Source organism: Ceratotherium simum, chromosome 5 (assembly GCF_057802395.1).
Source record: "Ceratotherium simum simum isolate JZ-2026a chromosome 5, ASM5780239v1, whole genome shotgun sequence".
NCBI classification, from domain to species: domain Eukaryota; kingdom Metazoa; phylum Chordata; class Mammalia; order Perissodactyla; family Rhinocerotidae; genus Ceratotherium; species Ceratotherium simum.
In genome coordinates, this window is record NC_141904.1 from 7,996,768 (window position 1) to 8,130,992 (window position 134,225).

The window sequence follows — 134,225 nt, forward strand, 5'->3', positions numbered from 1 at the left end:
TCACTTGTACTTGGCAGAAAAATTTAAGGGGAACACTCTGTTTAAATCTCTATCAAATTAGGGGGCATTGTACAATTAGACCATTGGTTATACCCATTTCATTATATGATCAATCAAAAACTTAGCATTGGGCATTTCCTTTGAACCTACTTCACGGGTCAAAACATGAAACTGGTTGTACACATAGTCAAGGGTGTTCAAGGCCTGGTGGTGTCAACCCCAGTGAAGGTGCCAGATTTGGAAGAATAGTTTTTCCTTGGGTTGGTGTTGCATGGAATGAATACATGATCATAAATTTATCTAAAACCTTAGGGGAAATTGCTGAATCTACTGCTAAGGCAATAGCCACCCAAGAAAAATCTTTAGATTCCCTTGCATGAGTTGTGTTAGACAATAGAATTGCTCTTGATTACATCCTAGCTGAACATGGTGGGGTTGGCTCTATTGTAAATACTTCTTGTTGTACTTGGATAAGCACCTCTGGTGAAGTAGAGACAGAACTAGACAAAATCTGAGCACAGACCAAATGGTTAAATACAGTACCCACTGGAACCCTGTGGTTCTTCGATCTTTTTAGCTGGCTCTCCTTAGGAATTGCCTCCTGGTTGAGATCTATTCTCCAAATTGGACTTAGATTTTTGTTTGTTATTATAGGAATTCTTGCTGTTATAAAACTTCGTCTCTTCTGCATAGCCTGATGTTACAAAATCACCACTCAGATAATGGTTGCTCAGTGCTTTGAACTGATCACTAAGGCCTACGAGACTTCACATGAGAAACTTCAAGAAACTGAGGAAGACATTTGCCTTTAAAGGAACATGAGAGTAAAGGCTTCCTCTGTTCTGGTGCTCTTGTTGATCAAATGTGGCCTCAGGCTACTAAGGAAACCACTTTCCATCCTACGTGGGACATGACATACTGGGAATGAGCCTTCCCCGTGACAAGGGACCAACAATGACATGACCTATTGGGAATGAGCCTTCCTGGTGGCAAAAGATCAACGATGCTTTTAATAACAGACCAATGTTGCTTTCTGATGGTCGATCAGTGATGCTTTCAAGGAAAGATCACCATCAAAAGGGGAAAATGTGAAAAGTTGACGTGAGTGGAGCCATTTTAAAAATAGAGCCAGAGCAGCCATTTCAGAGCAACTGCCTGCTCATCTTACTCCTTGAACCATTTGACTGTCTGAGCTGGGCCAGACCTTTGGGCTGGGCCAAACCAACATTGTCTTCCAAACAACTGTTTGTAAAGCTAACAGGAAAGCAGACATCCTGACCACAAAGACTGATGATTATGGACTCTCTGTCTGAAGATAGAACCAGTAACCAGCCACGTATAGCCAAAGAGTAACCTAGCTTATTAACACCTATAGAAGATTTTTTCTTTTCACGTAATTACTCCTTTCCTTTCCTGATAAAAACCCTCCTCTTTCACCCTGTAATTGGGACACTATTTGGATTTCTACCTGAATCTGTCCTCTCCAAATGGCAATTCTTCGATCACAAATAAATGCTTTGCCTTGTAAACTGGTTTCTGTTTTATAGGTTGACACTTTCCTCTCCTAACTTTGATTAATTTTTAGCTCATAGTCACCTTCAACTAAATAGCAACCAAGAACATGATTGGAACCAAATTTTGTAGAAAACACACACAGTAGTTGTAAAACAGAGAGAAAACTACAGACCTTATCAATTTGCTATAATTAACTAAATTAAATTAAATATCTATATATATATTTAATTTCCTCTCATAGCATGTGATACAAAAGACATTAAGGGCATGTGAATCTCCTTCCTCCCCTTCTCCTCCTTCAAGCACTCTCTTTCTCAAATAAAAGAAGGACTGTAGTGATGCTCCAGATTTTCTAAAGAAGTCTTTATTTAAGGTCACTATTCCTATAGGAAGAAACATTTTGCTGTGTTTCCCCAACCAGGGGTATAAGTATGTGAAATAAGGACTGTAGAAAATGGAATTCAAAGAATTTCTCTGATGGTGGAGTTTTGGGACCTACTATGTCTTGATGGGATTAGCTCCCACCTCCTGAATTCCATCAATATGACCCTGGAGATGCAATGAAATTTAAATTCATAGTAGCTCCTTTTTACTCCTTAGTGTGGCATTGTAAATAAAAGACACCGTGCATGGAGTCAGGTCAAGGTCCTCATTCTGAATTTTTACTCAAATGTAAGGCAGCAACCCATGGCTTTACAGGTGGTGCAGTGTACAATGTTGCCAAATCTAAGAGAAGGCTATTCAAACTGTAGATACTGCAGATTTGTTACACTGATGACAACAATTTTTCTGACAGATGAGAGTAAAATCTCAGTTCTAACATAACCACAAAAGGGTCTCAAGGTAGGGGTTTCATGACAATTATCTTCCCTTTGGCACCCAAAATCCATTCTCTGCCCATCTCCACCTATTGCTACCCTGCTGTCTGCCCAGAGAAGCAGACTCTTCATGCCCTCTGGCTTCCTGTTGGAGTGTAGCCAGTGAAGAGTGGGGAGATGGAAGGGTCGAGGAAGAGTGAGGTCAGAATAGCTATTTCCCTGTTTCATACTCTCATGGCAGCCAACCCCATGTGACTCTCACTCCTTCTGTGTTCCTGTTGTAAGTCACACACTTGTCCCTTTGGGACTGACTAGTAGACTGAGGGGTGTTTGTCCTGGGTCTCCACACCCACAAATTTAGAAATAATGCTTTTGTCAATAAACATTCCTGATCTTGTTCCATTGAAGGTGCCATCTGTTTCCTGTCGGTACCCTGATGCTGGGGGTCCCTTTCTCACCTCACACAGCAGTGCACGTGCTAGCCTTTCTTTATGCTCATGGTCCAAATCAGGGCCTCAGTTCCACTGATATAAGCCTCTGTACTTCCTCCCTAATAGAAAAAGGAAGCAAAGGGACAATCTGAAGAGAAGACAAGGATTTATGGGGAACAGGACCCTCCTATAAAATCTAGCACATATGCTTAAGTTTATATGCAATTTGGAGAGAAATAAAAATTCTTAAACATTCCTTTTTACTGTGAAAAACACTACTCCAAACTGTAGAACAACAAAAATCTTGATTTGATGTTTATTGAAAGTGCTTAATGCTTAAAAAATAAATGTCAAAACAAAATGTTTAAAACAAAAGTTTTAAAATGTGAGTTTTATATCTTAACCGCCAATCCCCGGTTCCATTTTCTTTTTAACAGTATACCTTCTTGTTCCCTTTGGATGGATATCAGAAGAAATGCTTAAAATATTCTAAAAACATTTAAATATCCAAATATTACAAATATCTGAAAATTTTACAAGATTATTCTAAAATATGCTTGTTCTTCAGACTCCTGATTTATCAATTTAAACAGTACCTATTGACTCACAACGTTAGATTAGCTACTTAATAAAACCACACATTCACCCACTCTTTATATGTATAAAGATATACAATTGCATGTATCTTTTCAGAGTTTCTATAATTTACCTTCTGTTACTTCTCTATAACCATGCCTTCTGTTTTTTTATCCATAGGTTGATTATACAAATGAAGACCAATAATAGCATTTATAATATCATGGCATAAAATACTGCAGAGCCAAGTTGTGTGGGGAAAAAAAAAGCACAATAATTTTAAGCTACTAGATATGTGCCACTAAGAGAAAATACTCTCAGCATCAAGGTCAAATTAATTCTCTTTTCAGATGCTGAATCAATTGCTCAAAATATCGCCACATGGATGTCCTTGTTCCTCTGTCTTGAACCATAAATTCAGTCATATATGATTTAAAATGAGGGAGAATTAAAAATAATCATATACTAACCTGTAAACTATACACAGATACAGCATTGTATGTGTTAAACTTTCAATGAATTTATTAATCTTAGGAAAAACTGATAATGAGAGTGAAATCATGGCTTCAGAAAGGTTACCTTGGTAACAGTTTGGCTTGGTTTCCATGGTTACAAAGAGCACAGCTGAGAGGCTCAAAGAATCACAATTTCCTTTGATTGGTAGATTCTCAAAAATGATGATTTGGAAAGTGACAGGGGATTAAAAAAAGAAAAAGATTCCCCTCATGGGGAACGAGACATTAAGTATAATGATAGCACATTGATGGTCAGACACAAGACAGGCCTTTGAAATTTAATGAAACCTCCCTTTGCTCTTTTATAAAAAATTGGACAGAATATCTCAATTTATAACAGCATGAATCTGCAAACCAAAATCCCTGCTCCTGATTAACTGGGCAAAATATGTCAGACTTTTCATGAAGAACTTAAAAAAATTAGCTTAAAATTTCAATAGTCGACTTAAATTGTGACTCATCCAGCAACTAAAATAAATGTTTTAAATGTCTCTGTATTGTATTGTGGAGTCTAGTAGGCAAAAAAAAGAAAGTGGTGATAAAATATATAGTGACATATTTATATCTATATATATATCTCACTATATATAAAAATATAGTGATAAGGGCATTAAGAAACCTAGAGTCAGGGATAGCTCTGTGGCTAGTGGCGTGTACCTAGGCATATAATCTCCTTGCAACTGGCTTTTCTTCTCACTAAGTAACTATCAGTACTTACTATCAAAAATAACACAGAAATTGAACAACTATCTAAGCTACTGGTTAGGAAACAATATAATACATGATTTTAAGATCTCTTTCTGTGCCTTGAATCTTATGACTTAAAGATATTTCCTCCCAACTGGAAAAGCAAACTGAAGAGATGTGTAGGCAGGCTACGAAAAATGTGGACAAAGCACCACCTGCTTAGCTCCTCCCGACTGTGTCGGAGCCTCGTAGGAAGCAGGGAATATGTCTAAGGCTCTTCATTTAGATTTCCCCAGTAGGAAGCGTGTTTAAAGGAAAGATAGAATGAACAATCTTTCCCAGAGTTAACTGTCTCCAGCTGAAGGCAAAGCAGTCAGAGACAAAGAATTAACAAAGCGAGACAGATCCTCAGAGAGAGGGAGTGAGGCCTCAGTGAAACGGGTTCACTAAAGACACCTTGATAGCAGTCTCTTGGTCCCCTTTACCAGCAGTCCCCCAACCCCTCACACTCTAACCCCACAGTCAGTAGACTAGTCATTCTAGAAATTCTGTGGGCAAAACAACAGTTTCCATTTGTGTTTCTGTTCCAGTGCTTGGGGAGAATGTGGAAATGGCTTCTGGAAGTGACATGAAAACTACCTAGGCTAATCATCTAGGAAGTTGAGGAGGCTCTAGGATCTTTCTTTACTCTGGATAAAAGGGTATCCACCACAGAACAGAAACAAGATACAGAGCCAACTTAGGACATTGACACTGACACAAAATAATTTACAAAAATGGAAAAAGGCCTAAAGAGACCAAATCCTGTAAAAAAGATATCACAAAGTCAGGTTGAATTCTCCTCTTGACCTTTGTGGTTTTAGGCTACAAAAAGGTAATAGATTCTGAAAAACCGAGATGTTAAACTGGATTTCTGTGATCTTTACATCAGGTTAGAAAAGAAAAGAATGGAGGATTTATCCACACTGCATCAAAGGAATTAGACGGCCTTGATATTGATGGATGAAAGAAAGAAGCACGTTCACACTACAAAAATGTTAGGGAAAGAAAAAAGGAAGGAATAAAGGAGAGAGGAGGAGAGAGGTGAAAGAAAGGGAGGAAGGAAAGAAGAAATTGGCTGAAAGGAAGATGGGAAGAAATGATGGCACACAAATGTGAAAGAAAAAATCAACTGAAGCAAAAACTACCTAAGAAAATAAAGAAAAATTTCTTACTGTTTCTTGCCAAAGAAGAATATAAAGAAAATACAAATCCAAGGTATCAATATTCTAAGTTTACAATGATAAAAAAATAGCTGAAGGAAATGAAAATACAGAGTGAAGGACCAAAGTAAGCAGGCAAAATCATTACAGAACTAAGAAATAGTTTGAAAATAACAGCTAACTAAGGTAACTAGGTTATAAGAAGTAACATAGGTAAAATAGGTAACAGAAAAGATAACATAGAGAGTTTTGAGATAATAAAGTGAATGCAGAGAAATAGGACAAAGTAATTAAAGCAATTAGAAAGAGGATAATAGTTACAGAGCAGGTAACAATGAGGAAGCCTAGCACAGTCCTTGCATCTGAAGTAGACAGCACAAGTAATGGAATGGAAAAAAATCTTTTTAAAAGAAAAGTTTCCTTATATAAAAGAACAAACAAATGTATGGATCAAAAGATTGCGTGCTTCTAAAAGAAGTGTTACAAAACAAATAACCATCTGACATATGATAGTCAACTTCTCAGACTTCAAGAATAAAGAAAGAATTCTGCAGTCATCTAGGCAAGGAAAGCAAGACGAGGTGGGAAATGCCTACTGTCCTCAGACAAACACATACATATTAAAAAACAATAGGAGCGGAGTCTACAAAGATCTAAGGGGAAACGAAATAAAATCCAGGAATGTTATACTCAGCCAATCTGTCAAGCAAGTGTAACGACAACAGATAGAAATTTTCAGGTATTCGTGAATTTGGGAAATGCTAAACCACAAGCCCTTTTTGAAAACACAACATCATGACAAATGTAGCCACCCATGAAATGGTGAAGCTGTGGTACAGGGCTAATGGTAAGCATTGAAAATTTAATATATAGAACTAAGACCAAATGTTGTTAAGATCATGGTTATAGAAAATAACTTTAGACTTTATTATATACACATGCTCAATGTGTAAGGTTAGGCTTTAAAGAATAGAAATAGAATCTATAACTTCCAAGCCAAGAGTGGAAAAGAAATTGCTAAGAGGGGGTTGTGTAGAAATATTAAATAGGGTGCTTAGGATGGATTACATTTGAAAGGTGATATTTGGGCAAAAACATACATGAGATGAGGAAGTTAACCTGCAAATATCTTGCAGAGGAGTATACTAGATAAAGGGAATAGTTAGAGCAAAGGCCCTGAGTGGAAGAATACTGGGCATGTTCTAGGAAGAGCAAGGAGGCTAGTGTGACTGAAATAGAGTGAAGAAGAAGAATATCAGAAGATGGGACAATAGAGACCAGATAGTGCAGGGTCTATCTAGCTCGTTTCAAGGTTTGAGAGAGACGATATGATCTAACTTACATTTTCAAAGGGTCATTCCTGTTGTTGCATGAAGAATTAACTGCAGGTGGCGAGGGTAGAAAGGGGGAGTCTATTTATGAGTCTAATTACTATGATCACTGCAATAATCCAGGCATGAGATTATCATAGCTGTACTAAGACAGAAGCAGCAGAGGTGATAAGAGCTGGTTCGGGTCTTGATATATTTTGAAGAAAGAGCCAAAGAATTTCCTGTCTGAAATATAAGGTATGAGATAAAGAGAGGAACCAAGAATGACCCACAAGATTTGGCCTAACTAACTGGAAAGAGAGGGTTGCTGTGGACCAGATGGGTAATGCAGATTATGAGTTCAGTTTGAACCTGTTGAGATTGAGATGTAATTATACAAGTAGAGAGTTCAGAAGAGTAGCCTGAACTAGAGAGATATATTTGGAGTGATCACCATATATACTGTATTTAAAGCCATGAGACTAGACAAGATCACCTATGAATGTAAAGAAAAAGGTGACTAAGGATTGAGATTTGGGGTACTCCACAATAGGCAATTGAAAGAAGAGGTGTCACCAGCAACACAGACTGAGAAGGAGTGATCAGTAAAAACCAAAAAAATGTGAGATGCTAAAAGCCTATTGAGGAAAGTGTGTCATGGAGGGGGGCATGATCTACTGTGTCAAGTGTCGCCAGTAGGTCAAGCAAAAGGAGAATCAAAAATTGACCACTGGGGCCAGCCCTGTGGCTTGGTGGTTAAGTGCGCGCGCTGCAATGCTGGTGGCCCGGGTTCGGATCCCGGGTGCGCATCGAGGCACCACTTCTCCCTCCATCCTGAGGCCGAGTCCCACATACAGCAACTAGAAGGATGTGCAGCTATGACATACAACTATCTCCTGGGGCTTTGGGGGGAAAAAATAAAATAAATAAAATCTTTAAAAAAAAAAAAAATTGACCACTGAATTTCAGAACACGGAGAGTGTAGTTAACCTTTAACCAAAGTAGTTTTTTGTGGAATGGTTAAGGCAAAAGCCTGAGTGGAGCGGGTTGAGAGAACATGAAGGCAAGAAACCAGAGGCTGCAAATACAGAAACCTCCTTTGAGGAGTTTTGCTTCTAAGAGGAGCAAAGAAACTGTCTGTAGCTGGTAGAGGAGTGGGGCAAGAAAAAAAAGTGTCTAACTTGGAAGTTATAATGGCAATTTGTACAGTGATGGACATGATCTCATGAAGAATGAAACTTGATGCTACATAAGAGAGAGAGAAAGAGAAAATTACAGGTACAATGTCCTTGAGTGTGCCAGAGAGTCTGAGATGTAGCGCACATGTGAAGGGAGTGGAAGGATATATCATCTATGGATACCCGGGGGAAGGTAGGCAGACTGTGTGTGTGCGTAGTTGTTCACAGGTGGGTAGCTATTGTGGTGGGAGTTTTTGAAACTCATCTTCTGATTGCTTCTGTTTTCTCAATGAAGTCCAAGGCAAATTCATAAGCTGAGAATAAGGATGGGATAGGAGGTGTAGATGCCCGTTTAGAGAGAAGGCATAAAATCCTCGCCTAGGAAAGTGGATGAAACAGTAATCTGGCAGCATCGAGGCCCACTTGATTTTGAGGTCATGAATATTAAAGTGGACTAATCAGCAATGTTTTGTGTGCTTTGTACATGTTTAGGTACAGGCCTGGAGTGAGAGAAGAGTTGGAATTAACCAGGATTTTTTTTGGGGGGGGGTAAGTTCTATGAAATAGGAATTGTGTGTATTCAGGGGTGTGATTATAACAATTCTCCATGGAATCTAGACTTAGTGAACAAGAGAATGAGGACATCAAGTGGGGCAAATGACAGGTAGGATTGGAGACCTTGGTGTATCAAGATTGTTTCAGTGCAAGTACCAGAGAAAGTGAGCCAGAAATAGAGGAAGCAAATGAAGGAGAGGAAACATGAATTCGATGTTATGGAAGGACTGCATTTACTAGTCATGAAAATATTTAAGATATACCTGTAAAAGGTACATATTTTTTTAAAAGTAGGCTGAGGTTGAATAGGAAACAGGGTCACTGGAGGAAAGTAAAAACGTATGGCATTGTTGGGATCATTTATGTGTATATTATATTTTCCAAGAGTTATGATAAAAGTAGCATTGGAAAAGGTGACAGAGAGCCAAGGTCTAAAATTATTGAGAAGTGAAAAGCAATGTCAGTAGATACCAACAACTGAGTAAACTTTGTTCTGTTCTTCTCTTTCTAATAAATACTTTTGCCACTATGTATCCGGGTTAATGTGTGGACATCAAGTAAATGATTTCTAGTAGCTGTGTGCTCTTCCACAGCAGCACCCACACTCTGCTTCTCCATTGCCCCAGTTAGGCACACCTAAGTTGCCTACAACTCTTCACTACCATTAACTATCACGAGTGTCCTTTATGGATCTGTGGAAGAACTTCACTGAGGTACGTACCCTCTCTGCCAGATTACTCTCCAGAGTGGCAGCACCGATCTACACACCACATCAGTTATAAATTAGAACGTTGCCAGGACCTAAGGATTCACTTGTAGGTCCCTACCCATTCACATATTTTCCTCTCCTCCCTAAAGGTAACTACCAATCTGATATTCCCTTTATTTAAAAAAAAAAGTAAAGTTTTAGTATCTATGTATGCCTTTGGTTTAGCCTATTTTAGACTTCCTAGATATGGAATCACTCTATATAAGCATTATTCTGCAACTTGCTTCTTTCATTCAATATCATGATTGTAAGAAATACCCATACTGCATGCAGGTTGTAGTTTATTTATGTTCATTTATGTGTAGTATTTCATTATATAAGTATGCAACTGTTTATCAAACTTTTTGTGAGTGGATATTTTGGTCGTGTTGGAGGAGGTAATCAAGAGGATGTGTCCACCGGTTGACCCGCGAGCTAGATCAGAGCAATCGGAGGCTCCTCCCCTGTCCTGTCCTTGGAACGTGCAGTCCGCTTGCCTTCCTGGCACTAGGAACTGCCCCAAGGACACAGCTTTAAGATAGCCAGGCATTATTGAGACCATCTGGAGGGAAATATGTGACTGAACCCAGTTGAGGCCTCTCTATGAACTTTTAAGATTCTGGCGGGCAGGTTCAGAGATCTAGTCTTGCGGCGCCCAAGACAAGCCTCCTAAGTAAGTCCTCTTGCTTACTAAAACTATCACCTTCCAATCTGGAGTGTCTGCCTCTTTCTTCAGGCTCTCCTTGCCCTCTGTGTAGCGGTCAGTTTGCAAACCAATAGGTTGTTTCCTATTTTGGGTTATACTGATCAATGCTTCTATGAGTATTCTAACATATTTCTCATGGTGGAGACATGCAAGTGTTTCTTTAGGGTATATACCTAAAAGTGGAATTGCTAGGGCATTGAGTATGTGTCTCTTCAAATATACTAATTAATGCCAAACTGTTTTCAACATTATTATAGCAATACACACACTCACCAGCAGTGTATAAGAGCTAACATTGCCCCATGTCCTGCCAACACTTGGTATTGTCAGTCCTTTTAATTTTTCCAAGTCTAGTAAGTGTGTAATTGCATCTCATTTAATTTTTCTTTGTTTAATCTTGAAGCGGAGCACAGTACAGGTCTGTTTCTATAAGATTTCCTATGAGTAGAAATTCTAAATATATATTCTCATATTATAAGTATATTTTTTGACCTGAAAATATATACATGAGAGCTCACTAGTTATTTTGGAGAAAAGGAACTGGTGTTGGGGAGAAGATAATCTTTTACTTTTCATTTATCATTTTCAGTATAATTTCTGTTCATTTTCTATACCAATGTGTTACTTTTATTTAAAAAAATATAAATTAAAAATTGAAGTGCAAAACTATTTTAAAGCACATATATATTTAAATAAACACATAAGATTAACGAACAACTTTTAATCCGCAACCAGCCAAGTCTTCTGCTGGATAAATACACTGGGATTTTCATGCCCAATACAGTAGCCACCAGCCACACGTGGATATTGAGCACTTGAAAACTGGCTAGTGCCACATGTTGAAATTATAATATGTTTGCAATAGTTGGTTGAATAAAATATATTATTTAAATTAATTTCACCTGTTTCTTATAGTTTAATGTGGCTCCTAGAAAGTTTTAAGTTACGTATGTGGCTCCTCAAAATATATTTCTATTGACAACACTGCACTAGAATCTATTTAGTAACTTGAGAAAACATGACCAGGATATTTCAAAAGAAGAAATAAAACTTTCCAAAACATAAATATACCTCACTTTAAGCAAACAAAGAATTATTTCTAGTTATGCCAAAATTATGCCAAAAACATAATAGCATACTTGTATACATCTTATTCAAATCACAATTAACTATAATTTTAAGTCAGGAGCAAGATCATAATTCTCATACATTTTTCACAGTTCATACATTTGCTTATAGGCAAAATAACGAAAAGAAAACCCAAACAAGAAACAATGCTTTTGGTGACATCCATTCCGTCATTATTTCAGTTACCACCTCACAAAGGGCTCCAATGGTCATGACATGCATTAGGCAACAACAAGGAAAAGAATTTACAGAGATAACAACCACAGGCCTTCCTCTTCCATTCCCATTCAGTGAAGCCACGTTCTCCATGGCGTATGGGACACGTCCCACTCTTGCAGGCACCGCTTTGCAAAGCATGCATTCAAATGCAGTAACATTTTCTGGATGATCTAGCCTATAAACAGCACCAAAAGAAAACACTAAACATGCACAATTAAGCATAAATTCACTCTAATGTACTTTGTCTATATGTTTAATGTATATTTGTTACAATAATTATCTCAATTTCTTGGGAACTTGGCTCGTGGGGGATCCAAGCTTGGAGACGCTTATTTTCAATGCCAGAAATGTGAAGAAAATGTGCTGCAGCAAACAATTGGTGTGCTCGGGCTGCACGAGTGCAGCTGCACCACCGTGCGTGCTATGGCTGCTGCCAAGGAGAGCAGCTGTCTGCAGAGCACTGCTGGGCTGTCGGCTGCAGCTACCCAGGGCTGGCACAGTATTTTGGTGATGTCTGAAGATGCAGGCAGATGTTGGGAGGACAAAGTGACCACACTGAGCAAGCCACAAGGTAAGTATATTTAAAATAGTGGTAGAAACAAAGAGATTTTCAAAACGGTAAAGTAGTTCTTGGTGGGGAGCATTGGAGTCTCTGAAGATTTTTAACGTCTTCTTAATTCTCCCTCTCCATCTACTTAGTAGCTCCAATTTCATTTCTCTCTCTCTGTCTCTCATTCTCTCTCTCTCTCTCTCTCTCTCTCCCTGTCTCTCAGATACACACATAAACATACACCCTGAGGGACATCTAAATAAATAGTTGTTGATATGTCATATGCTTGTAGAGTACAGTTTTCTGCTTGTAATTTCCATTTCTTTTTCTAGTAATATAGCCTGGAATGAGCCAGAGCCTCTCAGAATATTCCCTCTACTTTTAGCATTTTTAAAGGAAAATACCATTACAAAGTATTAAAATTTGCATTACGCATAACAGATCAGGCAAACACCAGAAGACAAAGCACAATAAAAACAGATTACTTCAAAGAATTCCATTCAACCTGTTTGTCTTACCTGAAAAAAATGCATAAGGCTGAAAATTAAAAAGAACTTCTATACACAAACTAAACTTTAGCTTCTGCCTTGGGCTTTACAATCTACTGAGTATGGGATACCATTTGTCCCGTGGAGTCTGTGCACAGGACTGTAAATTAGGAGGGTTTTCCATGTCATCTTGGTGAATGGGGGCCCCTCTAAACATATTTGCTCCAGAATCAGCTTTTTCTTAGTGTCAGATAGATTCTTTTCTGTATGTTTGATTCTTTTCCTTTATTTCTAGTCCTTTGGATCAATATCTTTTTAAGTAGGCAGAAAGAGAGAGGGTAAGAAATCCATCTTTTATAAGCAGCTAAGAAACGTGATCCAGTTTACTATCCTTTCATTATTTAAGAAAGACTGTCTCAACAGTTATTATTTTCCTGTTTTAAAAGAACAGAAGAAAGGAAAATTAGACATATATGTGTGAAACAAAGAACTGGTCATTTGAATGATGCATTACTAATTCTAATTAGTTTTGCTTTTCAGAGAAGAGATGAGTTACATCACCTTATTTTCAGAAGGGGTAACTTACTCAGTTTTAAAAAATAAAAAGAATATTGCATCCCTGCATTGTGATGTTCCACTGCAGCTCACACTCCCCCAGAGTGGAGGCCATATCATTACATCTCAGTAGGGTGTATAATGCTATGCACAGAGTAAAAAGTTAATAAATGGTTACTGAATGAATGAATGAAGCACTGTATCAAAAGGGCAGGTTTGAATAAGACAGTAAAGAAATGCACTCTGATAGGAGGTTTGCAAAGTGTGGATAAATGGCTGCTGAAATAGGAGTTGCACATTACCAGGGAAACATCCAAGTTTCTATTAAGGGATTAGACATTTTACATTTAATAGTCTGGTTATAAATCAAATGGCTCTGGAAAAACCATTATAATAGTGATATTTCTCCCCATATTTGTATTATTTCCTTTATTAATTTATTTATACACATTCTGCCTTGGTCCACAACAAATTTTAGTATGGGAGATTATAAATCCAGGGATAAGATTTATGCATAGAAATGCATGCCTTAAGTGCCCCATAGTTGCTAGAAGTGGATTCACATTTCAGCAGATTCATGCCATGAGACTCGCTGAATGAAAGGAGCTACTTTATCATTAAATTATAGTCCATTTATACAAGATTCCCCACCTGTCACTGTCACTTTTATAACCAGCTATTCATAAGATTTGCTATCAATTGTTCTTACATGATACAGTATGATAGGAACAGCTGAAAGCATAAATACACAAAGGTATTGACATTACTCAGATTATAATGTAATTAAGACCTCTGGATGCTGCCTTCTCATAAGTTAATATTTAGGAGTCCCCTAATTAATTCCTCACTCTACTGACAAAGCCAGTGTTGGAAGGGATATGAGGAAATGGGAACTCTTACCCATTACTATTGGGACTGTAAATTGGTATAAGCACACTGGAGATCAATTCAGTGACACCTAGTAAAGATGAAGGTCTTCATATCCCATAAGTCAGCATTTCCATTTCTGGATGTATACTTTCAAAGGACTGCTACACCTGTGCATAAGAATGCAATGCCTTACATAATGGAAGCAATCAAAATGTCTATTAAAAGGGCAATGACCAAAAATTGTATTCATTATATTCATAAAACATAATAATATACATTGGCTGAAAACAAATGTAATTTTATGCACTGTCGTGAATTTAAAAAAAACAATTTTAAGTGAATAATATGTGTTTTAGAATTATACTTGAAATAATATTTGTATAAATCAATAAAAATGAATAATTCTCTCTCATTCCATATAAATATATATTTGATTATATATGTACATATGTATATGTTTATATATGTGTCTATATAATTTTTAGGGACACATACTTTTGTAGTAAAACCAGAGGCAGACTAAGCATAAAGCTAATGAAATATTCCCAAAGCCAGTTCATCCCAGTCCTTGGTCCTTAGTCCTGCCCCAGACCTGTAGGCTTACATCTCACTCTATCTCCCATTTACAGACATGCCGTCTGGAGTACATTGCTGTTTCTCTGTTTTGTTTTGTTTTATAACAGGTAGCATTTCTTTTCTGTCACTTTATAGATTTAAATCAATTGGCAGTCTCCCTCTTTGTACTGAGAGAGACTATTTTGGTGAACCTTTTCAGTAATGAAAATTTGAGTCAAATATCTAACCATTAAATAATTAAATAACAGAGAAAGTTCTCAACAATGATGTAAAACTGAATGAACGACCTTCCAAAACAGCTGTGATATGTCCTGTCTAAAGGCCGTGGGAAGGGGTGACTGTGCAGAGATTAGAATGCAATTTTTTTCGATTTCCTTTTGGCTGAAACTGAAGACAGGGGATATAGAGGCTGTTCTTTCAGGGGGTGAAGGAGAAGCGAGACAGAGCATCCTGAGCACGTGAGCGTGCCCAGGCAGCAGAGCAGCAGAGCAGAGGCTCAGGGGAGAGAGGGCTAGTAGGGAGTTTCCTGGGAAGGGACAGGGCCATTGACCCTAGGTTTTCTGATATTCATTTTTAAGCCTCCTTCTTTGTACGGCAATCCCACTATGTAATCATCAGGCCTTGGGTTATGTCTGTTAGACACACCCGCTTTCTATTGTCTGTATTTCATGGAATCAAGGAGTGGACCAGAAAACTGCAGCCTGACGGCAAAGTGAAACTGATGCTGCTTGAAAAAGTCCAGGGCTTCGTGGCACAGGGCTGAGAAGATAGTGTGACCATTTTGAGCAATAAATGGGGGTCCTGGTTCTTCCGTAGAGGCAGCAGGTGTTAGGAGAGGCAACTGAGAGTACTGTGAAGGTGGGGTCGAATGGTAGCAGCAACAGCAGCAGGAGAGGAGGTGAGGCCAGCTAGTGGAGCAAGACCACCTGGCTGCATGGGTTCCTGTAATAGGACACTTGAAACATCAGAGAGGTCCATTAAGGAGGGTTTGTGAGCATCTCCTTGAGAAAGGCTGCGGAACAGAAAGCAGTGGAGAGAAGGTGAGACTTCAGGTTGGTATCTGCTGGGCCTTTAAAAAGAAAAAACAATGTTGGTGCTGTCTTTGGCAGGACAGAGGAAGATGTGAAGGAAGAAATGGGCAGTACCCACACTTCACCAAGTCAGATGGCCTGGAAAGTCTCCGTTGCAGGTTAAATGTTGGAAGATTCCATCAGTCATATGGCCATGTCCAAATACCTCAATGGTTGGCCTTGTATAGACCAAAGTATATGTTTAATTCACTTAGATTTGTATATTTATTTCAAAATTGGTGCTCTCTTGAAAGTAAAAATTAACTGGTCCATTATGACCATAATTTAAAATACCATGTTTGATAGTGTTAATAACTATTTTGTTTCTTTGGATTAAAGTTTTTCCAAAGGCCCATGACAAACATTAAGAAATTTAGAACACATACAATTTAATTTTAAAATACTAACGATATTTACACCTTTTCCGCCAAATGACAATTCAAATAACTGCAGCTCTTTTTAATCTCAAACATTTCAAAACAACAACGAGAAAAAGAAAGCTCTCCTTGCCAAATAAGGAGAACTCAAATTTTTGGCTATGTATAACTTGTGAGCTGACTTTATAACTTTTCATCACTATGTACGTCTTCTCAGGCCCCTGAACTATTTCAGTGTTGCTGATAATGCAGTATATCCTGCAAGTTCAACCTTTGCAAATCATGCCATCCAGGGCAACTGACTTGGTGAGCAAAATCTCCGTGGTCACCCGGTCAGCTCCACTGAGAAAAATGAGCTGTCTAGTCAAGGTTATGGTGTTTTCTTTTTGCCCAGAGTGTAAATGAAGTTAAATATAACCTGTACGTTTCGATTAACTTGGTGAGGTTATTGAAGGTTTATATTTTCAAATGCCTCTGATTAATCAAATTTACTTAAAAATGAAAATAAAGATTTATTTATGTATATAAATCGTGGGGAATACATTCTCTTCTTGTTTGTTTGTTAGAGGGAGAGACAGTGGGGAGAAATCTTGAAAGAAAAATAAGAATATTGATGTTCAAACATTTTCAAAATATAAGAAAATGTATTTGGAACTGTCAGAAACTTACACATGATAGAATGTTTTATCACAGTCTCTGACACAGGAGAGTCCTAGAAATTAGAATAATAGAATATTTCTGGTGTAATAGTGAATGCGAAAGAATATATTCCAAGAAATAGTTTTTTTACAAAACTGAGTGGAAACAAGACTCCTGAATTGAGCATTGTATATTTTCCTTTCTGGTTTTTATTATTTGTAAATTGTTTCTTCAGCCACCAAGTGATAACAACTGTTTCTGAGCAGTGTTTACCTTGGTGATAACTTCGTCTCCCCCCGTTGTTCAAAGAGATAAAATACAGCCCTCTGGATGTGGGCAAGGTGCTCCCTTCCTGTTATTCGTAAGCTGATATGAAGTAGACAGGCACCTTCTGAAGATTTCTGCATGCTGTGTTTTCTCTCCTCACTGCAACAAGAAAAGCCTTTTCTTTTAACCTGGCTGCCTTTGAAGAAGTGACTCAGACATCTTCATGGCCTCTAAAGGTAAGAGTAAACATAGGCAGCTAATAAATTTTTCCTTATATTATGACTAAAAATATACAGTTGTAGGGGTGTTACAATCAGTGAGATTGATACTTTAAAACCTGTCATTTATTGCTTTTGAACATCGGAATTTTTAAATTTTAACTCCAAGGAGCATGCTGCATTAAACGAAAAATAAACACTATCTGATAGAATGTAAAAGTTAAGATGTAAACAATGTTTTAGTTATCATGAGTATAAACATAGTGAATTAATAAGAAAAGTGGCAGAGCAAAATTTAGAGAGGGAATATTTAATGCCAAACACAAGGAGAAGTTGATATTCCAAAATTTGAAGAAAACTTTTCACACATAAGCTAAAAAGTGTTAAAGTATGGTTCAATATTTTTTAATTTCCCACTAGTAGTTTAAAACATGTGATATAGCCATTTATTATAAAGAATTCAGCATGTGTTATTAGTAAATCCTAGTAAATTTATTGGACTATAAGTAAATATTTCTGAACTATGAAGTAAAAATCTTTCAAAATTTCTTTGATAGTAAATTATATATAAAAAAGCAAACAGAAAATAACTAATTTAAGCAAGCAGATTAATTAAAGACTTTGGTGGGGGAACTGGTAACTTTTTCCTCAATTCCCTAAAACTGTATAAATATCATTAGTGCTGTCTTGCTTTAAAGATCTTCTCAAAAGACAAGGGATGTGGTTGTTTTCTAAGGTAATGAGTTGCAATCTCACTAAAAACACTTGTGAAATTATATTAAAAAAATAAAATTATAATGTGTTTTTATTCCATTATCAGAGCAAACTATTAAACTCTAGGCTATAATGGAAAGTTTTAGCTTGAAGAATTATGATTAGTATAATTGGTGGAAACCTTTTAACCTAATTACAAATAGGATAATAGAGTCCACCAATTTAAAATATCCTAAATTAAATTAATGACCCATTCAAAGAAACGTGTATGCTCATTTGCTTTCTTTATCAAAATACACTTTTGGATGTCATTTAATATGGAAAAATGAGGTAATCTTTTCATTTTTCATCAACACCTTATGTACACCAGTCCCTGAGTATCGTTGGGAAAGCTCAAACAAATTGTAAAATACAGACGTGAAACATCAAAATCATGAATTTTAATATATGTGTGCTTCATTTTTATATTTGAAGACAAACAAAAAAACCTTGACAAGTCTTTTCTTTCATTTAAGACTGAGCTAACAGCTAGTCCAAAACACTTCATCACTTTATAAAACAGGAGTTACAGCAACAACTGTAGCCTGTTAGGTAAAGAGTTGCAGAGAACGTGAAATATTTATAAGCTACTTATACATTTTTAAAAGAGTAGATAGAAATTCAAAGCCAGATAGAAATTCAAAGGAGTTCCTTCTTCATCTGGTGGTCTGAGTCCTTGAAGAAACTTGTGACTAGAAAGCAATATTATGATCAAAATATGATTAATGCACCAAAGAAGCAGTAATGTTCAGTAATGATAAGGATTCAAGACTAAACTTAGAGGTCAAACTTCAAGTGGAAAACTAACACTCCTTCTGCAACCTACTCAAAATATTTAACAGACGAAGTGGGTAAAACGTCTCCAAAAGAACTAGGCCACCTAAAAGAAGTGAAAATAAAGTTTCCTTTTGAATTAGAAATCTGGTGTGAGGGGGCAAGTCGGGTTACCTAAAACATTTTTGTGGGCAGTTTTCTTCAAATATATTTAAAGACATGATTTATAACATCGTGATGTTCTCTGGCCCTGAAACTGTTGGCAACTAGCATTTTCCGGGGGAATACAGGCTGTCTGGACATTTCACACATTTGGAAGGCAGTTCAATCAGCACCACTGAACCAAAGCACAGTCTGAACATTGGATGCCATTAGAACTGAAGAAATATTTGTGTGGGCTGGAGGGCCCTGTTTGTATAAATAAACACAATTTAAGAACAGGTTGTTCTCCAACTTTGTTTGAAGTTTGAGAAAAATGAGACTTTCCAGGATTGAACAGGAGTGATTTCCAAAGGCTGCTCCAATGTGAACTGAAATCCCAGAAAAGGAAGCAAGTAACCTCAGAATGTGAGTCCAACAGTCTCTGACTGCGACTCTACGCCTGAAAGGCATTGGACATGACCTGCTCTGGCCCCAAGTGCATGAATGCCTCTGTACCTGCTGTGAGTCTAGGGACCTAAAGGCCTGAGTCAGGAATGTAGAGCCACTTGCCAGACACTCAGTAATCTACTGCATTTTGCGAGAGCAAATACAGTTTACAAGATAAAATTGGAGTAATTTGCTAATCTTTTTAACAATAAAATTGACAAGAGAGAATCTAATAATCTTTTACCAGCTCTTATTTGAAATTGATCTCTACATGAGTTTTTTTTAAGTGAAGGATAACGTGTACAGTAAAGTGCAGAAAGAGCACCAAACTTAAGCTCCATGATTTTTTAAATCAGGATTCACTTGTGTAACCCACCAAGATCAAGATATGGAACATTTCTGGCACCTCATAAAGTTCCCTTTATGGTCAATAGCCGTGCACCTTCACCCCCCAGATGAACCACTATTCTGAATTTTATCATTATGAACTAGTTTTCCCTAGATCACGATTTTGCCTCTATGTTTCTCTGAAAGTCAATGACAACAGTGCTTTTGGCACTCATACTGAAGAAAGGATGTTAGCTGCATTTTATTACATTCAAGTTGATGTTGCTATATTGGCCATTAGTTTCTCTCCCAAATCTGAAATTGTGTTACATAGTCTTCCTCAGTTTACTGCCTGGGGCCCCCATTCAGGCCCCCTCTCAAGAACAAGAAGAGTTGTAAAGCCTGTGTGCCTGCTCAGATCTGAGAGAGGTTCAGGATGGGGTCCTTGTGGGAAGCAAACTGCTATCATATTGTCAATATGGAGCTCTGTTTTAGCAGGGTCAAATGACAAGTTTGTTTCCATGTGGTCCTAACCCTAAAGCACGTCCAAATTCTAAATGTCACAGACCAGAATAAACTTAGGAATCCATCTCGGTCCATTCCTATAGCCTTAGGGTTAAATAAATGAATGAATCATCTGGCAATTAGCACCACATGTACACCAACCTTAATAATCCTGTCAGTACTACAAACAGTTTATGTCAGAGTCCAAAGGACCACTCCTTCAAAGCCTATGTTCCTTCACCAGCTTTTTTTTAAATCCATCTCTAGGTGCTCATCCCGGCTATGTTTGAATACTCTTAATGATGGGGCACTTACTATCTCTAAAGGAAATTCAGTTCTTTTTTCAAATTTATTTTTTTAGAGATTTAAAATATTCAGAAGAATAACCTACACACACACACACTTGACATAAATATGGGTGTCAGCGCTGGAGAGATACCATTCTAATCTATTGTGAATTACATGGATGCATATGTTCAAGGAGTACTTTGTGCAGCTGTTGTAAATGTCTTCCTTACATTAATCCAGAACCAGTTTCCTTGTCCTTCCCATTCATTTGTCTTTAGAATAGTCTGAATTATTTGTCCTCACAATGGCCCCTTTATTATTTGAAAATGCCTGTCACAAACCTTGCTCCACACCTACACTCCATCTAAAACAGCATAGAGGTAGTCAACTAAATGAATGCACGTATGACAACTCTGATAATTTATGGATTAACAAAGATCAGAAGTAAAAACACTGATAGTATTTGAAAAAAATATTGATATCTAATGAAAGAGATATTGAAATGGCAGTCATGTGGGAAGAAAAAGGAAAATAATAGTAGAAAGGCTATAAATTTATATTTTTAACAAGAAGGTTTTGCATGCACCACTTATTAGGGCTTATGCGTAATATTACACAGGCTCCAGACTAATGCAGGGTAAATAGCAAATCTTCAAATTTCAATCTAAGAGATAACTGAAATAGTAACATTTTTACCTAGCAAGATTATAGAAAACAAGTGATTCTCTAAAAAAATCAAAGCCAAATATAGAATTCTGTAATTATTTTATCTTTTGTAATATTGGGTGAGCTACAAAGGGACTCATACTTGCAAAAACTTTTGGGTGCTTTTACATAAAATACTGAGAAATCAAAGCTAAATGGATATTATACTGCCCTTAAAAAGCCCATAAATTTGTTGTGAATATTCTCATATTATACAGAATTAAATCATTAGTTCTCAAAGTATATCCTTAGACCAACAGCATTGGCTTACCCGGGAACTTATTAGAAACGCAAATTCGCAAGCCCCACTCCAACCCCAATTACTGAATCAGAAACTCTGGAGTGGGGCCCAGCAATCTGTGTTTCAACAACCCCTCCAGGTGGTTCTGATGCAGGGTAAAGTACAAGAACCATTGAATTAAACCTAGCCATAGCAGTACGATTGACAAAAAGAGACAAAATATTCTCGGAAATTATAAGGCAGCCTCATAATATTTGGGGAAGGGAGAATATGCCTTGAAAGTCATAATTGTGATTCAAAACCTACGTCTAAGGTTATCCTGTTACGAGAAGAGAATATCTAGTTCCTTTTACCATTTATTTTCCTCTTCTAATTTACAATTTTTCAGCTTTTAAAACAGAAGTTTTACTTGCCTTCAAAAAATATGTTTTCTCAAATCATTTATTTTGCCCAATTATCCAACTTTTTCTGACAACTGCTACTAGCAGTCTTCCACATTCCTTTTTCTCTGGCTTAGGGGTCCAGTGGTGATGACTGTGAGTAGGGAAAATGAAAGATAGGGCACTAACGTGAGGGGCAGCAGGAGATACTCTACCCTCTGAATTAAGAAGTGACAAATCTTATAAGACAAACTACAGGCAATGCCCTAAATTTAAATACAGGCTGGGATTTTCATTCTCTTGCAGATGCACAGAACCAAAGAAGCAGAGATCTGGCTGGTTTTCTTCCTGGAGCTCCAGACCCAGACCACAGCCTTCAGGTCTCACCTCCCACTCCAGGGCACCAAGCGTGGCAGCCGGGTCTCCGTCCGCCAGGCAGTCTCCCTCCTGGTCTAGAACATTTAAGCCAGGTGTTTTTCTCTCTCTATTTCTACAAAAGTTTTCCACTTAAGATGAATACAAACTTGGCGTCTTGCTTTTCAACCAAGGTTGGAGGATTTCAATGAATAACTTACTGAAATAAGAAAAGCATTATAAATCATGAAATTATAAAATTTGTCTTTTATTTACTTCTTTATTACTTGGGAAGAAATTTATTTCTATTATAATCATTTCTATTTTCCTTATTTATATGACAGAGTGATGAGACTAAACATTTTTGATTGAGCCATTTAGCACATTTATCCTCCTTCTGCTCATTACTCAAGGTGTCAGCAAATTCATCCTCGAGGAATTGAATAATATGTCTAGTCACCTACAGCTATTGAATTAAAGAATATTTATTGAGTACTTGCTATAATCAAGGCATATAAAAAGCATAAAACTTAGTCCCTCTCACTCAAACATTCTGCAACCTAATTGGCAAAGACAAAAAATGTTGACGAAAAGTGCAAGGTTCTGTACTAAAGACAGATAAGCACTCAATTTAAATTTGTGCAGGTGTACAGAGGAGAGAAAGGGTGTTAAGGATCAAAGTTCTCAGGAGAGACTTCCACAATGAGCCGAGAGTTCAATGTCTTTGACTGAATCTCAAAAGACGGATAGAAATCCAAGAGAAAGCAAGTTATCAAGTTAGCATTTCTGTCCTCTGATACTGTTGCATCTCCAGGCCAGTCTGCTTGAAAGATCATATTATTATTATTAGATATAGTCACTGTTCTAGTCATTGGAGAGCAAGCGGTGATTTAAGCCTTAAAATAAATCAATCAAGAAATATCATCATCTAACTCATATGGCACATAAATAGCTATTGATATTTATGTATATTATAGTTGTTTTTGTATTTTATCTTACGAAAGATTAGAAATACACTAATATTGAGATGTCAGCACATCTGCTGCAATTTTCAGCTTGTTTGGCATTCTTTCAAAATATAAAGTCTATCTCCTTTATCAAAATCAAATCTCTGTGTTAATTCCCTTAAGGTACAAGAGATTTCTGTTATGCCTGATAGGGTTTAAGCTGCATGCAGCATATGTTCCTGGGAAAATGTTTATAATTGCAGATGCCTTCTCCAGAAACCCACTGGCAGACAAATGTACTTTAGAGACTGGAGAGCTCAGGGAGATATGTAAAAGAGCTGTAAGAGCTAACCCACCATCTTCCATCTGCAGAAAGGATCAGCTGTAATAGCTGCCTAGAGTTGATTAACTGCTGCAAGCTGTTTGGGAATGTTGTCAGACAAGGTTTTGCCAAGTATAAAAGTGATATACCAGTGCCAGAGGGCTGAGGTTTGATGATCACATATGGTCATCACATCTTCCTTTTCCATCCATGAGTGATGACACACCCGGAGCCAGATGCTTGACATGAATACATTGTTTCTGCATTCAAGAAATAGAGATATGAACCCACTGGCTTCACTTCCAAAATGAAGTCAATTCCCAAAAATATACCTTCGGTAATCTTTTTCAGAAAACAAAAATATGCCACAAATTGTTGAATATTTTACTTCAAAGGGAAAGATAATTTATACTCTCTATAGTAAAAGAACACATTTGCTTTAAAGCAGTGCACATATAATAGGACGAATGAGCATTTTAAAAGTTTTATACCATGAGTCAGTAAGAGACATATGTAAAATGAATTTTTATATGTTAACTTTTATCTAAAAAACATAAGAATTAAATAAAATTATGAATATTTGGAAATAGTACATTCTTCAACAAATAAACAGAAAAATATACAATAGAAATTCTTCTAAATTAAAAAAATTAAAGTAAAATTTTAAAAAATCATTTATTCTCTTCTAATCAAGTCCATCCAATGACTATTGAAAATCTTGTTTTCATTAACAATTTAAAAGTAAACTCCCAGGTATGTATATAAATATATATATATACACACACATATGATGTTTTTACAGACATAAATGTATATACATATATATGTATATATGTATATACATATGTGTTGTTTATGTAGGTTACACCTAAGAACAAAACTAATACATTCTCTTTCCAGATTGGATTAACATGTTCATAATAGTCAATAACATTTTATCCTATAGGTGTCAAAGGATAATTATTATAATTTAGTCACCTATAGTTAAGAGTAGTGAGTTAAAGCATACAAAGACACATGTAAAGATCCAATTTATTTTGAAGTACGTATATTAAATGGAATCACTGATACCTGTAAACCTGATATATTATATGTAAGAATTGATTCTTAGGCTATGGATCCAAGGCTGTCGTTGGATTTCCATTCTATAGCTTTCATACTTGAGTGCTTTACCTGTCCTGGCACCTGAATATATGATTTAATCTGTTTAAAGTTTCCAACAATTCCTAGTCCATCAGTTAATAGCAAAGGATGGAAAGGGCTCTTTTGGACCATAGTTTATAAGTGGCCCAGGGCTATTTAAAAGAAACTACAAGAACAACCAAAAACAAGACCCTCAAATCCAGGAGGTTTGCCCACAGAGATAGATCATATCAAATGTTCTTACAGAGGATGGGGTGAGTATAAGACCAGAGAAAATGGGGAGGAAAGGTATTCAGAAGTCCCATGGTGTCACTTAAGAATTGTCTCTCCCAGTTCCTAAGATTAGTTTAGTGAGGCTGGTACACAGAGTAGAAAGCATGTCAAAATTGGCGGCAATATGGCCTGGGTTCCAGTCCTGGCCGAACAATTTACAAGCTCTGTGATCTTGAGCAAGCTACTTAATCTCTCTAGGATTATTTCCTCATATGTAAAATGTAATGATGTCTATCTTTCTGAGTTTTGTGAGGATTCAGTCAGACTCCACGTCAAAATATCTAGCACTAGTCACTACGTGACTACCTCACGTAGTCATTAAATAAACAACTGCGATTACTAGATATTAGAAAGGCACAACTTACCTTGTCATTGTGGAATGCATCTCAACTGAAAGTCACTAAATTTCAAGACTAAAAGTTGATCCATGACACTGATATTCAAAGTTCCTAAACGCAAACCTTGGGCTTCCCCCACGGTTCTTCTCCATCCCTAAGTTCCTTCTACATAGATCCACTGCCAAATAATCGTGGATATCCTTTTTGAGGCTGACCTCTCCTCTTCCCACAACCCTTCATTTTCCTCAAAAGAGGAGAACAGAACTAACAATAGCACACTGGAAAAACTGATTCTAGTTTTTTTAAAGCTTTTGCCATACTTGTTAAAATAGGTTTTAGAATATCTTAAATCATAAATTGTTTTTGGAAAAATGCTTTTCGTGAATCTTAAAAAAAAGAGGCCACATGCACTCTTTTATCATTAATAAGATTTAAATAGAGGAAATGATATTAGTTTTACCTCCACCTCAGAATATACAAGGAGAAGGAAGGAAATAATACAACTTCAAATTTCCTGGGCCTGTGATGCCAAATCAATACCACATATTGGTCATGAATACTTCGGTTTAACAGTTCCCAGTAAGTTTAGTACTGTGACGGGAGAACAATGTGAAGAGAACTTTGAGGGGAAACAGAATGAAGCGTTAGAAAAGACAATGATCGCACTGTATTCAGTGCTCATGACTTGACCTGAGTGGATCTTCGAGTACTGAATACCAAATTTAAAATATACACAGAGAAAATTCATTCTAAGAACACATTTTTAATATTTCCTTTACAAAAACAATTTGCGATGTATACTTTTTGATACAGTCATTTCTCAACTATCTGTGGATACTTTATCTCTGTAAATTAACTTTATTTTTAATTCTATAAAGCAAATTTTATGATGTCAGGCATTTAGTGGCATAACTCTTATTCTGCTTAAACTGGTATTTTGTTGGCATCAGCAGGATTTCCGGGGTTTTTTTCTAGTCCAAAGGAAGGTGTGAATGCGAAAAACTTATAGAATAACCTCTTTGAGCTTCAACAAAGACATTCCATCACGGTGAGGAGTGAGTTGCAGCACTGTCGACAAGTGAAAGTGGAGTTAGGCTGGGCTAAGAGGACAGGCCAGGCACTCAGGTCATTGTTGTTTTGTTTCCTTTCGTAAAAAAATAAAATGAGCATTTTAAAACCTCTTAGGCATTATTATTCAGAGATTGTTTAAAAATCTTCTCCAAGTCTTGTTTCTGGGTGCTACATTTTTATCCCATTACCACAGAAAGAACACAGAGTTCACCACAAATCCTATTATTATTCTGGGAATTCTACTTTGGAATTTTTAGGGTTTTTGTCCTTTTTAATATTTACTTGAATAAAAAAACATGTCATCATCTTTTTCATATAAAATGTGAGCTGTTTTCAACCCTAATAGAGAACATGGAAATCACCTAATTGCACATGATCTAGTAAACAGGTCCATACTAATATTTCCAAAGGTTTTCCAAGAGCTGTGATGTAATACTTTTTCTTTCCTTTTTCTCATCCTTTAACAGTTAGACCTGATAATTATACATCAGCAAGTGGAGCTTCTTGGAAGTAAGTATATGATATTCTGTACTTAATAAAACTGTTGAAAATACTTTAGGTTCAGCAGTTTCTCTACATCTAGATATTTTATCGACAATAAAGTTAAATGTTTAGGATAGAATTAGATCAAAAAGAGCACTAGGTCTATTTTTTTAAATAAATGTTCAAAGTAAAATTATTAGTCTGATATAAATAAACCCAAAAGTATACATCTCTCCAAGTCTTTGAGGATATTGTCATTAGGAATCTAACATTATTTTTAATCTTGAAATAATAAAAGATATTTGATCATTTCCATGGTTGATAATAATTTAAATTTTCTTAATAATTCCAGAAATGGAAATCAAGGCTGAGACTAAAAACCTAAAACCCGTCAAAACAAAATTCCACTGTTTTATCATTTCATCAACGATTTATCAGACAGGCAAATTATTTAACAATACACAAATTTACAATGATGACTAACTGAAGACAAATTACTTGAGTACTTTTTGTCCTTAATATTCTATGTTATTCCTAAAGTGTCAAAATTGCAATAAATAGATAGCAGGATAGCATGCAGCTGTAGCTACATTACCAGATAGAGACTTTGGACAGAATCATTACTATCAGTGTGAGTTGTCCCAGGAAATCCCATAACAGTGACAGAATTATTCTTTGAGGGCTAGATTCCTCTTTACAGCATTGCCTCCTTGGTTGAAAAGTAGTAATACATGTTTCCAAGTAGGCCATATACCTGGAATCAACATTTATTAATCTCACAGCTTTGTTCTCAGAATTTATTTTGATTTCCATGGCCAAGCTCTCAAATTTTAGAGCACAGAAGTAGATTTGTGTAAAGAGGAGACCATATAATTAATAATTAATCAGTCACTCTGTTTTCTTTTAATAACACTACCCCTTTTAGTTACTTAAAGGTTTTGGTACTAAGCAACAGCATTATTTTGATGAATTTTTTTTTTGTGCCATTAGTGATACTTGGGACTGAGACCTCCAACAAATATGAGATCAAAAACAGCTTGGGACAAAGAATTTACTTTGCAGTGGAAGAAAGCATCTGCTTCAATCGTACTTTCTGCTCCACACTGCGCGCTTGCACTCTGAAGGTCATAGACAACTCTGGTCGGGAGGTGATGACAGTAAACAGGCCCCTGAGGTGTAGCAGCTGCTGGTGCCCTTGCTCCCTACAAGAGGTCCGCCATTGCTTTGAGTCTGCTTTTTTCCCCACATTGGAAATGATTAGCAATGATTTCTTTAATAAATAGCATTCCTCTGAATCTGTGGGGCAATTAACCTTTCAATTGTTTGAATTAGTACATTGCTCCTTTAGAATCAGAATAGCTTGAGGATTCAGTGAGTCACTAAGTTTTTTTCCTTTCCAACCAAAAACTATAGTGGCTTCCCTGATGTTAACTGGTCAAGACAGCTCATTCATCATGCAAATGAGGCACATCCTCCTGAATCTCTATGTTAGCCATGTAATTGTAATATCTATAGGTTCCACCATTAAGCAATTCTACCCCTCGTCTTCTCTAACTGGAGCACAGTTCAGGAAGTGCTGAGTGATACTGAACTCTTCCATGGGGTTCTCTTGGTTAGTCTGTATTTTTAGTACTGAATCTCACACTCCATTCGTCCATTTATGACAAACTTCAAGGTTTGGCAAAGACAATGCTATTGTCCTAGAGGAAATCATTCAATTATATTATTTTAATACATAATAGATTTTCGTCACTGTTTAATGGACCTATAACAATGACTTACACTGACATAATGCAGTTAAGTTGATACAGAACATTTACTTTGATGTCTTTGACATCATGGCATCTCTATGAGCTAGAAAGAATAGGTTCTACTCTCCACATTTTGCAAGAGGAAACTGGAGCTTAGAGAGTGGAAGCAACTTACCTGTGATCACACATCCGGGAAACGTCAAAAATGGGACTTGATCCAGGTGTCCTTAATACAGCCCTACTGAGCACCCACGTAGAAGTCCTCTCCCTAGCACAATGGGAAATAAATGTTAATATGGAAGGAGGTTAATTTAAATCAATCATTTTCAAAGTGATCACAGAACAAATCTATATAATTCTAAGCAGTCTTATTGAAACCACCTTTGCCTATCCAAGAACACTCCAGACATGCCCTTAAGACTATGAACTTAATACATAAAATAAATAAGAAAAGACAAAATAAGATCAGATGATGGAGAGTTGGATTGATTTAAAAGCAAACAATTTTCATTATTTGCACCCACCTCCAGCTTATTTTACAAAGCATTTGATTTGACTACATAAATTCGTTGAAATACAATATGATGGAAAATAAAGAAATTAGGAGAATGAAGGATAATGGAGTAAAATCTAAAGTAAAGCCTGAAAATGCAATTGCTAGTTGTTAACACTTTGGAAGAAGTGAACCAGAAATCACACTAGTGTGTAATAACTGTAACTCTGCAAGAAGTATTTGTTTTTAATTGAACACACAGAAGCTGGAAGTTGACAATCCGAAGAGAAAAACATTCATGAATACTTAATAATTGGTAAATGAGGCTTAAAAATAGATGTGTGTTGGTGGCAACAACTGAGAGAGAGTAGATATGAGGTCCCTGAAGAGAAGCAGCTTCAAGACCTGACCAACTGTCATGCTTGGAACAAAAACGGCAGAGGCCAGTGCCCCAGGGTCAGAGCGGAGTTCTGGGATGGGTTCTCTGGAGGGAAGTAAGATCGAAGACATGGAATTTTACTGTGTAGACCCAAACATATATCTATACAGTGAATTTCTTTGTTTCTATAAAATATGAAAAAAAAAACACCACTGCTTTTCTTCCTTAGAAGCATATATTTAGAATGATTTGTAGAATACGGAAATAATTTCATAACAGCATGCTACTTAGAAGTAAATTGTCATTATAGTAAAATTAAAATACAATAACCTTAGAAAATCTTATTTTATTATTATCTCTTCTTATAGTTAGAAATCCAAGCTCCTCCTGGTACTATAGTTGGTTATGTTACACAGAAGTGGGATCCCTTTCTGCCTAAATTCACAATCCAAAATGCAAACAAAGAAGATGTTTTGAAAATTGTTGGTCCTTGTGCAACATGTGGCTGTTTTGGTGATGTGGATTTTGAGGTATGATTAACAACATTAAGGAAGTTTTCACGTAGGTCCTGACTTTTTGCAACATAATTCAATTTTTTAAATGTGCAAATGAAATATCTCTGAAATAAATTTAGAAAATAATATATTTGTGAAGTAATGTAATAAGCCCATATTGTACATGCCAATAATAACTCATAATTCCAGAGATAACAAAGTCCAAGAACTTACTTAAAACCTTACTACAAAAATTTGATGTGTGTGGAATTACAACACCCATGGTATAAAGCAAACATATATACTTTAGAATTGCCTAAATTATTTCTTCTTTCCTACAGCCCTGATGGTAATATATCCCAGTTCAGATCTCATCTCAGAAGCACACTCCATTAAAATATCACTAATTTAAAAGCTATGTTCACAGGACTTGGTAACTTTGTTTTGTAAAACAATCTGCTCTCATATAAACATATCTGTATAAATTGAATGTCCCCCAAAAAAATAGGTAGTTGCAAATTCAATCTGTATCAATATGAACTATCTCAACAGCTTTTCCTAGAAATACATCTTAGACAGAGGAGATGGTCTAATTTAAAGTGTATATTTATTTTTCATTCATTCATGTATATCCCACCTAAGACATTCAGTTTGTGGGAGTTTAGGGAACACTATTCACATAAAACACAACATAAATTTTGCAAAATGAGCTGTCCTAACTCCACCCCACTCGGAAAGGACTTGGCCTGGCTTTCCTAAGAGTAAAGTATGAAAATATGCCCTATGATTGAGGAGAACTTAAACATAAGAATTTTAGTATTCATTGTATAGGGATGTCCCAAGTAACTTTCTCTATTTTCTATATTCTACTGCCATACATAAAGTGAAAGTTTACATTGAATCACTTTCAGCCTTTGAATGGGAAACAGGTCAAGCAAATAAATAGTTGATAAAGTTTAACTATAGACTCCTAGCTGAGAAGGACTATAGACTTTTGATGTCAAATTAGTCTGAATTTCCTGTGTGGTACATTAGGGCTTTTTTAATACAAAAATAGGATTTAGGTTTAGTTATAAAGGAATGATCTAGTAAATGTCTGAGTATAATATAAAAATGAGATTAAGCAATGCCTGATAATATTTAAATTTTTTTGTAATTATAAAATCTTAGCAATAAAAATTTAAAAGTTAACAAATTGTACCTAGAAATGAAGTTAATTCCTTCTAAAATCTTTCTCAAACATATTTTCTTTTTCTTTTTCTTTTTTCAATCAAGAATTCAGGTTTAAAATCTGGAGCTCAGGTAAAGGAATTACCTTTATGATTAGACCATATAATTGAGACTATGTACCTGCTGCCATCTTGTGGTAGCCAGGCCTTAATTATTTATTGCTATTATATTTTCCTTCTGCATACAAAAAGCAAAGAAAAAAAAGAATTATGTTGGATTACAAAACTGTCAGAAAAGCAAAATTCCTGAAGAGTGAACTGGAAAGTTAAATCTACAAACCTGTGTTTATATACAGGAATGAATAACACTGAATTGTCATTTAGAGATGATGAATAAAATAATTCATCTCTCTCATGAAGTCAACATACAAAGAAATGTAAAACCATCTGTTTCACCTTCAAATGTAACATTTTCTTTTCGAAGGTGAAGACCATTAATGAGAAGCTCACAATCGGGAAGATTTCAAAGTACTGGTCAGGATTTGTAAACGACGTCTTCACCAACGCTGACAACTTTGGAATTCACGTTCCTGTGGATCTGGATGTGACGGTCAAAGCCGCCATGATTGGTGCTTGTTTCCTCTTTGTAAGTAGGGTCTTAAGGAGCGTAGGGGATTTACGTCTCTCCTTTTTGCTTGTCAATTACTACAGCACCAACTCCATTTTACACAGCGTTTACCCCAAAGAGGAAGTTATATGCATAGAAGGCTGGTTGGGGACCAACAGTCTTCAGAAGTCAGAATGTAGGAGCTTTCATTTCCATCAGACAGCCGTTCTTCAGTGGTCCTCATACCCCCTCTTCCGCAGGGATTGATGCCCCACCGCATCCTACACATCGTTTCTTCAAAATCTGAGCTACCCTTCTCTTTCAACTTCCATTTAGATTTTTGGCTCATTTTCACTTTCACTGAAAAATGTGTAAACATAAATATCACATTATTTATCCTGGGTAAAGTTCAGGACTGTTTCATTGTTTAACAAAGAGCCAGGCAATATTCAGAGTGTGAGAAGTGCAGTTTTCTTGCCCTTCCAAATGTGCAATGACAGGGATGAGTTAATATGTACCAGTTTCTATTATTACAAAGATATTATGTCTTTGTTCTTTCTTTCCAACTTACAATTGCATTAAAAACAGTTTTTTCTTTGGTGCAGAGATTGGTGATAGAATAGAAGTTAGGTAATACTTGTGCCAAATGCTCGGCCATCTCCTTCCTGTTCCTGATGTCCCCCCTGGATCTCCCTTACTGCTTATCATTCTCAATGCACCCCACAAAAACCCATGGAATTTTAAAATAAACCTACATTCTACCTCTCATATTTTGTAGTTCTTCAGCGCCTTAGAATCCAATCTTATGGTTATATTAATGTGTGCTGCTGTGGCGGGGAGAAATTGGCCCTATTTATTCAGTCTCATCTAAAGACACTTGGGAAATATATTAACTAAAAATAATTCCCTGGTGACATCACTGACAGGTACTTAGAGTTTAAATAAAAATATACATATTAGGATTATTTCTCCAGGAGCTTTAGAGGAATTATTTTAATGTATTGATTCCCTATCATTGGTGGGAGGTAGAATTAATATATGTAGAGTGCTAGGTTTTTATACTTACTAAGTTGTCACTTACCCTCAATTCCCATTTTCATCTACAAATCTAACCAAGTCTGGTCAGTCTTGCTGGTCACCTAATATTTCTTCACTTCCCTATTCTCCTCTATCCACTTGACGGGCTTTTAATTTGCTGCCTCCTGCTCCATTTCTCCATTTTTGATCATTCTGCACTTCAACACCAATCCCTCCAAACATGCACTTACACACACCCTTTTCCCAAAAGCTGAATTTGGCCCTTCGGATTAAGCCCCATACTCAATGTTTATATTAAAAAACAGATTATCTTTCATCTACTCTACTCACCTGTTTTTTGTAACAGGCTGATGGCAAATATGTACTGTCAACAATTCCCTACGCACTGTAAATCGGAGAAGCACTGATCTAGATAACACCCAATCATCTGTTAAAAGAAAACTCTTTAATTCCCATGTCTGAGGGAGAAATATACTCACTGAGAATATCTAATGACTCCCATCCGTTTCATTTTTTTCCTTTTCACCATAATATTATAAAACATTGGCACTATTTTTTGCAAATATAGCTTTTAAAACAATTCCTCACATGTATTACCATGATAAATTACTTACTTCTATATATAATTTGATAGGAAGAATTATGTTTTTAATTTTTAAATACTCTCCATTTTATTACCTCGTGGTGAGAGACCTTCAGAAAGGTGCCAGTGTGAGGATGTTCCTCGATCCAAACAGCAAAATTCCCAAGTACAGCCTAAGTTTTGGTCTCCTCTGATTCCAGGCCACCACTCCACAACCCCAGCTCTAATCCCCTCCCAAGTTCTCTCTGGTACAGTTCTCAGTACTTACTCGGAGGACTACCTGGTACTGACCACATGGTCCATTATGATATATCTAACGCCTGTTCAAAGGTCATTGTCCATTACGACTTCCTGCACTGACCCAGAATGCCCTACAATCTAACTCGGCAAAGTCTTGATCACGCAAAATTTTGACTGATGATACCATGCTGATTCAGACAAGGTTTTCAAGTTATGTGTGCTCTGAAAATTAGACATGTAAGTGTCATGAAGCTTAAAACCTTTTGATTTTTCTCCTAGTGATACATCACATGTTGCTGGAATACCACTGGGAAAAATTAATTGCTTCATATAACCAAAGCTTACATGTGAGACTCTTGATCTCACTTGTTGCCTTGTTGTAAATTCACTCATGTTCAGTTTATTTATTTGTAGGATTTTATGTTCTTTGAACATTCACTGGCTGGACTATAACAAGCAAGATGACAAAAACCATAAAATACGCAGAACACATTTCAGTAAGTAAAAGGCGAGTTTAAATGATCTCTTCCCCTTTGAAGATGTCTATATTTGATGCTGTCTAATTCTTTTTCATTTTCTTCTAGAAATCCCTTGGGATCTGGATTTCATTTCTGAATGGTTTGAGTATTTGCTTTTTTGTAACAAAATGTTAATTATTATATTTATTAAAGCATAGTGTAATGAAGCAATTATCCAGTTGTGAATGCATAATAGTGAAAGACAAGATTACTGGCCCAGCACAACGTTGATTTGAGAGATTACCATTCTCTCTTCTTATCCTTTTGAAGTTATTGCATGGGTAAGCATGAAAGATGAGACTAAAGCTTGCAGCATCAGTGATGAAAATTCAATGTTTAGAGAGCACTTTGAAGTTTTTCTGATACTAAGGCTGGTTACTAATCAAAAGGACTGGATTTCTAAAATATTTTTTCGTAAGTAGTCTTTTTTAATTTGTTTATTAATCTTCTTATTGTAGTGAGACATTTTTACTTTACATTAGAAAAGCTAAAAGTTGGGTAAATAATACGTTTAAAGATGAAACGGAAGATAGATCAAATTAATTCGTTCTAGTGGCAAAAGGCAGACTTAGGTTCCATAAGAAGGCTAATATTTACAAACCAAAGTATGCTTTAAATGCATACCCATGCTAGAGATTTAAATAAGCATAAAAATAGGATTCTAAGTTAGTAAAATCGGTGGTATGGAGCAGAAACTTTTTTCTATTTGCAGAGAAAATTCAGTCAAAAAATGAATCTAATATTATAAGCCAATATGACCTCAATAAAATAATGGGGGAAAAAAGGAATCTAAGGCTCTGAAAAATGGACCATTCCAGGACGTAGAAACAAGCAAACAAAAACAAACAACAAAGCCTTCATCCCTGAGGCAAACGCAGAAGCCCAGGGAGCACAGTCAAGTCAATGCATTAATGCCTTCCACTTGAATGTTTTCTGAGACCTCCAGATTACTACGTCTAGTTATCCACACTTTTCCAAGGCCCGCACAAGAGGAACATTTCTTTTTTATGAATGACAACAGTTCTTCTCCCCTTTTCAAAATGAGGAAACAAATTTGTTTTAAGCAAAGCACCACGTGGCCATTTAGGCTCTCCTTTAGAATTACACAAACACTTTCCAAATGTCCACGCACACGTCAAGGTGTTTAGAGGAACTCCAGTCCATCCCCCACCTAGTAAAGGGAATGCGTTCCAAGCATCTGTTACTAAGTGAATTGTTTGGAGTTAGGAATCCATCATCTAGAAATAACATTATATGTGGTAGTTAAGTTCCCCAAATAGCCCACAAATATCACTTTAGTTTTGGTTCTGGGTAAGAGCTTTATGTTGCATAAGATGGAAAGGAAAAGGGTCTCCTTTTCTGAGAGCCCCCTCCTTTGGCAGGCAGCAACTATGCATTGCCTCAATAAACCATCAAAGATCTACTGGTGGGGCAGAACAGTTTAAGCACTAACCACCAAAAAATAACCATGTTTGAAAAGCACACACTACCAGGGCTGGCCCAGTGGCTTAGCAGTTAAGTGTGCATGCTCCGCTGTGGCGACCCGTGGTTCGTAGGTTGAGATCCCGATCATGCACCAATGCACCGCTTGTCAAGCCATGCTGTGGCGGCATCCCACATCAAGTAGAGGAAGATGGGCACAGATGTTAGCCCAGGGTCAATCTTCCTCAGTAAAAAGAGGAGGATTGGCAACAGATGTTAGCTCAGGGCTGATCTTCCTCACAAAAAAAAAAAAAATCACACACTACCTTTCTCCTAGTCATCTCATCCATTCCTTCAGTGTAGCCGGTATCACCCGCGTTTTGGGAGCAGGGCAGTCATGGCAGGGACGAAAAGTCCTGTGTGTGACAGACATCACCTTGAGTCTAGCCTGCAGTGCGCTAGCCATGCAGCTGTACACCTACCATGGAGTCTTCCTGAACCTCCTCACGTTGCCCATTTGTCACCTGGCAAGCTGCTAAGTAAGGTAGGGGCATTTGATTTGGTCAGAGGGTGAAGGAGTGGTGGTGGATTTAATATATGAAGAATAAGTAGGAGCAGAAGGAAGAATGTTTTAGGCTGAGGTACTAACGTTCACAGAAGTTCTGTGATGGAGGAAGAGGAGGACATGACAATCTCAAGTGACAATCTTCAAGAAGACTAGTGACTAAAATTCAGACAGTGAGATGGAATATGGTACAAGATGAGGATGAATGGGGCCTGTAGGCCATGTTAAAGATTTTAGATCCTGTCCTATTGGCAAAGCATCTGATAAAAGTTTATAAGGAAAGAGTTGGCTGATTAAAGATTAGATTGGTGAGAGGGCTGGAGAGGATGCTCATGAACCAATTAGTAGGTTACTAAAGTAGTTTAGGTGACAGCTAATGGTATCTTGGATTAATGTGGCACTCATGTAAAGGGAGAGAAGTGAGCAGATTCAAAATGTATTTAGGAGGTAACATCACCATTACTTGACGCTGGGTTGAAAACGGAGATTCAAGGGAGAAGGGGGATTTCTGGCCTGTGCCATTTACTAACAGAGAGAACAGTAGAAGGGGATCTGGCTTGGGAGTAAAGAGCATGGATTCGGTTTTAAACATATAGAATTTATAATACCTTTGAATCTTGCAAGAGGAGACGTCAAATAGGCAACTGGGCGTCTTCTCATCTAGCGTATTTCTGAAGAAAGAGATGAGTTTACGAGAACCATACGGACCCACAGAAATCTGAATAATCTCTGGTTTACTTCAAGGACGTCCCTAGCAAATACAAAACATGCATGGACAGTGAATTCATTCATTCATTTATTTAACTAATATTTCATGTAATTACTTGTAGGTACCAGGCACTATTTTAGGCCGTGAGGATATTATGCTAAGTGGCAATTATTCCTACTCTAAAAGATGCATTCAACAAATATTTGTGACATTCATATGTGCTAGGTGCCTCTGTCAGCATGAAGTCCCATCAGTGAACAAAGCAGCAAGGGACCTGCCCTCTTGGAGCTTACATTCTAATACAGATGGATGATAAACAAACAGGTAACAAAGATATCCTGTAATCACAGGTGATCATAAATACTGATAAAGAGTCTGTTACTCAATATCTAAAATAATGAGCTGAATTTACTGCTTGCTCAGGCAAGGGAGATCTGAGCTTGTAAGTTTATAAGCAAAAAAGAGAGCTCATACAGGCTTTTGGAAAAGTGTGGAGTTTAGAAGCTGGCGTGTTGACTTTAGCTATGGAAACATGCTGAGCCGAGTAAGACTTGCTGACTGGCTGACTCGCAGAGATCTGTTCCCTGGACTGAAGCTTCTGCCGCTGATCCAGTTTTCTAAAGTTGATGGCAGGGGTGTTACTGATTTTCCTTCAGAAGTGCCTGCATTTTTGTCATCGATCACTGAGTGATTAAACACATTTAATCCTGGTTTTGATTGTGACTCACTGCTATGATGAACGAACCACCGGTTTTTTCCTAGGAGAGTGAGAACTTTATATTCCCAAAACCATGAAGAAAATAATTCAGAATAAGGAAATGACAGAAAGGAAGCTGCTGTTGCGTTTGAGCAGAGAAAGGAAAAAAGGCAGCAATTCATCAGAATTTGGGGGGAAAGAGAGTTCCAGGCGGATGGCAAAGCAAGAGCAGGGGCTCTGCGTGAGGAGCCTGCTGGGCAAGTTTGAGAAACAAAAGAAGCCTGTGCAACTGGAGTCCAGTAAACAAGAGGGAGAGAGGTGTGAGACGCAGTGGGAAGAGCGGCCGGGGCCTAGATCATAGTCTTGCGTGGCAAGGTCTGGAAGAGAATTGACGAAACCTGGTATTTGGTTGGATGTGGGATACAAGGGATATTAAGAACTCAAGGGTAAAGCCCCAGTTTCTCTCCAGCCCGTTTCCATTGTGGGAAACTGAAGGTATGGCCGTGCCACTCAGCAAAACAGGTGCAATTCAGTGTTACAGGTGCTGTGATGAAAGAATGTACCTGAAGGCACAAAAAGAGGAAGCATTTAGGGTGGGAGGTTAGAACCTTAGAGAGTAAAATAACACATGAGATGAGATTGTGTCCTTGCAGCCAGATGGGGTCAAAGCCAGGACACGTAGACCTGGGAGAAAATTCCAAGCCAAGAGCACAGCACAAAGGCATTGAAGTGAGAACCATGATAGTTTTTCACCAAGAATGAAGAGGCCACAGGAGTATAGGATGTGCCTAGTGAGTGCAGACTTCTCTTGGGCAACGAGGCTGTGCCTTCCCACTGCACTGTGCGCAGGTGTCCTCCAAGGTGCAGTGCCAAATCATGATTCAAAGCAGAGCTTCTTCTCTTGGCCATATGGACTTGCTCTGTACTTGACCAACGTATCCCCTGAGGGCTTTGGAAATTATTTAGAAACTAGATTGAACTCAGAAACTGAGTCTGAGTGAACCCACAGATACTGGGGGAAAAAAAAACAAAAAAAAACCCTTGAATATCCTTCTCTATCCACACTGTTCTGGAGGAAAGATACTAAAACTCATTTGGTAAATCACCTATATTTCCCTACAAAAGAGAGGTTTTGAGAGGTGATTTGAAGAATCAGAGCATAGCCCAGAAAGCAGATGCAGCAGTTCACTAAAAGCTAAAATTTGTATTCATTTGAACCTTAATTAGAGGTTTATATACATTTATTTTAGATTTGTTGTTTTTTATCAAAATGAGAATAAACATAGAAAATAAAATTTTAATACTTCAGAATTTACTCTTATCTTATTTTTACAGTTCTGTCATACTTTCTTTAATTGTTAAAAGTAGAGTGAAAAGACATTATTGTTTATAATATTTTGAGCTCTCAAATTGAGCAATTTTTCCTTTATATAAACTTTGATTTTTTCCCTTTATTCTAATATTTTGTTTTGGAAACTGTGGATTATCTTAAAAAGAAAAAGAATTTTTAATGAAAATTCTCTAAATCCAAATGGATTTTGTCTATTTCTTATATTACGACATTTTTTGCCATAAAAAATAACGAGCATTGTACTTAGTGACATGTACTATAGTTCATACAATTGGCCAGATTGGATGTTAAATTTAGGCATCACAGATTTAAATAATTTAAATTAAATAATTTAAGGAATCTATGATTTATTTTAAAAAGAAAAAGTAATTAAAATCTCGTTAAAGAAAAGGAGAAAACCACACTAGGATTAGCTGACCAAGCCAGTATTTTATGACTCTTGGCCAAATGTTATTATCAAAATAATTGAAAGTGCATTTTTCTGAGCATTTTCCACTTAATTATAAATATCTGGTTTTTAAAGATCAATTCCAATAAAAATATAAGAGATTTCAAATATGAAAATTTGGTATTTTGCCTGAAACAAAACTAAACATGATGAAATGATTTGTTTCCTGAATCTATACAAGCTAGCATTCATGAGCGTTTTAGACATTGTGATAGACTTCTCACATACAATTCTCATCTAATTTCAGTGCAACAAAACAAAATGATGATTATAAGCCCAAAAGCACAGATGAACAAATCAATGCTCAGGAAAGTTAGGTAACTTGCCAAATTTTACAGAGCTGTTAGCTTTTGTCTGCCTTCTCCGATGAGGATACGAGTGGACGAGAAATGGCAAAAGGAGAACTTTTAAAATACATAGAATGAGAATTCAGAAACCTAGGAGAGAAGTGTTGCCATCTCTTTAAGACCTGAATAAGTAATATTCTCATCAATGCTTTGTGCTATCTCTGTTTGAAAAAGCAACATATAAACAACAACTTAAAATCTTGTTTTCAGATTTTAAGACCACTGACAGTCTATCTCTGGTGTCATTTTTGTGGATATCTATGAGGTTACTATTCCACATAGCAGATTAAGTAGGTAATGGATAAACATGAAAAAAAATCTCTTTGAGAAAAAGTTTAAATTATATTGGAGTGATTTTTTTAAAACTTTGTCAAATATAAAAGATTTATATAATATTTCCTGGTAGCAATAAATCATAAAGGCTATTTTAGTCTATCATTTAACTGCTTTTTCAAAATTAATTTCAGGACAATCAAATAATCAATATGTATAATCTTGGTATTCACTGCGGCATCTATATCATATTCACAAGTACTTTGAATATTTAAAAATGTATTACATTTTTAAGTATGTTGAAAACTAGCAGTAGAAAATACATAGAAAGGCTAATAGAGAAATTAGACAGTTCTTGATTTTTTAAATAAGCAAGTTGTTCAAAACCCAGTCATATACAAACAGATAATATATACTTTTAATAAGTCTTTCATGCTGCAGATGGCAGCAACTCTTCACATTATCAGCTCTGCTTAGCTATACCAGCAAACTGCTGGAAATACAAATTTCTATTAAGTATTCATTTTGTTCTTTCTGTAATCTGGGAAAGAAACATGCTGATTTTGTATGTAAGAGGGTGAAATTTGATGTTATTTTTCTTATCAAACAAGCAACATCCATTTTTATGGATGCATTATGCATAACATGAAAGTTTAGTAATTACTGTTTTTGATGAACAGACTGAATACAATTTCAGTCAGTTTAATGAATAGCATTTATTCCTATTTTTCCAAGGAAACTGAGTAACTCTCTCTTATCCAATAGTTAAATAAAAGCAACCGTAAAGATTAAACATATAATGGGAAGTAGATTCTCAAATCTGATTTGCTATTCCTCACTTAAGAGCTAAACAATCATTACAGAAAATCTAAAATTATTTAGAATCATGCAGGAAATCTCTTCACTTTGGCATTTGTATGTTGCATCTTGATCATCTTCACAGGAAACGTACATGCAAAAAGCCCCAGCACGTATGTGGAGCCAAATCTCTTGCAGATTTGGTGATTCAGTGTCATCAAGCAAGGGTGAGTTGGTCTGATCATGGATGGGATGCCCCACCATCTTTAAATAGGCTTTTAAGATAATAAAGTGATAGGAACACACAAAACCATAATGAATATTCTATCTAGAATGGTGGGAGGAGGGGGAGAAGAAGCAGGGAACATGCAATGTAAAATATAGAGAAATCAACTTTATCCTGTATGGGTGATTTTCACTCCAGGCTGAATGTTCAAATCATGTATTTTTAAATACCAGTGGGGAGAGATTTTTTTAAAATACCAATGCCCAGGCCTTGTTCCAGACCAATTAAGTCAAAATCCCTAGGAGTGTCTTCTGAGCCACTGAATTCTTTATTAAAAATCTGCCCCATAATACTAATATGCAACCAGTGTTGCAAACAACTTCCTACTCAATGCTGACAAAATAGTATACATTTTATTTTTAAGTCCAACTGCCAAATTAGATATTCAAAAGCTTCAGCGATCTGGTTCTTGTTTATCTATATAGACTGCCCAGTAGTCTAAGCCCTTTGTAGTACAGTCATGTCCCTCTGGGATTTCTATGCTATCCCTAGTCTATTCTCTTTAACCTATATTTCCAATGTACTGAATGATGGCAAAATCACTGTAACAGCAGTGCTGTCATCTATATATTGGTAGAATTCTTGAGAGTATTTCAAAGCTCTTCCACACATATGAATGACCTGAGCAGGGCCTCACAAGAAAACAGAGGGTTTCAACTGTGCAAACAGTGGAGATGACCAGGTACAACCTCCATATATTGAAGTCATAGGAAATGAGAAATAGAAAAATTAAATTACTTTCTTCTACTTTATGTCCATAGATCTTTTTACCAAAGCAGAGTTTATCTAAAAAGACTATTAATAAATATGTAAAATGCTCAACAATGGTGAATAGACTAATAAATTATGGTTCACATATAGAATGGAATTCCTTTTCCTTAAAATTAGATTGTAAGTCAGATAGATGATAGACACAATACATAGATACATAAACAGGGTGGAAAATATCTATATTATAGTAAGTAAAGGATAAGCAGAAGTATGCAGAATTATGATCACCTTTTTTAAAATCAAAAATAATTACATGTGGGGGTGTGCATAAAAAGAAAGAAGACAAAGAAGTACAAAAGGTTAAAGTTCTTATTTGCTATAACAGAAGTACAGGTATGAAATCATAAATGCCATATAAAATGTTTTTAGATATATGTTTAAAAGTATGAAGCCAGAATGTAGATCTATATACAGACTCACATCTATTCTAAAACTAATTATTTTCTCAGCTTCTTGTATCTAGGGGTCCCATGTAACTCAGGTCTGTCAATGAAACATAACCAGAAGTCTACTGGGGTTTCCAGTAAAGCATTTACTTTACTTTTCTGTTTAAAAGGACAGATGTGGCTGGCTGTATTTTTCTACCCACTTCTTCCTCCTTGGAACACGATGAGATACCTGGAAATACAGCAGCAATCTTGTGACAATGAGTAAGCAAGGCAATAATGTAAGGATGGCAACACAAATAGTAGAAGGAATATGGGTCTTTGAAGACATGATGGAGCTGTCATGCTTGTGCTGGACTACCTAGCTCCAAAATTCTTAAGTGAAATCATTAATGTGCTTAAGAGATCATTTAGTGCTTAAGCCGCTAGTATTCAGGTAGACTATAACATGAAGCTGAAAATATTGCTATCTGATATATCATTTAGAAAAATTAAAATATGATTTAAAGCCACAAAAAAACAGAAATTTAGATATAAAAATAAAACCATAAAATTCTAGAAGATTAAAATTTTCTGCTATGCAAAACACAACATGAACTAAGACAAAGGGGAAAAAAGTTGTGACATAAAAAAGACAATGCTTATTCATAATGAGGAAAGAGCTTCTACTAATATATGAGGCAAATATTTTAAAAGGAAACAGGCATATCAATGAACATAAAATTCATTAAAAAGAAAATATTCATGGCCAGTAAAAATAAAATTATGTCCAAATTGTCTATTAAAGAAATGAATCAGATTAGAAAAGATTCAAAAGTTTGAATTATACATTGTTATCACAGACTCAAGAAAGCAGCACTTTTTATACATTCTTAGTGGAAGAACAAATTGATATTAATCAAGAGGAAAATTTGGCATCAAGTGCAAAAATTTTAAATGTACATATTAGTTGAGCAAGCAACTTTGTTTTCTTGGAATTCACTCTATAGATTTATGTTGCTTATTTGAGACTGAAAAAAGCTAAAATTGTTTTTTAATATAGGTGTTTATTACTATGAACTTCCCTTTTGGAACTGCTGTTGTTGTATCCAATAGGTTTTGGTATGTTATATTTCCATTTTCATTTGTCTCAAGATATTATTTGTGTTCTCTTCTGATTTCTTCTCTGACCCATTGGTTGTTCAGTAGCATGCTGTTCCTGTGTATTCACAACTGCCAATGGCAAACTAATTAGTCATTAAATACTATAAATTCTGTCTTCTTTTTACCTCTTCTCTCTCTTCATCTCCATTTCTACTGTCACTATCTTATATCTGACCCTGCTTACGTATGTCCCTGGCATCAGCCTCTCCTTCCTACAATCCATTCTCCATATAATTGATAGGTTAATTTTTGAAAACAAGTATTTCAAACCTAAATTTACATCTCAAGAAAACAGAAAAATAAAAACATACTAAGTAGAGGGGAGGAAGAGGGAAGAGGGAAGGAAATAAGAAAGATAAGAGCAGAAATAAATGAAACGGAGAATTTAAAAAACAATAAAAACAGTCAAAGGAACTAACAGCTGGATTTTTGAAAATATAAACAAAATTGACAAGCCTTCAGCTAGACTCACCAAGAAAAAAAGCAAGAGAATTCAAATAAATAAAATCATAAATCAAAGAGGAAACATTACAACTGAACCACAGAAATACAAAGGATCATAATAGATTATTATGAACATTTATATGCCAACAAATTGGATAATCTAAAAGAAATGGAAAATTCCTAGAAACATACAACCTGTCAAGACTGAATCATGAAGAAATGGAAATCTGAACAGACCAATGATAAGTAAGGAGATTGAATCAATAATCAAAAACCTCCCAACAAAGAAAAGTCCAGGATGAGATGGCTTCACTGGTGAATTCTACCAAATATTTAAAGAAGAATGAATACTTATCCTTCTCAAACTCTTCTAAAAAATAGAAGAGGAAGGAACACTTCCAAATTCATTTTACACGGCCAGCATTACCCTGATACCAAAACCAGACAAGGACACTACACACCAATATCCTTGATGAACATAGATGCAAAAATCCTCAATAAAATATTAGCCAACCAGGGGATGGCCCAGTGACATAGTGGCTAAGTTCACGCACTCCACTTTGGTGGCCCAGGGTTCACAGGTTCGGATCCCAAGTGCAGACTTATGCACCACTCATCAAACTATGCTGTTGTGGCATCCCATATACAAAGTAGAGGAAGACTGGTGCGGATGCTAGCTCAGGGACAATCTTCCTCAAGCAAAAAGAGGAAGATTGGCAACAGATGTTAGCTCAGGGCCAATCTTCCTCACCAAAAAAAAAAAAAAAAATATATATATATATATATATATATATATATATATATATATATATTAGCCAACTGAATTCAACAATACAGTCAAAGATTTATACAACATGATCAAGTGGGATTTATTTCAGGAATGCAAGAATGGTTCAACATTTGCAAATCAATCAATGTGGTACATCATATTAACAAAATGAAGAATAAAAATCATATGATCATTTCAATAGGTGCAGAAAAAGCATCTGACAAAATTTAACATCGCTTCATGATAGAAACTCTCAACAAAGGGGATATAGAGGGAAAGTATCTCAACGGAATAAAGGCCATATATAACAAGCCCACAGCTAACATCATACTCAATGGTGAAAAACTGTAAGTTTTTCCTCTAAGATCAAGAACAAGGCAAGGATGGAACAACAAAAGACCCCGAATAGCTAAAGGAATCCTGAGAAAAAAGAACAAAGCTGGAGGTATCACACTCCCTGATATCAAAATATACTACAAAGCTATAGTAACCAAAACAGCATGGTACTGGCACAAAAACAGACATACAGATCAATGGAATAGAATCGAAAGCCCAGAAATAAACCCACACATCTATGGACAGCTAATCTTTGACAAAGGAGCCAAGAACATACAATGGGGAAAAGAAAGTCTCTTCAACAAATGGTGTTGGGAAAACTGGATAGCCATATGCAAAAAAATGAAAGTAGATCCTTACCTTACACCATACACAAAAATTAACTCCAAATGGATTAAAGACTTGAATGTAAGACCTGAAACTGTGAAAGTTCTAGAAGAAAACATAGGCAGTATGCTCTTCGACATCAGTCTTAGCAACATCTTTTCAAACACCACATCTGACCGGGCAAGAGAAACAATAGAAAAAATAAACAAATGGGACTACATCAAACTAAAAAGCTTCTGCACAGCAAAGGAAACCATCAACAAAACGAAAAGACAACCTAACAATTGGGAGAAGATATTTGCAAACCATACATCTGATAAGGGCTTAATCTCCAAAATATATAAAGAACTCATGCATCTCAACAACAAAAAAACTACCAACCCAATTAAAAAATGGGCAAAAGACCTGAACAGACATTTCTCCAAAGAAGATATACAGATGGCCAACAGACACATGAAAAGATGTTCAAAATCACTAACTATCAGGGAAATGCAAATCAAAACTACAATGAGATATCACCTCACGCCTGTCAGAATGGCTATAATTAACAAGACAGGAAACAACATGTGTTGGAGAGGATGTGGAGAGAAGGGAACTCTCATACACTGCTGGTGGGAGTGCAAACTGGTCCAGCCACTATGGAAAACAGTATGGAGATTCCTCAAAAAATCAAGGATAGAACTACCATATGATCCAGCTATTCCACTGTTGGGTATTTATCCAAAGAACTTGAAAACACCAATTTGCAAAGGTACATGCACCCCTGTGTTCATTGCAGCCTTATTCACAATAGCCAAGACTTGGAAGCAACCTAAGTGCCCATCAAGGGACGAATGGATAAAGAAGCTGTGGTCTATATACACAATGGAATACTACTCAGCCATAAGAAACGACGAAATCCAGCCATTTGTGACAACATGGATGGACATTGAGGACCAAATTGGATCCGCATGCTTTCTGGTCCAAAGGAGACCCAGTACTTTCCCTCAGAGACTTCATCATCTGAGGATGTCGCCTGCACGTCAGAGTCCTGACTGCAAGGAGAGCAGTCTGCAGAGGGCTACAGGAGCTCAAGAGGGAGCAGAGGGAGGCCAGGAAGAAGGACTAACTCTCATATGCCCTGGAAAACTGGCAAAATAGTTTTTAAAGAACAGTGAATCCAAAAGGAAGTAGGGAGAACATTGAATTCTGGCTTCAATTACCAAAAGAAAACAATTCAGCAACTTCATATCTTCAGAAAGGGGTCCTGTGAAATCTATATTGTCTTTTGACTTAAAAAGATATTTAACTATTTTTTTATGCAAGTACCAGTCACCCAAATAACCCTTCTAAAGTTATAAGAACAATACTAAGTGGAAAATAAAAAAAAAAAAAGAACAAGGCAAGGATGCCCACTCTCACCACTTTTATTCAACTTAGTATGGAAGTTAGCCAGAATAATCAGGCAAGGAAAAGAAATAAAAGGCATCCAAATCAGAAAGGAAGAAATAAAACTCTCCTTTTGCAGATGACATGATATATACAGAGAAAACCTAAAAACTCCACCAAAAAAAAATGTTAGAATGACTAAATGAATTTAATAAAGTTGCAGGATACAAAATCAATATACAAAAATCAGTTGCATTTCTATACACTAATAATGAACTATCGGAAAGAGAAATTAAGAAAACAATCCCATTTACGTTGCATCAAAAAGAATAAAACTTCTAAGAATAAATTTAACCAAGGAGGTGAAAGACCTATACACTGAAAAGTATAAGATATTGATGAAAGAAATTAAAGACACAAATAAACAGAAAGATATTCCCTGCTCACGGATTGGAAGAATGAATATTGTTAAAATTTCCATACTATCCAATACAAACTACACATTCAAAATTCAAATGGCATTTTTCACAGACTTAGAAAAAATAATCCTAAAATTTGTTTGGAACCACATAAGACCCTGAATAGCCAAAGCAATCTTGAGAAGGCACAAAGCTGGAGGCATTAAGCTTACTGATTTCACACTATATTACAAAGCTATAGTAATCAAAAAGTATGGTATTGGCATAAAATTGGACACACAGATCAATGGAACAGAATAGAGAGCACAGAAATAAACCCACACATATATGGTCAATTAATTTACCACAAAGGAGCAAACAATATACAATAGGGAAAGGATAATCTCTTTAATAAATAGTACTGGGAAACCTGGACAGCCACATGCAAAAGAATGAAACTGGACTATACACCATACACAAAAACAATTCAATATGAATTAAAGACTTGAACATAAAACATGAAATCGTAAAACTCCTAGAAGAAAATGTAGGCAATAAATTCCTTGACATTGGTCTTGATGATGACTTTTTGGTTTTGACACCAAAAGCAATGCAACAAAAGCAAAAATAAACAAGTGGGACTACATCAAACTAAAAAGCTTCTGCACAGCAAAGGAAACTATCAACGAAATGAAAAGGCAACCTACCTAAAAGGAGAAAATATTTGCAAATCATATGTCTGATAAGGGGTTAATATCTAAAATACACAAAGAATTCATGCAACTCAATAGCAAAAAAACAATCTGATTAAAAAATGGGCAGAGGATCTGAATAGACATTTTTCTTCAGAAGAAATACAAATGGCCAAAAGGTACATGAAAAGATGCTCAACACCACTAATCATCAGAGAAATGCAAATCAAAGCCACAATGAGATGTAACCTCACACCTGTCAGAAAGGCTGTTTTCAAAAAGACAAGAGATAACAAGTGTTGGTGAAGATGTGGAGAAAAAGGAACCCTTGGGCACTCTTGGTGGGAGTGTAAATTGGTGCAGCCACTATGGAAAACAGTCTGCAGTTTCCTCAAAAAATTAAAAATAGAACTACCATATGATCCAGCAATCCCTATCTGGATATTTATCTGAAGGAAATGAAATCACTATCTCGAAAAGATATTTGCTCCCCCACATTCATTGCAGTATTATTTACAATTGTCAAGACATGGAAACAACCTAAGTGTCTATCAGCAGATAAGTGGATAGAGAAAATGTGGTATATATATACAATTGAATATTATTCAGCCCTTAAAAACAAGGAATTCCTGCCATTTGCAACAACATGGATGGACCTCGAGGGCATTATTCTAAATGAAATGTCAGACTCAAAAGACGAATACCGTATGATCTCACTTATATGCGGAACCTAAAAAAACCCTGAACTTACAGATATAGAGAAGAGATTGGTGGTTGCCAGAGGCTGGAGTTGAAGGGGCGGGCTAAATGGGTGAAAGTGGTCAAAACATACAAACTTCCAGTTATAAGATAAGTAAGTCCTGACATGTAATACACAGCGTGGTGACTATAGTGAACAATACTATATTGTATATTTGAAAGTTGCTAAGAGAGTAAATGTTAAAAGTTCTCTTCACAAGAAAAACAAACATTTGTAACTAGGTGTGGTGGTGGATGTTAACTAAACTTATTGTGATAATCATTTGCAATGTATACATATATCAAATCACTATGTTGTACACCTAAAATTAATACAATGTTATATGCCAATTATATCTCAATTTAAAAAGAAGATGAAGATTGTGGAAAGCACGTGCTATGGAGAATGACTAGTGGCATACAGCCTCAAGAAGGAAAAATGTGGGTGCTGAAATATGGAAGTGGGGATAAGCTTATTCTAAATTGCTCTGTAATACCTCAGATTTCTCATCTTTAAAACTGATACAATAATTATACATTTCTCATAGGGTTATTGTGAGGCTTAAGTAAGCCACTGCATGTTAAACACTTAGAATAGTTCCTGGCACATAGTAAGCACTATAAAAATGTTAGCTACTGTTATCATTATTATTCCTCCAAAGTGTTTAACAAGGACTAATGATACACAAGCAGATGTTTCTTCTGTATAAGAAAGAGTTTCATCATAATTAGAACTTTCCAACCTCTCTAAATAGTGAAATTGTTCAACTGTCAACTTAAATGCCTCTAAGTCAGAAACTTAGAATATTCCAGTCTTGAGAAGTCAGACTGCATAACTTCCCAGACTGTAAGTAGAGAACACTGATGAGCTGAACACGGCTGTAACCGTAAAATGGCAAAGTGTCTTGGAAAGTCACCAGTGAGTACTCTGCACATATTTGCAGGACAGTCAAGAGCATTGTGCGTTCCCCGCCCATGGGGCTGAGCTGGAATTACTTATGCATTCAGTCAGTAACGTCTTCACGCCGCTAAGTATGGGTGCATGGTGAGATTTATGGTCCTATTACACAACACTAAAATTAGGACTCTTTAGACATAAAGAACATGAGGGCACAGATCCAGAAGAAAGCCACAGGAAAACCATCAGGCATTGACAAAGTGCCCACTTTGCAACTTTGTCTAAAATACACCCCTTTTGTAGATGCTAAGCAAAGGCGCTAGGTGGGGAATATGTCAGTGAAAGCATAACGTCTCTAATCTGCCTCGAATGTTCTGATCATCCATAGGAGAAAGCCAACCAGAGTACCTAAGAATATTTTATTTCCACCTAGAAAATCTACAGAGGGATATAGAGGACTGGCTATGTGCTGTTGCACTTCATTTTGTGTGTGTGTGTGTGTGTGTGTGTGTGTGTGTGTGTATTTGGGTTAGTAAGAAGAACTACACAGATAATATGTCAACTTTCATATTAAAATACTTATATTAAAAGGAATAGCATAAGAGGCACCAGGATTCTATACAGCACTGAGAAAGTGAGCCTGAATAATTCTTAATAAAGGAAATAGTCCATGTCATAAACTCAGTAGTTACACTAACATTAATTCCAACTCAAGTTACCCTAAATTCTACTGTCTCAAACTAATCAATTACTTACACTTGGAAAGATGTCAAACCCTTTCTCTCACGTCCTACATTTGGCAGACACCGTAACTTCTTAACCCAATTGTTAGTCTCTACATGTAACACCTGTAAATTTCACCTAATTAAACAACATCTACTGTATATTGAGTAATGTAGCAGAATTCTTGAGCGCTAAAAACAAAACCCACTCCGGGCAGTTGAAGCATTATACAAACTTTATTAGAGGATATGAGGTAGTTTGCAGGGTCTCGGAGAGGGCCAAAGAATCTGACACACAGTAAGAAACAATGTCCAAACTCTTTGAGGAACTCTCCAAAATGTGTGGTATTCTGGAAGAAGGAGAAAGGCAGGAAGGCAGAAATTAGGAATTCATGAAAAAGATGAAAAAAAGGAGCAGATTTGTTAGAGAAGACATTAGGCATCAATGTTGTGGAAAATGCAAGCTCTTATCATTTTTGATTCTTCCATAGTTTTCATTCATAAACTCAACTGGTAGGGTTGGTGTCTTTAGGAGTAATTAAATTGAAAGTAAAATGTGAATATGAAAAAAGCGAAATCTAAAGAGAAGCCACGGCTCCAAGAACGCAGACACAGCTACACTGCGACAGTGTCTGGAGACTCCCAGGCTCAATTTACTCCAGAGGTAATCAGAGATGGAGGTGAACAGAGTCCATTTGTTTGGGTTGTAATTATGGTTTTTATTGGAGTTTAAATGATCTGAGCAATACAGAGACTGTAGAATTGTCGCTGTCATTGTAACTGAGAGACTGACACACCCACTGTGAACCACGACTCACGTGTTGGGCTCGAGGCCTTTAGGACGAGGCTGAGTCAACACCCTAGAAGTATGGATGATACATAAAAGAGACAGCACAGAGCTAATCCTCCTTCCATCACATAACGATAACGAGGGAAGTCATATCATTATTACCTTCCATTATCAGTTTCCCAATTTTCTACAGAAGCTATGTAAAGCCAAAAATAAATCAATGTTGGGATAAAATTAAAATCTTAGCATCTGAATTCTTCCATTAGAAACCAGGAGTCTTATTTGCCATATGATATTTGCTGAAAACAGGGATAAATTCCCTTTTATAAAGAGAAAACTGAACATTCTTTCAAAAATAGTGTTGGTGATAACTGATAACTTGATATGTTTCGTGTTTCGGTTAAAATATTTTTTAAATAAAAGTAGGTATATGATGAAGAAAGTGTTTATTAGAAGAGGAAAACAGTCTATCTTGCAGACTGTGTCAAGAATTCTATGGGAAAAAGGAAAAAGTCCCATTGTCCACCAACTAATTTCCTTAGTACACAATAGTACTTGCTTATGCCAAACTTCATTACATGAGAAAAGACAGGAGTCCTATGTTTGGAAATAATTTGAATTTTCCATTATTAATATAAATAATAATCAAGTAATATGTTATCATTTCGGAGAATTATAATGTAGATTCTCTCACCGAGGTAATATTTCCCAAGGAAGTAATTTTAGAAATTATAAAAATCTACAGGAAAGAATCATGCATAATTGTAAAACACTGGAAATATACATGTCTCTTAAACTTAAGAATAAAATATGTATGCACCTTCAATTACTGATATTATCCAACCATGTTTTTGAAGTTCTAATCAGTGAATAAAGCATAAAAAATTTAATAAACTAATGAATACTAGAAAGAAAAGAAAAAATTATCGGAATTTCAAGAGTATATTATTTTTAGAAAATACTAATCAACTAAAAAACAATAAAGTACTAATAAATTATCAACTATTTTCCTATAACCAGCAATAACAAATTTTAAAACTCAACGGCAAAAGATCCCATTTAAAATTAACCACAAATACTGTAAAATGCACAGGAATGAATACAAAAATAAAGGTGAAAGAGCTAAACTTCAAAAAAAATTATAAAACTTGGCTGAGGATCATAAAAGAAGACATGGATAAATGGAGAGATGTTTTAATGTATTTTCCACTTGATAAGCTGATTCTAAAGTTTATCTGTAGGAATATATATGAAAAAATATATAACACTAAAAAAAAACAGTAAGGGAGAATTATTCTAGGTATCAAAACATACTATAAAGCTAAATCCTTAAATCAGACTAGTACCATACATAGCGGTTGAGGAAAAAGGTAAATAAAAATCAATGGGTCAAACTAGAGAATCCATATACATATGGAGTCACACAGAAGATAAAATTGGCACCTTAAAGCAGTTGAGAAGAGTTAACTACTTTTAAAAGGATATTAGGATAATTAGACAATATTTGGAAAAAGAAAGAAAAAGCTAGAACCCTCCTATGTGTTATATACAAAATTAGATATCAGATGAAATGAAAAAGAAAAAAGGAAAAACAAAACCATAAAAAGATTAGAAAAACCAGAGAAGAATACTTTTATAATCATTGCTTTGAGGAAGGTGTCCCAAGGAAAAACTCAGGAAAATATTTTCAAATTTTAACCACTTAAAAATTTAGAATCTTTATATTATTGGGTGTAAAAGTCCTAAAATAAAAATAATGTCTCAAATAAAATATTAATATCAATGAGCTATTTAAAGTTCCTAGATATCTATAAAAATTAAATACAATAAGCCAAAGTAAATGAACAGGAAAAATAGTATAATAGTATAATAACAGTATAAAATAGTATGCAGTATACTAGTATATATATGATAGTATATAATAATAATTTGAGTATAATAATCACAAGTAGCCAGTGCATCTAGAAATAGACATTCAATCTCAACAGAAATCTAAATCATAAAGATGAAGAATTTTGGCTGTTGGAAGTCAACACTCATATATATCCTTTATTTCAAGCTCAAGTGTTAAAAGAGGCTGTTTCTTTTAGATGTTTCAGCAATGGAAGTTTTATCTACCTATTTAAGTACCTTAACTGTCTGCTTTTGCAAAAATACAATCATTTTGAAAACTTGTAAGTTTTAAAAAGCATTAAAAACTCAAATCACAATATATTTACACAATTTCAAACCTCTAAAAATATAGGTACTTTAGAATGCTAAATTGCTCATATTTAAAAACAAACAAGAAACAAAAAGAATAACTTACATACAGTTTTAAAAAGCCACTGAGAGTTTAAAATGGTAGTATACGTACAGTCAGCATAGATGTACAACTTGTTCATCCCCACAACCAGACTCTGCGCTACTTTCAGACAAGCACAGGCTTCTTCAATTTTTATTCCCTAGTGCATAGCACAGTTCTTGATATCGTAGAAGAAGCCCGATAAATATTTGCTGAATGAAAGCCAATCTTAACCCACTTCCCAGAATATATCTGCCAATTTTTTCTTTATATTTACCACCTATGAATATAAATGGAGTAAATCCCACACATAGATTTATTTGAATTATTTAATAGTGAATATATACATTTTGTAATCTTCGTCTGACTCTGAATACTTGTGAGTAAATTCTGATATTATGATTTAACAGAGCTGCACCTATTACGAGTTATGGATCTATTATCTCAAGTTCATTCTTCAGGACTTCACTTAACAGAAAGGGGCAATTTGGAAAATTTCTAGGCTGTTGGACTTGCTTGATTCAACTTGGTACATTTCCTAGCAATTGATTTCTAAAGCACAGTAACAATAAAACATAAATAAGTGAATGAATGAATGAAATGTGTTCATGTTTATCTTTTACATTGGCTGGATTTAATAAATTCAATAAATCAAGGAAGAAAACCTAGAAGGCACAGACAGTAACTAAACAGAAAAAGATAACCAAAAATCCAGCTGACTTCAGCCATAAGTGTCCCAAACCTTTTAGGTTTTTAGCTGGTAGAAATGAATAAACATTTCTCCATTGTAGGGGCTGGCCCAGTGACGTAGTGGTTGAGGTCGCACGCTCTGCTTCAGCAGCCCAGGGTTTGCAGGTTCGGATCCCAGGCACAGACTTACACAGGGTTCATCAAGCCATACTGTGGCAGGCGTCCCACATATAAAATAGAGGGAGATTGGCACAGATGTTAGCTTGGCAACAATCCTCCTCAAGCAAAAAGAGGAAAATTGGCAACAAATGTTAGCTCAGGACCAATTTCCCTCATCAAAAAATATATATATATTTCTCCACTGTAAATATGATACTTTGAGCTATAAAAAGATTGCAGGTAGTATAATTTAAATTAAATGTAAGGAAAGGTTAGTTAGTGCATTGTGTTCATCCTTTCACAGTGATAAATTCACCTCCTAGTTTGTCTAGTTAGCTGCACTTCCGCCATTGATACACACTGCTCATTTATCTGGCAAAACTTATTTCGCAACGTGGCTTTAATGAAAACTGTGTGTGTGTGTGTGTGTGTGTGTGTGTGTGTATCTATGTACGTATGGGGTCATCAACTTAGAGAGGTTTTTCTTTTTGGAAATGAGGTTGGAGGAGCGCTAATGATGCTGTCTAGTTGCTCTGGGCCATTACAGAGATTAAGGCCTCCGCTGACTGATCTGACCTACCTTTTCCTTCCCTTTTCTGTGTGACATGCCCCATGTGGCTAAGAAAGGGCAAAGCAGCTGTGCCAAGATGGTAGACTACATTTACCTCACACAGAAATTATTTTCCCCGATCGGCATCACGAAAGAGGACTTCTTTTTATATTTTGTCACCGAATGAGCCTTTCAAACGAACACATCCTGAGTCTCAATTAAATCAAGAATTTTATACGTTGGAATCATGGCTACTTTCCTTAGTAAAACAAGGGGAAAGTTGAGTTGCTAAGCCTCATAAATGGATATACTGATGTCATCGGAGCCAAGAAGTAACATATAATGCCTAAGAATACTGGCCCTGGAGGAAGACTGCTTGGCTTCTAATCTGTCAGCTGTGGTCACATTCTTAACTGTGCAAACATTCTTTATCCATAAAATCAGGATAAAATTTAATCTTAAACACAGAGAATTAAATGAGTGTATAGATACTCAATATAGCACTCAAATCAAAGCTTGGCATACAAGACATACTCAACTGCTGTTTTATTTATAAAAATATGCCTAATTGTTCCTTTATGGTATTTCTAATCTCTTAACCTTTGAGTCCATACAAAGGTTAAGACTGCTCAGTAAGCTGGACCCAAGAACCTACTACGTCTGGAGATTTATAAGAGGGAAACATTAATGGAAAAAGATGAAGTGGTATATTATTTCTATTTGTGTCTGTTATTAAGATTGCAAGTTTATCCTGAAATAAAATTTAAACCCTGAAAGAGAATCTGTAAATTCAGATAGTTTGATGTCTAGTTGATACCTAAGATTGAATATCATATATTTACAATTAACTATTTTACTAAAATAAAAATATACTTGTATTGCATTTTTTTTTCAATTTGGGGATTATAGAGAAGACATCTCCAGGTATGGATTTTAATTAACATTTACATCAAGGAACTCCTCAGAAATATTGCTTAGGAAATCTGAGTTGTATTGGGAAACAAATGTAAAATATTTTAAAACTAATCCAGTGGGTTCAGTGTATCTCTTTTCTCTTTACGAGTAATATACATAAAAAAGGATTTTCAAAGAACAATTGCCTACAAATGTCAAATATTTAACATATCTGTAATTGCAATTAATTCTGATTAAATACATCACATAATGCACAGTTCATAATGTTCATACGTAATTCACAAAAAGAACCAAAGATTCCAGATCCAGGTGAGATGGAGTAAACACACTGCACCCTGTCTGTTCCATTTAATGTAGCTATAAAACCTGGACTGGACACAGAGCAGCTATTTAAGGACTCTGAAAATGTCATAATAGAAGGCAGATTAAGCGGAAACTCCAAAGATCTTTTGCTTATGTGGGTTTTATCTACTGATATTTACTGTACTAGAAATTAAAACTAAGAAACTGTTAAAACAAAAAACACGAGCTCACATTTCATTAGCTGTCAGAGTGGTGATGTCATCACCACATATCACAAGCCTCTGGAAATTTCCACCATGCACTCATATGAGAAAGTGAAAGAGGCAAATAACATCTTAATAATATAGTAAATTGTTTTGCCCACACTTTGAGAACCACTGCCCTGTGTGCAACAAATAAAGGGTAAGTATTGTTTTGATGCACACATGAAATATTCACCAAATTGTAAAACAAAGTATCTTTGGACAAATAGTTTAAAAACTAATTTCATACTGAAAATAAAGCAAAAAAAAATACTCTAACAAAAGACTAGAAAAAAATGTTTAGGAATTGAAAAGACATTTTTAAGTTATACAGACACATGCGGTTTGATGTCTTTTCCTGAGCCCTGGTTCCCACCATTACTTGCTTACGGCTCTCCAGTCACAGAGCATCGTGGCAGAGTTAAGAAGGATACCAGATTCATGCTCTACCCCTACTCTTTTACACTTGGGCTTACATCGCCATTGAGAAAGAACTCACTTTAATAATTTAGGTATTACATATAAATATATGTAAGAGAATCTTTACATCAAACTCACCTAATTTTTGGACCAAATTCAACCTTAGCAAGGCCATACCTGGGGTAGTGGATGTGACCAGCGTCAGTACTCAAATCTTCCAGAGTTCCAGAGAGAAAGCCTCTGTTAAATTTCTTGTTACCCAAGGAATACTTGGGTAACAAGTATCTGAACAAGATAAATCGTTCAGCATTTGCTAAGGAACATCTGTGAGAAGTTATCAGATATTATATCTACTAAAAATGATGGGCTTATGATGATCTATCTAGAGCAATATTTTCGAAACCTATAGGAAAAAATATGCAGATTACCTTTGATTTTATAAGGCAGCATTAATTTCTAATATTTAAAAGACTTGCCAGTAAAAATAATTTTCCTTACTTGGCTTTAAAAATGTCAGGGGCTGGGAATTTACAACATTCAAATAACAAGTACGACGTTTTCAAAGAAATTTTTACTTCAATAGAAAGATATATAAACTGCAGTTTTAGAATTTTAGAACATATAAACAAATATAACACACACAAAAGAACATAAAATAAGTTTGGGCAATACTAAAATGTGAATTTTAATTTGTGACTTAAAGATATCATAAGATATTTTAGGCCTGGCCATGGACTCTGGCACCAAGACATAAATTAGTCTCCCCAGTAAATGATGCTGGGAAAATTGGATATCCACAGTGAAAGAATGAAATTGGACCCTTATCTTACACCATACATGAACGTCAACTCAGAAATGATAAAAAAATTACACATAAGACCTAAACCCATAAAATTCCTAGAAGAAAACATAGGGGAAAATCTTCTTGAGGTTGATCTTGGCGATGACTTCTTGGATATGACATAAGAAGCACAGGAAACAAAAGCAAAAATACACGTAGGACTACATTAAACTAAAAAAGCTTCTGCACAGCAAAGGAAACATCAACAAAATGAAAAGGCAATCTACAGAATGGGAGAAAATAATTGCAAAACATATATCTGATAAAGGGTTAATACCCAAAATATATAAAGAACTCCTACAATTCAATAGAAAAGAAAACCAAACAATCCAATTAAAAAATGATCAGAGGATGGGGTGGGCCCGGTGGCTCAGCAGTTAAGATTGTGCACTCTGCTGGGGCGGCCCATGGCTCACAGGTTCCATCCCAGGTGCACACAGATGCACCACTTGTCAAGCCACGCTGTGGCGGCATCCCATATAAAATGGAGGAAGATGGGCATGAATGTTAGCCCAGGGCCAGTCTTCCTCAGCAAAAAGAGGAGGCTTGGCAACAAATGTTAGCTCAGGGCTAATCTTCCTTACAAAGAAAAAAAAATGATCAGTGAAACTGAATAGATATTTGTCCAAATAAGATACACAGTTGGCCAATGGGTACAAGACAATATGCTCAACAACACTAATCATCAAGGAAATGCAAATCAAACCACAACAAAATATCACCTCACATCTGTTAGAATGGCTATTATCAAAAAGATAAGAGATAACAAGTGTTGGTAAGGATGTGGAGAAAATTTTGCAAACCACTATGCAATAAAGGGTTAATATCCAAAATACACAAGAAATTTATACAACTTAATAGCACAAAAACAAATAATCCAATTACATACATATATACACATACACATATATACACACATACATATATACACATATATATACATACATAAAATTAGGCAGGAAACTCTTTTCTATAAGTCCTCTAGATTCTTCCTTAGTCAAATCTGGGTAATATGCCCACATGTACACCAATCACAGGGAAGGGAGCTGGTGTCACTATGATTGTCTACTAATATAAATTCATCCTTTGGATTAAGACCCTCCTTCCATGAGCACATTGCTCTCCAAGACCCAAACAAAATAGGAGTCCCTCACCAAGTGGTTCTTAAAGTGAGATTCATGGAACAGCATCAACAGCATGACATGGGAACTTGTTAGAAAAGCAAATTCTCCAGCCTGTTCTTGACCTACTGATTCAGAAAAACTGAAGGTAAGGCTTCACAAATTGAGTTTTAACAGAATTTGAGGGGATTGTGATGCACACTAAAATTTGAGAGCCACTATTTTACCATGTAAAAGCAGATACTGCTTTTACAGATACAGATATTATCTGTACAGATACAGATATTAGGCAGCTAATAGTTTGTCTCATACCTAAATATTTTCTAATTAAAGATGGTGCTTTTCTTCAGAGCTCAGAATAAAATAAACATGAAAACAGTTAAAATAAAACAAACAAAAAACACAAAATCTGTAAAAACCACAAGGACAAAAAAGGATGATAATGTACAGAAGGGAAAGAGATTTCAACAAATTTGAGAAAACGACAAGAGGCAGATGTTGTAACTATTTTGTAAGACACGGGAAGTTATAACATGTATAAAGAAGATGTAAGAATAAAGAGATCCAATATACCTCCATAGAATCCCTAAAAGACTGAGGGCAGTGATGCCAAATGAAGGGGAGGATAAAGTTGAAAATTAGAAATTAAAATCAAGAATGTTTGAAAGCCTGTATTCAGAACCCTATTCACCATCCTCACTCATTAACCCATGGAGAGAATGCAGCAATGCTATACACCACCCTAAGCAAGGCTAGATTTCTTCTGTTTAAAACAGAACAGGATATCAAAAATGATATCCATTGGGGAGGAGAGGTTGAAAAATAACATTATAAATGGAAGCCACTGGATGTCTACAGTTTTCCTGCCCCTTCTGCATCAGGTCAGCAGTCAGGAAGCTAAACGCCAACCAGAAGCTTCTGCAGGCACTGGAGACCTTGGGCATCTACTTTGACTACTGCATAAATGTTAAAACCAAAGATAAATTTCAGGCCTCATCAAGAAGGAACAGCTAATAGATGACCTCTACCGAAATCTGGGCTCCAATCCGGTATCAAGATGGCACTGTAGGCGGACTCTGAACTCACCTCATCCCACAGATGCAACAAATTTACAGCTAATCTTGGAACAATTACCCCCAAGACAGAATGGAAAACTGGATAAAAAAGAACTCCCACAACAAGGGGCAGTGCTAACTGAGGTGGAAGAAGCAGAAATTCCTTTCTGGAGAGGAAAAAGCCACCTTCTAGTCATGGTGCTTCACAGCCGGCCAGGAGCAATCTTAAGGTATGAAGCCTTTCCTGGAGGAGCAGGGGATCTGAGCAGGAGAATTTTACCACAATAAGCAACTTTTGGACTCAGCACAACTGAGACGAGTGTCATAATATCTGGCTTTGCTGGCCATTCCAACAATGAGAAATACCCTCAGAAAAGCTATCAGACATAAGGGGAAAAAAGCCTGCTCTTAAAGGGCCCACATACAAATTCACCCATCTTAGAAAGCAACCTAAAATCACCAGAAAGAAAGGTGCACAGCCCTCTCGTAGAAAGAGACTCACTTGATAGGCTCTGGGCACATCTTGGTGAGAAGTGAGACCTCTCCAGGCTGGGATCACCTCCCCAGGGACTGAGACATTGGCAACAGCCATTATTGTGACCTAGTACAGGTGTGCTGACACAGACGCTGGCAGATGCCATTGGAGTTCTTCCCCTGGCTTGTTAGCACAGGGGCCTGCCCCACCCACTAAGCACCGATTTAAGCTAGCTCAGCCAGGGCAGGCAGCCTATCCTAGGGACTGGCCCCAAACAATGGCAAGCCCTCAGGTAATTTGGCATGTGACCTCTGCAGCAGGGTGAGTAGGTCCACCTCTGCAGGGCAGGGCATGCACAAGGGACTGGCCTGCATTGGCAGAGTGTGTGGGGCCTCTGCAGCAGGGTGAGTGGGTCTGCTTCAGTGGGCCTGGGCATGTGCATGGGGCAGGACTGTGTTGACAGGGTGTGTGGGCATGCGGGCAGTGGGGCTTGTCAGCTGCAGCAGACTTGTGCTTCTCAAACAGCCACATAGGAGATCAACCTCACCTTCCAAAGCCTGAAACAACTGGGTGCTCCCATGCCTGGGGCCAGCCCCACCCAGCTTCACCCCTGAAAGAACTGACAACAGCCTTGCAGGCCAGATACTACAGCAATTGTAAGCCCCTGAGGCTAGCAACCAGACATACTGGGGGCCTACTCACTTAAAAGAAAAACTGCAAAAGTAATGTGCTATTAGACCTTGCAGCCAACTGTGCTAGGGTTCTCCACACCCGATAAAGTGGCTGAATGGACCATAGCAGCCACATGCAGCTGAGTACTACAACCAGCCAGCCATGGGGACAGCCTACCCTCCCCGGGCACCTGCAGCAACAGCAATCCTGCCACAGCAGAAGGACACACATAGCCCACACAGGGGACATTCCTGGAACATTTGGAACTGGGGATGAGAGGGAAGCACACTGCTAGGCCTCATAAGGCATCTCTTACATAAGGCCACCCCTCCAAGATCAAGACACATAGCTGAGCTACATAATACATAGATATAAGCACAGAGAAAGAGGCAAAATGAGAAGACAAAAGAATACATTCCAAATAAGGGAACAGCACAAATCCTCAGAAAAATAAATGAAACAGAGATAAACAATCTATCTGATAAAGAGTACAAACTAATACTCATAAGGATGCTCACTGATCTTGGGAGAAGAATGGATGAACTCAGTGAGAACTCCAACAAAGAATTGGAAAATATAAAAAATAACCAATCAGAAATGAAGAATACAATACTGGAAATGAAAAATTCACTAGAGGGACTCAAACCCAGAGTAGATGATACAGAAGAACAGATCAGCAAGCTGGATGAAATACTAGAGGAAATCACCCAAGGTGAACAGATGAAAGAAAAAAGAATTAAAAAGAGTGTCTCAGAAGGAGAAGAGAGAGACAAAGGGGCAGACAACCTGTTTGAAGAAATAATAGCTGAAAACTTTCCTAATCTAAGGAAGGAAATAGACATCCAGGTAAGGAAGCACAGAGAGCATTAAATAAGATAAACTGAATGAGGCCCACACCAAGACACATTATAATTAAAATGTCAAGAATTAAAGATAAAGAGAGAATCCTAAAAGTTGCAAGAGAAAGGCAACAAGTTACATACAAAGGAAACCCCAGAAGGATATCAGCTGACTTCTCAGCAGGAACCTTACAGGCTAGAAGGGAGTGGCATGATATATTTAAAGTGCTAAAAGGAAAAAACCTACAGCCAAGAATACTCTATCTGGCAAGGTTATCATTCAGAATGGAAGGAGAGATAAAGAGTTTCCTAGATAAGCAAAAATTAAAGGAGTTTATCACCAAGAAACTAGCCTTGCAAGAAATGCTAAAGGGACTTATTTAAGTGGAAAAGACAAGACCACAAATTAGGAATAAGAAAATTATGAAAAAAACAAACAATATAATCACTGGTAAAGGCAAATATATAATAAACATAGCAGATCAATCACCTATGAAGCTAATATGAAGGTCAAAAGTCAAAAGTACTAAAATTAACTATTTCCATGATAAGAGGGTAATGGATACGCATGCACAAAAAAAAAGATCAGATATGATATCAAAAACATAAAATGTGGGAGGAGGGGAGTAAAAGAGTAGAGCTTTTAGCAAGAGGTCAAATCTAATAGACCATCAACTTAATATAGATCATTATATATGTAGGTTATTATATATGAACCAGTAATCACAAACCAGAAACCTATAATATATACGCAAAAAATTAAGAGAAAGGAACTCGAACATAATATTAAAGAAAGCCATCAAACCATAAGGGAAGAGAGCAAGAGAAAAAGAAAGGAACAGAGAAGAATTACTAAAACACCCAGAAAAAAGTAACAAAATGGCAATAAGTACATTCTTATCAATAGCTACTTTAAATGTCCATGGACTAAATGCTCCAATCAAAAGGCATAGGGTGGCCAATTGGATAAAAAAAGAAGACCTACATATATGCTGCATACAAGAGACACACTTCAGACCTAAAGACATTCACAAACTGAAAGTGAAGGGATGTAAAAAGATACTCCATGCAAATGGAAATGAAAAGAAAGCTGGGGTAGCAATAGTTATATCAGACAAAATAGACTTTAAAACAAAAACGGTAACAAGAGACAAAGAGGGGCACTACATAATGATAAAGGGAATGATCCAACAAGAGGATATAACACTTATTAATATCGGTGTACCCAACATAGGAGCACCTAAATATATAAATAAATTATTAATAGACATAAAAGGAGAAGTAGACAGGAACACAACAATAGTAGGAGACTTTAATACTCCACTTACACCAACGGATAGATCATCCAAACAAAAGATCAACAAAGAAACATTGGCCTTAAATGACACATTAGACCAGAAGGACTTAGTAGATATACACAGAATATTCTATCTAAAAACTGCAGAATACACATTCTTTTCAAATGCACATGGAACATTCTCCAGGATAGGTCACATATTAGGCCACAAAACAAATTTCAACAAATGTAAGGGGTCGGCCTGGTGGTGTAGCAGTTAAGTGTGCACATTCTGCTGCAGCAGCCCAGGGTTCAGATCCCGGGTGTGCACTGATGCACCGCCTGTCAAGCCATGCTGTGGCGGCATCCCATATAAAATGGAGGAAGATGGGCACGGATGTTAGCCCAGGGCTCATCTTCCTCAGCAGAAAGAGGAGGATTGGCAGATGTTAGCTCAGGGCTGATCTTCCTCAAAAAAAATAAATAAATAAAATTAAAAAATAAATTTAAGAAGATTGAAGTAATACCACGCATCTTTTCTCACCACAATGGTATGAAACTGGAAATCAACTACAGGAAGAAAATCAGAAAAGCCACAAATATGTGGAGATTAAACAAAATGCTACTGAATTAACAATTGGGTCAATGAAGAAATTAAAGGAGAAATCAAAAAATACCTAGAAACAAATGAAAATGAAAATACAACATGCCAAAATTTATGGGATACAGCAAAAGCAGCCCTAAGAGGGAAGTTTATAGCAATACAGTCCTACCTCAGCAAACAGGAAAAATCTCAAATAAACAATCTAACAGTGCACCTAAAAGAACTGGAAAAAGAAGAACAAACAATGCCCCAAATCAGTAAAAGGAATGAAATAATAAAAATCAGAGCAGAAATAAATGAAATAGAGACCACAAAAACAATAGAAAAAATCAATGAAACTAAGAGCTGGTTGTTTGAAAAGAAACAAAATTGACAAACCTTTAGCTAGACTCATCGAGAAAAAAAAAGAGAAGGCTCCAATAAATGAAATCAGAAATGAAAGAGGAGAAATTACGACAGACACCTCAGAAATACAAAAGATTATAAGAGAATATGACAAAAAGCTATATGCCAACAAATTGGATAATCTAGAAGAAATGGATAAATTCTTAGAATTATACAACCTTCCAAAACTGAATCAAGAAGAAATAGAGAATCTGAACAGACCAGTCACCAGTAAGGAGATCGAAACACTAATGAAGAACCTCCCAAAAAATAAAAGTCCAGGACCAGATGGCTTCCCTGGTGAATTCTACCAAACATTCAAAGAAGACGTAATATGTATCCTTCTCAAACTCTTCCAAAATTTGAAGAAAAGGAGAAGCTTCCTAACTCATTCTACGAAGCCAACATTACCCTGATACCAAAACCAGACAAGGACAACACAAAAAAAGAAAACTACAGTCCAATATCACTGATGAACATCTATGTGAAATTCCTCAACAAAATACTAGCAAATTGAATACAACAATACATTAAAAAGATCGTACACCATGATCAAGTGGGATTTATTCCAGGCATGCAGGGATGGTTCAACATCTGCAAATCAATCAGTGTGATACATCACATTAATAAAATGAAGAATAAAAACAAATGATCATCTCAATAGATGCAGAGAAAGCATTTGACAAGATACAGCATCCATTTATGATAAAAACTCTGAATAAAATGAGTAGGAAAGTATCTCAACATAATAAAGGCCATATATGACAAACACACAGATAATATTATTCTCAATGGCGAAAAACTGAAAGCTAACTCTCCAATAACAGGAACCAGACAAGTATGCTCACTTTTACCAGTCTTATTTAACATAGTATTGGAAGTCTTAGCCAGAGCAATCAGGCAAGAAAAAGAAATAAAAGGAATCCAAATCAGAAAAGAAGAAAAACTGTCATTATTTGCAGATGACATGATTTTATATATAGAAACCCTAAAGAATCCACCAAAAAACTTTTAGAAATAATAAATGAATATGGTAAAGTTGCAGGATACAAAATCAACATACAAAAATCAGTTGACTGTCTATACACTTACAGTGAAGTAGCAGAAAGAAAAATTAAGACTACAATCCCATTTACAATCGCAACAAAAAGAATAAAATACCTAGAAATAAATTTAACCAAAAAGGTAAAAGACCCGTACACTGAAAACTATAAAACATTGTTGCAGGAAATTGAAGAAGACACAAAGAAATGGAAAGATATTCCGTACTCTTGGATTGGAAGAATTACCATTGTTAAAATATCCATACTTCCTACAGCAATCTACAGATTCAGTGCAATCGCTATCCAAGTTCCAAGAACATTTTTCACAGAAATAGAACAAAAAATCCTAACATTTATAGGGAACAAGAAAAGACCCCGAATAGCCAAAGGAATCCTGAGAAAAAAAGAACAAAGCTAGAGGTAGCAGACTCCCTGATTTCAAAATATTCTACAAACCTAGAGTAATCAAAACACCATGGTACTGGCACAAAAACAGACATACAGATCAATGGAACAGAATCAAAAGCCCAGAAATAAACCCACATATCTATGGACAGCCAATTTTCGACAAGGGAGCCAAGAACATATAACAGAGAAAGGAAAGTCTCTTCAACAAATGGTTTTGGGAAAACTGGACAGCCACATGCAGAAGAACGAAAGCAGACCATTATCTTACCCCATACACAAGGATTAAATCAAAATAGGTTAAAGACTTGAATGTAAGACCTGAAACCATAAAACTTCTAGAAGAAAACATAGGCAGTACGCTCTTTGACATCCGTCTTAGCAGCATATTTTCAAGTACCATGTCTGACCAGGCAAGGGAAACAATAGAAAAAATAAACAAATGGGACTACATCAAACTAAAAATTTTCTGCACAACAAAGGAAACCATCAACAAAACAAAAAGACAACCTAACCATTTGGAGAAGATATTTTAAAACCATATATCTGATAAGGGGTTAATATCCAAAATACATAAAGAACTCATACATCTCAACAACAAAAAAATTGGCAAAATATCTGAACAGACATTTTTCCAAAGAAGATATACAGATGGCCAACAGACACATGAAAAGATGTTCAACATCACTATCAGCGAAATGCAAATAAAAACTACAATGAGATATCACCTCATGCCCGTCAGAATGGCTATAATTAACAAGACAAGGAATAACAAGTGTTGGAGAGGATGTGGAGAGAAGGGAACTCGCATACACTGCTGGTGGAAGTGCAAACTGGTGCAGCCACTATGGAAAACAGTATGGAGTTTCCTCAAAAAATCAAGGATAGAACTACCATATGATCCAGCTATTCCACTGCTGGGTATTTATCCAAAGAACGTGAAAACATGAATGTGTAAAGATATATGCACCCCTATGTTCATTGCAGCATTATCCACAATAGTCAAGACTTGGAAGCAACCCAGGTGCCCGTCAAGGGATGAATGGATAAAGAAGATGTGGTATATATACACAATGGAATATTACTCATCCATAAAAAAGATAAAATCTTGCCATTTGCAACAACATGGATGCACCTTGAGGGTATTATGCTAAGCAAAATAAGAGGGACAAAGTCAAATACTGTATGATCTCACTCATAAGTAGAAGATAAAAACAACAACAAACAACCACATAGAGACAGAGATTGGATTGGTGGTTACCAGAGTGGAAAGGGGAAGGAGGTGGGCAAAAGAGGGGATTAGGCACATGTGTGTGGTGATGGATTGTAATTAGTCTTTGGATGGTGAATATGATGTAATCTACACAGAAATTGAAATATAATGATATAAACTTCAAATTTATATAATGTTATAAATCAATGTTACCTCAATAAAAAAATAAATTAAAAAAAAAATCTGGGCTCGTAGAGCTACCACCTTGTAACATGAAAGAGAAGTAAATCCACCACGGAGGAGGGAAGAACACAGAGGGAACTTGCCCCTTTTGACCTGGTTGCCAGATAGGGAAAAGACATATATATTGTTGCAAAATCCTGAACTTACAAGAGCAGCACTGATGTCAGACAAAGGGAAAGCATTACTAGAAATAAAGAGGAATACTTTACAATGACAAATGCCCAATTCACCAAGATAATATAACTACCTCTAGATTTTTGCCTAATCATATAACCACAAAATATATGGGAAAAAGTCAAAACAAGAAGAAATAGACTAATCTATAATTATAGTGGGAAATTTTAATATTCCTCTGAATAACTGATAGAACAAGCAAACAAAATATCAGCTAAATAACAGCATGATTATCATATTGACCTAAGATAAAAAAAAAAATACCATACCCAGTAACTGAGGAGTACACGTATTTTTAAGTAATTATAAAATATGTACAAAAATTGTCTGCGTACTGAAGGGCCATAACGCAAGTCTCAAAAAATTTCAAACGATGAAACCATTTACAGCACGTTCTTGAACCACAATACAATTATAAATAATAAAAAGATAACTAGAAAATCCCAACTTGCTGGCAATTTGGAAGAAACAGGTGTCAAGGAAGAAATTATATGTGATGTTGTGGGGTACAGTAGGCTTTCTAAAATAAGATGCAAAGCCCAGAAGTCAAAAGTGAAAAACACAGGAAAAGATGATTAAAAATGAAAATTATGCAGACCTACACACCACTCTCAGCAGGCATGCTGTGGCGGTGTCCCACATACAAAACAGAGGAAGATGGGCACAGATGTTAGTTCAGGGCCAATCTTCCTCACCAAAAAAAAAAAAAAAAAAAGAAAACTATGTATTGTGGAAGCAACTTTAAATAAGATATAATCCAGAGACCCACTGGGCAAAAGAATTGTACCTTATTTAATAGAGGAGAGATTCAATCCACAATGTATAAAGAGCACAACAAATCAGCAAGGGGAAAAAAATTCCAATCCAACAGAAAACTCTGTTGTTTTAAATAGTATCAGATATATCAGAGAACAAAATGGTAAAATGTTCAGTAATCATATGAAAAATTACACAATATCACTAACATCAGAATTAACAAAAACAATGGTAGGATAATATTTACCAATCACAGCAGCAAACACTTAGAATTGATATTCAGGAAGTAGAGAGATATGGTAAAACAAGCATTTTCATACTTTATTGGCATAAACAGATAGGTTTTCTATAGTGCGTACAGAAAGATACGTGCAAAGATGATGAGCACAGCATAATTTGTAATTGTAAAATTGGAAACGAACTACCCCTGGATGATTCCATCAATGATACAGTTCTGTATTAAAGACAAGGAGATTGCCAAAAAGCCTCGTAAAGTGAAAAGAGCATATAAGAGAACGGTTTGCGTAAAATAATCCTATTTGCGTAAAAGCCACTATATAAATGTGTATATATACATGTGTATATATAATAATATTTATTGAGTGCTTGCTCTATGGCAGGCATCACTCTAAACTTTCTGTATATTTTAACTTCCTTCATCCTCATAAAAATCGTATGCGGTAGATACTGTTACTAAAAAACAGATTAAAAAACAGGCACAGAGATCATAATTGGCACAAAGTCACACAGATGAGAAGGGATTCAGACCAAAGTGGCTGGGTTTCCTCCCTCCTTTTTCCGTCTTCTTTTCTCAGTGTCGCTCTCTTTTCCCATCCCTCCAGCTCTCTCCTCTCCTTGCACCTACCTGTTCTCTTAGTAAATCTCCAAAGGTCTGTTAACAATGTAACAGGAGAAAAGTGGGAGGTGCAGAAGGTCCGTTTCGCTTCTTTTCTCCATACTCGGCTTTATTGTTTGGAAGATCATATGTTACTTTTGTAAATAAAAATATTAAAAGAAAAAAAATCACTGAATCCTTCAGTGGAGTTCAGCAAACATTTGTTCATCATGCCTGTTGACCAGTCGGGGGGCCAGAAAAATTAAACACTCTAAACACATCTGGGCAGTTTGACTCTTAAAAGGGGTTAGCATCGTTCGGTGGAGAGACAGAGACAGAGACAGGAAGAAAGTGGAAGAGAAAAGGGGCCATGAAGAAAGACAAGCTCGACCCTCCTCGTTTACGAAGCGCCCACGGCTCCCGAGCTTCGAGAGGAACAGGAAGTTCTCCGGCGCGTAGGGCTGATAACCCCTCCCCAGAGTTTAGGGCTGAAACCCCACCCCGACCTGCCCCGTTAGTGACTTTGCAAGTGCCAGCCGGTGCGGACGTCCCAGTGCGTCGCTGCCCCGGACCAGAGGACTGGCGGGACCTCCGCGGGGAGCAGGGGGCGGCGCGAGCGGGGCGCGCGGGGACCGGGTAGGCGAGCCCGCTTGTGCACGTAGGAGCCAGGAAACGAAACCGAGAGCCGCGGGCTTCGCCACGGGTCGCTCGGAGGCCCTTTTTCCGGCAGACTTCGGGGAAGGTCCTGTACCGAGCCTTCCAGGGGCCGAGGGGAGGAGCGCAGCCGCCCGGCGCCCGGGTTCCCCGGCCTCGTTCGCCCAGGGCGGCGCGGAGCGGCAGCCTCAGGTGCGCGGGCGGCGCTCTCGGTCCCCTCCGGCGGGCGGCGGCGCGGGACCTGCGCGGCTCCCCTGGCGTGGGCGCGGGGGGCGACTTGGGAGCGGGGGGCTCGAGGGCCGGCGGGTCGTGTTTGCGCCGGGGTTGGGGGTAGAGGGTGCGGACTGGGGTCCCAGCGGCCTCGGAGCGCGACCCTGCAAGTGGAGCCGGGACTCATCGTGGGGTCCCAGCTGGGCGGACGGTACCACTAGCCAGTCCCAGGACCTTTCCAATGACAAGGTGTGTCCTGCCTGAAACCGCCTTGAAGGCTCGGCTTCCGCTTAGTACATCTCTTCTCATCGCAGCAGAGAGCAGCGCTGAATCAGGGCAAGAACCTGGCTCAGGAGTATCTGCCAGCATATTGGGGGAATTAGAAGGGACGATTACTACAGCCTGCTAGCTGTCATCTAACAGTAAGTATTAATTAGGAGTATGGCTGGAGCACAAAACTATGCTAGGCACTGTGGAACACCAGGATTGCAAAGATAGAGTAGGTTTCTAGCAGAGAGGCTAGACCATTAGCTCGGGACCCCGCTTGCCTGAGCTGATTCCTGCCTCTGCTACTATCTGTGGGGTTCAGGCCAGTTCCTTCGCAGCAGTTTCTTCCACGCATCACCACTAAAATCGTGTAACGATTAGAAAGAGTTACAAGAGTTACAGTAAGACATGTATTACTGTGACGTGGTTAGAGTAGTGTCTGGCACTACAGAAAATACCCAATAAAAGTTAGCTTTTATTGCTATTTGACAAAGTCCCTTCTTCCCCAAGCACACCATCTAGTTTCCACGTGATCTAATTTATACAGTTATTACTGGAAGGCCTGGCGTGGCTACTTTCCTGTCCCAGGAACAGTCATTGTTTCTCCTAGTGTAGCAATAGGAGGTACGGGGTTAGTACAATTGTCACTTGCTTAATAGGAAGTGTCAAGTGATTTTGGGCCCCCTTTTTCTTGAACTTTGGTCACAGCAGAACTTTCTCTTAATGCACCTTACACAAGGGTGTATACAATACACAAGGAAGTGAAACATAAATGAAAAGAGAAGTAAGTGGATTTCCACAGTGGGGTGGAGAAGAGACAGGTACAATGGCTGGTTACAGATTAAGCAGCCTTCGCATCTGTAAGGGAGCTGTTCTTTCCAACAGAAAGGAGTGAAATAATACTGTACACACATTGTTGAATCAACAAGCACCAATTAAGTGTCTTGTCCTGGACAAGACAGGCGGTGATCTGGCCTTTGAGAGCTTAGAGTATAGGTGGAGAGCCATTAAAGGTGCAAGAACTGTCCCCTGTACCCCTCTCCAACCCTATGTCGAGTGGTCTCTTCCTCTTTTGCTCTGTAACACACAGACCTTTCATTCCCTTGAATGAGCCAAGCTCCTTCCTGCCACAGGACTTCCACTTATGCAGTCTCCTCTGTCCCCTCTGTCTATAATGCCTCTCCCCTCCCCCGCCCCCAACACCTCCATGGTCTGGTTGGTTGATTTTAGACTTCCTTCTGCTCTGACTTTCTTGACAAGCCGCCCCCAATCTAAGTGAGTGCCCCCATAACTCTTTCTTAGAGCGCCATTATGATTATTCACAGCACTTAGAGTATTTGTAATCGTATATTGTTAATTGTCAGTCATTCTGTTCTAGTGGTTGTTACATTGCCTTACGTGCTCTAGGCCTTCAATCAATATTCTTTGAAAAAAGGCACAAGCTTTATATTCAGTGAATATCTGCATACATGTCTATATGTGTACACATGCCTTTATACATATGTGTATGTACCGCACTTTCTTAAATAGTGCTAAATTTAAAAAGCCAAAGCACTACAGTTACTCAATACTAACAACTGTGCTTTTCATTTTCCAAATTTTGAATTTAATAAGCGCTTAGAAAAAACTTTTGCCTGGCCTAATAAAAACACAATGGCCACGAGGAAATTTAAAATTCCATGCTTTCTGCCTTACGTAAGATATCATAAATAGTCTTTTAACAAGTTTCCAAGAAACTTGACAATTTGAGAGAATGTCTTTTTTTTCAATGAATCAAGGACATGAATGCAAAGGGCATGAGTCCTGAGTTACTGTAATTCAGCTAGTGAGTGAGCTGTAGAACGTTGAGTCCTCATTTACTCCCTGGTTATAGTTTCCTCACTTATAAGGAGGAAAGGAAACGACTCAAACATGTGAGGGAGCTCACTTGTCAGCAAAGGCTTTTCAGGAATAAGGAAGCAGCCAGCCTAGGATAACTCACATGAAGATGCGTTTGTTTCCTTTGTCCCTGGTTTACTTGTAGACCCCTTGACACCCCTCTCTCTGTTCGTCCCAGTTGATGTAATATCTACTGTTTTCTTCAAGGTTTACGATAACATGCTATCCAAAATGGTTCTGAACACATTTGCTTTGTTTTCTTGAACCTAAAATATAGGAGTGGAGTTTTCCGGGAAGTCTCCCTGTTACCAGGCTTGCGTTTCTCCATCGGCCTCAGCCACCCCACCTCTGTCCCGTAGCTTGCATGTACCGTGGACTGGTGTGCTCGAGTTCTCACCACCATCTTGGCCCACCTATTTGTGTAAACCCATCTGTCTGTGCTCTGCTTATCTTCTACCAAAACCACAGTTCAACAGATGAAATGTTTTTGTCCTTAGATGTCAACTAAACCTTTTTAAATGCACAAAATTTACCTACAGACATAAGCTGAACCACGTGGAAATTTTCTGATTTGTGACTTACCTCAGCAAGTGTTGGGTCCTCCACTCCCTGTGCCCGGTTCCTCCCCTCCTAGTCTAGTGTCTCATTCTCACGTCTTCATGGGAAGCTAGGGACATAGAATTCTGTGATTGTTTTTAGAGCAGTAACATTTTGCTAAAATAATTCGGAACATAGATCCCCATCTTGGGACTCTGAGAAAAAAGTTAACTCATTTGTTCTTAGGCAATTAAGAAGTAAATTTGGATAAATAATCAAAATCTAGTTTATGCCTAGTTTATAGGCATAGTAGTTTTAGGATCTTCCAAAATTAGGGATGCTTCCCCCTTGGGTTTCAGATTTTATGTTAATACTTTTTGGAAGCAATAAGAGAGAAATTTCAGGAACCCAAGAGATAGGTCAAGGGTTTCACTGTAACTGATTGTGGAGCCATAATTGGATGTCACCTGCAGTGTTCCTCTGTCTTCGTGGTAGTGGAGGTTTATAATCATCAAATAGCCCAGAGCAGCAGTGGGGCTTATGGTGCCTGAGGGAATAATCTTAACAGAGATATACTTATATGTATATAGCATATGATGCCTTAATCTCCTCAGAAGCTCTCATTTAACAGAGTCCATCAGATTCTAATTTGAAGTTCTGTATTTGTCCTGAAGTAATTAAGATTCCAGAGGTACAATACATAATATGATTTTATTAGAGACATTTTTCTTTTAGTACAGGATAAATATGATTTTCTCTTTCTTGGAAGTCTTTCCTGGATTTGTTTCTTACTAGGAGTAGTGGAAAGCATTATTTAAAAGTTACCATGTTAATTAATTCACTAATTAATTCACCCAGGGCTCAGCCCAGTCATTTCCAAAACTGAGTGATATTATGTCTTGTAATAGACCCATTAAGTTTGAGGAAATCAAAAAATCCTTAAGATAGGAAGTGAGAGAGGACAGGGATGACCCTGGTGGACATCTTTATTCCCCAAGTGCTTCCTTCCACCTGGCACATCTGCAGGTACACCTGTCACTTAACATTTTGCACAGAGCTTATGACATACCATTTTTCATGGTTGGCATACCATGTAACCACAAAAATACTAAAACCTACAGGAAAGTGAGGACCCAGATTTTGTTCTGCAGTAGTTTTGACAACAGATACTCATCTTCGCAAACCTACAGTTTCACTCAAAATAATGTAACCAAATAGGAAGGAAAAGAGCAAATATGAAGGAATGAGCCCTGTTTTAGAGTCTGTTTAGTTCTGCTTCCTTGGATTTCTGTGCGAGGGGGGAATGATGTCTGAGGCCGTGAAGGGTAAGTACTCTCGCGTGCATAGTTGGTGCTCATTCGGCAAGGACTGGGGAACTTGTGGTGCTCCATTTGCTTAAGAGCCTCCACCTGTTCCTAAGATGATGCGTAGATTCGTTTATGAATTCCCTCTCCTTCTGGCACATCCTTTCTTTCTGACTGGCACTGGACTTCCCAGGCTCAAACAACTAAATGTAAGAAAAAAAATGTTTTAATTAAAAATATTTTAATTTTTTTAAATTAAAAAAATTTTATTTTAATAATTTTAAAGTCCCCCCCACATGGAGGGACTTGCCTATGTTCCTCCTGTGGGTATTATTCAGGATTTATCCTTGAAATGAGTGCTTTTCTGACATATAGGCAAAGGGAGAATGATGGAAACAGTAGTCCTTTAAAATTGCCATTAAATTGGTTAAAGGCCGTAGAACATTTTTTTTAATTAAGCATAGTAAAGAGTGGTATCCTGGGAGCAACAAAAGATAGATAAACACTTCAGAGATGTTTAGTGCAGTGTGTTAATTAAGGGATACTATCTATTTCCACTGCAGAACTTCAGTCTTTTCATTTTGTGTATCTCTTAAGGTACTTTTGGCATATTTTAAGGTAATGGGTATTACTTTTAACATATAATCTTTGATCATGGAAATGTGAGGCTGACAAAAGTAATTGTGGCATTGGTATGTATGAATTTAGTCTCCTTTTATAGTTCTTCCTATGACAGACCCTAAACAGAAGTGTGGCCTATGAAAACTTTTAGCCTACTTTGGTTGCATGTGTTTATTAGCTTATTGATCATGTTATGGATTAATTACAGAAAAACATAAATTTTAATCTTTTTGCCATTCTAGCCTGAGGAGGTCCACAGCAGTTAGTTTGTAACTAGTTAATGAAAACTCAGGTTACTGTTATTCTAAGAAAATTCAGGAAATCAAATCAGTAACTCAAAATTTTTGCTTTATTCCAGGGCCAAGTAAACCCATTCTGAATTCTTCACCCATTGCTGAACTTCTTGAGTATATTTAATTAAGAGGTGACTATAATTGAATTGTTCTTAAGAGTTTTACTAGATTATGAAATTTTAAGCTTAAAGTAGGCAATGATAAAGAAATAAAATTAAAAGGAAAGGCAGGACGTGGTTTTTTTCTTAGGAACACCAGATTTTAGTTAAGGATATAGAGGCATCAGTTGCCTTTTATTTACCATTTAGGATGACGCAGTTGGAGGAGTTATTAAAGGGGCAGCCAAGACTGGAGAAGACCTGAGAGGAGCAGGGCTGATCATATTGGTGTGTGGGTCCAAGATAAAACAGTCAGGTAACAGCGTTTTTGCCTCCTGTGTTAATTGTAATTAACAGGCATACAGGGGGTTGGATTTAAGGTGAAGAGATAGGGAAAATAGTGACTGGGTAGTAGTGGAAAGGACTAGGATGGGATCAAGGCACCGGAAGGCAGAAGTACTGAGTACAATGTTTTTTATTATTATTTTCCTGTAGTGTATCATTTTCCTTTGTGTATGTAACCATACACAAAGTTTCAGTTGGATTGTCATGGTGCTACAACTATGACAACCCCTGAGAGTGGCTTCTCTGGCTAACAGCAGGACTTGAACCATAGAACAAAGGGTCAGGCCTCTTCAGATTTACTGTTCATGTTGGGCAGAACACTTCCACAGGACCTGGAAGCCAGAGATCTTTGCAGTAGTGTGACCTGGTAGCTAACCTCTGTATCTGTCCTGTTGAACCGTGCATGGAGCCCAGCCCTGAAGCCAGGTACTGGATCACATGCTCCCTTTAGGTTGTCTAGGTTGGAAGGCTCTGATTTTTAACTTGGTTACCATGTGGGCTCTTAGGCTAACAGTGTTTCCTTCCTGCTGTCGCGTCATTGGACCCTCTTCTCCCAAGGTTTTTAGAAATTGTCCCCCATCCTGGGCTGACCCACAACTTCTAAAGTCCTACTCAGAGCCACGGCCATGGGGAATGGGGTCAAGGCCGAAGGGTTTAAATGACCAGATTCTGGTAGACTAGGTTGAATAGAGGAATATCCTATGTGTTATTGTCAGAGTATCTTGTTTCAACAGTCAAATTTCACCTATAAATTTGTAGACAGTCTATTAATATTGTCTTCTTTTTCAGAACTTCTTTAAATCATGGACAAACAAAGTAAGTAGTTTTCTTTAAGTGTTTACTTTCTTCATAATGTTAAGTCTGTTTTTAATATGTTATTTGTCATAATGTTTTATTCGGTTTCTGAAAGGATATAATTTGCTTTGTGTTGTTTATGCTCCAGGATCCAAAGTCTAGTTTACTGTTTTGATTATAGAGAAGATGTATGCAAATATCCACTACCACTAATTTTCCCTTTAAGAATAAAAAAGCCATAGATAAACCTAAGAAATTTTAGGCTTATTGTGAAATACTCGTATAATTTATACTATATTCCATCCAGATCAGTTTTCTCTTTTCTATGTGTGTTTTATATACATAATGATTATTCAAATCATATTAATTAACAGATAATAAATTTAATATGTCAGTCTGTTGTAATAAAATCCTCAGATACAACCCCGATATATATTTCATAACATATACACGTGAATAGATTTAAATCAATACCAATTATTATGTTCTGACTTTTTTTCTCTCAAGAAAATTCTAAATAAGATAGGTATTGACCAAGTATGTAATAAAAGACTTTGTCTTTCTCAGAGATCCTGAAGAGAAAAACAATACATATCGGGGAAAATATGAAAAACAAAGTCCTATTTTCTGAAGGATTTATATTCTCTGTTTTTCTTTGTTTAGATGGCCACAGAGATGTTTCTCTCTCACCGCAGTGTCAGCCTTGCTAGATACCTCACATACTTTTTAGGACCAGAAACATCGGCTGTCTTTCATGAAGTTTCATGTCTTCTCTTAATGTTTGCTATATTAATTAAATTTTATTTACAAAACTCAAAGCTTTTTAAATGTAAATTTGTATAGTATTAAGCTGTTTTATTTGCTACAAGCTTTAGGATGCTTCACATCACTTTAGAAAAGATTCCTTTGGCTACGTTCACCTTTTAACTCTTCAGCGTCATGTATATAATGGTGTGTGTGTGTGTGTGAGCATAAATAGAAATAAATAAAATGTATGTATATATGTAAATATACATATATAGAGAAGTAAAAGTAAAATAGCTTTAAGGCAATGTGATTTTTGTAAGTTATTTCAAGTTGCATTTCACACATGCAGAAACCCATCCATAATTCGTATACTCTTTGGTCTACTTGACCCCTTGCCCATTCACTTATTTTCTCTTTGTATGAATTTCCCCGAATTCCTGAAACCAGGATCATTGCTCTGGTACCAAAACTCCAGAGATTATGAGCTCTTAATTTCTTGAATCTGTCAGCTCCTGTATATGTGTGTGTATTTGTTCAAACAACGGTACCTGTTAAGAGATACCAAAATACGACGTATCAATTCAGGGTAGGTCTTTAAGTCTGACTTGCAGTGTGTTTCCTTGAGATCTGTTGAGTCTGATCTTGTAGTTTCCAGCTTGGGTTGGGAGTGGGGGCCGTGAGCAGAGCCTTGAGAGCTAGAGAACTAGGAGCTAGGCCACGACCTGAAGACCAGAAACAGAAGGGAATGGCTGGGATGAAGTGACTTGTGGCATTTCAGAGATCTGTGGTAATTCGGGGTATGTCGCAGTGTCTGTTCAGAGAAAAGCGCTGATTGAAGTAGAGGATTCTCTGTTGCCTGAATGTGCAGAGTCTCCATGGACTCCATTCTGCTGAAGTTATTATGAAGCTAGGTGAATGGAGGAGAAAGGGGGCCCACAATTCAGCCTTCCTGCTGAAACCACGTGTCGAGTGGTCTTTGAAGGCTCTTGATAGAGAAGTATATAGAAAATGTATCGGATTGAAAGTTTGACCAACATTTTCTTCTGCATTGATGCCATGTCCCCATGATTCCAAAAGAAATTATTTTGAATCTACAGTTAGTAAGCCATAAGGAAAGAGAGGAGAACACAGTATAAGTGTAACGTTCACTACACCATAAGTTCCGTGGAGGCAGAGCCAGTGTAGCCCCAAAGCCTAACTCAGAGGTGACAGAGGAGAATCTCAGTAAATATGTATTGTCTGGCTCGAGTGACTGCTAACTGAGTGATTGGAGAAACACAAATGTGAAGACTAGGGGAGTGAACCATTTGCACATGTATTAAGATTATTCATCCCACACTGATTAGCAGATAAAGTTTAATATGTTAGTTTATAGTAATGTCAGTTATGATTTTTGTAGGTCAAAATTAGTCAAATATTGGGAATTTCCTGTGTTTCAACCTTATTGGAGTAGTTCTAGAGTAAGCATAAAAAGGATATTTAAATACTGAAATGTATGCACTATTTTAACTATTTAAAAAATAATTCATATAGCAATGATTATAAATATCTTTGTAATCATCCATAATCATCCTTCCAGTACCATCCTCATCTCCAACTAGTTTCATTTATCTCCTTCACAGTGTATATGTTGCTTGAAAACAATCTTTTTTTCCTGGTACTAACAAAATCATAGTGTGGAAGTGAATGCTCATTGGGCATATCTGAAAACTAGAAATTCAGCCCTAGGAACTCTGCTGCCTCATTTATCCGAAAGGGAGTTTGTTTGAAACAGGATTCTGCTGCAGAATAACTCTGATGACAGGCGGAGCTTTTGTTAAGTGAAGACTTCACTCTGTCTATTTCAATACAGCATAAGAGCATGCAGATTAAAGTTATCTAAGGACAATGCATTTTTCTTTCTATATATTTCCTTATATGTGTTTCCCTCTCATTGAATTGCAGATGTGCCAGAAACAAATTTACCAGCTGGGCATCTCCCTCAATATCCCTCAGCAGCATTCCAAGGTAAAACATTTGTTTAAAGAATAAAAAACCAAAATCAATTATTGATATTCTCCAAAGAGCATCTGTCTGTCTGTCTCTGTGTGTACTTATTTTAGTAGGGCCTTTTATTAAAAGTGCAATAATGAAATTGCCAGCCTAATGGTTCTTGATTTTCTTAACTATATATTACCATAAATGTAACTTTTATTTATACAGGATAGTAAACATGTAGAGTTCATAAAAACAATAGAGAGTTTACATTTAGCAAATGAAATATAAGGTTGCACATAAATTAAACCCTAGAATACACATATTAAAATATTTTATTGATTCTCCATCTGTTCTGAATGTTGTGATCATGTAATGACAGTTAGGAGATTTATCCCTGGGTGTTTTGAGTCACGTGTTAGCTGAGGTTAATTGTGTCAGTGAGAGTCACCAAAAAGAGACAACCGCTTAACCCTGGCAGCTGTCAGCAGTAGAAATGTAGCTACCCGGGGAGGATTCTCATTTTCATCTGGTGACATATATGAGCTTTACTTCTGTATACATGCTGAATCATGCCTTGCATTTCTAAGAAAAATAATCACTACATACCGGGAGGACGTTTTTTCCTTTGAACCAAAGCATAAAAGACTCCAGAGATTTTCGTTTAGACAAATAGAGTTATCAAAATTACTAGAACTTTACTAAGTGGCAAAGTTCATGGTGCACCCAGATTTGTAAGTAGGCGGGCTACCCACATCTTGAGAGACCATCCTGGGGACTTAGGATCAAAAGGAATCAGGTTTGGGCAGAAGAGTGTAGGCATTTTGCATTCTACTCTGAGCAGACAAATCTGCTTGGGAGCTGAATGGCCGGTTTAATTGTCTAGCCAGAAGCCACCCAGTGGGGCCTGGATCTCATCCAGATGTTTGCAGTGAAAAGAATGTGAGCTAGAAAAACTCCAAGGCTCTAAGCTGATAGTTCTCAAGGGTGCCTGCCCTTAAGTATTATGTGGAAGCTCTTAAAAACGCTCGCACCGGCACACTGTCCCAGGACACTTAAAGCAGCAGCTCAGGCAGCGGGACCCAGGGATTGTTCATTTTTTAATTCGCCACATGATGCTAATGTGCAACCAGGCCCAGAACCGCTGCTCTACGTTCTTATAGGGTTGGCATTTGGAGAATTATTAGCAAGTCTATAATATTCACCCAAGGCACTTGGAGAATTATTTAATCCACCCATAGCTAATTAACAGTAGGTGATACATAATTAAATTTGGTTATAATCAGACTTGAGAGTTTGTGAGAAAAATAGCTCAACTGTCTATCTCAAGTCCAAGGCCACATATAGCATAGGTCTTTATATGACAATGATGCTAACAATAGTGATGGCTTCAAATTGAGAGCACTTTGTGTAATGTGGATTAACTCATTTAATTCTCAGACACTCCTCTGGATAAATACTATTAATTATCCCCATTATGCAAGTGAGAAAACAGGTGTAGAGAGGCCAGATCAAGCTCTAAATTCTGACGTCTGTACTTAATAGTTGCATAGTGGTTTTAAACAAGTTGCTGTACCTCCAAGCCTCAGTTCTTATCTATAAAATGGGGGTAATATTATCCAATTCAGGTTGGTTTAGAGACTAAATGAGAGTATATGTAAAACACCTAGCACAATGCTTTACCAATAATAAATGACAAATATTTGCTATTATATTAATAATATGTTACATCAATTGGGCTTTACATAAATGAAAATATTATCCAAATTTCAGGTAATTCTATATGCTTAATCCATTGATTTGGGAAATAATCAACTATCCTCTCTATCAAAGAGTCTTGAGAAGATTAAAATAATGCTATTAATGTAACCAATGAACTCAGATATCCTCATCCCCACTGGCTTGCCTGTGGTCTGATCTCTGCACTGTAGCCCGTGATCTTTAAAAATGCAAATCTCTCCATATTACAGACAGTATTCAGTGGGTACATCACTGGCTTCCCTTTGCTTTTCGGATAAAGGCCAAAATGTTTAATTTGATCCACCAGACCCAAGGGGCTCCCCTGCCTTCTCTTTAACTGCCTCTTAAGCCTGGCTCTCTACTGTTCAGGTAGACTGGCCTGTTTTCAGATTTTTTAAGGCCCTATGCTTGTCACTATCCCACGGCTTCTCTCTGAAATGTTCTTTCTATGCCGCTGGCCTCCTCAACTCCTTTGTATCCTTTAGGTCTCAGTTGAAAGGTGGTCCTCAGTAAAGCTGCTCCCACTCCTTCCCTTTCTCTCTCCACATCCAAACACCTTCCTCTGGCATATGTAGTCCTGAAACCCTGGTCCCTTCCTTGCAAGCACTGGTCTCCGATTCTAGTTAATCACTTCATCACACTGGTGTTACCCCTCCCTGGAGTAAGGGATAAAGTCTAAAGTTCTCTCTGACGTTAGGCAGGGAGGGCAGGGATTGCATCTGCATTTCTCATTTTAAATCCCAGTGCTCGGCACTCCTAAAGACTGTGTAAGATATAAATCAGATCGTGGCACTCACTTTTCTCCTTCAAATCCTCTGAGGCCTGTCAATCCTACTTGGAATAAAACCCAAGCTCCCTATTAACGGGCTCCCTAGATGAACTGCTCCTGTGTCTTTACCGACAGCCGTTGCTGTTCTTCCTCTCCCTGTTGGTGTCCCTCTCTTTCTCAGACATGCCAAATTCATTCCGAAAGTCAAGGATTTTGCATTTGGGTTTCCTTCCTCCTGGAACATTTCCCACCAGATCTTCACACAGAGTTTTTTCCCTTCTCATCTTTGAGGTCTCCACATAAATTTTGTCTATCCAAAGTAACCGCGTGATACCTTGCCCTCTCTCCCGTGTATTTTCTCCATCAGATTAATCTGAAATCTTTTTTTAAAAATTTATTTTCTGTCTCCCAGAAGTTGCCTGTAAGCTCCCTGAGAGCAGGTTGCCTTGTTGATAACTGTCTCCTTTGATTCTGGAACAGAGCCAGTTACGTCAGAGATCATCTGTAAATATTTATTCATTTTAATAAGGAATGAATTATAAAAGCTATATTTAAAAGACATTGAGGTTTAGTGTCTTTTGTAAGTCTTACTTTTTAATGATGTATGTATTTTTGTCATCAGTGTTTCATTAAAAGTATTTCTAAATTGCCATTCTAGGTATTAAATTTTGCATGGCCTTTACTATTAAAATATTATGAAACACAGTCTTTTGAAACTGTATTCCATTCCTATAGAATTACTACTCTGTGGACTGTTCTTTTAAGCTTATGAAGCTTCGTTGTAATCACAAATTCACGTGGAATACAGTATACACTTGTTAAATTTCTTTCTCTACTGTGCTTATTAAATACTAAGGACAATTTTTCCCAATATAACTTTTTACCTTCCTTGGTTCTCAAATTGCATTGTCCCATCCAGAGAGCTGAAGGTGCTAAATTGTGAAATTTAAATTTGTAACCTAAGTATTGTAATGGAATTTTTTTTGTGTTTTTCACGTAGAGGGTCTTAGGAATGGAATAAACTGTGGATTAGAACTTCAGGTAAACTGTTAACCTAGAGCAGTATCTGGACAGGACTGGAAGGAGTGACATGCTTTTACCTCTACACCAGGGTTTCTCAACAGCTGCACTATGATATTTTGGGATGGATAATTCTTTTTGTCCAGGCTGCTGTTCTCGGCATTTTAGGATAGTTAGCAGCATCCACGGCCACTATCCACCAGATGCCAGAATCACACTCCACTGCAGTTATGACAGCCACAAATGTCTCCAGACCTTGCCAAATATGCCTCGAGGGGGCGAAACCACCCCCAGTTCTATACAAAACGGAGATGTCATTTGTTAGAATTCCAGAATTATCATTTTTTACGGAGTGCTTCCGTCCTAGAAATGCTGGCTCAAAGCCTTTATTTTAGGCCTTCTCCTCAATGTCATCTCTCTTTTCCATGAAAGCATTCCAGAATCTTTATGTAGGTGACTCTAAATCATTGTTGATTTTCTTTCACTTTCTTAGGTTTTAAGCATATTTTTATCTGAGTTTTGAATGATAAGGTTAAGGTTGTGGCCCAACTCTATACACAGCCCAAAACCTTCAAAATATAAGTGGATATTAAAACCACAGATAGTTCATTGAAAAATTGCTGAAAGATAAAAACACAAACTTTAAGTTTCATAAAAACAGGATTTCTGAGCTGAAATTTTACCTTGTAGGTAACTAGGGTAATCCTAAAAGAGTTGATGTGTCCATTTTTCTGTGCAGTTACAAATTATTTCACTTGTTCCTATTTTAGGACCTCCAGGAAATACTGGGTACCCTGGCCCCCAGGCTGGCTACCCCGGCCCCCAGGATGGCCTCCCTGGCCCCCAGGCTGGCTACCCCGGCCCCCAGGCTGGCTTCCCTGGCCCCCAGGCTGGCTACTCAGTCCCCCCAGCTGATTATCCAGGTGCTGGCCCAGGGGGCTTTGCTGCCCATCAGCAGCCGGTGTACAATCAGCCAGGTAGACCTGCAGGGATACCATGGATGCCAACACCACCACCTCCATCAAACTGTCCACCTGGGTTGGAATATTTAAGTCAGGTAATTTCAAACACATAAAACAGTCATAAAAAAATAAAACTGTGCTTCCAGTTTACTTAATGAGATTAACAAATGACTAATCGACAAAAGTCCAAAATGGTAAAACAACATTTTTTGCTAACAAATTACTCTCATTCTTCTAGGTCTAGGTTTAGTTTTAAAGCAAAATATGAATGTCTTAGAAAATTGTGGTTTCTGGGATCTTGAACATAATCTGTCATAATAGCCAATAGCAAACCTTTATTAAGCACTGTTTTCCAGCCTTTGTTCTTAAGTATAATACATGTATTAACTAATTTAATCCTTTTAGAAACTCTGTGATATATAGATGCTATAATTATCACCATTTTACAGAAGAGGAAACTGAGGTTCATAGAAGTTACATAATTTGCTCAGCATCAAAACTCTAAGGAAGTGGGAATAGCTTTTTACTTCTGGAATCTTGGTTCTGGATCCTGTGCTCTTTATTTCCTAGGAGTTTAATCCCTAGGAGTTAAGAACCTAGGAGTTGTAAAGAAACATCAAACTCAATTTAGTGTTGAGTTTCAATAAGGGTACCACAAGAGGAGTTAATATTTTGTGTATAATGTGACTCACTTTTTTATTATAATTAATAGAATTACATTTTTATGATGCTTTAATTCTTTAAAGACCGAATTTTATTAATGCTAACAATAAGGAAAAACATCCTGGATTTTAATGTACCACATATGAGGTTTCATATTTGTTTGGTGTTAGAAATCTGGTAGGTAATGTAGGAATATGAAATTCTGTGTGTCTAATCTATAAACAAATAAACGGATATTCCTATGATACTCAACTAGTTTTCAGTAAATGTCTTGTTTTTCTTGCACTCTCTGCATTACTTTAACTTCCCACAAAGCACTTGGGCAGCATATAATATAAGAACTTTTAGTAGTTTATTAATTCTCCAAGAAATACCCTAAAGAGAATTTTTTTTTTAATTAAGGCCTTACAAAATATGTGGGGGAAGTTATTACCTACTACAAATGATAATATCAAGTATAATTAAAAAGAAAATTTTTATATTTATAGAAAAAAACTCTTTAAATGGATGAAAAGGTCTTAATATTTTTTAAGCCTTTTCTAGAAGGAACTTTTTTTTCTAATTTTTGTAGGGATTCCAGTGTAAGTCAATTTTATTTGACCTGAATTTGCCCACATTAATAGTGAACACATTCAATAGATATCTTTTAAATTAAAAATATATTAACTAGTAGTAATATAAACTATTATTAAATATTGATAGTTGATTATATTCATTCTTTAAAATATAAAAACAATGATGTTAATTTGGTTGGCTTAAAAACGAGATATATACTTACAGATTAATTTTCTTTTTACTGTAATAGATAGATCAGATACTGATTCATCAGCAAATTGAGCTTCTGGAAGGTAAGTATTCATCGTATTGATCGTATTTCTAGAAAGAGAGGACGTTTATGCAGATAAAGGCGTATCAACCACCACCAATAGAACACTCTCACTACTGTGAAATGGTTAAACCTGGTTACTTACAAACATTTCTCTTCATGCTAATGAAGTAATGATTATCAGCAGCTCCTTTCTTGAAATGAGGAGTCAAGTGGTAAAATACTGTTATGCTGGGCATCTGTCCTCCTGATGCAGACCCTAACTTAGAAGGAAACCAATCAAAACTACTTTTGCTCCCCTTTCTCTCTAGAAATCACTTCCTAAGTTCCATCACTTCAGCTGCCTTTTCCCCCAGTTTGTGATCACCTTGAGATTGTTGCAGAGTCACACGCAATAGTTCCGTTACCTTAGTACGTTTCCAAAGTAAATAAATGTTTTGAATTTGGATGGATATGTTTTGGAAAATCATATTCCTGCCCACAGTTTCTCTTGGGAGCTCAGATGAACCCTATAACCCTTTTGTTCTGTGGGCTGAGGAGTATCCCCCTGCATGCAGGGCCACTGCAGTGTTGGGGGCTGCGGACCAGCAGGCCTTGCAGCCTGGCTTCCTAGAACAGCTCTCCTGCTCGTGCGAATGGGGCCCGACTCCAGCAAATGTCTCCTTGGGCCCAGCGCTCCTCAGGTGCAAGATAAACTTAGGAAGCCATTAGATGTTTCAAGACTCCTGCAAAGAGAAAGAGAAGCTGGATAGATTCATGAACCATAGTGTCTTCCTTCTAGATACAGAGTTGAGTGAAACCTTTGCTCCTTTTTAGAATATATCTGTTAGGTCCTTTACCTCTCTGCAAAGTTCCTTTCCACTGGTAGAAATTATAACATGAATTTTACTAGTATAATAATAGATTTGGTTAGAATATACAATTGTTGCCTATTACATTTAGATTACTTATAATGTACGTTGTTAGATATTTATAATTTCTCACTTTTGTTTGTTTATACTAAGTTTTCTCTGGAAAGGAGCTCTTTGTTGTTTGATAATTTGCATTCTGAATTTTTTTAAATGTTTTATTCTAAGGAATTTATTTTTGAGATTATAAAACCCCAAAAGCCAAACACTATACATTATACACACATGTACTCTAAAGTACATATTTATAGTTTTTAGATTTATAAGTTTTATATATATTTGTGAGATATATATGTATTAGTCATGAAATATAAAGTAAGTTCCAAATTTAGTAGTTACTAATTCTCCAGTTTTTCTTAAAGGGATGTCTTTAATTGTTTTCATTTTGTCTCAAATCGAAAGTTTATATTTTAACATTATGAGTCATATAAAGAGATGAAGATTACTCAGTTTTTTAGCCTCTGAGAGTATGACAAGCACTTATAACTTTCCTAATTCAAAACTTAATAGACCATAGGGCCGGCCCCGTGGCTTAGCGGTTAGGTGCGTGCGCTCCGCTGCTGGCGGCCCGGGTTCGGATCCCGGGTGCGCACCGAGGCACCACTCCTCCAGCCATGCTGAGGCCGCGTCCCACATACAGCAACTAGAAGGATGTGCAGCTATGACAGACAACTACGTACTGGGGCTTTGGGGGAAAAATAAATAAATAAAATCTTTAAAAAAAAAAAACTTAATAGACCATAAAGACATAGCCATAGAATTCATTTTTCTAATTTTTTTTCATTTTTTAAGTAACTAGAAGGAAACTTAGAGATTGTATAAGCCCATCTATCTCATTTTACAGGTAAACAACCTGAAGATTTTTGAGATTGCGCTACTTAATGAAACAGTTAGAAAATAGATCCCATTCGTGAATCAGTTTAATTTTTCTCTCAGGAAACAGTTGACTGGCAGGTGTTGAGGTCAAGGGCGGTTCTTATAAAGGCAGAGCCCAGGCCTGTCTGAGTCAGAGGAAGACACTTGGGGGAGGTCATGATGATGGAATTAGTGAGGGACATCTCTATCTGACTAAAAGTCCATCCACACAGATATTAGGGGAGTGGGTTTTGTCTCCATGTATTTCTTTTAATCACTCCTTATTTTGGTGGCTTCTGACTTCCTGTGACCCGAGTTAATGAGAGCTGTGGACAAGTGGAACCATTAATTGCTCCTTCCTGGCTCAAGTCAGGAGAGGTTTCCAACGCGTGGTTCAATATGGGAAGCCCTGTGGTGAGAAATGACAGGGTGTCAGCATTTAGCACTGCTCTGCTTTCCCATGGAGAGTTAACCCCTCCAAGGTACAGGGCTCACCTAGGATGCCAGTGGTCCAGATGTTCTGAGCTGCAGCCTCGGTTGCCGAGCACCTTTCCCCGATGTCTAATACCATCTCCCCCTCCTGAACAACTGCTGCTGAGCTCAACAATGGTGCCCTGGGCCACTGTGATGTTCTAATCCACCTTCCACTTTCACTCTCTCCGTCTTCACATTGAGAGTTAGTAAGGTAAGTACATCACCTTCCCTCAAACACGGTGCAAAAAGATAAGCCATGAATATGGTATATAAAATAAAATCTCAAACCAGTTTAAGGCTGTAATATTTCATAAAGCATAAACACAGCAAATCATCCTGTATTCTCCTCCCTGATTAAATATATGAAAATAATACCAAGGTGGTGGACGTTTTCTGCATACACCTAGCACGGCGGTGACCCACTGCAGCATTCTACCGCCCTTCGGCAGCCGAGTCTCCCTTTCTGACACATGCCTACAGAATTAGGAAGACAGGAGTTTTCTTTTCCAGGTCTCACACAGGACTCCTAATTTCTCTGTGCCTTAATACCTCCTCTCCTTCTTTCCCTTTGCCTTTTTTTCTCTGTCTGAATTATCTCTAAACACTTCACCCTTTCTTTCTTTTGTGTTACTTGAAGTATCAACTAAAAATGGTGTAACTAGATATTATAGTATCTTAGGATAGACTCAATATTCTTATAACATAATGGTCATAATGATTCCCTCTTTTCTGTTTTTAGTCTTAACAGGTTTTGAAACTAATAACAAATACGAAATTAAGAACAGCTTTGGACAGAGGATTTACTTCGCAAAGGAAGACACCGATTGCTGTACCCGATATTGTTGTGGGGCTTCTCGACCTTTTAACCTGAAGATTCTTGATAATATTGGCCAAGAGGTCATAACTATGCAGAGACCACTAAGGTGTAGCAGCTGTTGTTTCCCCTGCTGCCTTCAGGAGGTCAGTGAGCAATTAGAAGGGGACTTTGTAAGTGGTTCAGCAAGAATTTTTATCCTTTTATTGAACCTGTATCATCAGTGATACTTAAAGGAAAATTGGTCCACAAACTATTAGTTTATGCTTTAGAGTAAATTGTGCAGGAAAAAGAGCAGGTGTAAATCAGTGAGCAGTTAGCCCCATCTCCCTGAGTAGTGTGTCTCGTGGGACTGAGCATCCGCTCAGAGACCAGACTTCTTGATCTTTGGGGAGAGCTGGGAAGGTAGGGCCCCTTGGTCAAATCCTTTAGCTGACATGACCATGAGAGGCCTGACAAAGCCAGAGCAGGGGCACCACAGAGAATATCCTAGAATACTATCCCAGGAACAAGTGGACAGAAGAATGAGGAAGAGAACAGATGTGTTCATCTCACAATTTTGGCCAATCTACTCAGGAACAAACCTAGGAGGAGGCCCCTCTGAAAAATCTCAACTCCTGTGTTTTTCATTTTTCCATTTAAAATAATTAATATATTTGAGTCCCCTGTAAGAGGTATACACTAGTGCGAGTACCGTTAGCTCCATAAACACCAGCTGTCTCTTTCATATTACTTGACAGCCCACTGATGGAGAATGTGGATCTCGGGGGAGATGCCAGGGCACAGAGAGTTTATAGGAAAGTTGGCCTTTGCCTATAGCCCCATTGGTGTGAGACCAGCCCTGCCTGGGTCACTCAGTCATTCCATATAGGTAGTTATGAGAGCAAGATACAAAGATACAAGCACATAGATATTTGAAGTCTAATGTTGCACTTATTTTAAAAAGATAACTAAAATTGATACTGAATTATTTTGTTTTCCATGTCATTTAGGTTAGGAATAATAATATCTAGCCATAGGAATATCTGAGGAAAAACTGGGAATTTGGGGGAATGTGCTCTACAATATAAAGCGCACATTAACATGCCTTATACTATTTGATGGTACACAGTGGACCTAGGAAGTCCTCGTGTACAGATGAGCTCACTGAGGCCTTCTCAAGGTGCCCAGCTCAGGAGCAGAGCCCAGATTCCAGGCCTCGTTTTCTTTCTGTGATAGCACCATTACCACTCATCTTTGAAAACTGCACTACTGATCAGAGCTGCGTTCAAACATCTAAGCCACTGCTTTTAAAGGAGTTTAAGAAAAGAGCTCCCTAATAATTTAAACATTTTTCATAAGTATGGAAATTAAAAAGTATGAGGCCAGTAGAGCAGTGCGTTAGAGTGGAGACTCTGCACGCGGCCTGCCTGAATTTGTGTCTCATCTTTTCCGCTTTGTAGCTGGGGAATCTAATGCAACTTAATTAACCTCTCTGTTCCTCACTTACTTCCTCTATAAATAGGGATAATAGTACCAACCTGGTAGGGATGTGGTATGAATTAAGTGGTGCTTAGAACAGTGTCTGACACAGAAAGTGTTCAACACTTAAAAAGTGTTCAATAAGTGAGTTACTTTTAGACATTATTATGATGATGATTTATATATATATATCTTTTTGCTTTTATAGCTAGAAGTCCACGCTCCTCCTGGTGTACCAATAGGTTATGTTACGCAGATATGGCACCCCTGCCTGCCAAAGTTTACAGTTCAAAATGAGAGGAGGGAGGATGTACTCAAAATTATTGGTCCATGTCTTGTGTGCAGCTGTTGTGCAGATATTGATTTTGAGGTAAGAGATGTGATAGTGTTTATAGGTTTTGCCTTACTAATATAAGAATAATGTAACTTGGGAGGATGTTACAAACATATTAAATAACTATGTGTATCCTGATCTGTCAGGAGGAAGGTAATGCGCTCGTATATTTAACTTCAGTTGGAGAGGTGGTTATTGCTCTCATCAGCATCGATGTTGGTTATGCCAAATGGAAAAAAGAGAAGCAGAGCCTTGTAGTCAACAAATATAAGCAAAACATCGAACATTTAAACATGGTGGTTTCTGTGCATTATCCATGTAAAGTAAGGCATGAGGCTTGTCGTCTGAATCTGATTGCTGGAGCACGTGGATCCTTCCTGGTCCGCAGCACAGGGGGCCAGCTCTCCGTCCTCTTCAGGGGGTCTGACACCTTTCAGTTCCTACAAGAGGCCCAGTTATGCAAAGAGAGTTTTCAGGAAGATAGTGTAAGACCTACTACCCAATGATGCTTCTCTAAGGACTCTCCTTTACCCTTGTATTAAATTCCATCATTAGAAACCATGACATAGCTGTGTGTTTACTACAGGGAGGAATTCCATTACAGCAGTTTTCCAACAGGTGGGCCAGCCTTATAGCCCAAGTTATTTAGTTGAAAATGTTTAAAAATAAGGATATTTCATAACTTAATCTTGATTTTCTCATTCCATTGGACAATCAGGAAATCTGGTCAATTGAGCCCACATTTCCATAGACAGGGCACGAGCAAGCTGAACCTGAGTCGTGCTGCCCCCTTGTGGTAAGATGTGGGAACTCTGCCACTGTCCCTTGACTTCCTAAGGTTTTTCACTATCTAGCTTCATTCTTTTACATGGTCTGCCTGGCTTCTCTAGTCATATGATTTTCAATTCCTCTGTTAGACCCTGGTTATATAAAGATGAATCCTTCCCTTCATTGACTTCAGAGTCTCATGAGGGAGAAGCAATTGTAAGAAAACACATGTGATATAATAGAGATGTTATAAAGACTCTGATAAAGAGATATGCATAGTGTGTGGTAGGGGCAATGTATACCATGTATGTGTAAAGACTTTGTAGGTTTATGTATAATGATAGTTATCTATGTAGGGGTTATCATTCCTGTCAAAGATCTGGGGCGGTGGAAATGTAATTGTTCTTTCAGGGAATATTAACAGAAGTTTGGCTGACATATAGTTTATTTGTGGAAAATAAGTGAAAATACTGATGAAGCAAGTCAGACTGGATTGTGAAGCTCTTATATTTAATGCTAAGGAATTTAGACATCATCCAGCAACCCTTCTCAGTGGATGCCTTAAAGCATCCATTGTATGTAATGAGTTAACTTCTCTCTTGTGTACCTAGAATGGTGTTAACTCGGTAACATCTTTGAAGGAATTGAGGTTAGTCTCTTGAATCATTTTCTGTAAGCTAGATAATGGAATATTTGAAAGCAGAAATTATCAATATGAGGGACCATTATGGAGCATGAGCTCCATTTGAGTGTCAATGGGCATAGCAACTTGGTGTAGAAACCAAGGGTTTCTACAGTCATTCTAAAGGAAGGAATAATTCAAGAGATATTTAATAAGTGTACTGAGTGGAACTGATTCATGGATTTATGTCAGTTAAGGATTAAAGCAAATTTGGAGATGATTCTGATGTCTAATGTTTGAGAAGCTGAATGAATAATGATGCCATAGGCCAAATTAAGAATCTTGGAGGAGAAACAGTTGATTTGTGGGAAGCTAATGATTTGTATTTGAGTCATGTTTAATTTTAGGTATGTAGAGGAAAAGGTTAGGGAGTTTTCAGCATACAGATGTTAGTTGAAGCCATGAGAAGATTATCCCAAGGGTGAGGAGAAGGAAAACAAGTAGACTTCCTAGCCTGTGGAGATGATAAGGGAATCTGTCTCCTTCCAGGACTCTTGGTAGGGGGTAAAAATATGCCTATATGAAACTGATATCCCCCCAGTCCAGCCCCATCTATGCGTTTGATGTCTGATTTCATACCACTGTTAGGTTCAGGAATCTCAAAACATAGAAATTATCCCGAGTGGGCTACAGATGGCAAAATACAATGCTAAAGCACACTAGAAGGAGGTTGATCACCTAGGGCACCCCCTTTCTCATAGAAAAAGGCTATCTTCACATGAGCAGATTCAAAAATTACATAATGCTTTAGAAACTAATTTACCAAGAACAAACTGCATACAATAGAACAGTTTGCAATCAATCATACAGGAAATACCTAAATAAACATTAAAGAGACAAAAGATAAAACAAAAACTGTCATAAGGGAAGAATGAGACTAATAATAAATGACAGGAAGATTTGAAAACAAGCCAGAAATGAGGAACAGTCATTGGTAAAACCTCATTGGAAAGGTAGAGCTGCAAGGAAGATACAGGTGAAGAGAGAACTAGTGAACTGATGATCCATATGAGGAAAATAAAGTGGAAGGGCGGAAAAGACATAAATTTGAAGGAACAAAAAAAAAAATTGAAGGGATGTGGAAGCTATAATAAACTACTCGTGCATTTGCCAAAGAGGAGTTACAGAAAAAGAGAGGACAGAGAATGTGCTGAGATAATATTCAAAGAGATAAATTGCTAAGAATCTTGCAGACTTGATGCCATGGATCCTCAGATTCAGAAAGTGCAAGGAGTTCTGAGTAAGAAAAAGAAATGACACCTAGGTATGGCTTAAATTGCAAACTTCAAACTAAAAAAGGGAATCTGAAATCAGCAAGTGGGAGAGAGGAAAGGTTGTCTCTAATATGTTATTCCCTGACCATTAGGGATTGTGAACATTTTACTCTAGGCTTACTAGCTCCTTGTATTTGCTTTCTTTGAAGTGTCCATTCATAGCCATTGCCTGTTTTATCTATTGGGTTGTTTACTTTTTTCTTGTCAATTTGTAAATGTAATTTATGTGTTGAAGACATTGACCCTGTATCTGTCCTCTGATTTGCAAATATTTTCCACAAGTCCACCCTTTGTTTGGGACTTTGTTTATGACATATATATCATATATATATCTATATATATATATCTGTGTGTATATATATATCTATATAAAGAGAGAAATTTTTAATTTTATATAGTCAAATATATCTATTTTAATAGCTTCTGGTTCTCCTGCCTTCATTACGAGGTTTCCCCAAACTTTATATTTTATCTACTCTTTTTACATTTAAATGTTTAACTCACCGGGAATTTTATGTGTACAAGATAGGATCAAGCTTTTTTCTTTCAGGTGACTAGACAGCTGTGTCATCACAATTTATTAAGTAAACTATTCATTCCTTGCTAAATTGAAATACCATACATTAAATTCCCTCAAGTAATGGGATCTATTTCTAGATTCTCTCCTCTGTTGCATTGATTTAACGATCTGTCCTTACAGCAATGCCATATGATTCAATTATGGTGACTTAATGATACATCCTATATCTAGTCGTAGCCAAATAGTCATTGTTATCCTTCTTTATCATATTTTCTTGCTATTATCAGATATTTTATTTTCTGTGAACATTAAGGTCGTTTCATTCAATTTTTTTAGAAGTTAGAATCCAACTGGTATTGTATTAAATCTGTTATCATTTTTTTACGTTAACATATTTCTGATGCTAAACTTGTCTCATCCCAGAACCATTTTGTCTTTTTATTCATTCATCCCTAATTTTGTCTTCTTCATGAGACCAGATGGATTTATTCATATAGAACCTGTATCTTTTTTGATAAATTTATTCCTAAGTAACTTATAGGCATTATCACTATTAAGGAGAAATATTAATATTTTTAGGTACTTATTATTAATATTGAGAAAAGCTATTTATTTTTGTTTACCTATATCCAGTCATATGACTAGATTCTAGTATTAAGTTTAGAATGCATTTTTGCTATATTCACTTGGTGTTTCTATGTATAAAATCACAGGACAAATGAAATTATTTTAGCTCTTCAAATGTTTATTTACCAGTTAGCTCATTTTCTTTTCCAGCCTACTTCTACAGCAAAAGTGAATAACAATGTCAATTGTGGGAATACCTACCAAGTTTATGATTTCAATTGAAATAGCAGCAAATGTTTCATGATTTAGAAAAATATTGGCTGTTATTTTTCATAGTATTTTTATATTCTTATTTTACCTAGAGCAGAAATCAGCAAACCTTTTTATTTTTATAAGGAGTAAGAGAAAAAATTTTAGACTTTATGGGCCATATAGTCATTGTTGCAACTATTCAACTCTGCCATTGTGGCAGGAAAGGAGTCATAAACAATACATAAATACTGGGTGCAACTGTGTCCTATTAAAACTTCTTACAAAAACGGGCGGCAGGCCAGATTTGGCCCATTGACCATTGTTTGCTGACCTCTGTCCTAGGTTTTTATTAAGAACAGATACTTAACTTTCTAAAAGGCAGAGTATCACAGTTGTCATGAACATAGACGCTCTGGAGCAGGACGCCTGGGATTGAAATCCCTCCCCACAGCTGCTTGTCTGTGTGAACTTGGACAAATTACTTAACCTCTCTTTGCTTCGGTTTTTTCATATGAAAATTGTGTGTAATAATAGTACATATCTTATGAGAAAAAACTTACCTACTACTTGTAAAGCACTTAAATGCCATGCATATACTAAATGTTATATAAATGCTTAATTAGTAAATAAATAAAATACCTTTCAGCATCTATAGATACACTCATATGTTTTGAATTATATGATTTTCTAGTATTTTACATTTTATTATAGTATATTCTTTTGATACTTATCTAGGTTCTATATGCTAATGTTGTATCTGGATTTTTTGCATTTATATTTATATTGTGAGATGAGCCTATAGATTTCTTTTTAGAATACCTCTATCAATTATTTTAATAAACGATTAAAATTTAAATTTAATAGTGATCTAATATCAGTTTATTTCCAGAAGTTGAGATCTTTTTATTATATAGATTTTCTGTTTTTAAAATATTATCTAGAATTTAGCTAAAAATGATCTAATCCTATTGACTTTTCAGTTGTAGATCCTTATTCACGTTCCTGAACCTCTACGTAAAACAATTATATGTTCCACTTCTTACATAAATTTTGGTGAATTTTTAAATTTCATGCTGTAGGAATCAAAAAGAGGAAGTGTTACTACCTATTAAGTCTGGCGGTAGGATTATGGTGGCTGATGTGTTATCTTTTGTATATTTCATTTAAAAATATTTCAAAAATCAAAAATAACTAAATTGAAAAAAATGTAAGTTTTATTACCAGCTTCAAATGCTTAGATGACAGCTATTAGCAGATAAAACACTACGGCAGGCAAGAGGGAATTTGTATGTCTGTTTTTGCCACAATAGTGTTGCATAACGTATAACCCCTAAAGCTCAGTGGCTTAAAAAAAACAGGCATCTATTCTCATGCTCGTGGGTCTGCAGGGCGGCTGTGTCTCAAGGGATTTACCTAGGCTCAGCTAGATGGCTCTGATTTAGGCTGTAGGTTGGCCTCGGATCTGCTCCAGGTATGTTCCTTTTGGAGCTGTAGCAACAGCAGCCACCTGGACCATGCTTTTCTATTGGCTGATCCCTGGAGAGCAAGAGCCGGGCTAAACCACTGAGCCACGTCTAGGGCCTCTGCTCCTGTGACAGCAACTAACACCCCATTGGTCAAATAGGTCACATGGCCAGGCCTAGTTATCAATGTGTGGGGAACCCTGGGGCTACAGTGGGAGGGGGATTATTCGATGAACATAGTATCCCTGCTATCGCAGTTTTCATATTAGAGTTTATCTCAGATTTTTCAAGAATCCCTCCACCCACACCCAAATAAAATGAGTCAGCTGTTTTTAGTTTCCCACATTAATTTAGCTGGTTTCAACCTGAGGCAAGGGTGTTTCTACACATATGGTACCCTGTATACATTTGAAAAGGACACTTCTCTTCCTGGGTCGGCACAAGGTTGTGTACATACCTTGCTGAGTGCGGACTGTGTTCGGCCCACTTGGTGAGGTGTGTTTGTCTGGCCACAGTCTGTTCAGCTCTTGATGATGGCCCTGGGCTATCGTCAGGCTGAGTTGTAAAGTTAGAAAAATTTACTTTGGAGCTCTGTTTTTCATACATCCTTTCTCTTGCTGAATACCCGCCTCCTGTTGTCCAGTCTCACCCCATCCCTTGATCTGGGGCATACCCTCAAGTTACTTATTGGAGACTTGCCTTCACTCAAAACTGCCAGTCCTCTCTTAGCAGTTTACATTTTCCCATTGACAGTGGGTGGTAACGGGCCCTCCCATCACGTTAAACCCTCAGCCTGTGTAAACTCTCTGTGCTTCTCTTAAAGCAGAGGTCACGTGGGGGTTTATTTACTACTTTCCTGATGGCCTATAGAAATTTCATCAACGAAACATTTCATATTTGTATCTTTACTTGGTTAAATTTTGTTTTAGATAAATTCAACACATTTATTACTGTGTGTCAATGTAGAACAGAAAATGTTAAATATTTCAGCACAACTTCTTTCATATAAGATCTCTGTAGCAAAAAAACAGTTCTTTCCATGTGTCTATAAATAGATACAGGATTTTACATGCATCTGATGAATGATATAATGTTCGTAGTTAGGTATGGCACATAATTTTAATAGAGTATTTATTTCATTTTATTCCAACTTTGGAAGTAGTCTTATTATTGGTTTTCTAGAATTCTTTAAGACTGTCTTTTTTTTTCAATTTAGGTTAAATCTCTTGATGAACGAAATGTGGTTGGCAAGATTACCAAGCAGTGGGGTGGTTTTGTGAGAGAGGCGTACACAGATGCTGATAACTTTGGGATCCAGTTCCCCTTAGACCTTGATGTGAAAGTGAAAGCTACGATGCTTGGCGCATGTTTCCTCATTGTAAGTCTATTCTTGTTAATCTGGAGTGTAGAGGGTTTCTCTGTTATCATTCTGAAATGATTCAGTAAATTATACATTTTTAAATGAGATTCTTCAATTTATAGGTTTTATTCAAAAGGGTCCCATTTAATCCTAGCTCTGAAATTCCATTTTCTCCTGAATCTCTGGATTCACAGGTGACTGGTTTCTCTCTGGATAGTCTATGCAGTTTCACATGGTAACAGAAGGACTTTATATGTTAAGGAGAGGCCCTGGTTTTTGGGGTTTTTATTAAAAAATTGAAATTGATTCTTTGGAGCAGACTTTGAGTCTGACTTACATGGAATAAGACGCAGTGAAACAAGCGATGTCCTGATTCATTATTAATTCATCTAATACAAGAGTGTAAACTGCAATAAGGGTATACATCCAATCAAGCCATTAAATGTCACTGTCAATTGAGAGGAAATACATGGGCTAGAGCAGTGATTCTGAACTGGTCTTCCCATTAAATCACCCAGGGAGCTTTTAAAAACCCCAAGTATCAGCCCATACTCCAGTTTAACTAAATCGGAAGCTCAGAATGAGAAGTTTGTGTAGCTCCGAAGGTGGTTCCATATGCAGCAATGCCCAGGACTCCTGGGAGGGAGCAGTGGTTTTCAACCATAGCTGCACAGTAGCAACAGCTGGGTAGCTCTCAAACTCCCTATGTCAAGACTGCACCAGCTAGTGAATCAAAATCTCTGGAGATGGGGCTAAGCCTTTCAGGCTGTTTAGAGGGGTCACGTGATTCCAACATGCAAGCAAGGTTTGGGGCCACTAGATGAGTACCTTAAACATTGACTTGGGGATGCAATCAGAAGAAACTAAAAAGTAAGAGAATTTACAGAAAAAGGATCTAGTTACTTCAACAAATAAGTGTCAGAAAAATAAAAAGGTAAAAATAAAATAAAAAGAGAGAGACCTAAGAGACATGGACTTAATGCAGTTTGTATACCATGTTTGGATGCTGATTTGAACAAACCGATATAAAAGGACATTTACAAGGCATTCAGGGAAATTGGAACATTGACTGGCTATTTGATGATATTATTTAATTATTAAGTTTTTATTTTTAGATAGTATGATATTATGGTTATATAAAAGAAAAACAGTCCATATTTTTTAGGGGCACATACTGAAATATTTTAGTATAAAATGGTATGAAATCACAAATTTGCTTTTAAATAATGGGGGTGAGGCCAGGGGGATCTAGGGGATGGAGTAATTGCTGAGCCAAGATTATCAAGTTAATAATTATTGAAGTTGGGTGAGGGGTCATTGGGATTTTATTATACTATTCTATTTAATTTGAGATAGGCTCAATATTTTCTATATAAAGTTTTAATCAGAACAATAGTTCTATTTAAAAATTGTGTTTTCAATGAGTGTTTATTTCACATGAAAAGTAAAATTTAACCTTAACCTTAGGGAACTGTTTAACCAAAGGTATATATATACTATAAGCAAAGATATGGTGTGTATAGGGAAGAGAGGGCCGTGTGGAGTGTTTGGATAGATGAGAAATGGGTTGGAGGTGGTGGTAGGGTAATTAGGAGATGACTATGGGGTAGACTGGGCTTCTTCTAGAGGACTTTTAAAGATGGAGCAACTTCTTGTAGACATTGGGAAGATATTGAAAATTGTTTAGTTAATCAGTTGGTTTTAAACTAGGTATAAAGAAAATAGTTATAAATCCAAATTTTAGAAAGATAAACCCTGGTGACTGTGTGAGAAATGGATTGATGAGAGGTAAAAGGGCAGTAATGCAATTGCAAGTGAATGGTGACAAGGATTAAGTCATTTCTTTGTGAAGGGACAAAGGGAAAGATAGATGTGAGGGAAATAAAATCTGTGGGGTTGGACAGAAGTCACAGGGGAGAGGGTGTGGCTAGACACTGAGGGAGGGGGAGAAGCCCAGGAACACAATGGACCAGTGTGGAAGAAAAATCAGAAAACTGGGCCAAAAAATTCTACAATGCATTCTAACTCTAAGATGGCTGTCATTCTCCTGAAAAAATCTAAAAGTTGTACATGGAATTCCAGTCACAAGAAAAGTTATATTATTAGAGAAAGAGTATGAAAAGGTGAGGAAGAAAGATTGAAAGAGGAACATTCTGAGAGGCATGAGAAAAAGTGAAATTAGAGAAATTACCAGATGATTCATTAAATTCATCCACGTATCAGTAAGTGAATAGAATGTTAGGATTTAATTGCTTTAGAATAGAAACGTGAAGCTATCGATTTTTCCCCGATCAACTTACTAGTCAATTTTTCTTGTTTAGCAGATATATTGTTATGTTTCCTCAGATCTCTTAACATTTATGCATCTGAGACTTGATCTCTGTTTTTTTACTGAAAATTTATGTCTATATTTCTGTTTTTGTCTAGGACTTCATGTTTTTTGAAACCAGTGGACGCAACGAATAGAAGTCAGGAATGTGGTAGTGGATTAATGATAGTCTCCTCAGAAAACTTGAGGTCTTGTACATTGATTGGGACTATGTGGAAGAAAAACTCAGTGTTTTTTTTTTTCTTTATTGAAATGGCCTACAGCATGTTTGAGTTACACTGTGATGCCTGAAGCTCCAAGTATATGATTTCACTTTTCAAATTATAGAGTTTATTTTTTGTATTACTTATAAATGTTTTTATACATTTTCTTTTTCATTGTGTGTTTCAGAGAAAGGACACAGGAATTTTTACATTTAAACAGGAAATTTCTTATGATAAATTCCTTTCAACTATAGTGTCTGCTTTTTTAAAAATTTTTATAGCAAAATTAATTAAAGGCTTATTAGACTAATTTTACTATAAAATTATATATTATTTTGTAAATCTAGTTGCAATATATTTCATGTGTAACAACTAGTGTTATTTTGCAAATACTACATATTCAGATAAGTTAAAAATGAACATGATTTCAGTTACCTTTACAATTATGTTCAAATAATACTCAATATACATATTAGCAAAGAAAAGTAAAATGTGTATTTGTTTTTTATTCAGCAAATCACACTATATTTAACTTCTCCTATAAGCTAATTTGCTACTATAAATAAAATTTTCATATTGACAAGACAATAAATTACCAATTTTGGATGGTTTTCAGTAAAAAAAGATATGATTCTATCCCAAAGAAGGACACATTTAAGACACTCACTGTAAAACTAGAGTATTGTTATTTACACGTGGAATGGTTAGCTCCTGTCTTCTATCTTTCATAGAACATGGTAGTTATGAGATCATGCAGGTGTTAATTAAATAGAACATATATATTCCATCAGAGTATAAACTTCAATAATGGTCTCTTAGATTTTTATACCAACAGTCAAATAACTGAACTAAAAACTGTTGATGTATTTCTTTGCATATTTGATTTCTGTTTTTAAACAAACTGTGAATAATCAGTTCAGATGGTCTTCTAAACCTTACACATGGACCTCTCCTTCCCTTTCAAATCTCCTTTAAAAAGAGCAAAAGCGTACAATAATCTTTAGTAAAATCCATACCAGTATTGGAAACTAGGATTTCTACCTGTCAGAAACTTAAAGGAATTTTTATACTCTGTTTCGTAGGGAAGATTGGATTGAGTGAGAGATATCCAAGCCACAAAGGAATTCATGCAAAGGAACATGTGCTTAGGAAGTAAGGGCTTAGGGGAGACACTCCCTTTCCTGGTCAGCAGAATTCCAACACCACTGCTCCTAATGCTGGTAACATTGGGATGGCAGGGGCGCTCTAGGAAAAGCCAAGTCTAGACCACCTTTCTTTAGCCTAAATAATTCATCAGGTGCCCGATTCCAATGATGACATGTAACCGAAGCACTCACGTTCAGTTTGTGGTTGGTACAGACAGCATGCCAGGCAGAGTGAGGTACCTGCACAGCTGCATCCTACTGGCATTAGTTATGCCAGTTAGAGAAGGAGGGGGCTTTCCAAGTTAGCTATCAGGTACCACAACCAACTCAAAATGAGGCTAGAGGTACCGACGTTACCTCTGTGACAGATACATCGTTTCATTTTCTCCCTCTTCCCCTTTGCATAAGATGAGGGATCTGCAGTTAAGCAAAATAGAACTGCCATTAATCTAAACAGTTCCTTCCTTATTCAACCGTGCAAGGAAAATCTGAGCAGAAACCCACAAACTTTCTGCAGAACACATTTAAGTTCAAATATTAGACAAACACCTCCTCATTAAATATTTACAAAGAAAAAATCATCAAAAACGAAAAATTAGATTTTTAAAGGAGAAAAAGACCATGAAGTGCAACAAATGTCTTAATTTGTAATCTCAATGAGATTTGAGGGAATGATGTGTATTTATTTCTGGAACAGGCAGTAGAGAAAAAGGAACATGCTGACGAGGCAAAATTTTAATAAAGTTGAAAAATATGATGACCACATGTTAAAGTATGATGGAGACACTGGAACAGTAGGTTGCATAAAGGAGAAAGATAACACAATAAAGTAAAAGACAGATTTTAGAAATTCTCCAAGAAGTCAGATAAACACACAGGATAGAGAGAAAAGACTATTCTTGAGGAACAGGTGCATCGACTTCAATTTATGTACAACAGGAATTCCAGAAGCAGAAGTCAGATGGAGCCAAGAGAATAATAAAAAAAGTAAGAAAATTTATTTTCAACCAGGACAGACTGTACTCTCCAGGTGAGTGGATTTACCATATATCAGAAAAATTCATGAAAATGGCCTATTTATGATTATATATTCACAAAACCTGTTTTGTGAATATATAATTACTACACTACTACAATATAATTACTACATATTTTGTGAATATATAATTATTACACACCTGTGCTATAGCAGACATTGTTAGGCTGTAGTAAAATGGTTTCTGTCCCTCAACTTCCATGATATTCCCACAGTCTAGTTCATTTTTTCTTACTTCACTAATGGGGGTCAGTCAGTTCAGTACTCTTTAATCACAGGCATTTAGAAGGACCAAAGGATGTGGAACAAAAGGGAATCCTATAAAAGTACTTGTGGCCTTGTCCCCCATTTTCCCATCCTGCCTTTGAGTAGAGACCTTACCACCTCTGAGATTCTTCCCCTCCAGATAATGTGACGTATAGAGATGTGGTGTCATGGACGCATTCAGGACAGGTGCTCCCTTTACCTGTCTTTTTTATCCTGAAGAGAGCAAAGGAACAGCATCACATCTCAAGTCATCACTCTGCCCACCAGGTCCTAGATCTTGGCTTCTAAATACCATGCTCCACTTGAACTGGGCTCTTTGAGAAATGGTTAACACAGAGCCGTAGCAAGAAAAAGTACAAAATGAGCCTTGAACAACTTATGGAAAAACAAGGAGGTGTTCAAGGAAGGATGGTGGCATGTCAAAAGGACAAAGGAACCAAATTGAAAGGGCACACACCAGCAAAATTAAGGACAATTTAAGCACCAAAATATTTATATAAGAGATTATTACCATTGAATAAAATAGGACACTATGCGTCTCTACAGATATAACAAACATGAAAATTTAAAGTTTGGTAAGGACAAAGATACATATAGTTTCAATTTACTTTCCCACGAAATCTTTTTGATTTTAAAGGAAGAATGAGTAACTTTTACAGCAGGGCCTAGCAACTACCATCATCAAAGTGATCATCGTCAGTAACGGGACAAAGTGCGACTGAGTATTGCCTGATGGATTCAATAAGACACAGCATCACAGGGATCTTGACATGCTGTGTAGGATAGCACATGGTGAAATCATGTTTCCAAGTTTTATTAAGATATAATTGACATTGTATTAGTTTTAGAAGTACAACATAATGATTTGATATATGTATATATTGCAAAATGATTACTGTAATAAGTTTGGTTAACATCCATCATCTCACATAGTTACAATTTTTTTCCTTGTGATGAGAACTTTTAAGACTTATTCTCTTAAAAACTTTCAAATATACAGTATAGTATTGTGGACTATAGGCATCATGCTGTACATTACATCTCTAGGACTTATTTATCTTATAACTGGAAGTTTGTACTTATTCACTCATTTTGCCACCACCCCCGCCCCCCGACACTGACAACCACTCTCTGTTCTCTGTATCTATGAGTTGGGTTTTTATTAGATTCCACATATAGGTGAGATCATACAGTATTTGTCTTTCTCTGTCTGGCTTCTGTCATTTAGCATAATGCCCTCAAGGTCCATCCATGTTGCCTCAATAGCAGGATGTCCTTCTTTTTTATGGCTGAATAATATTCTGTTGTATATATACCACATTTTCTTTATCCAGTCATCTGTTGATGAACATACAGGTTGTTTTCATGTGTTGACTAATGTAAATAATACTGCAATGAACACGTGGGTGTAGCTATCTTTTCGAGAGCATTAAATACCCAATATCCAATATCCTTCGGTTAAATACCCAGAATTGGAATAGCTGGATCATATGGTAGTTCTATTTTTAATTTTTTGAGGAATCTCCATACTGTTTTCCATAGTGGCTGCATCATTTTACATTCCCACCAACAGTGCACAAGCGTTGCCTTTTCTCCACATTCTTGCCAACACTTGTTATTTCTTGTCTTTTTGATAGCAGCCCTTCTGACCAGTGTGAGGTGATACCTCATTGTGGTTTTGATTTGCATTTCTCTGGTGATTAGTGATGTTAACTTTTCACATACCTGTTGGCCTTTGGTATGTCATCTTTGGAAAAACATCCATTCAGATCCTCTGCCCGTTTTTCAATTGGATTGTTTGGTTTTTTTCTGTTGAGTTGTATGAGTTCTTTATGTATTTTACGTATTAACCCCTTTTTAGCTATATGAATGAAATATTTTCTCTCATTTTGGAGGTTGCCTTTTGCTGTGCAGAAGCTTTTTTTTTTTTTTTTTTTTTTTTGTGAGGAAGATCAGCCCTGTGCTAACATCTGCCAATCCTCCTCTTTTTGCTGAGGAAGATTGGCCCTGGGCTAACATCCATGCCCATCTTCCTCCACTTTATATGGGACGCCGCCACAGCACGGCTTGCCAAGCAGTGCATCGGTGTGTGTGCTCGGGATCCAAACTAGAGAACCCCGGGCCACTGCAGCAGAGCGCACGCACTTAACCGCTTGCGCCACTGGGCCGGCCCCGTGCAGAAGCTTTTCAATTTGATGTAGTACCACTTGTTGATTTTTGCTTTTGTTGCCTTTGCTTTTGGTGTCAAACCTGAAAGAATCATTGCAAAGAATGATGTCAAGGGGCTTATTGCCTGTCGTTTTCTTCCAGGACTTTTATGGTTTCAGGTCTTACATTCAAGTCTTTAATTCATTTCGAGTTTATTTTGGTGTATGGTGTAAGATAGTGGTCCTGTTTCATTCTTTTGTGTGGCTCTCCAGTTTTCCCAGCACCATTTATTGAAGATTACAATTTTTATATAATTCCCATTATATTCTTGGCTCCCTTGTCATAAATTAAATGACAACATATTTATGGGTTTATTTCTGGGCTCTCTATTCTGTTCCACTGATCTATACGTCTATTTTTATGCCAATACCATAATGTTTTGCTTACTAAAGCTTTGTGATACAGTTTGAAATCTGGGAGCATGATGCCTCCAGCTTTGATCCTCTTACTCACTGTTGCTTTAGCTATTCTGTGTCTTTTGTGGATCCATACAAATTTTAAGATTGTTTTTCAATTTCTGTGAAAAATGCCATGGGGCAATTAGACTTTGTGTAATGAACACAATGTAGTCTACACAGAAATCAAAATATAATGATGTACACCTGAAATTTATATAATGTTATGGACCAATGTTACCTCAATAAAAAATTAATTTAAAAATGCCATGGGAATTTTGATCACGATTGCGTGGAATCTGTAGATTACTTTGGGTAGTATGGACATTTTAATAATATTAATTTTTCCAATACATGAGCACAGAATATCTTTTCATTTATTTGTGTTTTCTTCAATTTCTTTCATCAATGTATTATAGGTTTCAGTGTATGGGTCTTTCACCTCCTTGGTTAAATTTATTCCTAAGTAGTTTATTTTTTTGATGCCATTGTAAATGGGATTGTTTTCTTAATTTCTCCTTCAGATAGCTCATTGTTAGTGTATACAAATGCAACTGATTTCTGTAGGTCAATTTTGTATCCTGCAACTTTGCTGAATTCATTTACTAGTTTTAAGTTTTTTAGAGGTGCTTTTAGGGTTTTCTATATGTAAGATGATGTCATCTGTGAACAGAGATAATTTTACTACTTCATTTCTGAAATGGATGCTTTTTATTCCTTTTTCTTGCCTAAACACTGTAGCTATTATTTCCAGTACTCTGTTGAATAAGACTGGTGAGCGTGGGCATCCTTGTCTTGTTCCTGATCTTAGAGGAAAAGCTTTCAACTGGTCACTGTTGTGTGTGTTAGTTGTGAACTTGTCATATATGGCCTTTATTATGTTGAGGTACATTCCTTCTATACTTAATTTGTTGAGAATTTTTATCATGAAAGAATGTTGTATTTTGTCAAATGGTTTTTATGCATCTATTGAGATGATCGTATGATTTTTATCTTTCATTTTATTAATGTGGGGCATCACATTTATTGATTTGCATATGTTGAACCTTCCTTGCATCCCAGAGATAAAACCCACTTGATCATAATGAATGATCTTTTCATGTGCTGTTGAATTTGATTTGCAAATATTTTGTTGAGAATTTTTGAATCTATATTCATCAGAGATATTGGCCTGTAATTTGCCTTTCTTATAGAATTTTTGTCTGGCTTTGTTATCAGAGTAATCCTGGCCTCACAAAATAAGTTTAGGAATATTCTCTACTCTTCTGTTTTTTGGAAGAGTTTGAAAAAGATTGGCATTAATTCTTCTTAAATGTTTAGTAGAATTCACCAGTGAAACCATCTGGTCTGGGCTTTTCAGCTTTGGAAGGTTTTTGTTTACTAATTCAATCGCCTCACTCTTTATTGGTCTGTTTAGATTTTCTATTTCTTCATGATTCAGTTTTGTAATGTCATATGTTTCTAGGAATTTATCCATTTCTTCTAGATTATCTAGTTTGTTGGCATATAATTGTTCATAATTGTCTCTCATAATCCTTTGTATTTATGTGGTATCAGTTGTTATATCTCCTCTTTCACTTCTAATTTTATTTATTTAAATCTTCTCTTTCTTTTCTTAGTTAATCAAACCAAAAATTTCTCAATTTTGTTCATCTTTTCAAAAAACCAGCTCACGGTTTCATTGATCTTTTCTATTGTTTTTCTGGTCTCTATTTCATTTATTTCTGCTCTTATCATTGTTAATTCCTTCCTTCTGCCAACTTTGCTCTTAGTTTGTTCTTCTTTTACTAGTTCCTTGAGGAGTAAAGTGAGGATATTTTTTGAGATCTTTCTAGTTTCTTAATGTAGGTGTTTATGGCTATAAATTTTCCTCTTATAACTGCTTTTGCAGCATTCCATAGGTTTTGATATGTTGTGCTTCCATTTTCATTTGCTTCAAGATATTTTCTTCATTTCTCTTTTGATTTATTCTTTGACCCAATGGTTGTTCAGGATCATGTTGTTCAATCTCCATATATTTGTGAATTTTCCAGCTTTCCTCCTGTGTTTGATTTCTAGATTCATAGCAATGTGGTTGGAAAAGATACTTGGTATGATTTCAATTTTCTTAAATTTGCTAAGACATGTTTTGTGACATATCATGTATTCTATACTGGATAGTGTTCCATTGCACCACCATTTTCATTGCAGAATTATTCACAATATCCAAGACATGGAAACAAACTAAGTGTCCATTGACAGATGAACAGATAAAGAAAATGTGATACACACACACACACACACATAAGGCAGTATTCTTCAGCCATTAAAAAGAAGGAAATTTGTGACAACATGGATGTACTCTGATGGCATTAAGCTAAATGAAATAAGTCAGACAAAGAAAGACAAATACTGTATGATTTTACCTATATGTGGAATCTAAAAAAGCCAAACTCATAGCAATAGGGAGTAGAATGGTGGTTGCTAGGGGCAGGAGGGTGGGAGAAATTGAGAGATGTTGTTCAAAAGGTACAAACTTCCAGTTATAAAATGAATAAGTTCTGGGATGTAATATATAGCATAGTGGCTATAGTTAACAATACTGTATTATATACTTGAATGTTGCTAAGAGAGTAAATGTTAAATGTTCTCAACACACACACACAAAAGGTAATTAGGTGAAGTGATGAATGTGTTAACTAACCCCATTATGGTAATCATTTTGTAATACATATGTGTATCAAATTATTACATCATGTACCTTAAATTTACACAGTGTTATATGTCAATTATATCTCAATAAAGCTAGAAAAAGAAAGAAAACTAGGATCAGGGTTGAGCTAGGAATGATATGCAAGTTCCCACACTGAACCAATTACAATTCTCGTAGAGGTAAGATATTCGATCTCATGCAATAAAGTCCAAAATTATCTCCAGAATTACAAAACTATTATATTTTCTTGAAGCTTAATACAAGATTTATATTGTCTCTATGGATTCAGGAGAACTTTTCATTTTATGTAATTGTCTGATTATTACAGTTATTGAACATCTGTGATATAGGAAGCATTTAAATTCTGACAGTGTCCACTGGCAGCTATACATTGCTGTATCAAACTAGAAGTAAACATGAATAGGGCAAATATTTAAAGTTGAGGTTCTTTGAGAAAAAAATTGGAAGACCACCAATTTATCCAGCTTGATTATGTTATCTCTGTTTGTCTAGTGACATGTCTATAAAAATCAATATAGTTATACTTATTAAGAAACATTAAAAACATACATATACAACAATATCTATGTAAATAAATAAAACAATAATATACTTATTAAAAACACATAAAAATTAATATATCAATAATAGTAATTTTAAAAATAAGTATATTTCTCATTTAAACATATAAAATATTTGGGGAATTATAAATATACATGTATTTAATATATCCATTTTGTTTAAAATTCCAAATAATTGTCTCCTTATATATGTTGATTATTTCAAATACACACAGAAAAAATTCAGAGTAAGGTCCTCTGAATATCTGTGCCTTGATAAAAGCAATTAGAACACTGGTAAAAAAAAAAAAGGTCAAAATCAATTTTTTCAGAACTCTGAAAATTAACCAAAAATTTGAAACAATCTGAGAATTTATGCAAGAAAAAATCGGAAAATCTCAGTAAGAACAGCCAGATTTGTGGCATTTCAATTTGCTCTATTCCCATCTCCCTGGCTTCACAGAAGCCTTGAAAACCAAGAGTAGTCATAAAGTGATTGACAGAACAATGGCAAACAAATATGTGCATATCATAATCCTCAAAACCTGTGAATATATTACTTACATGGTAAAAGGATCTTTGCAGATATAATGAAGTTAAGGATCTCAAGATGGGCAGATTATCCTGTACTATCTGTGTGGGTCTGATGTAATCACATGGGTGCTTATAAGAGGGAAGTAGAAAGTCAGAGAAGGAGATACTACACTGCTGACTTGGAAAATAGAGAGAGGAGGCCACAAGCCAAGGAATGCAGGCAGCCTCTGGAAGCTAGAAAAGGGCAAAGGAACATATTCTTCCACAGACTCACTAAGAAGAATATAGCCATGGTGATCCATTTTAGATTTCTGAATTTCATAACTGTAGTACAATAAATGTATGTTTTTTAAGCCACTAAGTTTGTGGTAATTTGTTACAGTAGCAATAGGCAATTAATACAGATTTTTGTACCTGGACATTGGGTGCTGCTGTCAAAAATACAAAAAATGTGGCAATAGCTTTGTAATTGGAGAACAAATGGAGACTAGAAGACTTTTGAGAAGGATAATAGAAAATGCCTGAGTGTTGCCCACATTCTCCACCAAAAAACAAACAAACAAAAATGGCTGGGCTACTCCACCAGACTGTTAGCAGAAACGTGGTTTTTAAGAGCGCTGATGGTGAGAGCTCAGAAGGAAGTGAAGAGCATGATAGTGAAAACTTATGTTAGAGAATACCTAAACTATCATAAACAGACTGTTGGTAGAAATATGTACATTGAAAGCCCTGCTGATGAGGACTCAGAAAAAACTGAAGAGGATGTTATCAGAAACCTAAGGAAAGGGTATCCTTATTATAGAGTGACAGAATGTTTAGCTGAATTGAGTCCTAGAGTTATTTAAAAAGAAGAACTTGTAAGCAATGAAATTGGATATTTAGCTGAGGAGACTTCCAAGCAGGTTGCTGAGGGTGTGCATTGGTTTCTGTTTCTTGTTTACAGTATGATGTGAAAGGAAAGAGACAAATTGAGAGAAAAATGTAAGCAAAAAGGAACCAGGACCTGATGATTTGGGAAATTTCATGCCTATCCAGATTGCAGAACACTAAAATTAGGAGATTCAATGACAGGAAATTGTGCTCTGGAGAGGAAAGGGAGTGGCTGAGCAAACTTTAGCTAGTGTGAAGTATCAAAATTCCGGAGTGTTCAACCACACAGAAGTCTCTTTGAAGAGATTAGGTATGTGACTTATGCATCTAAGCAGAAGCCAGGAATAGAGATGGGATTATCAAGGAAACATCTGTGGAGGACCCTCTTGTCTCATGAAGTGAATCCAGTGATATATAAAGGAGACCCACAGAGATTAAGGATATTATACCAGCAGAAACAATTACAGCTTGGACTGAAAGGGACAAAGAAAAGAAGAAATGAAAAAATTTGCTGGGATCACAAAATTCAATAGGCAAGAAACTCCATATTAAAATTACTCAGCTGCAAACCCATATTTCCCATTAAGAAAATGAAAGCATAATTCTGAAGGCAGAGCTACAGACCCAGAGGGCAGAGTCCTGGGCCCAGAGGGTGGAAATGAAAGCCACAGAGGATTATTCACAGACTTTGAAACCTAATGGAGTTTGCCTTGCTGGACTTAAAAATTGCTCGGGTTGGTGATTTATTTTTCCCTTCCATTTTCTCTCCTTTTGAATGAAAATGTCAATAGGTGATATCCTATGCTTGTCCCACCACTGTGTTTTTTGGAGTAGTAACTGTTTTTTAGTTTTACAGGTCTAGAGTTGGAGACAAATTTTGACCCAGGATGAATCATACACAGAATCACAACCAAGATATGATTAAGATGATGAGATTCAGGACTTTTGAGCTGATGAGATTTATAGGAGATCTTTGTACTTGAGTAGATCCCATAAAGTGTTGAGATTTTGGAGACCTGAATAGGGGTCAATGTGGAATGGACATGCTGGCCAGAGGGAGGAGTGTGGTAGATATTACCTACATGGAAAAAGGTAATTTTCAAATATGATTGAGTTAAGAATCTTGAGATGGGATGAATATCCTGGATTATCTGGATGAACCCAATGTAATCACAAGGGTCCTTATGAGAAATCACAAGGAGATCAGAAGTTCAGAAGCTAGAAAAGGCAAGTAAAAAGATTCTCACTAGAGCCTCCAGAGGAAAGATCGCCCCGAGGACACATTTTAGACTCATGACCTCCAGAACTGTAAGCTAATACATTTGTGTTGTTTTATGCCACTGCTTGTGCTAATTTGTTAAAACAGCAATAGGAAATTAGTAAACATGAAAACTGGCCACCTGGTGATCACTGGAGGGAGCAGAACTTGTTTGGACCTCCCCAAAAGTCTCATCCTCAGAAAACTGTCACTCTTTACTGGTCTAGAAACTCCCTTGAAATTCCACTTGTAAAGCCTTTCTTTACCTGACTCTGAGCTCAGTCAGTGGGAAAGCCTTTCCCCACAGAGCATTTTTTTCAAACAATCAGTTTTTAAAAAGCAAAACAATCAGTTGTTTGACATGGCAGCTGAATGAGGCAATGATAACCGTAGGGCATACAAGAACCAACGAAAAACACTTAAAAGGAAAATCTTGAGAATGAGATAGCCATAGGGGGCTTTTAAAAGGTCTGACATATTCCTGAAAATGCACTTTGCCTTCTAGATTTGCACAAGGATAGGAAAAGATACACTAGAAAAATAATGACAAAAAAGAGCTGAAATGAGTATATTACTTTCAGATAAAATAGACTTTAAGACAAAAATGTTACTAGATGTATACAAGGAATTTTATAATAATAAAGATTAAGTGATCAAGAAATATAACAATTAAAATATATATGTACCTAATAACAGAGCCACAAAATGCATGAAGCAAAGAATAATGGAAATGAAGGGAGAAATAGACAATTCAATATTAAGAGTTACAGACTCAATATCCACTTTCAATAATCAATAGAACTAGACTGGAGAACAGTAAGAAAATTAAAAATGTGGACAACACTATGAACCAAAGAGATTTAGCAGACATTCCACCCAACAACAGTAGAATACATATTCATCTCAAGTGGACATGGAACAGTCTCCAGAATACACTGCATGTAAAGCCATAAAACAATTCAAAATAAATTTTACAAGAACAAAATGATACAGCCTGTGTTTTCTGACCACAATGGAATAAAATTAACAATCAATAATAGAATAAAATTAGGGAAATTTAAAAATACGTGGAAATTAACTACATGCTCATTATTACCAATGAGTCAAAGAGGAATTCACAAGAAAATTAGAAAACACTTGGAGATGAATGAAAATGAGAAACAACATAACAGATGTGATGCAGGTAAAGCAGTGTGTAGAGGGAAACTTATAAACATAAATGCCTATAATAAAAAATGAAACATCTCAAAGTAATAAGCATCTTAAGACATTGGAAAAAGAGAAAACTAAGCCTAAATCAAGCAGGAGAAATGGAATAATAAAGATTACAGAAAAAATTAATGAAATAAGAAATGATGAGGGAGGAGGGTGAAAGGGATAATTGGGTACATGTGTGTGGTGATGGGTTGTAATTAGTATTTTGGTGGTGAACATGATGTAATCTATGCAGAAATAGAAGTACAATGATGTACACCTGAAATTTTTACAATGTTATAAACCAATGTTACTGCAATAAACAAAAAATATTAGCTTTAAATAAAAAAAAAAAAAAAATAAGAAATGATGAAACAAGAGAGAAATTCAGTTAAACAAAAGTGTGTTATGTGAAAAGATGAACAAAATTGACAAACCAAATGGACCAAGGGAAAAAAAGAGATGACTCCTATTACTAAAATCATGAATAAAACAAGGGATATTACTATCGACCTTACAGAAATAAAAAAGATTCTAAAGAATATTATGAACAAGTGTATACCAATAAATTCGATAAGTTAGATGAAATGGACACATTCATAGAAGGACAAAGACTATCAGAACTGATGCAAAAAGAAATACAAAACCTGAAGAGAGCCATAACAAAACAATGGATAAAAAAACTACCAACAAAGAAAGTCGGAGCTCAGATGGCTTACTTGGTGAATTCTACCAAATAGTTAAAGAATTAAAAGCAATTCTTCATGAACTCTTTCAAAAAATACAAGAATAAATATACTTTCCAAATCATTCTTGAGGCTAGTCTTACTTCAATAACAAAACCAGACAAAGACATCACAAGAAAAGAAAGCTACAGACCAAAATTTCTTATCAATATAGACACAAAATCCTCAAAAAAGTATGAGTAAACAAAACTCAGCAGGATATAAAAAGAATTATACTCTAAGACAATTAAGATTTATTCCAGGAATGCAAGGTTGGTTTGAAATCTAAAAATCAGTTAACATAATATACTATATAAATAGAATAAAATACAAAAGCTATATGATCACCTCAATAGACACAGAAAAAGTACTTGAAAAAATCAAACATTCATTTGTGATTTAAAAAAAACACTGAAAAAAACTAGGAATAGAAGGGAAATTCCTCAACTGGTAAATAGCATCTGCCAAGAAAACAAAACAAAACAAAGACAAAAACAAAACCCAAAGCAAAAATCATACTAAATGTTTAAAGACTGAATGCCTTTTTCCTAAAATTATGAACAAAGCATAGATGCTCCTTCTACGTCTATTCAACATTGCACTAGAGACTCTAGCCAGATCAATTAAGCAAGAAAATGAAATAAAAGCATCTAAATTGGAAAGGAAAAGTTCAAACATTTTCTGTTAGTACCTGGCATGACTTTGTATAGCAAACCCTAAAGGCTCCACTAAACACTGTTAGGATTAAAAAATGAGTTCAGTAGAGTTGCAGTATTTACGATCAATGAACCAAAATCAATTGAGATTCTATAAACTTGCAGTGAACTGTCCTAAAATAAAAATAAGAAAACAATTTTATTTACAATAATATCAAAAAGAATAAAATACTGAGGAATAAATTTTTAAAGATGTGCAAACGTCTAAAAAACAGAAAGTATTGTTGAAAGAAATTAAACAGGATCTAAATAAATGGAAATATACCTCATGTTTGTGAATTAGAAGTCTTAATATTGTTAACATGGGAATACTCTCTGACGTGATCTACAGATTCAATGGATCTCTATCAGAATCACAGGTAGTTTTTTTGTAGAAACTGACAAAGTGACTCTAATATTTATGTGGAAACTAAAGAGATTCAGAATACTCAAAGCAATCTTGAAAAAACAATAAAGTTGGAGGACTCATTTTTCTCCATTTATAAACTTACTACAATTTAAAGTAATCAAGATACTGTGGTACTGACATAAGATAGATATATACATCAATGGAACAGAATGAGAGTCCAGAAATACATCCTTATATTTATGGTCAATTAATTTTCAACAAGGGTGCCAAAATAATTCCATGGGGAAAACACAGTCTCCTCAAGAAATGATGCTGGAACAAACAGATATCTGCATGGACAAGAATAAAGTTGGACCCCTAACTCACAGCATATACAAAAATTAACTCAAAAGGCCAAAGACTCAAAGACCCAAATGTGAGAGCTAAAACATTAACATTATTAGGAAAACTAGAGGAATAAATAATTATGACCTTGGATTAGAAAGTGGTTTCTTAGATATGACAATTAAAGCAAAAGCAAAAATGACAACAAAAAATAAATTGGACTGCATCAAAATTTTTAACTTTTGTGCTTTAATGGACATCATCAAGAAAGTGAAAAGACAACCCACACAATGGGAGAAAATATTTGCAAATTTTATATCTTATAATGGGATTTATTCCAAAATATATAAAAACTCTCACAATTCAACAATAAAATAACAAACAGCATAAGTAAAAAATTGGCAAAGGATTTGAAGAGAGAGTTCTCCAAAGAAGATATACAAGTGCCCAATAACACATGAAAAGTTGCTTATGATCATTAGTCATTAGGGAAATGTAAATCAAAACCACAAGATATGACTTCACATCCACTAGGATGGCTATAATCAAAAAGACAGACAATAACAAGTGTTGAAAAGGATGTGGAGAAATTAAAACTCTCATACACTGCTAGCGGGAATGTAAAATAGACTAGCAACTTTGGAAAACATTTTGCAGTTCCTCAAAAATTTAAACATACGGTTACCATATGACCCACCCAAACTAAAAAAAAAAAAAGGGAAATAACTCTTAAGGTTGCATTTTCTTTTCTTTTGCTAGGATGCTTTCTCCACTTCTCTTTACCTCAACTTTCATTTTATAGTCTGAGTCTTTGGAATGTGATCCATTATTTAAAACTCATGTTTTTTTTTGTAGTAAATATTTTTCCAAAATATGCCTTTCTCTTATCATGATTTATGTTCATCTCTTGCATTTATGTTGGGATCTCTCATTTATTTGCTTGCTTCTTTTTTTTCTTTTAAAGTACCTGAATGAGAGAAGATCTTACAGTTTTTGCCCCAAAACAATGTAAGTCAGTTCTTTAATGCCTTCAATGGGTTTATGGGCAATGTTAGAATTATCCTCTAATACTTTGAGCTAGAAACATGGATTTGTAAATTTATTTCATAAGTTTAATTCTGATGCAACCTGAGGAAAATACAGAGACTTTAATCAGGGCCAATAAGAAAATTTTGACTCCATGTATATTTCTTCCAAGTTTATTAGAATCACAGCACTAACGTGCTCCAAATCTCATTTTAAAAAATTTTATCTGGTCTTTACCCAGAACAAAACGTTGTCATGTCCAACACAACACATCCTTCAACATCGGAGGGGAAAAGTTCATCCAGCCATTGTCAAATGATTCTGAACCTAACAATTTAATTGTATTTAAATAGATCAAGGTCACATAGGAATGTGTGCCACAATTTACACTGGGTTTATTGTGCTGGTATTAACTCGGACTTCCTATATTCCTGACTGTCCTTTTCAGTTTTAGTTGAGAGATAGACTCCGTAAATAAAACTGTAAATATTTCAGTTGAAAACAATTTAAAAAATAAAGGATGGCTGATGTTTACACTGTTAAATGAAGAAAAAGTAAATTTGAAGTTGATTCGTGTCTCTAACCAGATTAATGCTTCTGTAATGTTAGATTTTAAAGATAAAAGGAGAAATCTCTTCAATCTGTCAAACTCTCAAGTATTTATATAATCCACATTATGGCTTTTTGTAATCTACATCCCATGATACAATGGATCAATGGCCAATATCCAACCGTCCACCTGAATGGGAATAGTTGTCTCAGGTATGGTAATGTGTTTCTTAACTTACTTGATTGATAATAATATAAATTTAGATAGTTTCAAAATATAATTTGTGTTACAATGCTAAATATATTTGTGAATGTAAACATGTTTTTAAAAGTAAAATAACAGCAAATGTCTAACTTGTGTGGTCAAACCCAAATAAAATACTAGCCAACAAAAGTATATAATTTGCGAGAAAGTAATTAAAATTAAAATGTTTTAAGGTCTTTGTATTATACAAGAGATGAGTTAAGTTAAATGTGCATGTTAAAATTTCATGGATGACCACTGAAAAAACAAAAAGAGTGTATAAATTTCAAACCATTAGAGAGGAAAAATGGGAATAAAGTACAAGCAGGCAAACAAACAAAAAATCCATTGGGAAAAAATATAAATGAGAAAAAAGCATAGAGAAAGTGAGGCAAACAGAAATAGAAAATTAAAATGGTAGAAAATATTTACCTATTCAGCTATATCAAGATGTCAATTAAATATATTCTATATAATTTTTTTGGAATAACCACAATAAATATAAATGGGCAAAACTTGCAAGTTAAAAGATAGAAATTGTTAAATTGGATTTTTAAAGTATCCATAGGCTCTTTATAGGAGACAAATCTAAAATAATGACAAAAAATTTGAAAGAAAGAAAATATGGGTAAAAAGTATAACAGAAAAATACTAACCACAAGAAAGCTAGTAAAGCTAAATTAACATCAGAAAAAAAAATTAGACTTTAAGACAAAAAAATCACTATTAGAGACAGAGAGCATAACTACATGATGATAAAAGTTCTACTCAGAAGAAGATATAATAATTCTGGACTTGTGTGCACCCAATATCAACCTCAAAGTATAGAGAAAAATGTTCTACAGTTAGAGAATTGCAAACTCATCATCATAGTGGGAAATTCATGCACACCTTTCAACTTTTACTTGGTGTAGGAGATAGAAACTTAGTAAAGTTATTTAAAATTTGAACAACAAAATTAAGAAGGTTGATTTAATGAGAACTTATGTATGGAGAACATATGGAGAACTTTGTATCAAACAAGTAGATAATATACACTGTTCTCAAATTATTCTCATAGTGGGCCAATAAACAAGTCTCAACAAGTTTTGGGGAATTGGTATCATTTGGACCTTGGTGTCTGAGCAAATAACTAAATTAAAAATTGATAAAGATATATATTTTAAAACATTTTGTACATATGGAAACATGTAAATAGCTCAAGGATAAAAAGTAATGCATAATGAAAAATTTAAAATACATCAAGTTGTATAATAACCAAAATATTTCATGTCAAAAATTTGGAGATGCAACTAAAGACATTAAAAAGAAATGAATAGCTGTAAATACTTATTGAAGAAAAGCAGAAATGTGGAAATTTAACAAGCTAATTATCTATCTCTAGAAAGTTAGTAAAAGAATAGAACAAACCCAAAGGAAGCGTAAGGAAGGAGACATTGAATTATTGATCAAATAAAGATAAATGAACAAACAGCACCCACACCTGATCTCCAGGTGGAAAAGAACTTTCAAAGCAAGTAAATCACAAAGTGACAGACAGCTAAATTAGAATATCTTAAACATAGGTACCTCAAAACAAATCATAATATTAAATATTCAAGAGCTAACAATAAAGTAAGGAAAATATACACTTCAAATGACCAACAAATAATATACTTATATTAATAAAAGGTTTTATTTAAATGAGAAGGAAAATATCAAATTCCCAATGGAAATGAACAAAGAATATGAAAAAATAATTCACACAACTATTAAAGAGGGAATACAAATAACCAATAACCATAAGAAAACATTTTCAAAAACATATGAAGGGAAGCAAAAATGAAAAAACAATGAAATATCCCTTTTCATTTATCATATAATTTTTTTGTAATGATGATCTCTCAATGCTGATGAAGGTTTAAGGAATCAGGCACCCATGAAATATAGATACAACTTCTGGGGAACAAATTGAAAATATCCATTAAAAATTTTAATGTTCATATTTTTTATATGTATTAGTTTCTTCCAAAAAATTAACAGAGATGTAGACAAATAATTATGTATACTCTACTAAATAGTAATGTATTCTCTATGTAGCAAACTTCACTCTAATAAATAGAAAAATGTTAAACAACCTAAAAATTTAAAGTATGAGATTTATCAAACACATTGAGATATCTCTAAAATAGAATGTTAAAGATTCAAAATAAATGTTCAATAAATGAACTTTAATGACATGAATACTCAGGATATATTATGCAGTGAAGAAAGCAGGATATAAGTATATTATAATACCAATTATGTGTGTCTGGAAGGAATTTAAACCAAAATATTAATGGTAGACTTTGAGGGGATTGAAAATATAAATTTTTCCCTTCTCTATTCCTACACTTTTCTATATTGAGTATGTATGAATAAAAAATATATAGAGAGAAATAAAGTGTGGTAGAATTAGTTGCTGTTCTCTAAGGGCCTTTTAATCCAAATTTATTATTTTGGTGTATTTAAAAGTAATCAAACAATCATTCTTATGCTCTTAGAAGTTGGTTTCTCGTAGGTCTGATCCTCAGAATTCTGTTTTAATGTTTTATAATCACGTTATTATAACACAAGACCCAAAAAACACTCTCATGTCTAATGTCTGTACTTGTTTCTACTCTTAAACCAACCTAATTATATTTATTTTTCATTTTCATTCTAGCATTACATGTATTTTGAACTCTGGTCAAAAGAATCAGCCTGAAAGAGTATGCCAAAGATTACTGACATTAAGTTTTGCCAGCCCTTGGCAAAATTAAACAAGTTTCGATGAGAATATCTGAATAAAGTTTTATTTCACTAAAATTATTTCTATGATTTTTTTCTGCATAACAAACCACACTAAAATTTAGGAACTTACAATGATCGTTGTATTCAGCTCTGGATTCTGCTGTATATATCTCCTGGTCAAGATCTGGCTCACTCATGCATGCGCAGTCAGTCAACAGATTGGCTGGGGACTATCTCATCCCAAATGGCCTCATTCATATGTCTGGCTGTTGTCTGAGGCAAGAGCGGTAACAGGCCACATATCTTTCATCATCTAGGACGCTAGCCAAAGCTTTTCCACATGATGACTATGTTACAAAAGCAGCAAGAGAGCAAGCTGAAATGTTCAAGCCCATTTCAAGCTTCTCCTTTTATTACACTTACTAATGTCCCATTGGCCAAAGCAAGTCACACGGCCAACTCCAGATTCAAGGCACGGAAAAAGAGACTCAATTTCTTTATGGGAGTTGCTGCAAATATTGTGGCCTTTTTTTTATCCCCCTTAATCTATCGTTGTTCACTCTCTGGTCACAATTATTTCATTCTCCCCACATGGAAAATATCCTCACCCCTCTCAGGATTTCCAAAAGTCTCAATTATGGAATCAGGCTCAAGTCCAGTATCATGTGATCTGCATCTTTTGTGAATGCAGAAGAGGATACTTAGTTGCAGCTCCTCTTGATTCAGAGACTTCAAAACTAAAAGACACACCCAGCATTCAGTAGTCACCCAAGGTCAAAATAACCGCAAGAAACAAATGGAATCCTGACAGCAGTCACTGGTCAATAGCAATTGTAGAATTGAGATGAGCACAAGTTGCCAGTTCCCTTTGCTCTGAGGAGAGAGAACATTCTGCCCTCTGCCAGGGGCTCTCTAGTCCATTGTTCTCCATGGCTCTGCCCTCTGGGATTTTGGCTCTGTCTTCTGAGACATTTTTCCTTTTCTAAATGAAATGGCCCTGTTTCTAGCTGCATAATTTTTGCAGCCTTCTTCCTACCTATAGAATCAGAGACAGAGGTCTCTTTTCATCCTAAACTGTATCACTCTCTTTTAGTCTGTGCTGGTAGATCTCCCTTAAAAAGTGTGGCTGTCCTTGCGTCAGGTTTAGTCCACTCCACTGGAAAAAGCCACATCCACTCCTCTCTTCAAGACAAGCTTCTGTCTCTGGACTTACCCATAGCTAGCCTAGTTCTTTATACCACAGCTGGATTCCAAAAGCACCCAGAGAACACATCCTTCTGCACAAGCACTTTTCAAGCCTCTGCTTGCATCAAGTTTGTTAATGTCCCGTTGGCCAATTCAAGTCACATGGCTAAATCTACATTCAAGCAAGGTTAAAAGAGATCCCACTCCTTGATGGGAGGCATTGTAAAATATTGTGGACATTTTCTCATAATTTACCACATTAGTTAACAGGTGATTTTTCTTGATTTGTGTTTGCTATAGACTGAATGGTTATGTCCCCCAAAATTCATACGTTGAAACCTAATCTCTATTGTGATGGTATTCGGAGGTGGGGCTTTGGGGAGGTGATTATGTCATGCGAGTGGAGCCCTCATGAATGAGTTGGTACCCTTATAAAAGAGGCCCCAGAAAACTCCCCTGCCTTTTCACCATGTAAAGTTATAGTAAGAAGATCGCTGACTATGAATCAGCAAGTGGACCCTCACCAGACACTTAATCTGCCAGCATCTTGATCTTGGATTTCCCAGCCTTCAGAACCATGAGAAATAAACTTCTGCTTATAAGCCACTCAGTCTATGGTATTCTGTTATAGAAGCCCAAACTAAGACAGTGTTACCAATGAAATGGCTTTTAATACATGATTTTTTTTTTCAATTCTATCTCGTGTAATTAACTGATAATTATTTATGATGATTCTTAGATATGGTTGGTTTCAATGAGAGCTAAGGTCCAAAGATCAGGTCATTCCACATCAGAACTACATAGACACTGTCCTAAGGGGAGCAAAAGAGATAAAAACTCAGTGAAATATAACAAGACAAGACCTGAATACTTCCACACAAAGGCTACTCTTCCTTGTTACAAATGTGCCTGGCTAGAGCAGCCCTTGTCATCCAAGGGTAGCTATTTTATGTTCTGGATAAATTCTGTCCTGGTGGTAGGGATTTTTGTCCATAGAAGAAAATAGCAGGTTTCTGTTTGCAAAAGCTTATGCTTGGAATGGGTATGACCTAAATCGTTCTAGAAAGATGGAATCAAAAATTTGAAGGAGTCAGAAGTGGCTCATCTAAAGAAAGAGGAGTAATAAACAAATGGGACTACATCAAACTAAAAAGCTTCTGCACAGCAAAGGAAACCATCAACAAAACGAAAAGACAACCTAACAATTGGGAGAAGATATTTGCAAACCATACATCTGATAAGGGTTTAATCTCCAAAATATATGAAGAACACATGCATCTCAACAACAAAAAAACTACCACCCCAATTAAAAAATGGGCAAAAGACCTGAACAGACATTTCTCCAAAGAAGATATACAGATGGCCAACAGACACATGAAAAGATGTTCAAAATCACTAACTATCAGGGAAATGCAAATCAAAACTACAATGAGATGTCACCTCCCGCCCGTCAGAATGGCTATAATTAACAAGACAGGAAACAACATGTGTTGAAGAGGATGTGGAGAGAAGGGAACTCTCATCCACTGCTGGTGGGAGTGCAAACTGGTGCAGCCACTATGGAAAACAGTATGAAGATTCCTCAAAAAATCAAGGATAGAACTACCATATGATCCAGCTATTCCACTGTTGGGTATTTATCCAAAGAACTTGAAAACACCAATTTGTAAAGGTACATGCACCCCTGTGTTCATTGCAGCATTATTCACAATAATCAAGACTTGGAAGCAACCTAAGTGCCCATCAAGGGACGAATGGATAAAGAAGATGTGGTATATATACACAATGGAACACTACTCAGCCATAAGAAACAATGAAATCCAGCCATTTGTGACAATATGGATGGACATTGAGGGTATAATGCAAAGTGAAATAAGTCAGAGGGAGAAGGTCAAATACTGTATGATTTCCTTCATTAAGTAGTAGATAATAACAACAATAAACAAACACATAGGGACAGAGATTGGATTGGTGGTTACCAGAGGGGAAGGGGGGAGGGAGGAGGGTGAAAGGGATAATTCGGTACATGTGTGTGGTGATGGGTTGTAATTAGTATTTTAGTGGTGAACATGATGTAATCTATGCAGAAATAGAAGTATAATGATGTACACCTGAAATTTATACAATGTTATAAACCAATGTTACTGCAATAAACAAAAAATTTTTAAAAAAATAAATAAAAAATAAAAATAAAGAAAGAAAGAAAGAAAGAGGAGTAGACTTGAGGCAGATCTTGCCAGGGGGTGGGCATTGGTCATCTACTCCACTTCAGTGACCCAGAGGTAAATGGACCCACATGTAAGCCTGAAGATGTCTACTGGCTGCTGTGCATGGGAGATTCACATGAAGAACCCCATGCTCTGGCCTAGTCAGGAGGAAGTGAGGCTCCTGCCATCCAGAGGACTACAGGACCTTGGCCTATGGACTTCTCCTCAATCTTCTATACTTTGTAACATTCGTTAGGAGTCTTTTACCACCTTTTAGTTGGGGGACAGCACACACCCCCTCAAAAATAATACGTGAGACTGAATTTCTTACCATGCTGGTGAGAAGAGACCTGGGACCAAATTAATTTAAAAAAGAAAATTAATAACGTGATTTTTTTCTCTCAAATTTTGTGGAGCAATTTCATTTCTAAATTATCCGTCTCATTCACAGTTCCTTCTCTGAAACTTATCTGCCTACAACTCCTGGAAGACACATCCACTTTTCCCTCTCTATCCAAGTCTGACTGAATCAGGGTTTGGCACGTTGGGGGCAAGGTGTTCAGCACCTCTAGACTTTGTATATGGTAATAGTACCTACTTAAAGCACTGTTTGGAACATAAAATTAGATAATTTTTATCACAGTGCACGGTACGTACTGAATGCTTAGTATATATTAGACAGTGTTATTATAGCCGTATTCAATTGAACGTTGATAGTTCAGACATTCACATAGCCATAATGGGACATTAATATATGAAGAAAGTTGGAACTTGTTCACACACTGGAATCTTGTTTGTTTGCCTCCATTTATATAGATATGAACACGTTTTTAGAAGAGAAAGGAGTTTTGTTTGACCTTGTTAACAAGATGTTAAAATTGAATATTTTCTGCTTTTGTTTTGGTCAGGCTCCCAAAGGCTAAGCACAAAGCATTAAGATTTCAATGTTCTCATTCCAGAACAAGGTTCTAAACTATTTATGTAGGATATGTTGGAAAAAATAAACTTGTCTTCAGCTCACAACTTATAAATACGTCTCATGCAGTAAAACAGTTGCAGGAGGAAGAGGAAGATGAAGTATAAGCTGTCTCTTTCCGGTCTCATCCTTCGTGATCTGTGCACTGTGGGTCAGAAGCTGGTAAAACTGATCAAGGAGAGACCATGTAGGCATTTTGACACAGGTGGAATTGTGTCAGGGCAAAGTGTAGCTCTACTTCCACAGATGATTTGATGCTCTTCTAGCACCCCGAGGATTGGAAGATTTGACATCACCTTTACCCAGTGTCCCTGGTATGAACGTTGACATTCTCATAACATGTCACAGTACAAGTGAGGTTTCTTCGGGTGACACTGGAGATGGATAAGTGGGAGCAAGAGCACAAGAAGCAGAGCATTCAGTGGGGGAGCTAAGAGGGATAGACGGGCTTTTGAAAACACATGAAGACCTCCAGAGTATACTCTCTGGTATGACTTGGTGACATTATGAGGGGTGGCTGGGAGAGCAGTGAGGTCCTGCTAATACCTGGGAGGGAGCTATTGAGCCAGCAGGTATTTGGATTAAGCTGTTATTGTTACTGTTGTTATTAATACTCTAAAGAGTATTTGATTTATATCAGTTATTGGGGATAGCTTAGCTACAAGAACTGCAGTGGGTTTGTTGTTGTGTGTTTTGTTTTCTGAACGTGAAACAGCAAAAAGCAGTATTGACCTTGAGTGACATTTCTTTTCAGTTATTGAATATGTGGGATTCATATGCTCCCCAAATTAGCAGCCAGTGAATACCCTTGATAGGGAACAAATGAGATTTTCAATTGCCTTACAGAACAAATCCAATAGAATTTTAGAGCAAGAGAGCTGGAATTTTAAAAGGCACTTCAAAATAAGATGTTATTGTGCATAGAAATGTATTACCTATTAGTCTCACCAACTATGTATGTGGATATGACACCTTATCACTCTCTGAGAAAAGTAGATTATGCTAGAAAATATTTTCCATGTCATTCAGCAAAATAATTCACTGACAGATGGGTGCTGACATTTTGGGGAAACTCTAGTGTTCCTGGTTATTAATTTCAGGCCATTCACTGAAATAGTGGTCCTCAAACTTTAGCATGCATCAGAATCATCTGGAGGGATTATGAAAACATGGATTGCGGGGCCAGCCTGCCGGCGTAGTGGTTAAGTTTATGCACTCTGCTTCAGTGGACTGGGGTTTGCGAGTTTGGATCCCAGGCATGGACCTACACACTACTTATCAAGCCATGCTGTGGCAGGCATCCCACATATAAAGTAGAGGAAGATGGGCACAGATGTTAGCCCAGGGCCAATCTTCCTCACCAAAAAAAAACCGGATTGCTGCACCCCATCCCCAGAGTGATTCAGGAGGTCTTGGGTGGAGCCTGATAATTTGCATTTCTAACAAGTTCCCAGGTGAAGCTACTGCTTCTGCTGATGGGGACCACACTTTGAGAACTTTGGCACTAGAATAAATTACCAGATTTTAGCCAGAATTCCATGAGCTGCTGAAGGGACCAAGTTAAGCAAATCGTGAAGGCTTACTAAACATTTTAGAGGACCACTGAAATCATCCAAATCGCCCCATCTCCAAACATCATGGTTGGGGATCTTCAGGTATATATTACAGAATGTATCATTGATTTAATGAAATCATAACAATTATGTCAGCCCACAGGAACTGCCACTGGGAGCTTCCCCCTCTCTACCAAGAACTTTGGTATTTACTGCCTTTGATGTGCATGTGGGATGTCAGCTTTGCTGGCCCTTTCTGTCCTCGAAGGACTGTGATCTCAGAACTGTTCCACAACCATCCTGTAGGAATCATCATTCCAAGTGCAACTAGTAATGCAACTGGACCAGCTGGCGTCTGTTCCACGTGCACGGCCTGCAGGATAGTTTTGGATGATTATAAGTATTCAAACTACTGGATGACTCGAGATGTTTTTGCTTTGGATTAGTTTGGTTTAGTTTGGATTCCATAGGTTTATAACCCAAATGTCTATTGAATGACGTCTAATGAACCCAAAGATAATTCTTACTTCTAAGCAAGAGAGTCACCTTTGCTATTTTGCAGATATTGGGAACACTGGTAGGGCGGCATTGTTTTCTTGGTTTTCATGTGAGAAAACAAATGCTAGAATCAATATGGTTACAACTACACACACTTCTTGGGCTAATATATCCTGGTTACATACATTAGTGTAACCTAGACGTAACTGTCTGTAATTTGATTTTGCTACCATATGAGTAATTGTTGTAGATTATTACTTCATGACTATGTATGTGTCAGATACCTGTGACCATTCTACACTACCAGTAGTAGCCTAAAATGCTTGAAGTCATCAAAGCAGACCTTCCTTAACTTCCCGCCAATCTGCCAACAAACTTACTTGAATTCATATTCATAATTTCTTTTTTCCCTCCTTGTCACAAAGGAAGAGGCATCTGCCTTTTCTCCCATCAACAAGGCAACCAAACCACTGCAGCTCTCGATGCTTTCGTCCTCCCAAAGCTCCTTGCCCAATCAACTCTCTCCTTTCTCTCCTTTCTCTCCAGTCTCGCTCGCTAGATCAGAGTGTTACTCAAAGTGTGGCCTTTGAGTCAGCAACATTAACATTATCTCGGGGATTTTTAAAAAGGCAAAGTCATGGGCCCCACCCTAGACCTACTGAATCAGAAACTCTGGGGATGGGGTCCAGTAATCTTCGTTTTAACAAACTCTCAAGGTTATTTTAATCTTCACTAAAGTGTGAGAAGCATTAAAATAGTGCAGTGGTTCTCGGACTTATCTACGCATTTAAAAAACTATTGATGCTTTGATCCTGTCCCCGGAGATTGATTTCATTTATCTAAGGCACATCCTGAGCACTGGATTCCTGTTTTCTTAATAGACTTCTTTCAAGGGCAGTTTTAGAGATTTCCCGTGTATCCTCTGCCCCCACAAACACACAGGCCCTGGAATTTCTAAAAGCTCTCCAGGTGATTCTCATGTACAACCAAGTTTGGGAACCACTCCCAAGGATAAGTTTCTTATCAGAATTTAAACATGCTCAGGATTCTCTTATTTTTCCTCAAATTTCCCTGAATTGCGTATCTACCTCTATCTTTGACATTATTGTTGTTGTTATTTCATACCTAAGCTTGAATTTTGTCTACTTTCTTTCTCCACTTCCTCACCTCCTATTCACCACCCAGTTCACTGTGATTTCTCTAGCATTTCCACCATTCCCCTATTTTCACTAAAAGATCCTTTTAAACCTTATCTTACTTGATTTCTCTAGGGCATTTGGTGACGTTGACAACCTTCCTGGACACTTCTCTTTTGTTGGTTTCCAGACCACCCATTTTCTGGGGTTGATTCCCCACTTCTTCCCACTCAGTCTCTATTAGATTTTCTCCTGTGCCCAGGCCTTAAATGTTGATCTTCCTCAAGTTTGCATTTCAGGCTGTCTTCTGGACTACCTAGCTTGTCACATAGTAGGAAAATTTGGGGCACGTGGAGAATATTTTTAAATTAACTTTTATTTATTAATGAATAGTATGTGAATAGTCTAAAAAGCCAAACACTGCTAAAAGACTTAGAAGTCTTTAGCTATTCCCCTCTACCCATTTTCCATAAAAACAAACAAAAAAACTTGCTGGGATTTTAGTTTGAAATTTCACTGAAGCCACAGATCAATTTGTGGAGAACTGATATTTTAACAATATTGAAATATCCAGTCTGAGAACATGGTATATTTTATGTAGGTTCTTCTTTAATTTCTGTCATCTAAGTTGTATAGCTAGAAGAGTAGAGGTCTTACACATTTTTCATTGCCTTTTTTTTACTAGATATTTGATGCTATTGTGCATGCCTCTTTTAAATTATCTTTTCTAATTTTTATTTCTAGTATATGGAAATACAATTATTTTTGTGCTTGTTGACTCGCGTACTATGACCTTGCCAAATTCACTTATTAGTTCTTGTAGTTTCTTTGTAGAGTCTTTTGGATTTTCTGTGCACACAATTGTCATCTGCAAATAAAAATAATTATACTTTACACTTCCCAATCTGTATGGATTTTCTTTCTTTTTCTTGCTTTTTTGAATTGGATAGGATCTCCAATATAATGGTGAATACAAGTATTGGCAGTAGTGATCATTGCTTTGTTCCCAACTTTCTTTAAGGGGAAACCTTTCAATATTTCACCCTTATATATGTTGTTAGCTCTAGGTTTTCGGTAGATACTCTTAATCAGATTGAGGAAGTTTAATTCTATCCCTAAATTGCTGGGAGTTTTACCAACTTAAATTTAATTAAGTGATTTTTATGCATCTGGTGATAAGGTCATATGGTTTTTCTCCTTATTCTGATAGACTGGTGAACTACATTGATTGATTTTGGATTATTTAACTAACCTTGCATTCTTAAAAATATCAATCATATTTCCATATCCCACTTGATCGTATTTCGTTTATTTTTACTGGGCTATATTAGCTGATATTCTGTTAAAGATAGTCACATCTATATTCACGAGTGATTTTAATCTATAATTTTCTCTTCCTATAATATCCTTGTTGAGTTACGGAATCAGCGTTAATCTGACCCAGTGGTGTGCAGGTAAATGTTAAATCATTGGCTTGCCAGGGGAATAAAAGCCCTTACTTTATAGTGATTGTTGATTACCTTGGTGAACATACTCCCATCATAGCTGATTTCAATCTACCCATGTGATGTCACTGAACGCAGAGTTGGGAAGAGATGCTCACAATTGGCTCTTGTTAGCCTGTACAAGCTGGCTCCAGCATACCACTGTTCTGACCTAAAAAAAACAAGTTGGGAACTGTTCTATCATGCTTCATACTCTGAATGAATTAGTGTAATATTGGCATTTCTACTGCCTCTTTAAATTTTTGTTGGCATTCACAGGGTTTTAATTAAGGAATTTGAACATTGATCCTATTACTCTTGAAATAGATATATATTTTTTCTTTTTCTTAATGTAAAAAAATTTCCCTCTCCTACAAACTGCTGTCCTCAATTGCACTGTGTCTTTCCAGAGAAGCTCTTATTTACTATGCAAGTGCCGTATTTCCACATTCCAACAAAAAGAAAATCAAATGAAGAAAAAGGCAAAAAGAACCTCAAGATCCTACTGCCTGACAAGTACATTTGTAGTTGGCTAAATAATTAGAAGTGGCTTTTGTCAAATGCTATTGGAGAAAGATTTATGCTAATAATGGTTCACTTTGTCTTATGCTAAGACATTAGTTTAATCAGTGGCTTACTTTCTCTTTAGCTAAAACATTAGCTAAATCACATTGAGAAAATAAAACCCAGAGGCAGAAACTAATTGGAAACATTGCTTTTAGGTAATGAAGCACTTACACACCCATTTTGGGGATTCATTAAGTTTTAGTTTGGGGAAGTTTTCACGTAACTCACCTGAAACAATGCATAATTGTGTTTGAGATATATACTTGCCAAAGACTGATTAAAAGGGGAATTTGGCATTTCATTTCACTAAACGTTCCATCGAAATTTTGACTAAATTTTAGGGGTCCAAAGATAAAAAAGATGAACAAGACTGTGTTCCACTATTTAAGGAGCCTTGTAGGGGATGAACACATTTAAACCAGTAACAACTCTACCAGGTGATAATGGCAATTAAAGAGATTTATATAAAGTGCTATAGGAACACAATGAGAGAGCAATACATTCTTTCTAGGTGGGAGACAAAGTCTATTCCCAATGTTATAGCCTTCGTGTCTCTCTCTCCCTCCCTCGCTCCCCACCCTCACAGATTTAGTATTTTGAAGATCAATTTAAAGAAGGGTCAAAGCAACCCTTCGTAAACCAAAGGAAGTCACTTCTGTTCCAAGTGATGTGTTTTGCTAAGAGGTTTGCTCAACCCAAATGAAAGGGCCTTCACTCCCAGTGGGAATGCCCCTTCCTTTGGAGACCTCCAGATGCATTACCACAGGTGGAGAACACTTCAGCAACAAGTGAGCACATTCAGGGTCAATGAGGACCAGTCTCATAGGAAAGAGAAAACTGATATCTGAGAGGTAAAGCTGTTTTACCAGTGATGAAAAGAAATGCATCAGTCCCAAAATTGTCCAGGAACAATCTTGCTTGTTGATTAGGATAGGCTTTATCATATCTTTAAACAGGAAGACTATTAAAAGAGTTGTTGAGATATCTTCCAGAAGCAGGACCAGCTACATAATTTGCTGGGCCCAGTGCAAATTAAAAGTGCAGTGCCACTTGTTCAAACACCCTTAAAATTTCAAGATGGCAACAGCAGCACATTAAACCAAGCATGGGGCCCTGAGTGACTGCACAGCTCCCAGCCTGTAAAGCTAGACCCGACCAGAGTGCAGTATCATTTCATATATTAAAGCAAGCTAAATCTTTCTCATTTGGTCTAGAATGGGAAACCATAAGTTTTATAATATAGCAAATACAGGTCTGAATCCTAGCTTCATCACATATTACCTACTGGATGTTGGACAAGTTATGAAATTTTCCATTTCCTCGCTGAAATGTGGCGATACGATTTAAAACTTCCATTGCAAGTCCCAATAATATATATGAATACACATGTGAATTTTCCTCTGGTTAATTTACAAATAATTATATGTAGTATAAAAAAATAATATGCAAATTGGTGGCTTTATAATATTGTGGTTAGTTTTAGAAGAATAATTATGTTAAATTAAAAGATTCCTTTGATTTCTTTTAAATTTCCTTGTCCATTGTTGACATCCCTCATCTCAGTCATGAGCTACCAGTCACAAGTTAGATTCAACAAAAAGATCATTTTAAGATCATATTTTTTAATATTTAAATAAAAGTTCTGTATTTAGGATTAAGAACATTATATCATGTGTATTATATATTTTACACATTATATTCTTCATTATAATATTTCACCATTACCTTGGCATATATATAGACAGATTCATTTAATTTACATTGTGTTTAACAACTTAAAAAATCATTTACTATAACAATATGATATTGGCATAAAACAGACACTTAGATCAATGGAACAGAACGAGAGCCCAGAAATAAACCTACACACATATAGTCAATTCATTTATGACAAAGGAGCCAAGAATATACAATGGGGAAAGGATAGTCTCTTCAATAAATCATGTTGGGAAAACTGGACAGCCACATGCAAAAGAATGAAACTGGATCACTATCTTACATCATATGCAAAAATTAACTCAAAATGGATTAAAGACTTGAATGTAACACCTGAAACCATAAAACTCCTAGAAGAAAACACAGACAGTAAGCTCTTTGATATCAGTCTTGGTGATGATTTTTTGGATTTGACACCAAAAGCAAAGGCAACAAAAACAAGAAACAAACAAGTGTGACTACATTAAACTAAAAAGCTTCCGAACAGCAAATAAAACCATCAACAAAATGAAAAGGCAACCCACTGAATGGGAAAAAATATTTGCAAATCATGTATCTGACAAGGAGTTAATATCCAAAGTATATAAAAAACTCATACAATTCAATAGTAAAAAAACAATCTCATTAAAAATGATCAGAGGATCTGAATAGACTTTTTTTTAAAGAAGAAATACAGATGGCCAATAGTACATGAAAAGATGCTCAACATCACTAACTATCAGGGAAATGCAAATCAAAACCACAATGAGATATCACTTCACACTTGTTAGAATGGCTATTGTCAAAAAGACAAGAAATAAGTGTTGGTGAGGATGTGGAGAAAAGGAAACCCTTGTGTACTGTTGGTGGGAATGTAAATTGGTGCAGCCACTATGCAAAACAGTATGGAGGTTCCTCAAAAAATTAAAAATAGAACTACCATATGATCCAGCAATTCTACTTCTGGGTATTTATCTGAAGGAAATGAACATAGTAACTCAAAAAGATATATGCAGCCCCACATTCACTGCAGCATTATTTACAATAGCCAAGATATGGAAACAACCTATGTGACCATTAATGGCTGAATGGATACAGAAAATGTGGTATGTATGTATATATATATATATATATATACACACACACACACACACAATGGAATATTATCCAGCCATAAAAAAGAATGAAATCTTGCCATTTGTGACAACATGGATGGACCTCAAGGGCATTATGCTAAGTGAAATCAGTCAGACAGAGAAAGACAAATACTGTATGATCTCACTTATATATGGAATCAAAAAAAAAAAATGAGCTCATAGATGTAGAGAATAAATTGGTGGTTGTCAGGGGTTGTCAAAGGTGGATGAAATGGGTGAAAGGGGTCAAAAGGTACAAACTTCCAGTTATAAAATAAATAAGTCATGGGGATATAATGTACAGCATGGTGACTATAATAAATAATACTCTATTGCATATTTGAAAGTTGCTAAGAGAACAGATCTTAAAAGTTCTCAACGCAAGAAAAAAAAATTTTTAACTATGTGTGGTGACCCATGCTAACTAGACTTACTGTGGTGATCATTTCACAATGTATACAAATACCTGTATGGAATCATTACGTTGTAGACTTGAAACTAGTATAATGTTATATGTCAATTATACCTCAATAAAAAAAGTAAAAAAATAAAAATAAAAAATCATTTACTTATATCTTGTCTTTCATTCTTGTTGAAAAAAATAGGAGTGCTAGTTCTTGACTGTGGACCTCTCTTTCTAGGTGGCCTGGCAACTTCCTTCACTGTCTCCAAGTAGGTATTAGAGAGCTGGCTTTTTCCAGCACATCAAGAAACTGGAAACACATCTTCAAGTATCTATTCCCCTGAGCAAGATCACTGTTACGCTCTCCCCATTAAAAAGAGAAAGCAGCGGGGGGCAGAGTACCCTGGTGCAAGCACATCTCTCCAGGAAATTGCAAAAACAGCGGACTCGTGCTCCTGATGAAACTCGTGATGTGATGCCTGCTGCCGTGTGTCTGAGCCTTTACGTGATAGCATTTTTAAGTCATTGGGGGATAGCGAGGGCAGGAATTATTCGTCTCCTTTTACCAGAGAGAAACATAAAGTCAGACGAATGAAACACCCGAGGTCACAAATCTAGTGATCAGCATTGATGTGGCATTTGACCTTCCTATTCCAAGACAAATCATCAGTGATGTAGGCTTTCAAATAACATAGTTAACATACTACTCTACACCAGGTCCTCTCACAAACACCATACACTTATTGACATATTTAATTTTACAAATAACCTCTAGGATAGATAATATCATTACCCCCTTTTTACAGTGGAAGAAACTGAGGAAAAAGGACATTTGGTGATTTCCTCAAAGTCATTTTACTATTAGTAAGTTACAAAGCTGGAGTTCAAATCCAGGTGGTCTGGGTCCAGAGTTCATGTCCTTACTTTCGAGCTGTATTTGGACTTGCATGCTGGCTCAGGAACCCTTTCCTAGTGGGTGGAGAGCTGCCCGACTGTGCGTGTTCCCAGGCCAAACAACCAGTTTATCCAGATGAGAGGGAACAGAAGGTCACATTGGCCTGCAGGGCAACCCAGGGCGCTTGTATCCCAGGGAGTTTTTGTATTTTTGAGGTTCTGTTTGGAATTAGTTGAAAGATAGACTATATACATAAAACAAGAATATCAGCTGTAAAACCATGTCCCTAGCGCTCCCAAGTTCTTAAATGTTAACACAACATCTTTGTGGATACACAGAACTGACAGTACAGGAGACCTGAAGTCTGAGATACAGGCATAACAGATCCGAGAGAGGGGCAGAAGGATTACACTAGTTTTCTTGGTCTGAAAAGCATGATGCTAGCACCTCTGGCTTCTGAAAATAAGGAGCTTATTTTTTATTCTGATGTATTCAAAGTCATGAGGAATACCAAATATAGAGTCTAAAATTTAAATTTTTAATTTAATAAGATTATTATAAAATATCTCCTTTAAATAATTATCTATAAAATGTTCTCCATTCATAATTACTTTTAAACACATATATTTTGTAGCTTCCAAATACTTCTCCACTATCTTCTTGACAGCATGAACTCAGTCACCTCCTGATTTACCTGAACAAATCATTTATGACTTGGTCAAGCCTTGCAGAACACAAGTAAATATTCAAAAGGAAAACAAATACTACGTAATGGATATTGTCAGGTTGTGGCTGAAACTCAGTCTAATTCTGTGGTAGATGCAATAACATTTCTCATATTTTTTCGTATGTCCAAGAACATCCCGTCAAAGACAAATGAAAAGGAACCTTATCTTTGGATGGTTATTGTAGCTGTGGAGAGAAAATCACCCACCAGTTGACATAGAAACATTTAACAAAGATACATTCAGTGTACTGTTAGTCTTCAGAATGCATTTTAAACCGTTCTTCATCTTAATATAATTAAAACAAAGTAAAAATCGGAAAAATGGAACAAATAATGTGTGGCTACAGTGCCTGTGCTACTGTGTCAGCTCTTCTCTGGGTCTCCAATCTGCAGCCCATCCTGCAGATTTGGAGTTGGCAGCCTCCACAACCCCATGAGCCAATTGCTTAAAACAAATCAATGTCAGATGGATGGATGGATGGATGGATGGATGGATGGATAGATAGATAGATAGATAGATAGGCAGACAGATAGATGGACAGATAGTTAGATAACAGATGGATGGATGGATGGGTAGATAGATAGATAGATATGTAGATGTTCTGTTGGTCCTGTTTCTCTGGACAACCCCAACTAATACACACTACAATGAAACAAGAATCAATGGGCTAAGGAAGTGGAAGGAAAACATGTGACTAAATTTAATGAATAGGAAATGGACAAAGTTTCTTTCTCTGTAACATTAACTCAGAAGTCACTAAACACAGAAGTAATATATGCTAAATCTGGAAAAAATATATATACAAAAGGAACCAAATTCTACATATTCACTGGAAATAAACGTTTTTTAAATACTCTACTGTTTTCACTCTTTATTTCTAAAGCCTATAGACAACTTCTAGTAGTCATACATTCCCTGAATTCAAAATGTATAACTGTATAATTATGATGGAAAGAAATACACTAGAGAAAAGTATAAAATAGATTATCAAAACTTTTTTTTTTTTTTGTGAGGAAGATCAGCCCTGAGCTAACATCTATTGCCAATCCTCCTCCTTTTTCTCCCCAAAGCCCCAGTAGATAGCTGTTTGTCATAGTTGCACATCCTTCTAGTTGCTGTATGTGGGACGCTGCCTCAGCATGGCCGGACAAGGGGTGCATTGGTGTGCGCCCGGGCCACCAGTAGAGGAGCGTGCGCACTTAACCACTAAGCCATGGGGCCAGCCCCAGATTATCAAAACTTAACAATTGTCATATATTTGTGAGTATAGAGCATTGAACCACTGACAGAGAAGTTACACTTTGAAAGCCAATGGATGTGCATTGGAAAATTCATTTCTTGTGAGGAATCATTGTTGTAGAAAATATTCAATGATCTGATTACTTTAAACTATTGTTTAAATTATATTTCCAACATTTTTCTTGCCTATTTTGGGGCACTTATTTTTCCCCATCATTTGAACATTATTTTAGGCAATTTTTTTAAGTCTTGTGATTTTTTCATTTATTAAATTAATACATTAATTTTGGATAAATTGACTTTTTTATCTTAAGTTATTCCATCCAAGAGCATTTCCTACATTTGCCAGCATTCTTTAAAATTTCAGTCTTCCTCATGAATACCTGTACCTTTCTTTTAAAAGTTATTCTTAAATTCTAAATTTGTCTCTATTGTGCATGGATTTTTAAATTTTTTACTTTTATAGAAGTATTGAAGCTCATATTCCTTGGAGGAGGCAGAAGATAAATTTAATGAATATATTCATAAACTAAACAAATTGTAAATAAGTAAAATATATAGTATTTGACAAAACAATAAGTACAATATTTGAAAAAGTAATAAGTGGATAAAAAAATGGGTCAAGTAACTGGGATGGAAAGTATATTGTGGTGCTACAATTTTAAATAGAATGATCAGGAAAAGCTTCACATTTAAGGAAAGATTTGAGAGAGTCAGAGAACAAAACTTGTGGCTGTGGGAGGAAGTGCATTCCAGTCAGAGGACGCAGCATCTGCAAAGGTCCTGCGATGAGAGTGCGCCTTGGACGCTGAAAAATCAGAAAGAGGCCAGTGTGTCTAGAGAAAAAGCAAGAGAGTGAGAATGCAATGGGAGGTGAGGTCTGAACTGCCAGATTGTGCAGGTCATTACGTGGACTTGGGTATATATTTTGAGTGGACTGATGGGATAATAGTAGGCAGGTCACCCGACTTTCTCTAAGCCAGCTGGAGGAAGATTCTCAACACCCAAATCTACTAGGACATTCCTAGACAGAGGGACATGAAGGTCAAGTTCTTATTGGCTATGTTATGTGAGTCCTAGCTTTCAGGTATCATCAAGCCCAAATATACATGGTTCTGCATAATTTAGTATCTTCACCATCATCATCATATTTGTAGACAAGCTCTTTCCACAATTAAAGTCTTTGTGTGATCTCTCACACCAAGTGAATCTCTCTGATAGTCCCCTCTCAGGTTAAACTGCTGGGGGCCATGCATGGCTGGAATCTTCTGTATGATATACTTGCCAGGCAGCCCTTTGTGACTGCATATGAGGTAGCTCTTTAAAGATTTTGCAATGATTAGAAAGTGACATCTTAGATCAAGTGAAAATCTGTTGTCCATCCCTAAAAATTCTTTTCTTTGTTTTCAACTCTAACACACTGAGATGCAAAGATATTTCTAAGAAGTTCTTCAAATGCTTTAAGACAATGGTCCAACTCATCCTCTACCCTAAACCTTTATTTTTCTGGGCTAAGTATCCTCGGTGTTAGCTGTTTTTTAAATGAAGCCATGCTCAGGTGCTCTCTGACTCTTA

At 36.5% G+C, this 134,225-nt stretch overlaps 2 protein-coding genes and 1 long non-coding RNA gene across 4 annotated transcripts; 2 read left to right on the forward strand and 1 right to left on the reverse strand.

Annotated features, from left to right (window-relative positions):
• Nucleotides 1-16,582: 16,582 nt before the first annotated feature.
• On the forward strand, nucleotides 16,583-34,135 carry LOC101393495 (phospholipid scramblase family member 5). The gene is made up of 8 exons (XM_004419276.2): nucleotides 16,583-17,216; nucleotides 22,065-22,228; nucleotides 26,674-26,716; nucleotides 27,680-27,900; nucleotides 29,681-29,842; nucleotides 31,460-31,621; nucleotides 33,858-33,940; nucleotides 34,028-34,135. The coding sequence occupies exons 1-7, from the start codon at nucleotides 17,204-17,206 to the stop codon at nucleotides 33,894-33,896; spliced, it is 804 nt and encodes a 267-aa protein (XP_004419333.1). The 5' UTR covers nucleotides 16,583-17,203; the 3' UTR covers nucleotides 33,897-33,940; nucleotides 34,028-34,135.
• On the reverse strand, nucleotides 25,879-68,544 carry LOC147916956 (uncharacterized). 2 transcript variants are annotated; one of them, XR_015552142.1, is made up of 4 exons: nucleotides 68,169-68,544; nucleotides 36,557-36,699; nucleotides 28,616-28,708; nucleotides 25,879-26,279 (listed from the first exon to the last, which is right to left on the reverse strand). It is a non-coding gene; the product is annotated as an uncharacterized LOC147916956 (long non-coding RNA). The 2 variants fall into 2 exon arrangements; XR_015552141.1 differs by lacking the exon at nucleotides 36,557-36,699.
• A 236-nt stretch (nucleotides 68,545-68,780) lies between these two features.
• LOC101389494 (phospholipid scramblase 1) lies at nucleotides 68,781-98,596 on the forward strand. Its single transcript, XM_014788967.2, has 11 exons — nucleotides 68,781-68,984; nucleotides 69,317-69,424; nucleotides 73,968-74,033; nucleotides 75,135-75,161; nucleotides 77,832-77,894; nucleotides 82,161-82,447; nucleotides 83,821-83,863; nucleotides 86,818-87,038; nucleotides 88,562-88,723; nucleotides 95,430-95,591; nucleotides 98,001-98,596. Exons 4-11 carry the CDS (start codon nucleotides 75,149-75,151, stop codon nucleotides 98,037-98,039), a joined length of 990 nt encoding a protein of 329 aa, XP_014644453.1. The 5' UTR covers nucleotides 68,781-68,984; nucleotides 69,317-69,424; nucleotides 73,968-74,033; nucleotides 75,135-75,148; the 3' UTR covers nucleotides 98,040-98,596.
• The last annotated feature ends 35,629 nt before the right edge of the window (nucleotides 98,597-134,225 follow it).

Bases quoted from the DNA above. Each gene is read 5' to 3' on its own strand.
- LOC101393495 (XM_004419276.2), top strand. The intron at 27,901-29,680 runs GTCCGCCATTGC...CTCTTCTTATAG, and splicing joins GCCCTTGCTCCCTACAAGAG to TTAGAAATCCAAGCTCCTCC. The intron at 31,622-33,857 runs GTAAGTAGGGTC...ATTTATTTGTAG, and splicing joins TTGGTGCTTGTTTCCTCTTT to GATTTTATGTTCTTTGAACA.
- LOC101389494 (XM_014788967.2), top strand. The intron at 87,039-88,561 runs GTCAGTGAGCAA...TTGCTTTTATAG, and splicing joins TCCCCTGCTGCCTTCAGGAG to CTAGAAGTCCACGCTCCTCC. The intron at 95,592-98,000 runs GTAAGTCTATTC...GTTTTTGTCTAG, and splicing joins TTGGCGCATGTTTCCTCATT to GACTTCATGTTTTTTGAAAC.